Genomic DNA, 140,398 nt, shown 5'->3' with positions numbered 1-140,398 from the left:
GACCTCCTTCCCGAGCTCAAGCCCAGTCAACTGGTCAAACGCCGCGACAGGCCGCAACGACGAAGCGAAACGGCGAAAGGAGAGACGGCGAGAACCAACCTCGGTCAGACTCAATGCCTTCCGCGAACAAAGCCAGAACGAAGCTCATTCAAGCGGCGAATCCGAGGAGCCGTCAAGCGGCGCGAGAGGTTGCCCCGTCGTTTCCGTTCAGTCGTCTCTGTCGGCGTTTCTTCGAGCTTCAACTGAGCTAATCAATAGGCTCTTCCGCGATCACCGAAAGGAGCGAGAGTAGGAACCGGAGCGGCGGAGGCGGCGGTAGAGGTTGAATCGCCGACGGCGAGGAGAGAGAGAGAGAGCGAGGGAGGGTAAGGGGAGTGCGTGCGCCATGCAAACGAGAGAAGAAGGTAAATAATCTGGAAATGCTTGCGGGGGGTCGATGATGCTTCAAGTCTCCGCCAACTCTCTGTTCCTGTCATTCTCTCTCTCTCTCTATCACTTACCCACTTTTCCCCTCATGCCATCGAATTTCGCACAGAGCAATAAAAATTCTTTTAGAAAAAAAAAAGATTTCATAATTCTTGAAATTATTACTTTTGTTCATATTGACTTTTTTTGTCCCTTATGTTATCGTTTTGAAAATTTGGAATTCGCCTAATATTTGGCACTTGAATTTTCCCAAGACCAAATGTTATTAAAATATACAATCACATTTATTCACTGACGTTTCTTATCATTTTTGAAACACTTAAAAAAAAATGCCTCCGATCAAATCTTTTTATTGGGAAAGCACTCGAAAAAAGAAAAAAGACATAATGTTATCCGGATGCGACTTGATTATACGAAAACCGAACCATTCGTCATTTATTTGACATAATTATGTGTCCTTGCTATTAGAAGAAATATCGAAAGCGTATATTTTATCCCCTCAAATGATCCGAGATTACAAAAAACCCACATTGGGATTTTTCCTTTCAGTGATTAATTAATTACAACAATGCTTAGTTGGGAAGAGTTGGTAGGAATCCGATAATTAGTTTAGGAACAAGGAAGCATCGTAATGAGCGGGTTTATAGCGGAAATGTTTTTAATGCAATTTCAAATGTACGGATTGCTCTCGCGATACGTACATTTAATGCTATGATAATCGGATTGCTGATTTAAATGTCTAGAGTTGATGACGGTTGTTGTGCAATAATTTCGATCCCCAACGTGCAAATAAACATTCGAATTATATTAAAAAAAATTATTTCCTGAATATCTCCGAGAAATAAAAGAATTTTAAAAAAAATTTGGGAATAGAAAATACGGCGGCTTCGACAGCACCGAAAAGTGCGCCACTTGCAACGCTTTCCTCAAATTCTATCCCAAGTCTCCCCCCCTCCCTAATGTCACGGTCGCATGCACTCAGGTCACCAGGGGCCGATTTCCCAAAAATGCCCTCCCTCCCCCAGCTTAATTGCGAACTCCGCCACCGTAACCGTAACGTGAACCTGACGTCGTTGGAGAAGCTCGTTTCGGCCCTCCGACATTCCGTCCGCCCCGTCCTTCGCCGTCCAACGGAATTCCCCCTTTTTCCTTTTTTTTCAGGCGACTAGAAAAGCGCGTCGTACTGAACCTCGTCAATCATCATTACGTGGTTGACGAGGTTATTATTATGGTACGATAATATTATTTTTTAGGATCCCATAATCCTTTTTTTATTTATTTATAAAATTAACTGTGTATTTTTATATTGGTTTTTAGAATGAGCAACTGTTGCCGTTGTGACGTTATTTTGATGTTTTGGTGGCCGCTGAGTGCGGGGATACCAACCACGACGAATGAGATATGCCAACCGGCGCACGCCCCCCCTCCTTTGAAGATTTTAGGAAAACGTCGTGATCGCGAGTTCGCGCCCGTCGAAACTTTGCGAATCGGAGGAGATCCGGTTCGCGACGTCGAATGGCGTTAGTCCATTGGCGCAGAAGTTCGAACTCCGATCGTGCAAGGAATCGAGTCGGTGTTGCGCGTTCGATCTTTGAACGGATCTTTGTCTCTCTTTGTCGGCAAATCTATTGACTAGAGTGGGGAAGGAGGATTTAAACGTTTCATACTTGAAATTTGTGTTTCTCGACATAAAGCCGGGCCTTGCACGACATACGCAGGTCAATTAGGGAACGTGTTTCGTAAAATACCACGAACTCAAAAATGTGATATGGTGCAGTCATATGCTTAGCAAATTCAATTGTAATTTCAACCTCAATTTTATTTTTGAAAGAAATTAATCATATAGAACCCATCCCTACATTTAATAGTCACCATAAAAACCTGGCAAAATCTAAATTTAGGACCATGGGCATTATTGTCAAGTAATCCATGCCACTTTCACTTTTCAGGATCCGTATTCATCGTAGGCTCATTTATTTCGTGAAGAAGTTAATAATTAACAAAATTTAAAGTTTAATCATTTATTTACTTAGATAAATGAATTAACAGGAAATGTTATGATTACCACCTCGCATGCTGGAGGCTGTATTGAATAATGAAAATATTTTTCAGCAGCTTATTTTTTCGAGAGATGAAAAGTGATTGAAGTTAGGAAAATATTATCCAAATTATCAATATTTCACTAAACAAAAGGAGCTCGCTTTTTAATATTCTATAGTCCGGTTAATAATAGCCTTCTAATGAATGATTTCTAAAAAAATTTCATTAAAATAACCGATTACATTGCTCGAAATAATCAGCCAATAAAAAAAAATCTTTTCATTAGCAACGTCAATTTATGTATAAATATTTTCGTGCACGATGAAAATATTATTGTTTATTCACTTTTGTAATCAACGCAAGCTCTTATTTTTAAAAATAATATTTCTAAATCGTTCATTTTCTATAAAACAAACGCGTTTGAAATGTAATTAGAAGGCTTGCTAAGGGAAGGAGAGAGAAAAGATAATAAAAAAAGGAAGGGAAAGAGAAATTGTCCAAATTGGTGCGAAGAACACCTTGGGGCCCTCATACTTTTGTTGTTTCTGAAGTGGGCTTGGGCTAATTATTAGGTAATGGGCTTTGATCCCACAACATGTTCTCAACATTCAAAAGCCCAGCAAAGTGATTCCCCGACCCAAAAACATAAAAAGATTCTTCCCGCCATACATTAATTTCCGCCCATCTACGCCGAAAGCCGGCAATACCAGACACGACCAGCTTGCACGATACGAACACGACGCGAAATTAAACACGGATTACTATAGAGAATGCCAGAATACGATGATGGCCCGACATGCCTAACGTTATAAGTTAAACCCACATCGATACGTTTTCTTCGTGGTTTTGATTATTCGACATATAGATGGGCATAAAGGTTTTGCGATTATGTGTTGAATGAGAATTGGAATTTCTAGGTATCCGAGGAATTTTTATGAGAAGATATGATCTGTCGAGTTCGGGCTGTCAAACCTTCGACGGTTAAATCTCATTGACAAAGGATGATCCAACTTTCATCACGATTGGACCGTATTTTTTGGTGTGAGCGTGTGGCTTTTTTGGCAATGGAGAAATAAGTCTCTTTTTCCGGACAACTTTGTTTTCCCTTCTAATCTAATACAAGTTATGTGGTCGCATGCGAAGGAAACAGTCCGACTGTGGTCAATTGGGATCCTCCACCTTAAGGGTGGATTAAACTGTATATTGAAAGGGCCTTGCAAGGCAACTCAGCACGTGAAGGTGTAGGGGATAATTCGAAAACGAAAGGGGTGATTGGCTTGGTGGCTTTGCCACCTTCGTTGAAATACGTTTGTTGACACAAGTAGATTTTTGGGCATTGTGATTGGGATTCAATTTCTCAAAATAACTTGGTTTTTTTACTATTTCATTATCGGTGATTGACTCAAAAGTCATCTTCAATCTTATTAATCTAGAGTTTACGCTTCATAATACCAACCCCGCTTTGCTTAAAAATGTAAGAAGACTGTTGAGCTATCACTTTGGGTTCAAAGTGCAATATAACTTTCGCGAAGGAAATCGTTTTGCCAATTGGCTTGTTGATCTCGGGATCGACAAGCGTTTGCATACTAGGTTCTTTTCACTGCCTCCCCGAGAGTTACTTCATGTTTTATTAAGTAATAAATTGGGAATAGTGGATCCTCGGCCTTAACTTTTTTACATTCGACTTTAGCTCTTTTTCATACAACAGTAATAAATCACTTGACATGTAGAAACATAGTTAAAATATTTTAGATTGACTCGAATTGGCACGGACAATATGATTATGACACACCAGCACGAGTTCTAGCGCCAATCTCATCTAGCTTGTCAATTTGAAAGATAGATAAATTCGAAAGCTCACAACACTTGATCCAATATTGGCTTTCCTAATCCAAAAATAGTGAAGTTTAAACCTCGAGAATCCCGATTAAAAAAAAAAAAGCCTCGAGAATGGATGTAAATAACATTTGTAATCATCAACATCACGTGTCATTTTGACATGATACATTCCACAAACCAAGGCAACGTTCTCTAGTGGAACCGTACGCATTTCGGTGCATCTATCTACATATCGTTAGCGAATCTTGGAAAAAAAAACAAAAGACAGTAACAAAAACACACCCACATATTAATTTTGGGCATCGGAGACTCGTTGCAAGGGGTGCACAAGGACAGTATGCGTCCTGAATTATTGATTTATATCGATCGATCGATCATCCGTGTTCGATGTCACCTTTCGAATTCAACGATTCATATGAATTCGGATCATGATCCCCGAGTTTGTGCCCTAATTCCTCGATCCACGTGGCAATTTAAACCATGACGTCAGACAGGTATGCAGATCGACGTGGCAAACGTCAGACAGGTATGCAGTCCAACGTGGCCTCCTCTTTTGTTTCTGGTCGCGGGTCATCTTTCACTTCCTTGCTGATCCCTTCTTCTTTGATCTTTCCCCACAACACGAAGTAGAGCCCACCCACCATCAACATTGCCCCAACCACACTGCACCCACCAAAATGACCAAAAAGAACAATAAGAAAAAGAAAATGGCGGGTTTACGAGAAAGGATAAGGGATAATCATGTGAATGGCCGTTCAACTTTTATTCAATATGCAATTTGATCCATGAACTTTTAATTTTACTAATATGGTCCATGAACTTGTAAAACATATTCAACTTAGTTCCTAAATTATAGGAAGATGTTCAACGCAATCCTTCCATTAATTCAAGTTCATGGACAATTTTGAACATTTTTTTTTTAAGTTCAAGAATTAAGTTGAACACATTCCAAAAGTTCGGGGACCGCATTGAATAAATTGAAAATTCGGAGATCACGTTGCACATCGGGTCAAAGTTCAAGGACAGTATTGGCCAAATTAAAAATTCAGCGATCACATTATATGTCATGTCAAAGTTCATGGATCATTTATGTCATTTTCTCAAAAGATAACGTAAAAGAATGCTAGGAAATATCAATTTCCCTAAACAAGTAAGTAATGGTGCGGACCTTCCACGGAAGAGAGTTTCTTTCCACAAGAAGGCGGAGAAGAGGGCGGCGATGACGAGCGCGATCGGAGTGAACATGGCCGTGAAGACCGGGCCTTTCTTCTCTATGGCCCAAACTTGAAGCCAGTACGAGATCGCGGTCACGATCACTCCCTGCCATTCCCAGTTCACGGCGTCACTTTTTCGGTTATAAAATGTCGTTAAAACGGGGCGAAAACACATGCTTTCTGTTGTGGGGGTGGGGTGGGTGGTGGGTGGGTGTGTTAATCTTGATGATCATCAGTAAGAAACAGTACGCAGTAGACGACGGAGAGAAGCTGCATGTCCCATCCGAGCTTCCATGCCGATGGATCTCTCTCCTTGGCAATGGCCCAAAAGGCCGACTGGATGCAGCTGAAGAAGCACTGAAGAGTGGTCAACCGGAGTTTGGCTGGATATTGCTTGACGAGTCGACCCTGTCAAGGAAATGGTATCGTTAAAGAATGATGTAAAATCACTTCATCTGTTTAGAGACTAAGTGTGGTTTCTAATGGGGGTTTAGTATCGAGTCATTTTTGTTATTGAGAGAGAGAGAGAGAGGACCTGCAAAATCAGCCACAAGGACCAGAGGGCGTTGGCGGAGAACATGATGAGAGAGCCCTTGATCCACTCTCGGGAGCTCGAATGGTGGTCAGCAATGCCCGTGGAGCCGGTCGGCGGCAGCGCCGGAGAAGACCAGTTGAGCAAGTTCACGGGTGGCCCCTTGACGAACGCATACACCAAAGCCCCTGAAACCCCCATCACCGACCCCACCACTTTTGCCCTCCCATGCCACTGTCCTACACTAATGCCCTCCATCCTACCAGATACAAAAAGAACAGACAAACATTTTGAGTTGTTTTCATCTTCGGATCCGTCGATATCTTCCTTCCTAGACTTGTTAAATCATGTCAATTTGTGCAAGAAATCACTTCTCTACTCCGGTGCCGCAATGGCGTCGGGACAAATGGGTTGAGTTCACCAACGAATTAACGGAGACTGCGTGCGCTAACTACTGTTTTCGAGTATAAGTTTTAGAGCATCTGTATGTGTGCTAATTTGCCCTTCTCGTTTACGTAAGAGAAAGAGATTACCTTAAGAAAACAGCCATGATAAAAGTAATGGCCGGAATGGTGTTGGTGGTGGCGGCCGCGAAAGTTGCGGACGTGTAGTCGATTGCCACGCAGTAGAGGTTTAAACTCAGCGTGAGCCTGGAATTCCGACATGAATATTGAATTAACGTGAGACGTTGATGCCAATGAATCAGACACTTTCATAATCATGAAAGAGCCAGAAAAGCCTTTGGGAACTTATTAACATTCATGGATACCCGAAGAAAGCGACCAGGAAGATCTTGAAGATTAAGCCGTACGTGAGAGTCGCCGACTCCTTCCTGTGATTTCCAACAAATTAGATGGTAAGAAAACCCTTTTTTTATTCTGATGAGTGCGGCGTGGTCCTAACGAGATAGAGAGAGAAACTGTTCGAGACGAAATTAAGCAAAAAATGCTCGATTTTGAAAGGAGAGACCTCTCGAGGAAGAAGGCGAAGGGAGAGAGGGCGACGGAGGCGAGAGCTTGCCGGAACACGACGAAGACAAAAGGGTTCATGCCTTTGGCAATGGCCGCCTTGGAGAACAAGGCCATGCCTGCATAGACACACTGCACAGACACCATTGCAATATAAGGCTTATGGCTCACCATTTTTTCTCAAGTTCTGAAGAAGCCAAGGTACTATCTATACATGTGTGATGACCGTAAGTAGAGGGACATGAACGTGCACTTATATATATAAAGATAGACAGAGAGAGAAAGAGAGGGGGTTGTGTCTTAACTTGTTTGGTTCTGTTTCTGTCGATACGTGGAAATCTGGGACAATGTGAAATGTGTGTCTTAACTAATAGGAACATTTGGTGATGGAAGCCGTCCCTGTCTTGCATCTTGAGAGAATTGCTGTCCAAAAATTCTAAATCTATGGTTTTCATCAATTCAATTTTAAACTTTTCAAGCCACGCTTTGTTAATTGAGTCCTAAATATTTTGACACTTTATCAATTGAGTCCATCGGGCCAATTTTAGTCGAAAATCTCTGACGTGGAAGCCTGACATCTTACGTGACACTGTCGATACTGACGTGAACAATTTTTGTAAATTTTTAAAAAGAAATTCGAGTTTTTAATTTTTTCTTTCTTTCTGCCAAATCCAGTGAGAGTGGCTGATCGACCCTTACTGGTCACAGGCAAGAGCCGACCAACTCTCGCCAGTCACAAGCGCCAGCCACTGGGAGAGGGCCACAAAGCCCACGTTGACTGCGGGCAAGGGCTTGGACCCTCACTTGTGACCGAGGATACGAATCGTACTAAAAGTGCAATATGTTAAAAAAAATTTGGACAATTTTCCTCGAGCATCTTGTATTGGCAAAACAGCGGCACTTGGGTCAATGCTTGATGTTGTAGTTTTTTTGGGGGGGGCGGCGGGACGCTATTTCGTGTCGTACGCTAATTGAACAGGTTGTGTCGGACTCCACAGATTCTCAATATGTTATCGGCTTGAACTATCCAGCATCCGGTAGTACGAGCATATGCACACTACTGACACGTGCATGATTAACTGTGGAAGAAAATCGATTCGGAAAGACAAGAAAATCTTTCGTGTCTCAAATCATATGTGCTTTCCCTACTCTTCCCAAATGACTTATAAATCGATAGTTCGATTTTTTTTTTTTTAAATTAGATAATCAACAGCCATCGGATTTTGCCTTATTATTGGTGAATTTGATTTTTAATTTCTTTTTCCTGTCGAATTGCTTCTTAAATTATTTTCTTGAAAATAATACAATCGATTGTGCTATGACTCCAAGAATTGTGCCACTTGCAATCTTATTTTGTTTGTTAAATCTTATTCACTCGGGGATAACTTGGCCTTCCGTCGGTTATTTCGCACTTTCTTTTAAGAGTAAATTGAAAATTACATCCAAATTATTACTGTCGAATGAGTAAACTTGAGTGTCTTACGCCTCGACCATTCTTGGCAAGACTTGTCGAGCATCACTTTTGCCACATTTATTTCAACATTTTCATTCGGGTTATTAGATTTATACTCTTGAGTCATAATTTACTTAAAGCCACTTTTTTTTTTGTAAAGCTTTGATGTGGCCTTTTATCTATCTTTTAACAACATACTTAGACACTCTTGTTGTCAATCGAAATAAACCAGAAAATTTTTGGCCTTCAAATCCTTCTTGCAGGTTAAATTTAACCATTGAAAGACAATTATGTAATTTCTTTTTTTTTTAAATTAGATAATCAAGAGCCATCATAGTTCACCTTATTATTGGTGAATTTGATTTTTAATTTCTTTTTCCTGTCGAATTGCTTCTTAAATGTTTTCTTGAAAATAACTCAATCGATTGTGCTATGACTCCAAGGATTGTGCCACTTGCAATCTTATTTTGTTTGTCAAATCTTATTCACTCGGGGATAACTTGGCCTTCCGTCGGTTATTTCGCACTTTCTTTTAAGAGTAAATTGAAAATTAAATCCAGCTTATTACTGTCGAATGAGTAAACTTGAGTGTCTTTTGCCTCGACCATTCTTGGCAAGACTTGTCGAGCATCACTTTTGCCACATTTATTTCAACATTTTCATTCGGGTTATTAGATTTATACTCTTGAGTCATAATTTACTTAAAGCCACTTTTTTTTTTGTAAAGCTTCGATGTGGCCTTTTATCTATCTTTTAACAACATACTTAGACACTCTTGTTGTCAATCGAAATAAACTGGAAAATTTTTGGCCTTCAAATCCTTCTTGCAGGTTAAATTTAACCATTGAAAGACAAATATGTAATTTCTTTATCAGAGAGCAAAGTGAAGAATCCATTTTTGGCATTCTTAAATCGAGTAATAAATTGATCGATGGACTCACTATCATATTGATGAAGTTGATTTGGCCGTTACTTCATATGTCGTCTATAAATTGAGACTGAAATTGTCTTTCTATCCATGTTCACACATCGAATTAGGTGGTAATTTAGTGTACTGGGTAAAAGCAATTTTGTCAAAGACAAAGAAAATAACCTAAGCCTTAAAAACTCATTTCCAGTTTATAATACCGGATTGTTGTTGCCAGCAACTTCATTGGACTTTTGTTGGTTTCTTGTTCTTGCCATCATAGTCTCCTTGAATCAATAATATTTTCCATCGGACGTGTCAAAAAGATGTTTCACCAAATATTGTCGATAGAATATCTTTGGAAGTATAGATGAACCGATGAGTGAATCCATTAAGGTTGTGATGGGCGCTTTGATGATTTTGGGCAAGAAAATAAATGAAATGAAATGGACACGCATGACACTGGGAACAATAGTCACCGATGATATAAAAAAAAGTAAAAATAAAAATTAAGTTTGTGAGAATGTTAAGTTGGTTGATCGACTGGGGATTTTTACAAAGAGTATAACGTGGTATATATAGCCTAACATCGACGGGTTACAAACAACGGTTTTTGGATTCGAACAAACAAATAACTTCCTAATCTTATTTGCAGTTACGAGAAATTATTCCGCGCAACATTTAACTATAAAACCGTTATTCAGCAACACCCATCCACAAGAGATTACAAAAACTTTAAAATAGAGGTAACAAACATAATCGCCCAGCAATTATGGCTTTGTGTCGATTGCCCGTTGCCGATGATTCTGTCGATAAACTTCGTGATGATGCCTTCGATCGATAACTTTCAGGATGTCGTCGATGGCTTCTTTGGCAAATTGTCGATTCCCTTGAGTGGCCAAATGTTTCTGTTTATTGTGCCGACGATCAGATAAAACATTCGCGTGAATGCACTCCTGGAACGAGGGAGTGGACTGGAGGACCATGATATGAGTGGCCAACTCATTCTTTGACAAGCATGATGGATTCCCATATATGCTGCAAGGTCTTTCGATTTGATATCCCGGATGCACAATTTGGCTGCTGTTCTCATACAAAACGACAAGCAGAGGCTCATGCATAGAATTGGTTTTGCAATTATCACGAAAAACAAATTTAGACAGAATAACTTCTCGGAAATTTTTCAAATAAGGTCTGAAATGCTCTCATTTTTTCAAATAACGGCATGAAATGGATATTGTTTCAAATAAGAGCTTGAAATGCCTTCATTGTCTCAAATAAAGACATGAAGTGATACCTTATATAACTTGTATCACTTTAGAAGAAAAATTACCAAAAATGACAAACTTTTCGCACTTGTGCCAATTCAATCTTAAACCTTTTGACGATTGACCAATATAGTTTATTTAACCAATTTGGTCGAAAATCTCCGACGTGGATGTCGGCCGTCCTACGTGGCAAGTGCCAAAAGGAAGCACTAAATGATTATTCAATCAATGAGTATCTAATGAATATGGCATGGCCAAATTAAAAGAGGCAAAAAGCAAATGGAAAACCATACCCACCTTCCCAAAAAAGAAAAAGCATTACCGCTTATTAAATAATGTTCTCTAAAGGCAAGGCGAAAACAAATAATATACGGTAGAACTTAAGGCATTAAAGAAACGAAAACCATATAAAAGGGTTTGAAGTTTGCGACGAATCAACAGTACACCTTTCAACCTAATCAGACTTCGTGCGAAGTTAAGTGCGCGCCTATTTATTCTTAAAACTCGAACTCCTTAGTTTTAATCTTGTAAAATGTTGGAGAGCATAGTCCCGATCCGATTTCTCAATCCATGTATTAATCAATCATTTCGCACTTAGATCTTTATCTACCCTATATGCCCATTATTGTTCTATTACACGTGCCTTAGTGATCTCCATTAGCCATATGCCATTTTGACTCAGTGACGAGAAGAGACGTCGATTAGGTTTCCCGTAACATCCCAAGATGGAATTTTAATGGGATCCCAATGCGTCCCTTCCTCTAATCAAACTGTTTGAGGTCAAATCCTATAACAAGTGGAGAAAAGCGTAATTATTGTTTTAAGCAGGTTAGAGACTGAGTTAGAGAGAGATTAAGATGATTCGAAGGACCCCTAACCTGATAAGAACAATGCCAAAGGGAGAACTTTGTGTCATTTCTGCATATTTCATTGTGTGTCTAATGAGAGTACACGAGTCTATATTCACTAATATATCAATCAAGGATACATAATCAAAGGAAGATATGGAGAATCTCTTGAATGTGTGCACCATCATGAGATATATGGAAAATCAAGGAAAATATCCTGAATATCTCTAGGAAACATCTTAAATATAGCTAACATCCCTTTAAACTCGTTGAGGCGGAAGAAGTCCACTTAAGTTTGGATAAAAGATCCAAAAGAAAAATTGCAGGATGAATTACCAAAGCGGTTCGGCGTACTAAGGAGTCAACCAATTGACGTTAATATGACTGCTTAAGTGATTGTTGTTGTTGTTGTTGTGCAGTCTACATGGCAAGAGGCTGCTGTCGAGCGAGAATCTGTCGTCGAGCGGGAAGTCGTCGTAGCTGCTGTGCGGACTACACAACAACAGAACATGTTGTCGGGGCTGGTCTGTAGACTACGTGACAACAAAACATGTGACAATAGTAGATTCTGTTGTGTATCTAATGGAGAACACACAAGCCTATTAAACATATGAATCAAGGATGCACAATAAAAGAAAAATACGAAGAATCTCCTAGATATTTACATCATTACCAAGAGAATTTGAAAAATCAAAAGAACTATCCTAAAATATATCTAAGAAAATATCTCAAATATCCGTGAACGAGTTGTCGGCTTAGACCATGTAATGGCAAAACCTAGGATGATTAGCCTATTGTCATGACTCACGGGCACTAGCTCATGCGTGCCACTATCGGGATTGTCATTTGATTTGAAGTGCCTAGGGTGCACATAAACTAAAAGAGCATGGCAATTATCCCAACCATAATTGAAAAGTAAAGAATGGAGGAGTGGAGATCTTTTGGCACTATAGCTACGTGACTGTTTAACCATCCCGTCACTTTTCGGCGTGCCTAAAGAGAACCACTAAGCGGGTGAGTGGATATCCACATAGCAAATGTTTGATGCCCTCGTCCTTGGAAACACCCCGTACCGGCGGCTTCCGCATCATTCGGAGCTAAAGTTTCAAAACGATAGGACATGAGGTTGCTCGGGGACGCACCGTGTCGTGGCCGTGTTGGACCCTTTTGAGAAGGTCCGGGTTTCGCTGAAACCGGTTTACGAAATGAGTTTATCGACCGATGGTCCGTCCGCCGTCGGCTGTTGGACATGAGCAGTTTGTTGAAATGCTCGCGTACTGGCTAGAACATGACTTAATATATCGGTTTCCAAAATCGATTTTGATAAACTTATCATCGCTCCATCCCTTTGATTCTTGGCAAAAGGTTTGCGTGAGCTTGAGGGGAACACGGGGACAGTTTTTTCAGCAGATGTACGTCGGGCTTTATGGAACAGTTCACGGAGGCCCCTCTTCGGCTTTTGCCCCTAGATTCAGGGTCGAATAATGGAGCCTTTCGACTTGTGCGTAGGGTATGTCCAAAATGATTTGTCAGGAATTGATTTGTTGTTAAAGTCATGATATCATATCTTAGGTTTTGTCCGTTTCGCGAAAAATAACTTTCGAAAAAGTATTTTTCGAAGTTTTCGGCATTTGATTCACGAAAAATAAGCTAATACAGAAAAATATTTTCCACAAAAAAAAATCTTCAAAAGTGAGGAAATTTTTTTTTTCTATTTTCCTTCTCTTTCCTCCCTTCACTCCTTCACATTTCTTTTCCTTTTAACTATTCTTTTACAAAAAAAAAAAAACTATTTAAAAAAATTCAAATATTTTAATAATGTTTATTTTTTCTTTTCTTTTTTTCTTTCTTCTTCCTCCGATCGTCGATGAGTGAGGCCAAGCCTCGCCTACCTCGAGCTCTGTGAGCTTTGCCTCGCCAGATCCGGCCAAGCAAGGTCGAGCTTGAGGTCACTTGGCCAAATTCGGTGAGGGGAGATCGAGCTTGAGGTCCGGCCTCACCTCGCCTCTCCGGATCCGGCTAGGCGATGGCAAGCTTGAGGTCGGCAAGGCCTCGCCTCGCTTGTGGGTGGTTGTTTGGGCTGGCGACAGGCGGAGGAAGAAACAAAAGAAAAAAAGAGAAAAAATATAAAAAAATTTTAAAAAATATTTAATAATATGAAAATATTAAGAATAAAAAATATTTAATGATATAAAATTATTAAAAAATTCAAAATTTTCCTTCAAATGGCGAAAATTATTTTCTAATTCATTTTCAAGTTTTAACCAAATACCGAAAAATATCCTCATTTTCCCAGAAAACGGCTTTACGAAAAACACTTTTTAGAAACGCAAAATTTTTTTGCAAAACAAACGGAGCCTTAATCTCTCTCGGATATCATATGGTACTAGTGAATCTTAGAATCATTATTATTTTCACTGCACAAGATCTCTATGGATGAATTGTGTGGTAACGCGAGAATGAAATCAATTTGCACTACACAATAACTTGTTATTATAATGACACGTATGATTCATGAACTTTGACCCAATATGCAATGTGATTTCTAAATTTTTAATTTATTCAATGCAGTCCCTAAACCTTGACCCAAAATTCAAGGTGGTCTTTGAACTTTTAATTTATTTAATGCAGTCCCTTAACTTTTGAAATATGTTTAACTTTGTCCCCGAACTATATAAAAATCCTTAATCTTGTCATTCTATTAATTCAAGTCCGAGACAAGATTGAATATATCTTTGCAGTTTATAGACTAAATTGAATGTGTATAAAAAATTTAGGGTCACATTGCACACGGTTGTAGACATAGTGATAGTGGCATCTTCAACTGCTACAAGTCCATACTTTCTCAAACAGTTAAACATAAAGATAGCAAAAGACTGAGAAGGGAAAGAGAAATTGGGCGGCCAGAGCACCAGATCTAGAAAGGTCCCGCATTAAAAAGGGCAAAAGCGCGTCCGGCAAAAACGATAGAGTAGTCATTTCCTAGGAAATAATATTTTTAGATTCCCATAAAAAAAAAATAGGGAAAGCTTTTTAGATATGATTAAATTAACAATTTCCGAGCCGCGTCACAAAATTATAAGATTGAGTATTTTCAATTGTTAAAACAAATTTTCATTTGTACTAGTTATGGCTCAATTTGGACTTGAGCATGTACTTAAAAAGTTTAACGAAAAGTAGAAAGTAAAACTCACGTAAGTCATTCTGGTATTTTCCTCCTACCAGGAAAAGAGAAAATAATTTGGTAGGAATTGGGGGGCTCGAGGGTCGGCCTACATGCCACATAAGATCAAAAAATAAAGGTCCATTTACTACCTATGGCTTGATAGGTTTATTCCGAAAGTTTTAAGATTTTTTTTTTTGTTAACAACAATGAGAAACTACAAATCAAATGCTAATTTTTTTTTTGTTTTGATTTAGATTAGCAACTAAATACGTGTGATTCTTGGGTAAAATAAGAAAAGAAAAGAAAATAATAGATCAAATAAATAAAAATATTAAAAAAATATTAAAGTATTATTACAAATTGTCCATGCAGTGCCAACAGTGTTACATAGGACCGCCATTATCCACATCAGCAATTTCCAGTAAAAATGACCGTAATAAATGGAATTGACACAAATACAAAATGGTTAGGATTCAATTGGCATATACATATATACATAAATATATTTGCAGCTGAATTGACACGATTGCAATATATTTAGGATTTTTTTTAAAATAATTCTCCCTATGTTCATGAGAAAACGACCATTGACATGTGGATGGCATTCGATCTCAACCGAATAGCATATAGAAGGTCGAAGAATCTCGTTTTGAAATGGATTTGCTTGATTGTTGTGTTTGTATACCCTTTAGAGGGCATAGTCTAGTGACACTAGTGTTCAATTTGGAAGCTGAAAGAAACAAAAGGAACACATGGTACAATGTGTAATATGGCATATGATAGCTATAGCCACCCTCCAAGTTGACGGTCGATTTCCGACGGTGGTAGGGTTGCCGAAATGATTTCGAGCAGCAATCCGCTGCTAAGATGAACAGACGTTAGCACTCCGAAATGAGAGCACGTGCTTTAATAGAACACGAGAGAAGGTGTCGGATGCGGCGAAGACAATGCAAAGGAGAGGTTCCAAGTTGTAGCAAATGTCCTCCAACATGCACGAGCATAATGAAGGTGCAATGGATAGATTCGGACATTAGGTCAGCGCTTAAGTCAGCATTTTTTTTTATTTATTTATCCTACTTCAACTTTTCCCTCTTCTCAAGCCTTCTTTAGGAGACGGAACCAATCGAGAAACACATTAACATTTTTCTAAAGTTACACGACTTAACTACTTCTTTAAAAGGTTTTGCATTCACCGTCTTCACGCAAGTGTTGGGACTTCTCGTATACTGAATATTCGAATCTTGATCAATTTGCAGACTTACCTTTTCTATCGAGTTTGAGAATTACCGAAAAGAAAAATTCTCAAACATGTTGCACTTTTGCCAATTCGGTACACGTCAATCGTGTCACTTAAGACGGCCAGAGTCCACTTTGCATGTTGGAGGACTCAATTGCGCAATTAAAAAGTTTATGATTGAATTGACAAAAGTACAATATATTTATAACTTTTTCAGTAACTTTCTCTTTTACACAAGCGTCGGGACTTCTCGTATACTTCATATACGAACACCGATCGACTTGTAGACTTACCTTTTCTATCGAGTCTTGCTATTCCTCCTCAATTCCTCAACGAAAACATGTGTTGCCTTAGCACTTCTCATTCTGAAATGTCTCATCCATTTGGTTTAGTGACCAAGTTATTTGAACGAGCTTTACAAGTTCGAACGAAGATCTCTAGAGTCGGATGACATGTACGACGTATAAAGAATCAACCCATCGTTGTTATCCAAGGAAAAGGATAAGGCAGAGCTACTTGTTTTGTGGGAACACTTGATATTGTCCCATGGAGCACTGGCGTTTTGCATTTAAAGCACGTGTTCATTTCAAGAAGTCAGTCTAGGTCAACAACCTTCTAGTGTCCTGTCGTGTCCGCATCCTCTAGTCTTGTATCCATAATTTCTATCTCCGAGTTCATGCGGTACCAGTGGGGCAACAGAGGTCGATAGGATAAGAACCCTAGAAATCGGGACGTGGCTCACCCCTTTGATTCAATTGAGTCATAATACTCTGTTCACCTTAAGTCAATTTGAGTCTCGAGAGGAATGGAAGTCGATATTTCAACGTGGCAAAATCAAGCGTGGCTCGCCTCCCGAGAGAGCCACGCGGCATATCCCTAGAACAAAATGTCGACTGTCGAACTCGATATGTCAATATTCAGAAAACTTAGGTTTCAGCTGCGAAAATTGAACGTTCGGGGTCATGCATGTTATCGAGATTTCCTTTTGTCAAAAGGGTTGTCGGGGGTTGGCTAAAGTAAAATGTGATTGATTGAACATTCACATAGACATGATATATATATATATATATATATATATATATGATGTGCCTTTGTAAATCAAGCAATGCAGAAAAAACTTGACATCTTTAAGTCCGAGAAAATTGTCGAAAATGTCTTAAACCTATTGAACTTTGGATAATTCAATCGTAAACTTTTCATTTTTACCAATCGAGTCTTAACCTTTTGACACTTTACAAATTGAGCCTGTCACTTTGCCCAAAAAAAAAAAAAAATTGAGCCTATCCATCCGATTTTAGCTTGAATTCGCTAACGTGGACGTCACTGGTGCCACGTAGGACGACTGGCAACCCTCGTCGAACTTGATAGGCAAATCAATGAAAAAGAAAGAAAGAAAAGAGAAAATTAATAAACAAAAAGAGTAAAAAAATCATTTTTAAAAAAAATTATTTATGTCAGCATCCAAAAGCCCGATGCACGGGAATTGGAGCGGTTGGATGGTTGGGTTGGGCTGGATAATACCTGGCTAAGCTTTGGAAATTGATGAGTCCTGGGTATGACGAAAAACTAGCTGAATTGGAGAGGTTGGGCTAAGCCCTCGGAATCAAAAAGTTTAACACTAGTGAGCTGCTGGGCTTTCATGGTGGAAATAGGGAGGGGAAACAAAATTTGAGGATTGCTATTAGGTTCATCTCATTGTCCGTGTAAAACAAATCTTTTTATCTGTCCACGCCCTTCGACATAAGTGGCGTGTGCGTTTAGACATGGTTTCGTAATCCACTTCTTTCGCTTGTCGACCATCCAACGATGAATGCTGAGTTTTTCCACACATTGGCGGCGAACCAGATTAGAATCCGAAATTTGAGAACGTCTCGCGCACTTGGCTCGTTCTGAACCCGGATGAGATGCGCCCACGTCGCTCGCGCGCTGTGTGCAAGACATTGACATCCGATATCTTCTGCAAAAGGACCTTAATACGAAGTATTTGACTATTATATGGACAGATTATGTAACCTTTTTTTTAATGCACATCTGGCATTTGTCAACGTTGACGTGAGTAGTTAAATTACTTGCTAGATGTTAAGAGTATAGCTGCTCAGATGAATGCGATGGCTGAGGGATGCTAGCATAAAAGCTACGCACGTTGTGCATCCAATGCCCAATCAAATTTAGTAATGTAGTCTTTGTCATGACTCCCGCTGAAGGCAAATTGTCCACGTTGCCATGAGAAGATTCGCAAGAAGCGATGCCCTCATGACTCGTCTATAAGAAGTTATGTCGTTAAAATCGAACCCACACCGAAATTCATTGTTGCCAAGTTACACCATACAATAGTGCACAACGAGAATGCGCATTTTTTGAATAATTGTTCAATTCCATCCATCGCTCTCTCGCGTTTAACCCGTCAAACGGGTGTGTCGGGTTGTGTCATCAATGCTCAACCCAAATAGACCTATTTAACCCATTTATGATCAATTTTCACGCAATGCAAATCTAGGAGATGTCAAAAAAGTTCTTAATATTTTGTACTTTTGCTAATTTAGTTCTAAACCTTTTGCATTTGTATTATTTCAATCCTTCCAGCCAATTTTAGGTTGAAAAGGAAACCAACGGAGGCCGACGTGGCCAATTTTTAATGATATCTTTTTTTTAAAAAAATTTCCTTTTCTCTGGTTTTGGTTTTTAGTGGCCGATGACTCTCGCCATTGAAAACAAAACTAGAGAAAATGGGAAAAAAAGAAAAGAAAATTAAAATATTATTACAAATTAGTCACGTTAGCGCCAATTGCACTATGTTAGCAATTTCTAGCCAAAATTGATCGGAAAGAATGAATTGACACAAATGTAAAAGGTTTAAGACTAAATTGGCAAGTTTAAAAAGTTTATGACTGAATTGGCAAAAATGCAAAAGGTTTAGAACTTTTTTGATAATTTTTCCCAAATCTAGTAACTCATACCCAACATATATTTGACCCGACTCATATTCCCAAAGTATTTTCATATTTAATCAAATCTAGAAAAACTCATACCCATTGATGTAAGAGTGCGGAGCGAGCAAGCAGGAGATTAAATGAGAGTGAGAGAGAATGAATAAAGAGTCATAAAGGTGGGTTAGATTTAAGTAAGCCGTACATCTATTTATGACCTATTAACAATTCATTTATAACATATTGAACACTTATATCATGTTTAAATACATTTATGACCCATTTATTGAGTATAACTAACCCATATATAATAACTATGCCAATTCAATCTTAAATATATATATTTTTTGCCTATTGAGCTTTAAAATTTTTACATTTGAGCCAATTATATATTTTCCTGTCAGAATCGCTAATATGGAGCCGGTCGTCCTACGTGGCACGCCCGATGCCGACATGGATATTTTTTAATATTATTTTATCACTTTTTATTTTATTTTTTCCTTTTTTTATTTCCTTCTTACTTTTTTATTTCCAACAGTTATGGCCAACGAGGGCAATCTAGCCAGGTGAGGCACCGCGACCCTCGCTTGCCCTAAGTGAGGGGAAAAAAAGAAGAAAAAATGATAAAAAAATTATTAAAATATTTGCTAAAAATGCCTACTTTAGCGCCGATCGTGCCAAGTAGAATAAATGGCATACACGTTAGCGATGGAATGATAGAATTGACAAAAATACAAAAAGTTTAGGATTCAATTGGCAAAAAAAAATGAGGACTGAATCAGCATAATTGCAATAGATTTATGACTTTTTTTTTTTTTATCAAATCTCCCAAGATTAGGAAATAGGTTTATGACCCATTTTGACGGGTGTATCCGTCAGGCTAGAGGTTTTAATATGGTTCCTTGACCCACTTTTTAACCCACTTTTATTCACTTTGGTCATATAAAAGTTCATTGGTCGAATATAGGTTTAGGCTTATGAAGCCTATTCAAACATGAGTTTTAACCCAATCCATTTTTAATCCATTTTGAGCCCATGGCCTGTAGCTTCCAAAAAGCCATTTGTAAATGCGCATCAAGGATATTAGTTTATATTTTTTTTGTTTTTTATAAATAAAAGAAATGAAAAAATTGAAAATTAAAAAATGTTTGTTTTGCAACACTGATGCCATTGCTGTCGAATTGTCATCTCCGGCTGCTGGAGAAAAAGGAAAAGAAAATAAAAATAAAAACCATTTTTCTAAAAAAATAATATGTTTTAGTAATAAAAATTATTTTTAATAAAATAAATAATAATTGTTCAATAATAAAAATTATTTTCTAAAAAAAAATAAAATTTTTTTGGTTTATATTTTATGTTTTATATTTTATATTTTTATAAGTAAAAGGAAGAGAAATTGCTTACCTTGTTTTAATTTTAGAAAAAAATTGTTTATATTCTATATTTATATTGTAGATTGGGTTGCCAAAGCCCAACGGACAAATTGCTTATCTTGTAGTTGGGTCTCACATCCCCAACCAACCCTTTTTTTGTTATGTTATGCTCTGAAGTTTCAATCTTGTATTCACTAAACTCTTTTAAGTGAATGATAACAGTTTCTTTCTGACCAAAAAAAAAAAGAAAAAATAGAAGAGAGATCAAAATAGGTTAAATGGATCAATATAGGTCGGATCTATTCTATTAGACTCAAACCCAACCCAATCCAACCGTTTGACACATTTATGCCAGGCTCACATTTAGAACCCCTTTTCCCACCTCTCTCAATCCTTTCAACCTCCGATTAAAAAAAAAAAAAAAAAAAAACTTTTAACCTTCTTCTACTCACTCAAATACGTGTTGTCTACACCAAACCGGACCCACATTGTCAAACTTGATGGGTCCATACGGATTTCACGTACATGTGGTAGATTCAACTCTTCAGGTGGAGTTTACTACACCACAAAGCGCTCACCGGATGATTTCTCCCAATTACGTACCGCATTCATGAATAGCCGTATCGGTCCAGTCAATCCTAAACTTCGCACGGATGTTCTTTTCTCTTTTTTTTTATCCTTCCGTTTTCGTCCTTTCGAATTTACTCATAACGAAATCTGAGCGCAACCCCAATGATGACAGTACCTTTTGTTCCTTGCGATGATCAACGGCATCTAGTATCTTACTCAATCGAACGGTCCGCGTCGGAAGCATCGCAAGGCGCGCCCACCTGACCTCAAATAATTATAGCATTGACTCCATAAATCAACGGCATAAATTTACCAGCGAGGTGCAATAAATTTCTTTGGGCACGAGTGGTCCATTCCCGTCCGCGACATTTACTTCCTTCCCCCCTACTCGGAAACGTGCCGTAAAAAAGTCAGTCCCAGACAGACAGGCGCTCAACTACGTTTGAATCCACGCTAAGAGGGCCATGTAAGAAGCCCGCGTTTGTTGGCATCTTCAGGGCCAATCGCATCTCCCATGCGACGTGTTTGACTTCAGGTTAAACTTTGAACGGACCTCGAACGCTCTTTGCGCAAACAGCATTACGTGCGAGTTCTGATCGTCACAAATCATTTAGCAAGAAAGGTTTCCTATTTTCGATTTCGTTTCGAGAGTATATGAAAATGTTTAAAAGTTCGAAGACCATATTGCACGGGCTAAAAGTTTGTGGACGATATTGCACGTCGAGCAAAATTTAAGGGACCTATATATCTCTCCGGTTACGTATTTTTCTTTTGAGTTACGTATTTATTTAATACGTGGTGGCCAAGGTAACAACACGAGCACCACGACACGAAGAAGCAGATTCAAATGAAAGCCAAAGATAAAGGGACACTTCAGTGCATATATGGTCAACTCGAAAAAGTCATATCCATGCCGTGCGCACCAAACTGAACTACCATCGAAAGCAATGCCCTTTTGACCACAACGATTAATCGAGGGTTTTCCCGTATGAACGTAACACCAACGATGTCAACCATTTCGCCCGAATTGACGTCGTCATGCCTCTATTATTTTTTTTTTCCCGCGAGTTCGGGGTAGCGTGGACCAAAAAAAAAAAAGACAAAAGGAGTTCCTAAGCCATTTCATAACGAGGCCGAGACTTCTAAATGTAACCCGCGAAAACGGTATTCAATATCACCATAGTTAGAATCTAGAACAGAATAATGGAGGAAAAGAGATTTGCGCATCTGATTTGGAATCCACCTTCTTCTTTTTTTATGCGGAATAATGACGATATAAGGCTCGAGTGCTTATCCTCTGCTGCCCTCTGTATCATTGATTCAATGTGACCGTTCCTCACAAATCACTTTCTTGTAACTGCTCCTTATGTGAGGTTATTTGTGCATCGGGATTAGAGTGGAGACTTGAGCATTTTCATCCACGGACCTTGTTAGGATTCACATGTGAGTTGTGTTAGAGAAATGTCACGCTGGAGAATTGATGTGGTATTGAGCCGTTAATATATCCAAGTTGGCCGATAACTCATTGGCTTAATCTTTTGAGTGAAGGTGGGTCTAACCGTATATGTTGACGGTTTCGGACTTGGGCTCTCTTTTGGCGATCTTCTCTAGTGAAGGTATTGGTCTTTTGCTGCGCCCTCCCCGACAAACGGTATCGGAGCCGATGGTTGATTGATGACCCACTCCCAATATATATTAGTATTTAGCGAATATCTCGATGGAGGAATCTGGTGACCAACGCGGTTTCCACGCAGTGAGCGCTGTGGTGTAGCAATGTGGGTGGGCCCAATGGGCGCCGATAGAGATTCAAGTTGAGATATGTTGGTGCAGAAGGATACCTAAATTAAGGGGGAGCAAACTTAGCACCGAACTCACGTGTTAAGATTGAAGAATTGATGTGATGTCGAGCGGTTAATATATCTAAGTTGGCCCATAACTCATTGGCATAGTCTTTTGAGAGAAGGTGGGTCCAACTGGATATGTTGATGGGCTCGAACCTGGGCTCTCTTTTGGTGATCTCCTCAGGTGAAGGTATCGGGCTTCTGCTGCGCGCTCCCAACAAAACTTCTCATCACAAGCCGGGCTCTATTTGGCCTACTCTAGTTAGCCCTATATTAGACTGATTGAGAGTCTTTATATCTCATCTTATTAGGCCAATCCCGTAAAACGATAAATTACTGTTGTAGTGAATGTAGCTCACATCATAAAAACTCCAACACTAAACACACCACAAACGACTCTACAGCACGGACGGCTTCGACGGCTTGATATTCGATTTTGTCGATCCTTTTGTAATCCCGATGGTACGACCAATGAAGATGTGGATATGGTTGTAGCCATGTAAACAAGAGCAAGGTCCTTTATCACGGAAAGTGACCCTTCCTTCGCTCCGTGCTGTTCCTTCGAGGGGTCACTCTCTCTTTAGTGGATAACATCACTGTAAATTCTCATCAAAGCGAACCAGAACGGTACATGGTAGGGCATGCCCCATGCCATAACCCGCCCTGTAGTAAAAGCCCTTCCCAATCTCCAAGTCTACGTACAATGATACCCACCGTTGAATTACTGTGAATATATTTTTTTTTTTTGGGGGTTCGGGTGGGGGGGTTGGTTCGAAAATTACTGGGATTCATTAGCCAGGATGTAGAATCGATATGCATGTGTCCCGTGTACGTCTTTTTCTCTTATGAATCTTGTATGCGTTAGATCTAGGTTCGAAGGATCCCGCTATTTAACGGAGGGATGGGATCGAACTTCTTGGGGGTTGGGGCGTAAGTTTGGCAACCAGAGCCCACATGTTCGAATCTCAAAACCGTTGCGTACAGGCTACTTTGGATCAAGGCCACTTACGTAAGGCTGAAAGGCGAGGACTTAATTCGGTAACGAGGCTTGCGGGGTCTTTTGTGATGGCTTCTGTCTCTTAGTGCTGGAGCCCCTGGATTAGGAAGGGGAACGGCGGCTAGATCTAGCTCTCATGTGCCTCTTTGGTGGCGACTAAAAGTTTGGAGCACAAGTGTTTCGGATCGTGAAAAGAAAGGAAAGGGAAATTAGATAAGATAGCAAGGTAGAAGGAAGGTCTTTAAGACAAAAAATAAATCAGTAGTGGGTACATTGCCCTTTGTTTCCTATGAAATTTAAACCTAACTTGTATGTTGGGGTTTAAATCGCACACTATGGAAATGCCAAGCCGCGGTGCAAAAAAACCCGTGCACAATGGACAAAACTAGAGAGCTTAAAGATGTTGAAGTTATTGGGGGTGTAGTTCATACTCCCCATCGACAGAAAAACACGGGGTCTCGCTCCCTATTGAGCAGGCGAGGGTCACGAGGGATAGCACCCCTGAGCTTCCAAAAGCGTTTTATAATTTGAGTCCATATTTTTTTGATAGTTTCGAACTTGACCTCATGAATAACTATCGCTTATATATAAACACACTTTTTTTCACTTGTAATTGAGCGATGTAACGGAAATGTGCACATGGATTGCAATGATTTCTTTTGATAATCCAATGCGTTGCTACGGGAAGTCGGTTATCTAGGAGTTCTTGAACATTCTGCGAGTTCTATGTGTTAGAATTAAACGCACGACCGCAGTGAAATATAGAGTAAAGTCAAAAAAGAGAAATTGATGCACAAAATTTTTATTTCGATTCACCTTTAAACTAGAGTTATGTTACGCATAAGATTTCTTTGTAATTAGCACATCTCACATCTATGTTACAACTCTCAATTACAATAGGAATATATTATATATAACAATAGCTATTCATAAGCATAAATTCGAACCATCAAGAAAATACACACTCCAACTATAAAAGCCTATCAACGTTTGAGGTGGGAAGCAGGATCTCATGCCTTCTTGTCGATAGGGAGTACAAGTCGCACATTCCGGTACCTCATGAATTGCAACGAACGGGTTCCCTAGATGCTTTCGCGAATCGATTTGCAATCCCTAGCAACATTGTTCGTGTGGGAAACTTGCGCCCCGAGCTTGACGTCGGATCTGTCGAAGAAACGCGGTCGGAGGAAAGCGAAGAGCTTCTTCCCAGGAATCAAGTTCAATCGTCGAGGCGAAGCTAGAGTTGAGGGTGTGCACTGACATCAATGCGAACGCATCGAGGAATCGAAATGACGTGTGCGCGTAGATCGATATGATTATTGCTCCTCGGGGCCAACCCCTGATGTCCACATGCGACGATGCTCTCTTTCTCTTTCTCCATTTCGTCTGCAACTGCAAAAAGTCCGTTATGCTTTGATTTCGCTGTCCTGTCAGCCACAGCAATCCGACAATTTCCGTGACAAAAACCAAACTCGTAAGACATAATAAAGATTTGACTGATGAAATGATAGGACAACGTCCAACATTAATGAGAAAATTGTATTTATCTACATTTCCCCTCCGGCACCGGCACGAAAGCCGAGGTCGATCGTCGCCGGAGATGTGAATTACATTGAAAATACCAAATAAGAACGAATCGTATTGGTTCTTCGATCAATCAGGCCAACCTTTACAAGGAATTAACTTAAATTACGGTCTACCATAAATAGTTATATATATCTTATGTGGCTCTTACTGTTTAACAATACTTATCTATGTGCAGTTACAAATTGCGAAATCGTTGAGTTGTACTCTATGTCAGCTTCCATGTGTTTCCATCAACCGGAATGGCACAAAATCCTCGACTTTCCCGATTCAATACTTGGCCATAATGTGATTTCCATCGTCGACACTCGACACCCTTCGATTGAATTTTTTTCACTGACCGGATATGCTTTAATGCTTGGGATACTTTTTAGGTGTTAAACATAACGATGTGATTTGGCTAAGTAAAGATTCTAAATTGACCTTAACGGAGGTAAATTGACATAAGGAAATTGAAATGGCTCGCTATATTATTTTCACTTAACTAAATGATTAGCTCTTCTTTTTTTCAACCTAACATACACTCTTCATGCATGGTGAAAGCGCAGGCATCGGAGAACGGTTGTCAATCTTATATATCGATATTCAAACCAAAGAATTACCTTTAAATTACTCTAAAGAATAAGAATAGCAAATTCTATCCTTCATAATCTTAATCATACGATTGGATGACCTCTTTAAATTGAAAAGTTCCCTTAAAATCTTGCCAATCTAAAATCCAATAAAATTGAATCAAATGCTCATCTTAAATTACAACCATGTGTGAAAAAAAAGGTTTTCTAACACATGACTAGATGTACAAAAATAATAATAAAAAGTAACAAAAAAGAATTTCACCCAGTAGGTCCAAATTAGAACGCGAATTTTGTTCATCAAATGACTCGCTTGAACCGACTTCGACGATAAGATATCAACAAACTAATTATTTATAGTAAAACCCAACCTTTAACCAAACAATGAAATGGATATTATTTTTTGGGTATCAAGCCAATACCGGTTCATATAAGATAAATCTTCTAAAAATATTTTGGAAGCCCCTTTTGATAATTTAGATTATTATCCAGGCGAATTTCCTCTATTTTCCAGCGAGTTGGAAGTATTCTTAAGGCAAACATAGAACCAATCCGAAGAAGGACAGTGGCGTACAATTCCAACAACATAGGCGAAACAACAGCAATCAGACCGAACATTTGTATTGGTTCAAATATACACTCAACCTGAATTTTTGGAACATCATCTGAAAAACGTCTCTCTCTCTCTCTCTCTCTCTCTAATTTGTTTATTTTACTAATCCCTTGTGAAGAACCTCAACACCTCACTTTACCTCCCACAATTTTTTTTTATTACTTGGGTACAAAATAAATTAATCGTTATAAAATCAAACAAATAAAAGATGTAAACCCCACTTGACCATATGCTACAAACCCCCCACCCCAGCCCATGTGATTTGGCGTTTTAAATTCATCCCTTCACCTTGATTGGTCGCCGCCGGTCGGACCCGCTCCCCCACCCCTAACTCTCCGGCACGACCCGACTCGACCCGACCCCCGAAATGACCTGAACTGCACGGTTTGCTAACAATCATGTGTGTCCTCACTATTCGCCCCTGCTGAAGATGGTTTGTTTGCCACGACCTCATAGTCACCTTCCTCCTCGTCGTCCTCATCGCCCTCTTCCTCATCGTGGTTGCGGTCGCTGTCCATGTCCTCAGCCGTCGAGTCCACCACCCGCCGCTCCGCTGGGGGAGGAGGCCATTGCTGCTCCGGCATCACCATTAGCGGCGCCATTGAGCTCTCGGGCTTTAGTAATTGGCTCGCCAACGCCTCGAACTTGTAGCTCTTCTCTTTGTAGAGGGCGTCAAGCTGGTGGAAGTAGGGGCAGGTCTTGGAGTCCTCAGGCCTTTGCTTGTTGGACTCCTTCACCTTCTTGAAGTACTTGTTGATGTTCTCCCACTTCTCCTTGCACCGCTTAGAACTCCGGTTGTATCCGAGCTTCCTCATGGCTTCCGAGATCTCCTCCCACAAGGGCCCCTTCGGCCCGTTCTCCTGGTACTTGGACTCGAGGTTGCTCCGCAGCTTGATCAGCGCCTCAACCTCCACTTTTGGCCACCTTGAGGAGCTCGGTGGGGCTTGGTTGTCGCCATTATTCGTGCTTCGATGGATTTCCGTGGTCACCGCCGGTGACTGTGCCTGGGAATACCTGATGATTTCTCCTGGTGTCGTAGTCGGGGCCGGTACAGGCTGCGGCGGTGACAGGTTCGGCACCTGCCGCACTGGCTGTTGAGGCTGCAGTGGAGTTGGCGACGGATTAGCTTGGGCTTTGCCCGGGATTTGTTGCTCAGCAATCTTCTGCAAGAACGACATCACAGCTGCATCCTTAGCCGCCGCTGCAGACCGCTCCTGCGCGAGGATCTCGCGCTCCCGGCTGATCCTGGCTATTTCTTGCACCCTCCAGGCCTCCTCCCGGGCCATCCTCTCATGCTCACGCTTCTCGATCACCTCCAGGAACTTCCTGTGCATCGCCTCCTGCTTGTCCATCACCTCCTTCGTCAGCCGCTCGAAGAAGCCCCTCCACTTCCGCTTCGTCCCTCGCCGCGGCGGCCGCCCCAATTCCTCATCCGACGAAGTGGAGGAAGACGAGGGCACGGAAGCATCTGAGATGCCCAAATCCCCAGGCATGTTAGGGAGCGCAGATGATGCTACCCCGCTGCCCCGGGCCGGGTTTGCAGCAACATTTGTGGCCAAAGAAGGAACCGCCGCAGGAGGAACTATTGCAGTGGGCGGTGGCACATTGAATTGCGGCATGGTGATGTGATGATGGGTTGTAACCGATGTAACAGTGAAGGGTGGACCGGCGGTGCTCGCGGCGGCGGCGGCCATCTGAGGTGGCGGCGGAGGGATGCAAGGTGAAGGGGACAGGTTCTCCAGAGCCTCCAGCTGGTCGAAGAAGCGGTAGGTCTTCTTCTCGTGCTTGCCGGTCCGACCGTCCTTGGTGCGCTTGTGGTACTTGTACACGTTCTCGAATTTCTCCTTGCATTTCTTGGCACTTCGATGAAACCCAAGCTCTCCTAGCTTCCTGATCCAATTACACACGAAACAAAATTTCTTTTTTACGATGACAACAATCGATTCAAGACAAATGAACTCCAGTTTTTCGCTTCTGTCCCTATCTCTCGCTCTCTCTTAATTCGCTTCAGCTGCGACAAAATGCTAAGTCCCGAAAAAACCGTTTGAAACAACAGCATGAAACATAATGAAGTTTTGTAATTTGCAGTCCACAGACCGGAGAAAACATAAGCGCATCCGCACGGAGGAGAATTGGAGGACGAACAAGAAAAAGTTGTTGGAAAAGTTCTCAATGCGTCAGGATTTGTCCATATCAAAACATGGAATTCTCGACGAGGAGGAAGAACAATGTCCAGCTCAATTCCATTCCCTTCCGAGAAAAAGGAAAATTGCCAGGAGATAAAAGTTGAAATTCAATGCCCCAGATTTTTCAGATGCCATGAAAAATTCCCCCATCTCGCAACTTAATTCCAAACCCCTCGAAAAAGAATCGGAATAAAAATCACCCACACCAACTTTTTTCTCCGAGGAAGCGAAATCGAAGCGGTGTGGAGTTCTTGAGTCATCGAGTCTGTAAATCGGAAGTTCATGAGCCGTGAACTCGGCAAAGAATTATCAGTCGGAGGAGGGAAGAAGACATTGATGGGTGAACGAATCTCCACCCCTCATACCCAAATGAGAAAAAGGAAATATCAGGTTCGCTTTCTCACTCGGAGAAGGGTAATTCACTACACTTCCACACGCGCGCGCGCGCAACCGCAAAGAGAAGCAGGAAGATGAAAAATCAATTCAAACGAAGTGAAGAATTTCAGTCCGGATTCGATCAATTCACCTGGAAACTTCTTCCCACAAGGGACCCTTGACGCTCGCGTCGCGAAAAACGGCGTCCATGTCCGAACGAATCTTCAGGAGGGCCAGCGTCTCTTGCCTCGGCCACCGGTTCCCCGCGCCGCCGCCCCCTCCCCCGCCCCCGCCGAAGCCACTCTGCTCGCCCCTCTCCGACTCGTACAGCTCGGCCGACGAGTTGTTGTCCCCGCCGCCCTCCGCGCCCTCACGCGCCACGGCGGCGTCGCCGGAGCTCGCCATACACACAGCTCTCTCTCTCTCTCTCTCTCTAGCGCAGCAATTACAGCCGAGAAAAAGAAGGGGAAAAGATTATTTTATATCTCGACAGATCTCGAGAGGGAGAGAGAGAGAGAGAGAGAGAGAGAGAGCAAGGGTGAATGTGAATTCTCTCGAGGGTTTTATGGAGAAGGTCGTACGGCTAAGTTATTAAATTTTTCCCCACTTTCGCCTCTTTATTTTCCCTCCCCAAAAAAAATAAATAATACTTAGATCCCATTAAGATTTGATTAATCAAGATTAACTAAACTAAACAAAAGGGCCATAACCCATTTTACTCCTACGCCCACTTGCAATCTCGTCCAGCTTATTACCGTTCGAATCGACTTGATAAAAATAGGGTTAGCTTCGCTAATCTTGTTTAAGGGGTGAGCTTGTCTTGATATTAAAAATTACTTCTTCTTTTTTTTAGGGACGATGACATAAGTGGTCCCTGAACTTTGATTCGATATGCAATATGGTAATTGGACTTTTAACTTGTCCAAAATGATCTATAAACTTTAGTCCGATGTGCATTGTGATTCTTGAACTTTCGATTGCTCAATGTGATCCCCCGAACTTTTGAATTATATGAAGATGTTTACCGTAGTCATTTCATTAATCTAAATTCAGGGATGACTTTGAACATTTTTCTTATAGTTCGGGGATTAAGTAGAACATGCACCAAAATTTCGAGTACCACATTAAGCAATTGAAAGTTTAGGAACCACATTGCACATTGGACTAAAAAGTTACGTGGATCATTCCGACCAAATTAAAAGTTTAGAGATTGCACATTGAATCAGAATTTGGAGACTATTTGTGTCGTTTTTCTTTTTCTTTTTTTTGTTTTCTATTTCGACTTTCTTTTTCTTTTTCTTTTTTTCTAATTAGGGGGAGGAATCTTTTGGTCTTTAAACTAATGATTTCTCCGCAGCGTGTCGATCAAAAAGCACAGATCCAAGGGAAAAGTATTAAAAAAATCGGAAAGGATGCGGCAGGGAGGTCGTAGTGCCCCCCTCCTCCTCATTAATTAAAGAAAGTGGCACGGAAAGATATGAGTTAACAGCTCATTAAGCCCTTTCTTTATTGCGCAACCCCTTCCTGGTCATTTCCCTCCAAAAACTATTCACAAGCATAGCATGATTCATGAATCATGCCAGAGTTTAATCAATTTTGGTGCACCAAAGTTACCTCCAAAGACAATTATGTACGGATTAATCTACCGAGCAATGCGACGGGCTCTAGAGACTCTCTCGGGGCCTTGCGTTGTCGCGCGGGCGGCTCCGTTTTGTGAGCCGGCCTTCGCACTCTCGGGGCTTTATTTTGCTTATCGGGGGATGTCTCGCCCCCGTCCCTTTTCTCGTCGACTTTTGGCGAATTGGGATGAGGCGGTATGGAAAATCGAAGTTAGATGTTGGGGAAAAAGTATCCTCTTGCTCCCTTTCTTTTGTAGCACGGGGATGGATGGGAATGAATTGCCAAAAGGCAAAGGTACATATGTGGCCCATTTGACTGATGTTTAGTTGAAATTGTTAAGAGAACTTATATGGTAAGCGCACTTTAGCCAATTTGCCTTTTGCTTTTGTGCATTCGCACTTTGATATGATAAATTCTAAACCGTGGAAAGATATATTCTAATTTCTAAGTGTCATCGAAACGTTAATTTTTAAATCAATCAATTCATTTCAGCTTTGACCCCAAAAAAAAAAAAATCATTTTGGCCACATAGGGCCGTAGCATTACTATACTTTTTTTAAGACCAATTATTATCTAAGTAGTATCGACACCGATACGCGACGTGACATGACATGCCGACAAGTCATTTTTAAAAAAATAGAGAACTTTGGGACAATTTGTTTGGTAAACATATGTTATTATGTATATCTAAAAATATCAACGGTGAGTTTCTTTCTCTTCTTCTTCTTCTATTAGGGATTCGCGATTAAGTTTTTTTTTTTTTCTGGATGGGTATATTAATTTTGGATTAGTTGGGTTTGTGTATTTATATATTTGATAAATTTACATTTTGATCCCTAATTTATTGAAAATGCTAAAAATTGAACTCATACTTGTCGAAATTGCGTGTCGAGATGTTGACTATGACTTGCATGTCATTGGCATGTTCGGAGCGTTGACCACGTGTCGGTCGCTTGTAAGAGAGTGTCGGAATGTCCGACACGCGTCCGATACGACACAAAAGCCCTTAGAGAGCGTTGATGCTTCTTAGGTCATTACTGCGCCGACCAGATATGATCGTATTGGCCATTCATATATGGTGGAGCGATAGATAAAGCTAATTACTTTCCAACAATGTCATGTCATGCCATAAGCATTCTCATCAATGACGAGCCATAAGTTCGGTGGACAAGATTTTCCCTAGAGTCTAGTAGTCTCGTTCTCATAATGAAGAGTTGCCCCAAAATTATCCAACGGAAGAATCTCAAATGAAAGGAAAAAAAAAAAAACAGTAAAAAATAACCCCGTATTATACATCCCTAAACTCACCGACTAGCCGTTATAAAAACTCGAGCTGTTAGAGAAAGTCGGGGTTACTCGTCTGTTGCTACTCTGATACCATGTTAGATATTGTGGAACTACCGTCAACCTGTTCGAAAGTTTAATTTGTTAGATGAATGCGTGATTTAACATTTAAATATTCTATCACGGCAGCCTATACGTTATCTTGGACTATTCCATGTATATAAAAGAAATTAAATTGTACAGCTTTCAATAAGTGGTAGTTAGATTTTTTTTTTTTTCAAAAAAAAGAAAAGAAAGAAAGATGCTCCCTGCTTATTAAAAATACCCGAAATAATAATTGCCCACCCGATATTTTTCGACCTTTGGTTGGGGGGGTGGGGACTGTGGTAGTCTACTGGTGGCGCAGGGGGCCTACCGTGGACGTGACCACCGTAATTTCGCGATCATGTAGAGTAGAGACGTTTTGGAGGTGGGACCCGCCACCGTTGAATAACGCCGGGTTGGATCGTAATGGAGTGGTGGGGGTCCGATTTCTGTTAGGTTGCGACCTACCATAATAAATTGGTTATTTTCATTTAAATAATACCCCAATTTTTTTTGTTTACCCCCTCTTTTTATTTATATATATATATATATATATATATTTTTTTTTTCTTACCGTCTTATTACAGCAGCAGATGATTGAACTCGCCGACGTCATTAATGAATTCCGGGGACCATATGGCTACCTCGACCCTAGCTTGTGATTTTCGCGAAATGATCGATTGGCTTTTTTCCCCGATTTTCCGTAGGAATTTCTGTTATATTTGCGCGAGCACGGTGATTTTCGAAGGAGGGAATTTCAGTTGAGTCCGTTGAGTCCCTGTGCACCGTTGGATTTTCAGAATTCGAAATGATGAAAGTTACCGTCGGTAAGTGATAAGTTTGGTGGCGTCGTGGAGAGTTGGATTTTTGCCATTTTGACTTTCGGTGTGTGAAAGTTGTTTCGCCATTGATGTTTGACTATGCCACCCCCCCCACGTTTGGTGTCAACTTGCGAAGAAAAATACGATTAGCGAGGGAAACTCGGGTTTGATTGTTATGATTTTCCTTACCTCAACTCGTGTCAAGTAGTTTTCGGCACCGGCGAAAGTAGGTGGAGAGGGGCGATCGGTGTCGGGGACTCTTTTCGACCGCCGCCGCGAGAGTTGCCTATCTGCGACGGAACGTTTAATTGGAGCCACAACGGCGGTTCGTTTTGAGCGAGCTCCGTCACTGCCGCCTCAACACAACTCTACCGGGAGCAGTGTTGGGGCTGTGCAACACCACCACGCGATAAAAAACTTATGTTGTGGACGGACAAAGGCTTGTCGAGACTCGAGAGCGACTTGGGGTATAATCATAAGTTTAGGGGGGGGCCCAAAAAGGGAAGATATTTTCATGAAAACCATTAACGAAGAGGACGGTCGGTTTTTATCTATTTGATGGTTCAGGGAAAGTGATTTCTTTTCTGTTAGAAGAAAAATTCGTTTCTCTCCGATCTAAACTTGTTGTTATCAGTCCATGAAAAACGTTTTTTTGTAAATCGATTAGTTTTTCGTTATTCAAATACTGAAAGATAGAAAATGTAATTTCTTCAAAATTTTATTTTTCAAATAAACGGATCCTTAATTTCATCAGGAGCGATACGAACTCGGGGCTGGCGTGCGAAGATTAAGATAAGCATAAAAAAAAAAAAATGTTCACGCGAGGAGACGTACAAGGACATCATATTCTCACCCCACATCACGTCAAGCACTTCAATCCTCGCAAGGCATCGGATCGGATCCAACGAATTTCCCAAAAACCCAAGTAAGGAATCGTTCTCCCCGTTCATCCCCCTCCATCCGACACTCCGGTCGCCGACCTAATCGCGGTCGATCAAAGCTTTCGACCCAAAAAAAGAAAACACAAGTGGCTTCCTTTTCCTTAAAAGCAGTCAAAGGAGTGTTTTTTTTTTTTTTTTTAACCTTTGCGGCTGGCCGAAAAGGTGACAAAGATAGGTTCATCGAATTTTTACAGCGGGCAGTCAATTCGGTAACTCAATTATTGGCAAATACTAAAGACCAAGTGGCCTGTCCACCATGTAATGCGAAAGAAGGTATTGGGTCCCCCCCCTCCCCAAACCCAACACGCATCAAATAGACATAATTCAATGCCTAAATCATATGCACGGGGGCAAAAGTAAAATCCGGTAATTGGCGACACTAGAGCTGTTTATATCGAATTACTCAACACTTCGACGTTCTTCAATGACGACTTGGAAGCCCGAGATTTGGCAGCTCTTCATTGGCTGCCGCCCGTTTAGTATTCGGCTTCACGCTCACGTTTGTTAAGATTCAGCGCACAATCACAATAAAGTAAAGCGTAAAAGCGAGAAAGAGAAATCGAGACACAAGATTTTATCCCGATTCATGGTACGTCCAAGAGAGGATTCTACTATAATTAGCACATTGCATCTCTCGCTTCATTATTTAATTACAAGTGAAAAATAGTATACATAGCGGTAGAAATTCATGGACCTAAACCCAAATTACCAGTAAAAAAATATGGGCTCAGACTATAAAAATCCTCTAGCAAGATCCCGTGATTTCCTATCTATGGGAAGCATGAACCACGCCCCAACAACGTCCTAGCGATTTTCAAGCAACTGGGGAATTGAGATAGCCAATCTACTTGATGTGGTCACGTCTATATCTTGTGCTGTGCATATCGAGGTCGAGCAGCTTGCAAACTATTCTTTTCTGCTTCACGGAAAACTCGAGATTTGAAAAATATTTTTCGAAAAATGATCTCTTATATCGTTTATTCAAATGAAAGAATGGCAAAAAATTTCACCGGCCATGAAAGTAGTTAGTCATAAATTATTGTCGATAATGAAAACATCTTCCGTTGACTAATTTTTCTAAGCAATATAACCAATTATTTTCTGAAAAATATCTTTCAAATCTTGAGTTTTCTATAAAACACTTGAGTTTTCTATAAAACAAACAGTTAAATGGGGTGTGGAGAATTGAACTACGCTGGCTATGATGCCAACTTGAAATACACTCGGAAGGTATGTTTATGTTCTGTTATGTCATGCGACAATTAACAAACAACGATAGGATCTGTTCTAAGTTTGAGCGTCCCGAAATACCAAACCACTTGTACAACGAAGGTTAGACACGACACCATTTATGGAAAACGCATAAAAAGAGGAAGAAGCCTACAATGCAACGCTTATACCTCGTCAATTCCCGACAACATGTGGTCGCACACGCATCGCAAACATACATTGAGAGTAACAATTTCAAATTGAATGGATACCCGTCAATATGACACGTTATTTAAGCATGACACGGTCTACAAATCGAATTATGATGGCAAACCTAGTACTAGCAAGGCAAAAAAAAAGAGAGAGAGAGAGAATTACACAAAAAGTCTTAAACTTATTACAATTAAACCAATTCAATTCTAAACTTGTGTTTTTTTTTTCAACCAATTGAGTGTTAAACTTTTTGCATTTGTATCGATTCGGTCCATCCGATCAATTTTGATTGGAAATCGCTGACGTGGATGCCGTGAATCTTACATGGCGCGGACGATGCTGACATGGATAATTTTTAATAATATTTTAATAATTATTCAAATTTTATTTATTTTCTGTTTTTGTCTCTTTTTTCTCTTCCTTCTTCCTCTAGCAGAGCATCGAATCTTAGTGACTAGTTAGAGGTGAGGGCCGATGAGGTTGATATTGCCTTGCCGCTGGTAAGGCTCGACAACAGCCTAGCCATTGGCGAGGCCGAGGGCGAAGATCCCTCTCGAAAGAAGTAATTGATTCTCGACAATCGTACCTCGTAGGGTGGCCAACATTCATGTCAAATATTTTCATTAAATTTATACAAATACAAAAGTTTAGAACTCATATGGAAAAAAAAAAATAGAGAAATCATTGTTTTCTTTTTCCTATTTTTTTTTTTTTTGTTTCCTTCCTTCTTCCTCCAGGTGATCATTGGACCTCGGCGATGGGCCTAAGGCGAGGGCCGACGAGGTTAACCTTGCCTTGCCACCGGCAAAGCTCAACACCAGCCCAACCACTAGTGAGGCCGACGGCGAAGAACCCTCCTCCTTTTCAGCCTCCTCCGAGTGTGTGTGTGTGTGTGTGTGTGTGTGTGTGTGTGTGTGTGTGTGTGTGTGTGTTTTTTTTTTTTTTTTTTTTTGCAGAGATGGTAGAGGAAGAATCAAGAGTGACCAATGGCCAGGCCATTGTAGCATGTGTGTTGCCCGAGGCATAAGGTGAGGATGACATCACACTCAAGAAAAATACCGCCTCATCTCTCGAGCCTCACCTCTGGTTGGTCGCCGAGGTCCGGTGATTGGCTAGAGGAAGAAGGGAAGGAAAAAAGAAAGAGAAAGAAATAAAGAAAACCATAGTGGCTAGGAAAGCCCCGTACTCGATGGCCGAATTCTATGGTAGGGAACGCTGTAACTTGCCTAACCAAAGGATAAGAATAATTTTTGAATTAGTTGAGTAGCTTCTTTCCGGCAAATGTCCACAATTCGATATTTGATTGAGAAAGTAAGAATAGCAGCAGAAGTTTGCTATCTTTGTTTGGGTATTAAGCCTTCAATTCTTTTCGGCGGCATCCTTCTGCATTGGCTGCGAGTGGGGGTCATCAGATGAGAGATCTTCTTTCGACTCCGAGAAATCGGTCTCAAACAAGAAAGAAGATCAAATTGAATCCGAACTCGAAGAAAGACGATAAAAAAATTCCCAATCATGGTCCAGAGGTTGAATCAATCATCGGGAGAAGAATTAGGCCAAAAATTAGGATACTAAAATTTCATCAAAAGTTACACACGTCGGTGCCGGCCGCATCACGTACAACGACCGATGTCCATGTTAGTGATTTCCATTGAATTGATAAAAAAAAAATAGAAAACAGAGGAATCATTGCCTATAAATGAAGGAGGAAAAAAAAACCGTGTTGAGTCACGTCGCATGTAGAATTAAAGAGGTCTGAAAGTCATTATAATTCATAGTGGTGAGTGCATGCTGGTAGGCTATCGATTTATAATTCACGATCAAAAGAACATCGTACCAGGTAGTTAGCCTTCTTTATAGCATTGATTCCCGACCCAGCTTTCTTAAAAACTGAAGGGATCTTGATCGATGCTTTTTCGAAAGAACATGACTGTCAACATATAGTTTTATAGAAATCAGCTTAGGTGGATCATAGTGCAGAAGCTGATCTAAACTAGCCTGTGACTTAGGTGGAATCTCTGGGGGCCCCTGGAAATGATCTTTGTAATTTTGGATTTACAGCTCAATGATTTTGTAAACTAAAAAATGACAAATAGACGTTGCTAACTTGCTTAAATCCGAGTTGGTAACCAAGAAATACTTGATGACTTACTCGGAGAAAAGTTAATCAATCACTTAGATTGAATAGTAATTTCGTATAAAAGTCGGTAAATTTTTAGGGCGTAATCGAGGAAAGTAAATGAAGTTGGTTGAGAATGAGAAAAGCCGGTAATTCAAGGGAATAATAATAAATTGGGTAAATAATTCAAATGAGAGTTGATAAACAATATTTAGTCGACCATTTAATTGGAAAAAAACTTAATAAGTCATTTTAGTTAAGGTCGGTAAACTTAAGACGTCTGTAAAAGAAAAAAAAAACACGAATAAGAGATGTTGGCAAATTAAAAAAAGAAAATAAATAAACATTGGTAAGTAACTCAAATAAGAATTGGTAACCAAATACTAAGCGGTAAATAAAATTGGCAAGTCTCGCTAATTTAGGTTGGGAATTGTTAGAAAGAGTCGGTAAATGTAAGGGGTTGCTCACTAAGGCAAAATTAAAAGTCGTTAACTTAATAGAAAAGATGATAATGTTAAAAAAAAAATGTACCCAGGTAAATAATCCAAATAATTTTCATAGTAAAAAAGTGATAGATAATTTAATCAAACAGAAATCACTAAATTTGGAGAGATGCGTTGTCCTCCTTGTTTTTTTTTTTTTTTTTACGGAGAACCCTAATTTTGGGAGTCGACTGTAATTGCGTATTGCCTTCGCACCAAGATTTGTCGGCGCAATAAAATGATTGAGATGGGTGTGATCTCAAAGCAAGCAAAAGAGCAAAAGCCAACTCCACAAGTACTTCCGACCCCCCCCCAAAAAAAAAATATCTCCACAAATATACATTAAAATAAGGACAAAAAGCTTCTAAAAAGAAAGAAGAGAGAGAGAAAGAAAAGCATATATATATATATATATATGTGTGTGTGTGTGTGTGTGTAATAAGACGATGAAATAAATATATAAATGGGCAAAATAAAAATATATTGCCGACTATTTTTTTTTTTTATCTGTCCTATCTCTAACTCTCTTCTCTCTATATGACATTGGCTCTGCCTCTTTGCATAGCACTGAAGTCGAACCCCGTATCTATAATTCTAACGTCCTCGTCACCTAATCTCTTTGTCACCCGAGCTGCATGCCTGTTGCCGATTGACTTTAATGGAAGAGCGAATGGACACAAAAGGTTTTTTTTTTTTTTTTCACATGGTGGGCATGTGGTTTTCATTTTTTATCCATCTGTCCACAGTTAAGCACCCACCAAACGCCTCACACATATATTTAAAAAAAAGTCCTACCAAAAAGTTTGAAGGCTGCCATTGTTTGGACTTAAAGAAAAGTAAAAAACGCACTTTCTCACCAAAATGTAAAAATTGACCCCACCTGTGCGTTGTCAAAGTTTACGGCCGGTAAAGCGTGCGCGGCAAAACTTACAACCGAGCGAAAATGCAAGACAAGCTCCGATTCAGACGCATCCTAACTTGAGAAAAGATGGCATGTGAAAAGACGACTTCGAGTCCGGTGATGCGATGTAATGTTTCGACATGAGATTAAGATTGGATTATTATATTGCGTTGGGTGGATGACGATGAATTACTCCTTTAGCGTGCGGCTGCAAGGGAATTACGCCGGGGTTAGAGTATGATTCGATGCATTATGCTTCACGTCTAGTGATGCCTCCTCACCAGATTAAAATCGATTTTGAGAAAGATTTCACTTTCGGGCAGGTTATATTCAAGAAGTTAACGAAATATGTAAACAGAGTATAGTGCAATGTCATTATTGAGGATTGACTAAGCGTACTTTGCCCAAAATCACTGTGTCCCACGTGAAAACTGAAGGGTTACGTGAAGCTTCGTCAACTGATTTACATCGTCCAAAGAAAACGGCGCGATGTAAAGTAGAAGCAACCACCACGATCCCCATCGACCTCTTGCTTCACCTGTCTCAGCTTTGAAGCTCAATGATTGATATTTTTCTGGCCTTTTTCTTTTTTGGTTTTTTTTCGGCTGCGAGGTAGGGTTTGCACTCTCCGGCCCGTGGTCTTGTTGGGGTCGGTGCATCGGTCGCTCCTCACCGGCCTTAATTTGCGATGTTGGCCAGCTTGACTCTCCCAACTTTTCTCCCATAAAATTATCATTTACTACGAGTCTAAGGTTGTCGACTCTCCCTACTTTGCATTATGCTTCACGTCTAGTGATGCCTCCTCACCAGATTAAAATCGATTTTAAGAAAGATTTCACTTTCGGGCAAGTTATATTCAAGAAGTTAATGAAACATGTAAATAGAGTATAGTGCAATGTCATCATTGATATTTTTCTGGCCTTTTTTCTTTTCTTTTTTTTCGGCTGCAAGGTGGGGTTTGCACTCTCTGGCCCGTGGTCTCGTTGGGGTCAGTGCATCGGTCGCTCCTCACCAGCCTTAATTTGCGACGTTGGCTAGCCTGACTCTCCCAACTTTTCTCCCATAAAATTATCATTTGCTACGAGTCTAAGGTTGTCGACTCCCATTTCAATTACTAACACTTATTGAAATTTACCGACCCGAAACAAAGAACCAGTCGCTTTGGACACAAACGTCAGAATCCACCTGCCTCGTGCTCACATAGCACCCTGGTTTAAACTAAAGCTCAGTTAGAGAGAAAGTATTTCATGTGACGTTTACCGGCGGAGGTTCGGCTGGTCGAGTCGAAGTCATTAGGGAGAGCTTTCGCGAGTGCATCGGAATGAGTCCGGAAACATTTCATGGTGCAATGTACATTGTCAAATGCTGAGCAGGAGAAAAGCTATAAAGCCCCCTGGTCAACATCATCAAACATTATGAGCAGTCAAAATTCTGTGGAAGGCAAGTACTTTGATGACTCCCCTCATGACACAATGATGAGCCACTGCGCATCAGTTGATTTAGAAGGCCACAGGCAAAAGCTGCACTGTTGTATGGATGGATAATTGTTTAAAAAAGCCTTAAATCTAATGTACATGGATCGATTACTTTTAAACTTTTCGATTATATCAACGCAGTCCTCAAACTTTTGACGATTTGGCAAAACTTCAAAATGGTTACGACTAAATCGACAAATCGGCAAAATATTTAGTATCAAATTAGCACAATTCAAAGGTTTATTCAAAAAGATTAGAACTATATCAGCAAATCGGCAAAATGTTCAGAACTAAATTTGCAAAATTTAGAAGTTTAGGACTAAATTGAAAACTTATCAAAAGATTTAGAACTAAATTGGCACGATTGAAAGGTTTACTACCGAATTGGCCGCCGCACAATAGGTTTAGCACTTTTTCAACAAGTTCCTCCTGTATGGATGCAGTGCAATGCAATATAGAAAGCACAAATGCACCGTGTCAGATTTTGTAGGATCATTACCAACTGTTCTAAAAGTTTTGTTTTTTCAAATTATGCTAAAAACTTAAGCTGTTAGATTATGATGTGATTTAATATTTTAATTATTCAATCACTTCCCTCACGTTAGTCGAGTCATTTTGTCTAGTATTAAGCGTGGACATATTAAGCCGTTAGATGTGGGACGACTGCCAACTATAGGTTTGCATTTTTACTCAATATGGAAAGACGATTCCTCTAGAATAAGGAATAGGGTTCCCAACATTTATCCTGATGGGGGCAGTGCTGTTGGGACTTTGGTTTCAAAGTTCCATAAGAAGTTGAATAAGAAATGAAGAATGGAGAGTCTCACATGGGAAAAAGAGTAGATGGAAGATGGGTTTAAATATTGGAACTTCATAAATGGGTTTGGGCCCCAAGGGGCACCCCACTTTTGTGGAAGGGAGATGACTTACGCAAAACTAGGTCGGCCCACACGGGCGCACGCCGCCGCCCGCCGGCCGGTTCGGTTCAGGCCGAGCGGGGCCCTGGTCCGCGCGTTCCTATTTTTTTTATACACCTATCAGTTTTATTTATTCTATTCTTTTTAAACCGAATGGACACAATTCGAATGGACATGTCCGAACAGGTATGTTCATAATTTTTTTTTTATTTGAACGAACATGTTTATTTGTTCAAATAAAGAGAGCTGTTCGGTTCGTGTTCCTTCATGAAGGTTCGTAACCCTTCATTAGAGTTGTTCGGTTCGTGTCCCTTCATGAAGTTTCGTAACCCTTCATCAACCGTGCAGATTTGTGACTCTTCGTCGACGTTCTCAACCTTTTATTCATGACTTTTCGCATCATTGTCTATAAATAGAGCATTAACCGTCGCATTAGAAATAACTGCATTTTTAGTCATTCTCATTTCACTATTCATCATTTGTGCGATTATTCTACGAAGTGCGTTCGAAGATTTCCTCCGAAAAAGTACCGCTTTGAAGGAAAAGTGATCCGTTCTATCATGAGAGGCAATTGTCCAAGAACCTTGGGTACCGATTGAGGGGACAAATTTGTCTTAAGGACACAACGTCATTTCGTTGGGCTCGGATCATTCCTCTACATTCAAACTACTCATTGCGTTTGGATTCGGGTTTGTCGATTAACGTTATTTTACATATACGAACATCTATAGGCGACAACAAGTGCTACGTGGTCGTGGAAGATATGAATTCAAGATCTCCTATTTTAATACCACGTGACATTTTTGTGGGACCACTGTCGAATGTTCTAAATGCTTAAGCCTGCAAATCGAACCGACAAAGGCTGAATTTCAATGGATCGTTACAGCAAGGCCACTTAACCACTTACGATACCCCTGCGTCTCTCCCACCACCAGTCTGAGTTCCCAATATTTGATCCTGAAGGGGGCAAAACCCGAGTACCACTTGAGCCAATCTTCCCAACGTGGGGTTGATTTGCTAGGACGAGTTTAAGCATCTCTCCGGGGGGATGGACCCAACTGTGGCCCAAGAAAGCAGTGACTCCCTCATAAAGCAATGGAAACAAAGAGGTGCCAAATGTTTATATATATATATAGAGTGAGAGAGAGAGAGAGAGAGAGAGATGAAAATGTAGAAGCTGAAAGAATTGCCTGAAAGAATTGCCATCCTCTAACGTCAATGTCTCAACTTTCGTCGCTCCTGTTACTTGTCATGTGTCCGCATCTGGCGATGTGGAGAGACAGGAATTAGATAACAGGATAAGCCTTTTGAGCCTTTTAAAGTTGTCGTTGTTCCTCTGCACTTTGTCTGCAGCGCCTTGCAAGTGGGCAGGACTATTCCTCTGGGTGTGTCCCTTTCCCATTTTAGTTTCGGTGCTTCTTTCTCTTTTGTTGGAAGAACGAGAGATTGGCGTCCATGCGACTCGTGAAATGCAAATTCTTGTAAAAAAAAAAAAACCATAGCCTTCTACACATTTTGTTTTGGAAAATTACGAAGAAAAAGTCATACATCTATCACAATTATGCCAATTCAATCTTAATTGTTATTTTTTTGCATGTTGTGCCGGTTCAATTCATCCGATCAATTTTGGCCGGAAATCGCTGATATGGCACTGTCGACACTGATGTGGCAATTTTTTATAATATTTTAGTGATTTTTAGAAATTTATTATATTCTATTTTCTTTCTCTTTTTTCTCCTATCTTCCTCTTCCTTCAGCCAGTCGGTTAGAGGAGAGGGCTCTGGCTAAGTGAGACCGGCAAGTCGTCGGGGCGAGTTTCTCCTGAGACCGGCAAGTCGTCGGGGCGAGTTGGAGGAAGAAGAAGATAGGGAAGAAATAAAATAAATAAATAAATAATCAAATATATATTTAAAAAAAATTTTAAAAATTGCCACGTCAGTACAAACAATGCAATGTTAGCGATTTTCGGCCAAAATTAATTGGATTGACTAAATTGGCTCAAATGCAAAAGGTTTAGGACTGAATTGACACAATTGCAATAGATTTATGACTTTTTTTGATAATTTGACCCTTTGTTACAGAAACAACACATGTTCTTTGCAGCTTGAGCAAGCGAATGTTGGATGTTGTAGACATAATTTACCCTCAATAAATTGCAATCCCTTGAAGGAGTACATAGAAGAGCATCCTTAAGAGCATAAAGGGGATTCTGTTAACAGTGCCCAACAATTCTTTAAAATAGCATTCCATAGAAAGTGTTGGCACTCAGTATGATGAATCCATCTACGTTATTCAGTTCAAATATTTTCATGAGGATAATCTCCCACGTTAGGCATTCGCAGCTTCACCTCAATTAGGGGAATTAGCATATTGATGGGTAGTGCTACACCAGAACTCGCCTAATAAAACTTGATTCAATCTAGTCTTCCATCAATAACGGAATCAAACCTCTCTATGACTTATTAAAACTAAGGTGTCATTCGCATCACTTGAGAGAATGATTAAATTTGCTAACCAGTCGGCACATGAGTTTCCTTTCCTAAAACTATGCAGAATTTTGACATGCTGAAAATACATTAAAAGTTTACGAATCTAAGAAATGAGCATGTCAACAAAGTTGAGAGAGGGGATTGATTTCTGGAGCAGTTTCCTTCCCTAAACCTTTAAATTGTTTCTTTTTTTTTTATCGAATATTATGCCAATTGAGTCATAATCATTTTCGCATTTTGTCAATTGAGTCAATCCAGCCAATTTTGATCGAAAATCACCGATATGGATGCTAATCGTCCTACATGGCATGGTCGATACTGACATGGATAATTCTTAATCATATTTTAGTGTCTTTCTAATTTTTTTTTCTTTCCTTCTTCTTCGAGCCAATTGTTGGGACTCGGTAGCTAGCTAGTGGCAAGAGCCGACGAAGCATGACCTCACCGGTCCTAAGCGAGATCGAGCCTTGCAATGGCCAGCGGGGCGAGCTTCGCCAATCCTTGCCAACCATCGCGTCTGGCCAATGGCTAAGGCCGGGCAACTAGCCGGAGGAGGAAGGGGGAAAAAAAAGGAGAGAAAGAAAAGAAAAATATTTATATTTTAAAAAAAATTCTACGTCGGCATCGATCATACCACGTAAGACGACCGACATCCATATCGGCGATTTTCGACATGATAGACTCAATTGGAAGAACGTGACAATATTTATGACTCAATTGATAAAATTTAAAGGTTAATGACTGAATTGGCAAAAATGCAATATATTTAGGAGTTACTTCCTAAAAAAATCCTCAAATTTATGTTCGACTCTATAACTGCCACGAACTTTTTTTTTTCCTAAAAGAACCCTAAACTTTAGATTCGGTCCAAAATCTGTCCCGAATCTTTTTTTGTCTAAAGAAAAAATCCTAAACTTTAGATCTAGTGCCAAATCTGCCTCGGATTTTGTTTTGTCTAAAAAATCAAAAATTTTCAATCTATTCTCAAATTTACCTCTTGGTTCGGTCCCAACTTGACATGGCATTTCCGGATAACAAATCCACATCGTACCGAAGTAACATTTCCACGTGGATAGCAAATCCACCCCGGTTAACATAATATTTCCCAAAATGAAACCATTCTAGGATATGAAAAATAAAAATTGGCGATTTTCCTTTTAGAAAATAAATTTTGGATAGATTTGGGACTGAACCTAAAGTTTGCGATTTTGGTTAGACAAAAAAAAATTGGACAAATTTAAAACTGGACTTAAAATTTGGAATTTTTTTTTAAACAAAAAAAAGTCACAGATTCGAAATTGAACCTCAAATTGAGGATCTTTTTTATTAAATTGAGTTATAAACTTAAGATTTTTTTTAAATAATTTTTCCGTTTGTTTCGTGGGACTCGCTCCATGTGCTTAGCTAGGTATGACCTTTTGAGTTTGTGATAGGAAGTGACTTGACTTGCCTCCACTTCATGAGCAATGAAAAGCCACAACTTTCTCTCTCTCTCTCCTACTGTATTTTCCACTTATGGCAATGAGATTCAATAGCTTTCACTTTGCCTCTTTCACTCGCAGAACCAACAAAGAAAAAGCAAACTTGAGTTTAAGCTGAATCCAATGTACCATATCATTCCTCTATCCAACAAAGTACATCACAGCTTCGTTTTCCTCAAAGAGATAAAGAAGCATCATTCCTTTGAACTTTTGACAAATTCAGAAAGTAAAATACCAAGTGAACATTTAGCAAGCCCCTCTCTAGCGACAGAATCACGATTTTGATGGTTCATATATCTACCATTTTACTGAATTGCACTCCTACCGAGAGCGAAATAACACCTTAAGGTAAATCAACAGTATGTTGTCCATTCGGTCCCTTGATTAGCAGATCATAGTCTGACGAGATGCAGAACCGAAGCGGCAGAAACATCATCAACTGACTTGAACAAGTAGATAATTTGTTTCCATTGGGTCCAACGAGTTAAGTGCCTCACTCATATTCTTGGCTCATAAAAGGTGGACCAAAAATGTGGAGAACACAGCCAGCATTCAGAGACTTCAAACAAATCTGTAGGTGAAAAATGGTCACGACATCCAGCTAAGCAAGGAGACAAATACACGTCTACGATTGACCCCTCATAAAGCCTTCTCTTTGCTCGTCCTTGATGACATATTGCAACGACCATCTGAGTGATAATGCTTGGCGAATTGCTGACCCATCGCATGTTCCAAATGCGGGTTTTCTGCTCGCTTTATGACAAAGTGGTCAACAATTCTTACTGTATTTACAGGATCCTGTAAGGGAGCAGCTGAACTCCATTTACTAGGGAACTTCTTGAGGTGGCTTAATTGCTGGGGTTGTTTCGGCTCACCATCCCAATCGGGATCCAGCTTCCATTCCTTTGGAACCTGCATTTCACGGCAAAATGAAGTACTATGCTTAACTTCTGACACTGCTGGGCTCTTCGGTGGTTCATAGTTCCACAATGAGTTCAAAATCATTGCAATACTTTGAACCAGAGGATACACTCAATGGGCAAAAGCGATAGTTGGATAGGATTCATCTATCGTAAATGTCAAGTAGTTGTCAACATTCGAGGAGAGAGAGAGAGAGAGAGAGAGAGAGAGAGAGGTTGAGATTGCATCCAAGCATACAAAAACCAACAGTAACGCAAATCAAAGTAACAGATAATGAAACACAAAACTCTCTTTCAACTTCTGATACCAATCACAAATCTTAACTTTGACTCAACATAGAATTTTTAAAGTCTCCTTAATGCTAGTAATATGGTCTCAAAACAATCAGTGCTCTATGTCTTAGTTGCATTAAGTAACAGGATATAACAACCACCATCGAACACGAGCACTGAGAGATAATCATCCAAAGGTATTATATTACCAACACATGCAACAAATTTCTGGTCATATCATGAAGTTCCAAAATATAATTAAAATCACCAGTTGTCGAAATGAACAGAAAACTCCACATTTTTTTGGAGTCCCACCTTTAATTGGATAAATAGGTATCCGGCGCATCTCATCTCATCTTAATTTCCGACATTCCCATAATTTAGCTTGTAATATTTGATAGATCATAACACTGAATCCACATCAAAGTGCAGACATCACCATCCCATCAAAGATTTGACCATTTCACAAGATTATGCACTTACCTAAAAATCTTGAAACCTGTTCTTTCTCACTGTTGTTAAGCAAAGAAAACAGCTTCCAGGTCTCCTTAATCAGGTACTTCAAATGTGTTCAATATAAGAGTGTCGTATAAGAAAGTCATTAAGTAGAATAAAACCGAGAATAGTTTTCAGCTCAATTATGATGCAACGCATGCCCTGTAAATCGATCTGGTCTCATCATGAAAAAGCCAAATAATTGACATTCATCATAATCAACCGAAGAGCTTACCATCTACGTAAATAAAGCAGCAGAGAGTTCTAACCAGTTACCTTATCAACTGCAAGGGTATAGACTTCAAGATCACCATCAGAGTTTATGTGGAATCGCGTAAATGCCTTGTAATTAGCAATTCGAAGTGAGGAAAAGGCCTCATCGAAGTGTATATGAAGCCAGTTGATGCATATATATAAATAGCTTCCGAAAACTAGAGAGACAACAGGAGTGGAAAAGACCCAGAAATAGAGGAACACAGAAACATAGTATATTGCAGCACCACCCCGAGATAAGGATGCCAATCCTTTCTTGCAGATGTTCGTCCGGGTAACAGCCATGACCTAGCAAGTCCATCCAAAGAAAGTGCATGTCGTAGAAGAACAGTTAGAGATGAAATATTGATACTCCGAAAACACCACCTTGAAGAATAGATCGAGAGTTGAACCTCCAAGACATCAAAGGCAGACATAAGATACTTGATGCAAGCAGGATAAAGGCCCAACGTCCATCGTTCTAAACGAGCTCGGAGGCCTGTTGGATCTGGAAAGTGCTCACTCTCTGCTTCCCGGTACCACTGGTACAATGTGTGGTAACCTAAGAAAGCAAGTGCAGACCAGCATCTTAAACACTTGAGCACTTATCTTGCTGTCCCAGTGACAATATAGCCAAGCTCCAAATAATTAAAGGCGATGTATGCCATGTGCTAAAAGAGGCTCAATCAAAGTACATTTCTCACAGGAACAAAAGTTTCCAGCATATCAACAAATGCTAACTTCTCCATAATATGAAAGAAGAGGACAAAATTAAGCACACACTGATCCGAGTCTACATCCGAGCCATACCACTTTGGAGGCGTGTATAGTAGCAAGATAACCAAAGCAGCACGCATACAGCAGAAAATAAGAGGGCTGACCTGAAGTTGCCAGTAGGTTATGCCTGATGCATGTCTCTACACCCAGTTCCATCAGCAGCATAAGAATTAGTGCAGCCGTCAAGTGCACAGAAACATGAAGTACACCAATCATTACTCGTTTCTTTCGGGACACTTTTGATGGTACAAAAGTGATTGCTGCAATTAGCAATAGCAAAGCACCTGCTAGGGACACATAAGAGTGTTCCAGCATGTACTTGAAAGCAGTCCATACAGTGAAAAAGAAGCTCCTCAAATGACCAGAAAACGAGTCATCTTTAAAAATGTGATTGAGCTTACACTGCAGAGAAATGAAAGAATGAGTGAATAGCTCAAAGTCATCTAAAAAATTGCAACTAGCTGAGTAAGCACTGCAGCTCAACACTATTTGATTGAGCAACAACGTAGCACAGGCAGAGGAACCGGAAAATTTCTTTTCAGGGAACTTCAATTAGTTAAAAGTGGTTCAAAATAAAGAGAAGCAAGCTAAGTTCTAAAACTTCTACTTCCGAGGGGCTCGATGAATATATAAAGCATGCTAGAAATTATATCATACTAGCAGTCCACCAAAAATTTGAATGGAGACTATTTCACTGAACTAAAGGAATACTCACTTGTGGGAACATTGAAAATGTCAGTACGAAGTAGATAATACCACCGATAATATCAAACTGCCAGTTTTTCTTTCTGAATTTCAAAATGTTCCCTAAAGCAATCTGCAAGGTAACCAAGTAAAAACAAGATATTGCCTGTAACTTGAGTCAAATTGGTAAGTGGAGCTAGATACTTCACCACATTACCCTGCTTGAATCTTCAAAAGAAGGATAAGCCGCCTTGGTCTCATATGTAGCTCCACAAAATCGCTTAAAGTTGCAAAATACATGTGTTGGATGTAAAAATGCCCCACCACATCCATTGACAAGTAGATGTTGCACGTAAACCGGACTACCTGAAGGTACATATGAATGACGCATATAATAGTGCAAATCCCCAGCAATTCGAAGTTTACACCTTCCCTTCAAATAGTCACATATCAAGTGAGAGACATTCTTTCCAGAAACGTCATTGCAGTACCAATCAAGAAGCCAGTTAGGTTCGTGCGTCATTATGATCACAGAGTCATCATCTGCCACCTGCATTCAAGGCGGAATAAGATGACAACTGTATCAAGAGACAGAATGGCCCTGAGAGAGCTGGTAAGATTCATGCGTAATGTGGGAGTCATAGACTAGTTATAGTCCAAATAAAAAGTTGCAGTTATAATCCCGTCATTGAAGGCTGTGAATAGACGTACTGGAATGATTAAGGAAACACCACAAATAAGCAATCGTGGAAAAGATAAGTTTCCCTTAATACAAAATGCTGGAAACAAATTCTGTAGTTGATAAGCTCAGATTAAGTTGATTCGATGAGATGATGGAAAAGAAACTCATTTTCATGTTTCAATGCACATTGTTGGCCACGTTTGCACAGATTAGCTACAAGATGCAGAGAAATTATCAGAGCACCTTAATCGTAACTGCATTACAGAATACACGTGCATTATTCTATGGCAGATGAACTGCTTAAATTAAGTAGCACATATACGTTAGTGAGGGAGAGAAATGCCTAACTAAAATGTTGACCAAGGACTTTTCGGTCCTAAGTCAGGTCCTGCAGCAAAACTGGTGCTCAACACTTGCACCAAGACCAAAAATATAATGGATCTTCATACAGAGTCTGCCGAACAAGTATAGAAGAGCTAAAGGTATCACAGAGGTTAGAAAATTTTGACCAAAACTGAAGGTTATCACAATTTGATATAAGAGAGGGAGATGGGCTTCTTCTTCCGCAGCAGGCTTCTAAAAGTGACGGAAATATAGAAAAGGCATCCATTTAAAGAAGAATGCGTGTTCAACACTAAATAATCTCAATAACATGCCACACTGCACGCAATTAGCGAATAATAAACCGCTGAAACATCTTATAAAATGGTAACAAGAATGCCGACAGGTAGCAGAGATATACTGACAGGTAGTAGAGATATACCTAGTGAGAGCTATCTAATACATATTTATAGAGGATAAGTCAATTCAAGAAGCTTTCACCATATCTGCTTACTCTTCAGAATTTTAGCGAAAATGTCCAAACGCTGAAATTTTTTTTAGGAAGGTACCTTATTCTTTACCAGCTCTGAGAAGAAACTGAATTGGTATACGTCAATATCACAATGCAGCGCCAGATCAAGCCCAAATACCCACCATCCTTTAGGAAGTTGCAAAGCAAAATAACTCTTTCTTTGAGGCATAAACCACCCACCCAACCAGCTCTTATGACATATGTACCTCATGAAAGTATGAAGTCCATCAAACCAATCTGTAAACCACATAAACATGATATTATGAAACAACATTCTCATAGCACAGGATATAAGAAACTTCTGATGAGCAAAAAACAACAAGGACATGAACCCTAGTGATGTTAGTTTCAACAAGAGAAAAGGATGCAAGGAGCTATTGTGTATCCAAACTAATAAATCAGGTGAGGTTGAGGATTCTAAAACTGACCATGATTTCCAGGAATTATAAAAGCCTGGGGCCCATCATATCGCTTTAGTTCCAAAAACCCACATGGAAGCTCAGGCTTGTTCACAGCTATCTGCTCAGGTTTGTACCAAGGAGGAGGCTGAAGAGCATACTCAAAAGGACAAAAGAATCGCCTTTCATAATTGAACGCGGATGGATTTGGATATCTAAAAAAGAAACATAACTTTTGTTTTAAGTCTAAAGAATCAAAATCTTTAGAAAGCATGTGCATATAGACATACAGTCGGTGCCCATGTCTACCTACTTATACATCATGCATAATGTTAAAAATCTAGCTTTTTGTTTCATTTTCAGCAACTAATATGCATAAAGATGCAGAGTTTTCTATCAAAACAATTGAAACCCGAAGACTAGAAGTAAATTAGCTCGAAGATTAGCTGAACTTGAATCTGACAGCGGCTAACAGAGCCATGATTAGCACTAAATCCCAAAAAGCCTAAAGTCAACGACTCGGCGCATTAACGAAGTTGATAAAAAGTCCTCAAGATCCACAATCACTAAAACTGTGCTATTCAACTCTTCAAAAAACAGTATGTATTGGCTACTTATGGGGCTGCAAGAATAAGATAACCGAACTTATTAACAAGTTTCCTTGCACGTCACACAATATCGTCTCACAATGGCAAGAAGCAATGAAGGTCCATCGAGATAATAAGAAATCAGAATACAATTCAAGATATAGGTAAACTTTTACGTTTTCCGCGTCCAAGTTCGGTTTTACAATTATTTCAAGAAGAAAATTTCAAATAAGAGCCTGAAGTGCTTTCATTTCTCAAGTAAGGGCCTAAAGTGAACCTTGTTTGAAATAAGGCCTGAAGTGCCCTCATTGTCTCAAAGAAGGGCCCGACCAAGGGTATTTTTATCATTTGCTTTCTTTTCCCTTTTTTCTTTCTTTTTTTATTTTTTTCCCCCTTCCTTGTCGCTGGTGGCCGGCCATCGCTTGAGACCGGCCATCAGCAAGAAGGAAGGGGAAAAAAAACAAGGAAAAAAGAAAAAAATTAATGGGAAAAAAGAAAAGAAAAGAAAAAATATATGATCCACTTAATGCAGGCAAGAAAGATGCAATGATTGATGTAGGAGATAGGATGTAATGCAGGCCAGAAAGTAATTTAATCTAATATAAAGTGCCATGTTGTGGACCAGAAAAACATATGATTCACTTACGCAAGGTCACCCCCAATAAGAAGCAAATTCCCTCGTGGTAACGAAAGCACAGAATCGCTGGTGGGCACATGAAGAGAAGGCTGAGCCAGTAAGCGAGCAACACTGTAAGAAGAGTTCCCACCATCACCAGTATCAGCCATGAAATCAAACCAAAAATCATCTCTTTGGCTGAAGTGATCATACAGAAGATCCTGCTCGACTCCATCTTCAACCTTTTTCACTGCTGCCTGATAAATTTAGAAAGATGAAGATGAAATGGTGCAGCCACTGCATTAGCTACATACAGATGCTTTTTTTTTTTTTTTGGTAAGGGGCTACATACAGATGCTTTTGTATTCAAAGAGGATGAAAAAGATCGATTGAATTTGATTTTCGGTATCGCGACAGAGAGGAATAATGAAAACACAAAATGCTATATCATGACTCGAATTAACAGATTCTATAGATGCTCAATTTTTTAAATAGAGCAAAGAGATACTCTACTTAGGATCTAAGTCCTCAATGACCTTATTCAGAAACCTAACATATCGACTAACCTCTGATGCTACTAAATCTTCTTCAATAGTCTCCCTAAAGAGGATAAGAATGGAAACCGATTTGACAACTCAAGCACATTTTCATGGTCTTAAGAACTGGGCATGCATGAGTTAATAATATTTCTTTTGTAATTGTCTATAAATACAAGAGACTGGAGGAAAGTCTTTCCATACTATTTAACAGGCCATCTATCTTGTGAGAGAGTGATGAAAGAGATTGAAGAGGCAATCTACTAGGGATTTTCAAGAAGAGGAGTGCACTATGAATTAGACCCCATAAGTTGGAAAATGGACCTTTACCTGCATCATGCGCATGTCAAAGCGGCCAACAAAGACAGTTACTGATACTAGGAGGTCAAACACTGTCTTAAATAAATCAGCTGAAGTTCTGCAGTACACAACAATCAACAGTGTGAGAACAAAATCACTAGAAGATCCCCTTGAAACCCCTATATTCACCGAGAAAGAACTAGACACTGGAAAAGAAACAGTAGAAGTGCAAATGTATACCCTGAATACCAAGGAACCATGTCCAGAAAGTTAGGTTTCATTTGCTTCTTCTTCAACCTTTGATATTCTTCAATTGACAAAGGGTGAGTAAGAGCCCACCTGCTCATTTTTACAATCAAAAAGTTTGTCAAACAATACCAAGTACAGGCTACAGCAACATCAACGACACTAAAGATGATTATCAGGATAGTTGGATAAACAGGTACAAAAGGCGAGTATGAGTATGAAACCACTGTAGTTTTCAACTTCCCTACGGTTCACTTGGATTATCACAGAGAAAAAATCTAACAGATAGTCAGCATCGTCCATCATAACCAGACTTCATTATTTCATAGAAAGGCCTTGACTGGCTATTCAAACACATAAACAAGAACCTCGAAATATATTAAGAAGTTTGAGATGCATCCATCACAACCGTCTCCATGAAGGGGAAAAGGTTCTACTTTTGTTCATTAACAATGTCCCCACCAGCCGTTCCCCCAGGTGGTAAAGATGGCGGGGGCTGAGAGCGCTTAGGTTTAGATCACAGAATTGAATCCAGTGGTGAGAGAAAAAGAAAAACGAACACAATGCCACTCACCCTGTTGACCTTTCCACGACATAATTGGCAATATAAAGGCCTACAAAAGTAGCCCATAGTGAATATAAGGGAGAAATTTCATCAGATGAGCCTGCACCCTTCAACACAACAAAGAGAAACACAAGGATGAAGTGATAGTTGATACAGCTGAAACGCGAATAATCTTAAACAGCACTCTCACATACCTCCCCATAGATAACCCACTTCGACAAGAGTGGATAATCGCTAGCAGATCCAACAGGAGCCAACCAAGACGAACAAAACTGGTCCTTTAGCTCATTCATACGCAGGAATTTTGAGATCAATGCGTTCCTTTCATCTTTCTTCCAAAGAGAGAGCCAACCAGAATATTTTTGCTCTAGTGGCCTCTGCTTGAAAATGGCACGATTGCCACAGTGACTATAAAATACACAGCAGGCAATGCTCAGCACCTATAGATAGCAAAAAATGCATCAAATTGCAAATGACAGAGAAAAGGAAACCAATTATGGAACCTCGAAGCCAAAAGTAATGGATCCTCATAACTCACTGTACAATTCTGAAGAATGGTCGAAATCACTGGCCTTCTTCCAGCCACACGAGATACGATCCCGATATACCAAAGGCCAAGAAACAAAACATGGAAGACAAAAAGGAATAAAATAGAGGAGACATAAATCGTGAAAAATAAAGACAAATTCATCCTCAAATCCACTCCCATTGACTGAAAACTGGGAAGATGATACAGAGCTGCCACTAAAATCCACGCTATGTACCTGCGCAAGTAAGCGACGTCCTCAAAAACACTCACAATCATTGTCAATCTCATACGCACTCAACGTCATGAAAGCAAGCTCCCCGCCCCCACACCCCTCCCCCCCCAATTGCACAAAACACTAAATTAACCTCATGACAGAACGGGGCGCTCACCATCTGCTAAAATTCGAATAACTGGGCTTGATGGTCTTGCCAATGAACGGGGACGAAAAGAAATAGAAAAACCCCAGCAAACAAGCGTACATAGACCACCACTTGACGTTGTCCTCCAGCTTCTCGACAAGAGAGTGCATGTTATCCGAGGATATGAAAAACAGGCACCCGACAGCGACGGCAATCACAGCATGGCGCGAATGCTGATGAGGATATGGATATCGGTGCGTCAAGATGGTCCTCATCCGCTCCATCTTCAGCGTGTCCAGCAGCCCGAGGGACTGCCTGTCGGAGCCCATAATCAGCGACCTCCGAGCGCGTTGCTTCACTCGACTCGACGGGGCAATCTTCATCCACCAGCGATCATAGCACGACAAAATGCACTTCCAATCGGCACGCTGATTGCACGGAAGCAGCGATCGCCAATCATAGGATAAGAGGATGCACCTCGATTTCGCACTTCCCTGAGCTTGCAAACTGAGCGACTGGGGCCGGATGCAGAGACGGGACCTTCGCAAACCCCCGCGACCGCCGCCGCCGCCGCCGCCGCCACAACAACTCACAGCTTCGTCCACGCCAAACTCCTTAAATGTGGAGAGGACGACGTTGGGCAAGGCGAGAGCGGGGCACTAGACCAGAAACCAGCGCAATGACAGCTTCGAGAATGTGACGAAGGAATGATTACGCGAAATGGAGGCGCCAAGGCTGCTTCGCTGGTCGCCAAGCAATCTTCAGAATTGAGAGAGAGAGAGAGAGAGAGAGAGAGAGAGAGAGGAAAACTCTGCAATGGCGATGCGACTGACGAGTGTACGTGTGTCAGTGTTTACTATATTTTCGGGCAATTTCAAAAGTAGTTTCTTGAATCAAAATTTTGTTCAATTTAGTCCTTATTATATTTTTATCTAACTGATTTCGTCCTTCTATCTAGTAATCCACATGTGACTCGCTCATATGTACATCCAAATTGAAATATTTCAAAAACATTACCAATAAAAAGAAGATGGGGAAAGACAGGAGGCGCGCCACCGCCACTCCTTCATCGGTGAGGGCCAAGGGTCTTGGCAAGGGCGGCCAGCCTCTCGAGACCACCAACGAGGGTCATTCATTTATGCTAAGAACCGCGCGAAAGAGGGGTAGTGCTACCTCTCTCTCCCTCTCTCTTTCTGAATTTTGCTGATACTGTGTTCTCCACCAACAGCAACATGAGCAAATGTAGGTTCACAACCGACGTAAATTGCCGACTTAAAATTGTCAACATAGGCTAATTGACCAAAAGAACAAAATCAATCTGATTCAAAATGTAGAAGAGTTAAATGGAACGGAATCATAATTAAAGAATCAAATTAAGCATCGAAATGAACTATTTTTAATTTTACTCCAATCACGAGTATGTGTTGCATTAGATGCTTTCTAAACCTCGTGAACATTGCATAAATACGTACTGTACATCAGCCGGATTAGTTTAGTTGCTAATTTCTGAACATTGTCGAATATTACAAACTGGCAGCAATAAAAGTTCGCTTTGATAAAAGACCGATGTTATCGAAGAGATGATAATTTCATGTGGTGTGCGATATAGTTCACCGTTTCTATGATGGGCGCCTTGCATTTGGCAAGTGGTCTAAAAGACCGATGCTATCGAAGAGATGAGCAAGAGGCTGGTTTTCATTTTATCGTTTCAAAAATTTGATAGAAAATGTATCGGTTTTAGCCAAAAGGATTGTTTTTCACGTGCCAAACATAAATATAATTCACAAGGAAACCGGTCCAGTTCTCGATTGAAAAATTTAGAAACCAGCCTTTTCGAGTTAGGTTCCTAATTTTATATTCTAAATCAATTGGTTCTATTCGGGAATCTGAAACATGGAACCCCAACCATTTTTGAACAGGTTTACACCTAACTCTAGTTAAGTTCCTTTATTCTTCTTTTTTTAAACAGAAAATAGCTGTTGAAATTGATTACAAAACACATGATCTTCAAGTACCAAAAAACATTGTGTTCATGTTTAACACGTGCATATTGTGCATAAAACAAAATGAAACAAATAATAATAAAAAAATGGTCGATTTCCCGGTTGGCCCAACAAAGGATTGATGTCTACTTTCAAAAGCTCGGAATCGGCCCTAACGTGGTCTGCAGCGTAACCAGTTTGGAACCAATCACTCTTAGAAAGTATTTCGATTGATTGTGCACGTGGGATAAATGGAAACAAACAAGCACATGCTAATTTCCTTTTGAGCCCTTTTTAAGTAGACTGCAAGAAATATATTGCTCTACTTATGTTAAAAGACAATGCTATTTTCACTCTCCATAAGACTAGATACACCCCTTCTATGAAAGAGATAAAATTGACCTTAATCATTCAATTGCAGGTTAAAATGATGGCCCCAAAATTATTTCCCGATTTTAATGTCTCTATTCCGATGTGAAATCTAATTGTCATAATTAAAAATGGCTCGGCGCTATTTCTATCCCTTTATTGACTCCTGACTAGGGGTATGCAATCGGGCCGGATTTACTTGGTACCCGGATCGACCCACTCGAAAAACAGGATTAGGAATCGATTCCTATTCAAACCGGTCCGGGAACAGGTTCCAATTTTTGGAAACCGGTTGAAATCGGTTCGGTTTCCGATTCTAGATGAAGACCCACCCCGACTAATTTTAGAACCTTTTTGTAGCTTTTGTTTTGAAAAATATATATATATCTCGCTTGCCAATCTTACCTCACCTCTCTTGTTTCGTATTTCCCAAGACCATCACGTCGAGCTCTCTCTCTCGTTGCCGCCACGATCGGCTCTCTCTCTCTCATTGCCGCCACGGTCGGCTCTCTCTCTCTCATTGTCGCCACAATCGGATCATTTCATCGATACTCATATTATTTCGATGGAAAAAATGAAATAAAAAAAGAAACAAAAGGAAAACAAGTTCTCAAGTAGACCTTAGAACCGGATCGAAAAATAGGGTTGATTCCAAAATAGGTTCCAAGACAAACATGATAGGTTCTTGATTCAAAAAGCTGAGAACCGGATATAACAAGATCTGTTTCAAGGTCTAGATCTGGATCCTACCCATCCGATCCATGCTCACCCCTGCTCTTAACATCCCTTTACATTGAATTGATTGCATTATCTCTTGTGGGTCCCACTACTAATTTGAGATTATACCTTACACTTTTATCTCTTCTTTTTCATTTACTTCAATTTCTTTAGAGACCAAACTAGGCATGCTTCTCTCAAACAACATCTATTGAGGTTAAATGCCGCACACACTCTTGATTTGGCTAATGCTTGCCTCCTTTTTTATTTTTGCCTTTTCTTTCTCACTTTGGAACAAAATTGGTGTACCTCTTTTTCAAAAATTAGTTAATTTGGTAGATAGCTAACTGGTTGTTGTGTTTTTGACAAAAAGAAAAACTAAATATTCCATTAATGAGTTGTATAATGTTTTTGTTTTGCTTTTTGTACTAGGAAACTATTATTGGAGAAATAACTTAAGCACAATTATGAGGATAGTCCATATGTAAATTGTGTATATGCATACATTAACTATAATATTTTATTGTCGAGTAAATTTTCGTGAGTTGGATCCAAAAATCAAATTCAAAAAATTTGCGATCATGACATTAATTTAAGAAAATAAAGTAAATAATTTGCAAGTAAAAATAACATTTTCTACTCTAATAAATTATTAGTTATTGTGTAAACTATAATATTGGAGAATAAGTTCAGAAGAAGATGAATATGAAGCTAACGTCAAAATGCAATGGGTATGGAAGAAGCCACTAGGATGAAAAAATATGGGTGTGGAGAAGCGGTTAGGGTGAAAAAAAAAATATTTGGAAGGGATCTGGATAAGTTTTGCAACATCCTCAAGTTCGATCCTATTCAAGATATATTGAAATGACGATTTTAATTGATGCACTATTAGTGCTTCTCGTTCTGAATTGATCACTCATGAGAGGTTAAACAAAAGAAAAATGCTATTAAGGATTTAAATACGCATGACTTGAGAACTCAACCATGGATTGATAATTCGACCATAAAGATTGACAAGGGATAATTTTGAGCTATTAAAGACCGATCAAGGAATGACTATAGCATGTTTCAATAATAGTATGCAATTGGATCGCGGGTGATTCCGTTCAACCATTGTATGGATTGCAAATGACCCTAAACCAATTCCTAATGATTGTGTACATTGAAATTCGTTATTGACCTCTCATAATTACATGACAACCAAGGTCATCCATGGATTGAAAAAACTTGAATATGAATTGATGTGCGTAACTCCTAACAGTTGCTTGTTAGCTCAAGATATGCAATAGTCGCAATCGATCGATTTTGGTCATGAATTAGAATCTGAATGTGGGTATCGAATCTTTGAGGATTTCATGACTAAACTATTGGGCTCACTTCATCGAGTTATCTATTTATCGCTTAACGCAATACTCTCGGAAAAAGGATCAACGGGCTGAGATTTGGAGCTCGTGAGGAAGCAGGTCGGACAAAAACACGTTGGGCTCAAGCCCAATGTGGTTCAGCTATCTTGGGCCCAATACCAACCTAAGTGGGCCTAGTTAAGCCCACTCAACCCTTTGAATCCAATAAGCCTTTCTAAAGCCCAAATCTTATTCTTTTGAGGCCAATTTGAATTTATACGAAACCATACAAAATACTAGCTCATATACGCGTATAATACTTTATATTATACTTTGTAAATTTACCAAAATACCATTACCGTGTGAAATGACCAAAATGCCATCCTTGCTTTAAGAACAAAAGACAAGAAACCACAATGAAGTGAAGAATTTTGGGGCAAGCTTTAATGAGGGGATATTATCTTAATCTTAGGCTTGTTTAAGAAGCTTTAAGGTGATAATATCTCTCTCTCTCTCCCCCAAAACTGGCGCCCTCTCTCTCCCTCAACGCTCTCTCGGCCAGCCCCCATACCAGCACCATATAAGCCATTTGGCCGGCCAAAATCACCATCAAGCGCCTCCATGACCTCCTCTTGCTGGGCGTTACTCGTTCGAGCCGTTTCTACCACCAATTCGAGCCCCATCAAGAGAAAATAGCCCCATCGGTTTTGTGTGACTGTTTTCCAGCCATCCATCGTGGTTCCGTGTTGTCTTCGGACCAAGCCACGTGTAGCCCTCACTGTTGTCGTCGCACCGGTGTCTTCAAATTTGTTGTCGGGTGAGTGTTCGCCCTAATTCCTTTATTAGTATGTCAAACTTGATTAGGATGTGATTAGATTATGTTAAGTATGCTCGGTACTAATTAATTGGATATTAGTTGATAGATTATCATGATAAGTGATAAGTGGACATGATAAGATATCACTATTTTATGATAAGTTATCTTTATTTTCATGATAAGCTATCTATATTTTCATGATAAGTTATCGGTATTTATGTGATAAGCTATCAATATTTATGTGATAAACTATCTATATTTTCATGATAAGCTATATATATTTATGTGATAATCTATCGATATTTTCATGATAAGCTATCGAGAATTTTTATGATAAGCTATTGAAAAATTTTATGATAAGTTATGGGTTTTTTATTAATAAACTATCACTATTTACATGATAGGCTATCGTTAAATTAGTAATAAGTTGTCGCTATTCAAGCGATAGGTTATCGAATTATTTTGATAATTAATATTCTCTAATTAAATAAATTAATTTCGACAATCAAGTATTATATTCGTAAATGTATTCTTGTGTAATATTTAATATTAAATTATGATGTCGATGTTGCGAATAGCCATATAAATTGACATATATAACTAAATAATTTGATTGGCAATCCTCAATAACATTTGGATATGAAAGTATGCCGAGTTTAATAGTCGAATTATGTGTTGTAATCACGTGTAATTTATTTATTACGTATTTGGCATAAGAGTTACACTAATTCGAGAAATACCTGGATAAGTCGGAAGACCCCGTAGGAAGACGGGAGTACCCTCGATCGGCCGTAATTGATCCGATAGATAAATACCATAATGAGTCGAAATACCCTTGTAACAAGACGGGCGTGCCCTCGATCAGCCTTAATTGATCGAATGGATAAATACCCGGTACAGTCGGAAACCTCATAGGGAGACGGGCGTGCCCTCGATTAGCCATAATTGATCGAATGATTATATGCCCGGTAGAGTTGGAAGACCCCCATGTGAGGACAGGCGTGCCCGAGTGGCCGTAATAACGAGAGTATGCTTGAGCGCACTATGCATAAGAAGGTTTACATGTGTTTTGATTGCGTTATTTATTTAATTGCATTGTATTGCGTACGGTGGATTGTAACGTGTAAAATGCGTGCCAAGGTAAAGTAAAATTGTCTATGATTGTGTGATAGCATACTTGTATTTATTGTACTACATTGCGGGTTTTATTGCATTCGAGATGAGTTGACCTCCTAATCCAGGCTTAGGTCGTTAACTTGCTGAGATTATTCTCATTGTTGTTGTTCCAATAGAATGAACCGTCTACCTCCGATTACGCGTTTTGGGGTGCCCATGGATATGGATACCATAGTGGTAGACTACATGATATGACCATAAAGATGGTACCGGAAGCACGTGACGAACGTCTTGGTTGACGAGGGGTTTGAGATGTGGCAATCGCATGAGTTCCTGTCATGATTTCTTAAGGATGGAAATGACTTATACAGCCCAATTAGAGGCTTTGATGGACCCCCACCCCTGGGTGGTGTCATTGGAGAAGAGATTTGGAATCCTCTAGACCTCATCCCTCCGGATGGAGCCATTACCTATCCGAATATCGGTCCGGATGATGAGGAGGAGTTTGACCCGGAGCCTCCCCCAAGGTATGGTCAACTGTGGTGATAAGTTCTAAAGGCTTATATTTATGGACTGCCTTTTTTGTAGCGGAATTAGGTTAACCCAATCGCCTCACCCTTTTTTGCATATGTGGTTTGGTAGGGAACAACCTAGTGGTATGCCTATACATGTTGTAGTTCTCCCAGGGTTAATAGTAATTAAATAAAAAGAGCTTTTACTATCTATTGTTTGTTATTTTCCTTCCGACTATCCATGCTGTATGTTTGTCCGGGGAAGTGAATCGTTTTCCGCGTACACTTAATTTAAAAGATAAAATAAATGTGTTCACAACTTGATGACATAGAAGGGATGTTGGCGTGCCAATGGGTGCAGGGTGTGACAAGTTTTCCTTTTAGTAAAATTGAAAAAGGAAAGGAAAAAAAGATAAAAAATAATCGTAAATCAAGAATGAGACCCACAAGGGATGATATGGACAATTCAATGTACTAAGGAGGTGTTAGGAGTGGGGTAAAAATAATGCGAGCCACTTAAAAATACCATATGTTTTGATTTTGTTTATCTATCGCGAGTCTCTTACATGTATTAAAGAGGTAAACTAAAGACACTATGTTTCTTTTTATATTTTTAGATTTTACATTTACGGAAATTAGTCCTGTCGAAAAGAGAAATTATGAAAATTTTTACATTGTTGAGCAATCAATTGTCAAATAGAATTTATACAAATCTCAATATAAACTAATTTTTGACACAATCACATGCTTAAAACCTTATATTTTTATTATGCACACTATCATCAGACTCCTTTTATTTTATCGATTCTTTTTTTACATATACGTAAATATAATGGGATGATCAGAATTCAGAAGAAACAAAAGGAAGTTCCTCTTTGAAGATTTTCCGCAACAAAACAACAATTACATTCCCATCGCGATGATAAAATCTAATTAAATCAAAGCTTTACATTAGGTAAGTTTATTAAATTGCCGGTGATATTTCATTCATTTTGAATCGAAAAAACATCAATGTTAGCAACATATTTTACACAAATAATAAGATGTCTCACTGCCTATGATTTTTTCACGTCGATATTTTTCGCCCGATATTTCCATAACATCTACGTCTAAAAGCATTCCTTAATAGTGAGGAAAAAAACACAAATTCTTCGAATATAGTACACAAAACGACTTGATGTTTTTAAAAAAATTCTGATTTTATTAAAGTACAATAAGATAGTGAAAAATTTATTTGGTGCTACAAATCACGAAATTCAAAAAAAATTTCTTTGTGCTACTTTTTCTTTTTGTTTTGGACTAATACTATGGAAAACCTTAAATTGATATACCCGTGATAAATTTATTCAAAATTATTTTTTTGACTACCAAAAATCCCAAACTTGTACACTTGTGATAAATTTACCCCAAACTAGTACATATGTGACAAATTTACCATATGTTAATTTTCGTTAAATTTAACTGTCAAATTGCTAAGTTGAATGTTATGTAGCAGTTCACGGGGTGTACTATTTTATGATTTTCATCTTATGTTTGTCACGAATTTATCAATTTGAGATTTTTTGCGATATTAATCTAATTTAATAGAAGGTAAATTTGTTTAAGATGTATTAGCTTGAAATTTTTCTTGATAAAAAAAATTAATTTATGATAAATTTATCATAAAAGTATCAATTTAGGATTTTTAATGGTCAAAAAAATAATTTGGGATAAATTTATCATTGATATATTAGTTTAGAATTTTTTGTAATCAAAAATATAATTTAAAATAAATTTAACACAAATATATCAATTTGAAATTTTTCGTGATATTTAATTTTTTTTTTTTTTTTTAGGTTTTGTTTGTTCGTTGAAACTGACTCGGTATAAAAAAGCGAAACTCTTTCATATTTCGAAGCTGAAATTTTCATACGGTCCTCGCGGTCGCTCGCAGTTGCAGAGGACAGAGAGGCGCGAAGGAGGAGGAAGAGGAAGAAGGAGATGGCGAGCGAGGAAGAGAGCGCGGTGAAGGAGCCTTTGGATCTGATCAGGCTCAGCCTCGACGAGCGTATCTACGTCAAGCTCCGCTCCGACCGCGAGCTCCGAGGCAAGCTCCATGTGAGTACATCCAACCCCACTCCACTCCACTCCACGCCACTCCTCTGATTGCTTCCCTTCTATACGTGCTTGTTTCTTGAACTGCTTTTCAGGGTTTTCTTTACAATGGGTTCTTCTCTAGGAATGCTGTACTTTGGTTTTCGGGATAATCGAGTTATTAAGGACTAGGGTTTATCGGGGTTCCAATCGCTTCGGCTTTTTCTTTTCCCGCCTCTCTTTGTTTATGATGAATTTCTCGAATTCGAGTGTAATATTTTGGGAGGATGATCATAGATGGACCAATTTTGTAGGGGGCTTTCACGACATATGTGTTTGCTGATCATATTAAGTTGAGCGGGAAGCACATCTTTTCGAGGCGACAATGAGTAGTCAATTTTTTATAGATTTGAGTTATTGGCATGCTGAAGTGAAATGGGTATTTCGTTTATCTTTCGTGACCAATGTAGGCACTGATCTTTTGTGGCTAAGTTAGTGTGTCTCAAATTAGATGCTTGCCCCATTTCAAGGAACTACTTGGTCGCATCTACTCGTTGTTAGGCGAGACTTAAAGCTGCTGTTGGTAGAAGAGCTGCTAATAAGATGTTATCTTGATGGAAAGAATAACTTGGTCACGTCTAGTTGTTGTTAGGCATGTACTGGTGCTTAAAGCTGCAGTTGGTAGAAGAGCTGCTAATAAGATGTTATCTTGAAGTAGATTCTCTCCACTTAGTACTACAAATCAGGTCAACATGGCGATTTTTGAAGCAGTAGTCGGCATCACCATGATGAAATGTCAGATTTTCAAATTACACCATATGTGGGGCAGATTGTGCATGAAAACTTCGGACAGCTGAATTCTGTTTTTTTTTTCCTCTCGTAACGCCAAGTCCTCGAATTTAGCATCTCAAGTATTCTCCAATACTAATCTCTGGGGGTAAAAATTTCATCTGTTGCAGGCATATGATCAGCATTTGAACATGATACTCGGGGATGTTGAGGAAGTCGTTACTACTGTAGAAATTGATGATGAAACTTATGAAGAGATTGTACGGGTATGTTATTCTCCTCTAATTTCTCCGTATCTTATCCAGATGATTGTTAGGCCAGTGGAAATCTTGCAAAAAAAAAAAAAAAATGGTGCATAATCTTTGTTTTCTCCGCTTAGTTGTAAAGTTTAGGGTCGATATAAATGCGGTACAAAGTGGAGTCTGCCGGTAATTCATAATATTTGAAAAGTCTCCAATAGCTCTGAACATTTTAAAAGCTTGGTTTGCAGTAATTGGAAAGTCTGAGATCATTACTTAATTCTTCATGATAAACTCCAAAATATCAATTTCGAAGGTGGGCAATCAGTTGAATCTTTGGGTACACTTCAATGGATATTTATTAGAAATTGGAATTCAATGAGATCTTTCTCAGTTTCCAAATATCGTCTAACCATCTTTTTGCTCATTGTATTCCTGTTTCAAGATACTGTTTAACTTGTTTTTCGTCTATGCTTGACTCTCAGACCACAAAACGCACAGTTCCATTTCTCTTTGTTAGAGGGGATGGTGTCATTTTGGTATCTCCTCCTCTAAGGACGGCATGATTCTGAAGGGAAAAGCTCGGCCACCTTTTAAGCGGCAACCCAACTGTGATGGATCATCTTTATGTTTCTGTATTGTAGTCCTTAGCTGGCTTTCCTGGTCATTGTTTTAGTTTTGAACCGATCGTGCTATGGTGGAAGCGGCGGTCAATATAATGACATGATTTGATACTTAATTTGATGTGCTGTCTAATGATTGATGATAGTTTTTTGATATTGTCGCAGAGTTTAGTTTTACAGCTTTTGAAGGGTTGTTTTCATGCATAGTTCGGTAACATTAGGCATTTGAAGAACAAAATGTCTAATGTAACGTTTGAAATTTAAAGCATCGATGAGATACCCACTTGTGTCTTTGCGGTTGCGAGAAACAAGCAGTAAGAGTTAATGAGTCGACCCCATTGGCAAATGAAAATATGTCGACACTTCCGGTATTCAAAATTGTCATGTCATTTCTTATGTTTGTTCTTTCAAGGTGAAGGAAATAACCCCCTCCATTGAGATCACACCATAATGTTTGTATATGCATTTCAACCATTCATTCACAATTGCCTAGCTCCAACAACTCATGTCACGTTATCTGTCATGAAGTTTCATGATCATGTATTGGGACGGGCCCAAACAGCTGAAGCAATATGCTCGCCATCTTCGCTCTTTTTTATCGGTTCTCTATTTCTCCATCATTTTGTAATTTACAGAGAGGTTACTGACATATCATAGATGAACAGAATGAAGTAATAGCGATGGGGGAATAATGAAAGGGGGAAAAACAAAGTTTGGGGATTTTAAGGCACATGTTTTATTCCTTTTTTGTTGCACAGCTACATACCTCGACCTTCTTGACACAACAGCAAAAGAGATTAATTTATTTTGCATCATCTAGGCTTAAATGATCATCATCAGCATCTTCAGAGGTCGTGTGTATAGGAGATTTTGCAAGAGCATGCAGAACTTTATGTTGTGGAGACAAAGTCAACATCACAAGCCATATCCCAAGACAAACTACAAATTTTGTCAGCATCAACGGGAAGAAGGCAGACGCAGAAAACTCATGCTTCCTGCAATCATCGAGTCTGGTGGCTTGGAGTGACCACTTAGGGTGCGCATGGTAACACTTCAGATTGATTTCTCAACTTCTGACCAGAAGTTGATTTCTCAACTTCTCCTTCAAAGCAGAAGATGATTTTTCTACTTTTACTTCGGATTAACTTCCGATCAGAAAAATTCGTTTAATTATGGTTGAAAATTTCTACTTCTAGAACATTATTAACAAAATCTTCGACGGCCGGTCGGCGGCGGCCGGCATCCGGTGACCGGCGGCTGCGGGCGGGCGGCGATGGGCGGTCGGTGGAGGTCAATGTGATCGAAGAAGTGATTCTAAGGTGGAGAAATAAAAAAAAATTACTTCTCAAAGTTGGCAAAAAATCTTGCCGGAAGTTAAAAATTCTACCATAAGTTGAAAATCCTACCAGAAGTTAATTTTTTTACCAAACAGATTTCTACTTCGGCAAGGTTTTTACCAAACGGATTTCCCTCCCGGATTGACTTCCGGTAGAGAAATCCAGAAGTAAAAGTGATTTCATGCGCACCCTTAGCTGTTACCCTCTTATCAAAAAGTAGAGTCCTTGTACGGATGGATTGAATTTGGATTAGGCCATAAATGGTTCTATTCAAATAAATTTGTTTATGACCCATTTATTGCAATACAATTTTAGCAACTCATATTCAACACATATTCACTCAGACCCATATTCTTAAAACACTTCCATATTTAATCAATCTATAAAAACTCATACTCAAACCGAGTTGGGAATATGAAGTGAATAATAAGTGAGAAATCAAGCGAGAACGAGAGAGAATGAAGAAAGAGTTGTAGAGGTGAATTGAATTTAAATACGTTGTAAATCCATTTATGATTTATTTATGACCCATTTATCACTCATGTCATGTTTAAATCCATTTATGATCCATTTATTTAATAAAACTAATCCATAAAATGACCCAACCCATCATATATGGGTTAAAAAATGGGTTTATGACCCAATTTAGTAAGTCTACCTAAAAAGCATCCTGGTAACTGGCGAGCACATATTAGAGTACATGCTTGTGCTAGCAAATCACTGTAATTTAGACTTTCAGTCAATCAAAGATAAACAAAGGTTGCTGACAAGTATTTGATTAAAGCATCTGGTTAAACCAAAACAATACAGAGCGTTCTAATCTTGTGAACCCATGATCGGTCAAGCCTGGTGGCCGGGAAACGGTCTTGTCAGATGTGAAGAAAGGAGCAAACTACAACTTTATTCTTTTTTCTCTTCAGCAGCATAGAGTGCCTTGATTTCCTCCACGTCGTCGTAGCTGCCCAGGAATATGGGAGACCGCTCATGTATCTTGGTTGGGATCAAGTCAAGTGCCTGCAGGATCATCAACTCAATTTAAAATGGGGCCGGACTCTCTTAGTCTAGTGCTGTCTTTCCGTAGTTAGCCAGGTATGACTCCAAAATGCGGAAAAGAGGGGAACGGGAAACAGCATGAAATAGATCGGTATGACCCGGAATTGTTGTCAGCTGGTTCACTTATCAAAAAGAGTTCAAAACCTCAAACATCGCAAAGAAGAAATGTGATGCGGGAAGAATATGGATTGAGGCAAACAAAGGGAAAAAACCGAGCTAATTAATAAGCTAAGTTGGATAATAACAGAAAAATAACCAGAGAAACCTCAAGAGTTCATACCCGTTGCTTCCCAGTAAAGGCCTGACCTCCTGCTTGTTCCATCAAGAATGACATCGGGAAGACTTCATAAAGAACGCTATTTTGAGGCAAAGAAGAAAAAAGTCGTCACAGGATTCCTAATTTTATCATTTCAATTGCAAGTAGAAGTGAAAATAAACTCTAGCCTGGTTAATTGAGGCAAAAAGAGCGCATTTATCATACCGTAGTTTTCCAGTGGGACTCTTCTTATCAGCAGGGTACAAAAAGATGCCTCCATATAGTAAGGTACGATGAACATCAGCTACCATGCTGAAACAGGATGATATCAATATATGTAGACGTAAACTGGTTATCTGAGTACAAGAAATTCAAACAAAGCCAAACAGATTGACATTTGAAAGGTAAACCTATGCCAGAGATGCAAGCTTAAGTTCAACGAAACAATATATAGTAATTGGATACGACATATCGTCTTCATATAGTAAGGTACAATAAACATCAGCTACCATGCTGTCAAACAGGATGATATTAATACATGTAGACGTAAACTGGTTGTCTTGAGTACAAGAAATTAAAACAAAGCCAAACAGGTTGACATTTGAAAGTTAAAATCTATGCCAGAGATGCAAGCTTAAGTTCAACGAAACAATATATAGCAATTGGATATGAGCCATAAATGGACTCAAAACATGCAGGCACAAATGCTCAGCCCATGGTATTTAGCTGGAATTTTGATCCCAATTTATATAGAAAATACTGAAATTCCTGCTTGAGGGAGCTTCACTAAATGGTAGATTCCGAACTATGGACTGATGCATCTAGTAATTTCTGATTATACCAAAATTGCTGTATATCCTTTGACCAGTTTAAAAGAAGCTTTGTGATAATGTCCACTATTAGTTCGATCCAACCTAGGACTTTTACAATAGACTCCAGTCATGTAAAAGGACAGTAACATGATAGAAATTTAACTGTCATGAGAGGGATTTTTTCCGACAGAACCAGTTACAAAATCCAATAATCAGAAGATGCAAACTATTAGTGAAGGGCAAAGCAAGATACCAGATCAAAACACACGAAATAGGTATTCTGCACAGCATTGATACCTTCCAATGTATCTTAAAGATTTTGACGACGATCCATCTTTTGGGAACTTGCATTTCTCAACATACCTAAATCAAAGAGCAAAACCTGATTCACAAACTTTAAACATGACATTTTCACTGGAAAAACAGACTTAGATGTGACCTCATTATCAAGCAACATGCATTTAACCCATAATATATATTCTAATTCCAGTTCAACTCACTTAGCAGTTGGACCATCCCAGTTTTTAGCATTTCCCTCATTCACCGAGTAGATCTTCCCTTTCTTTGGAATCTGTAAACAGGACATGAGGAAAATGATGCACGGCAACAATTGCATTTAAGAGACATGCAGTACAAGGTTTCTGGTAAACAGATCCATAAAAAGTTAATGCTTTTCAGTGAGCCAGCTCAGTTCAGCCACAGCCAGAAGGGTCGCGACTGATTGTGCTGAAGTGGCCCCCCAACAAAAAGAAGAAGAAGAAGAAGCAATATCAATTTATACACACACGGAAACATGCGGTAAAACCATACCTTGATGTCTGGATGGGTGAGAATGAATTCGCCCAATGATGGATCCAGGGTAAAACCATTAACACCAGTTCCAGTGCTTAGCACAAGCTGCCAAGTTGTATCGAGCTCAGCTCCATAAGATAACTTGATGCAGGTTCATATTCCAAACTCCAAACAATTCGTGAAGTATATGAGTCATGAAAGAATTAGTCCTAATATAAAAGTTTAGTTTCACCCATATTATCATTATTACGACGCTAGTGGCACTTGGTATGTCTGGATGTAACTAGTTTTTCTGGAAAACAATAACATTTATCCAACCAACCGGACTCTATAGAGATAGTACAAAACAAGTACGTAATTACCGTGCAAGAACTGCCATACATGCAATAGCCAGCTGCCAGCATGTTTTTCCCAGGTTGCAACACATCCGTTAAAGTTGGATCATTACTATGCTTGATCATATAGATCCCAAAGATCTACATGAAAGAGAAGACGTTCAATTGATGACTATTTATTAAGCTATCAACCAGAAAAGGTAACCAGACAATAAATGCCGCGGCTGAACAACTTCAAGAACTGAAATTATTGAAAACAGCACAAGGGAGAGAAGAATTACAGTTCCAATTGAAACACCGCAGTCGATGTTAGAGGATCCATCCAGCGGATCAAAAACAACACTATACCTGCACTTTGAGAATGGATTCGTCATTTACTTTAACAAAAACCACAACTTTAGAACACTACACGTTTCTCGGAGAAACGAATGGTATATCAAAGAGAGTCGGCACTTTTACTTTCCACGCTTAGATGGCTCCACAAACGTTGCCTCTTCATCCTCCTCTGACACGAGAATGCACTGCAGAAACCAACAGATTTGAAGAAGAAATATTCTGCATGGCACCATGCTTAAACACATAGGACTAACTCACTGTGCGGCCACTGCTGACCAATGCCTTTATAAATACTTCATTCGAAAGCACATCCAGCTTCTTCTGCTCTTCACCCTTTTTCAAGAAAGAAAAGAATCTTCATGGTAAAGAACTGAAAGCACCTTACATAACAACACAAGTTGCCAGAAAGTGAGACGGATATATAATAAATCAATTAAACGAATATATAGGGGAGTCACCTGGACATTGGTCTCTCCAGCAAGCCCGATCAATTTGGCAAGGCCTGCCTGCACAAGTATATCTCACCGGGTTACCTCACATGTAAGGGGATGTAATGAAATCGAAGAACAACTTCCGACAAGTACACGCATAGGAGAAGTGTCTTTTGAGCTAAGCTCCAGTTTGTTCCCCTGGAATATATTCTTCCAAGAATCCAATACCCTTCGTTGCGCTCGATTCAATTCAATTACTCTCAGTGAACGAACATCTCGCTTGGAATCGATCAAGATTCAGCTCAAACCCGTGGGAATGATATCCAAAACGAACGGAAAAACCATCGGGAAGGGAGGGAGAGAGAGGAGGGAAGACCTTGTTAACAGCAGAGCAGACGAACTTGCAGCCGAGAACAATGTGACTGAGGAGGATGGTGAAATCGCCGCGGGACTCGGGGTGCCTGGACTGCTCGTTGAGCACGAAGCGAGTTATGGTCATCAGGTCCGTCCGGTGAGCATCGCCAGCGTGGTCCATCTCTCCCACCCTCTCACTCCCTCCTCTTCTCTGAAATCACTCGGACGCGCCTTCTGCGCGTAAAGCCTTCAAGAAAGGAAAGGTAAGGTAAGGTCAGCTCAGAATTCGCTTTATTCGAGGAGAGGTGATAACGATGGCGAATAAAGAATATGGCAGGAGCGTCGTAGCGTGTGGATAATTACGAATTAGTGTGTGAAAGAGGGAGAAGATGGGTCTATCCTTGGAGCCAGACGAAGCTTCCGATGACACGTGGCAGCCGCGCTGCGAGGTAAGGGGCTCGTGGTTCGTGTCCCGTCGCCCAGGATAACGCTCTTTGTCCTAATTAAGCTTTTAGAGAGAGAGCGAGAGAGGTTTCGGAGAGCGTGAGCTGCAACATCGACGAATGAAAACGAGGAAGGGAGGAGGAGGAAGAAGACGACGAGGAGACCGCGGGGAAGTTTGTTTCTCAACAGCGACGGACGAGATTTTGTGGGCTGGTCCTACCGGCATCTGCCCCGGGTCGAACGAAAGTCCTTTCTATTTCGCAGGATTTGCTGACGTGATATTTTAGATGTTTGGCCAAGACCCAAAGTGTACTTATTTTTTTAAATAAAAATTTGAAATGATTTTTATTTTAAATAAGAATTTAAAATGCCCTTCTTATTTTAAATAAGGACCTGAAATGATTATGCATATTTCAAATAATGGCCTCCCTTTACCGGCAGGCTGGCCGGCTAAATATTCTGACCGGTTAGGGACGTATTGGTTAAAATATAATTTTAATTCGATAAGTTAAAATACAAAAAAAAAAAAAAAGGAAACATAGGGGGGAGGATCGCCCTCCCGCCGGTGGGGCAGCGGTAGTTGTCGTCGGGTCTCCGCTCCTCCCGCGCCCCGCGGACCGGCGGGCCCTTGCCCGTGTCCGAGAAAGGGCCGCGGCTGCAACTGGGCAAGGGCCGGCGACCCTCGCCACTAGTTGGCGAGGTCCCCGGTGACCCCGATGACTACCTTCGTTGCCCCATCGATGGTGGGGTGGCGTCCACAAGGGCATCCGGCCTATGTGCTTTTTTTTTTTTATAGCAAAAAGATAAGAGGAATAAACAAAGAAAAATTTTAAAAAAATAAATGACAAAAATGCCCCTAATTAATTGGTGAGATGCCATTTTTTGAGACCGATATGGCCACTTTAGGCCCTTATTAGAAAAAATTTTCACTTCAGGTCTTTATTTGAAATAATGATAGCACTTCAATCCCTTATTTGAGAAAATGAAAGCGCTTCGAGCCCTTAATTGGAATTTTCCCAATAAATAATTTAAATATTTAAGAAATGATTTTTGATATTACTTTTAAAAAATAATTAACAACATATATAATTTAGATATTTAAATCGACATGAAGATTATCGACTAGGAATATCGATAATAAAGTATTGATTCTTTACTTCCCAATAAAATTACCGGTTCGTCAAATTGATTGCTAATTCAACGGCTTGTTCAAGATATGCTCTTGCCATATTAGTTGTTGATTTGATGCCATATTCAAGATATATTTTGCCCGATTAGTTGCTGATTTGATGTCAATTCAAAACATATCAATGAGAGGTTGATTAGAGTTATTTTCTTTGATATTAGTACATCTTTGAAGATTGTATTGGCTGCACAAAGCTTGTGAAGGAATTTTAGTTGTCTTTTATTTCCTTTTTCTATTACCTTTGTCTTAGTCCCTCTATTAATAGAAAGTATTCTCCATCGTAAGGTAGGCATACGAATGAATGAATGAAAATCTCTCTGCATGAATTGAATTGCTTAATATCGGTTTCTTTAGTATTGGAAATTGAATTCTTCCTCGTTTATGAACCAAAAGCCCTTTAGCCTGGTTGGTGATTGTCCTTTAAATCTCGGTGGTGAGCTTCTGTCATGAATCCCGATCTATATTCTTGACTAGTGGCGTGTCCTTTATGCCTTGGTGGTGATTGTGTTTTTTTTTTTATCCTTGCATCCGTGCTAGTCTTTCGATATTCAAGCCATACGTTCTGTCCTATATTTTCCTTCTTCCATTGACGACATTTCTCTTTTTTTTTTTTCGATCACCCCACTCCGTTCCCTTTTTATTTGAACACCTGTTCATATACTTATTCAAGAAAATCTCCATTACTCGAAATTACTCGTCTCTTCACGCATCGGCACCTTGCCGCCTTGTCGCAGGTGAAGACGATCGATGTAATCACTTGCTAACAATCTCGTTCTTCGCCTCTCTATTCTGTGTGTGCGGATTGCTGGTCCGCCGCGTTGATCATATTCCTTTTTCGCACGAGAGATGAGGAGTCACAAAATTATGGGTTGCCGTGATCATCCTCCATCCATTGGAGTGATGGGGGAGCTCACGCCCCACCACGCTAGTCCTCACACCCCCAACCTGCTACTCTATTGAAATAGAAATTAGGGATGAGCGGTTCCCGATCCGGTCCGGTTCCCATAAAAAATCGGGAATCGGACCGATGGTCCCGATTCCCACTTTTAGGAATCGCGGACCGGACCGGCCACCCTCAGAACCGGGAACCGGACCGGACCGTCGGTTTGGTTCGGTTCCCGGGCGATTCTAAGGGTTTTCGGTCCGCGGTTTCGAAAAGTGGATGCACACTTTAATAGAAAACGCGATCGAGCTCGAGATCGAGGAAACAATGGTCGGTGTACCGCGAGTTCGGCGGAGTCAAGACTTCTTCAATTGGTAGCTCTGAATCGAATTCTAAATGACCTAAACCTAAACAACAAGTAAACGTTATGTTTGTTTTAAAAAAAAAAAATTGAAAAAAGGACCGGTTTGGTCTGGTCCGGTCCGGTCCTGGGCCCTAGAACCGGGAATTGGATTGCCTGGTCACCGGTTCCAATTTTAGGAACCGGGAATCGAAACCGGATCCCCCTAAAATCGGGAACCGGACCATCGGTCTCGATCCGGGCGGTCCCAGTCCGAGGGATCTTTTTTGCTCACCCCTAATAGAAACTGAAATTACGCGTGATCAAACATAATATAAAGATTCATAATTTGCTATATAATTTGGAAACATAGTATGCAATTTCGTGCGTTCGATAGGCAGGTGAGAGTGCTAATATTGCACTCTCATCTGCCTACACAACGAAAAATTGTCGTGAAATTTATCAGCGAATCTTCATATCAACACCGGCATATTTCGAAAGACTTCGGGTATTTTGAGCTCAGATAAAAGCAAAAATATGGGCGCAACAATATTTATAAAAGGCAAATGTCTGTCTGAATTAACTTTATTTTTACACTTCATCAAAATTTCCTGCTTACATGCTTTTTTTGTTGTCTTTCAAAAAGTCAATGTTTTGAAAGTTGGGCAATGCTTTATATTTTATTTAGATGAGGTAGAAAGTATTCTTTTTTAATTTACTCAGAGCTGAAACGAACCATATCCAGAAAGAACAGATCAAGAAGGGAAAAAGCATCTGCGCACTCGGAACGGCCCATGAAAATCGGCCAGGCCCAGATCTCCATCACTCTGTCTCTCTCTCTCTCTCTCTTTCTGAGCATTCCAAGACTCGGAGAAGACGGCAAAATTCAGCTCGCTGCTGCGGACGGAGAAGTCGCTTCACTCGCGTGCGAAGGAGAAACGGGTATGATCGAACACCATGGTCTCGTCGTTTCGGCATTCACGCGATAACCTTCGATTCGTCTTTCTTTTTGTACAAACGAGCGATCTCGTCCGCTCTCTCGCACTTTAGTCGATCTGAACTCATCCCCTTTCCCCCCTTTTTTTTGATGTCGCTGTCTTCGCAGGAAGGTTGCTGAAATCGTCGAGATCGTTCTTACGATGTGAGTATCAATTAGTTTTTCTGTATTTTGGTTTTTTTTGTTTCTTCTTTTGTTCTTGTGGTTTCTGAACTTTGTCGTGAATGGGTCTCTAGTCGTCGTGAATTGGAACTTGTTGGTTGCTGCATGTCGGATTTTCTGGTTATTATTATGGGATTCTTCTGCTAGTCTCCGTCTTGGGTGTTGAAATGGATGACTGGGCGACGGAGTTTGTTTGGAAGACGTCAATCAATGATGCAAATTTAATGTGGTTTTTAGACTGATTTGATAAGTCAGGGCGGGATTTCTTTTGGTTATAACAAAGGGGTTTAGAATGCAGGAAACTTGGACATGGATAGTGTCGGGTTTTTGTTTTCACATTGCAATTTCTCCTTGCAATTGGGGGTGTGATCAGGATTCAGGAAGTAGAAAGTAAAGGTTGGTTGAGAGTGAGGTGAACAAGGCAACTTGCAAGACTGAGTTAAAAAGAAAGCAGCGGATGATTGAAAAGATGGTACTGGTCGGTGAATTGCAACAATACTCCCAACTCCTGCTTTGAAGGTTAACGAGGAGTGAGTGCTTCAGGAGTTGCAGTTCAAGAGTTGATTGTTGTGACATTTTTTTCTTTGGTGAGATGATTGCATCGTACGCTCAGTTTTGGCTGATGGTTTGAGAGGTCTTGGGATTCGATAGTCTTGTTTGAAGCTGTTTCATGGTTTTAGCCGGTGACTAGGTCTGGATTTTTTTGGTCGAAACTAGGTCTGGATTTGGAAAATTCTTTTTTTTCTTTGTTTTATCTGTGTATTGTCTGTAAATTCAACTCTTATGCGATGTACACCATTACTTGTCCCTATGAATAGCTTTGGGCTCCGGATAGGGTTTGGAATCGCTGAATGTAGGTATATGGGTTTGTACGAGTTTGAACTTTGATGCGTCACTAATGAACTTCTACTTATACATGTTGCAAAACTGAAGATCAATTGATGAACTTCCCCCACTAGTCTTGTTTCTGCAATACTAGGCTGGCAATTATGGTTGCTATACATTTTGAACTACAAGATCTAATATTTCTCTTTCTTGTTTGAAGCCTACTCTATAAACCAAGGGGTTAGTGCACCAGCCCAAATAAAGAATCCTGTTGTTTATTCCTTTGCACACCCCGAATGTTTGACCTTGTGCTCAGAATATGGATTGATATACAGAAAATTTTCACTATGTAGAACTAGGAAACTGTCCAATACTTTAACTAGCTATTTTGAAAACTTGAAGTTAGTTTGCAAGACTTAATTTGTCTAGTGGAGATTAATTTGGAAAACCTGTCTAATGCATCTTGGCAATAGAAGCAGATGAAAGAAGGTTGGTTGTTCTTTACCCAAAAAAAAAAAAGAAGGTTGGTTGTTGATCCTGTGAATGTGCATCTAGAGCAAATATTGGAGAATGCTTCCAAAATGGCCAATAAGTTTCTCCAGTTTGACTGCTTCATGAACGTGCAAAAAGTCTATTTCTTTAGTTGCCTCAATCATTAGATATATATTAATGCCTTTTCTATCTGCACCACATCTAGGGCGGATGAGGAGCCTGTTGATCAAAAGAAGTACTTTGAGGACTCTTGCAAGCCGAAATGTGTGAAACCTTTGCTCGAGTATGAGGTGAATTCTTACTGCCTGGAATGTTCTTAAATTTTAGTGAGGACATAATTTTTGCTTATTGAAAATAGTTTGAGTATGATAGTCGCTGGTAAAAGCTGGTCTGAATTTCAGAATATGTGCTTTTCGTTTTGCAATTGCCGCGAGAGTTTGATGTGTTTTGCTATCTAGATGTTCAGTGTCAGTACAATGAAAGTGGAATTCTCTTTGCTTTAGTGGCTATTTTTGTAGTCATCTAGTACTCATTTGGATGTGTGATGCCATTTTTAATGAATATTGGGAAGGATGCCATTTGATTTAATTTGACAATTTGCCTTCAATGTCGAAAATGTTTGTCAAAGATTTATCAAAGATGTTTGGTTTTTTTTTTTTTTTTGGTTGAAAATCAAAGATGTTTAGTTAGTTGTCACAGATCTGTGCAAGGCAACAGCTCAACTTTTTTCAATTGCAAGATGCTTTGGAGGTGTTATGGAAGCCTAAAAGGTTATATTAATGCTTTTGTGAGATATGATCTAGATCACAGATCTAAATATATCCACATCACCTTCATTTTTTGTAAGATTTGCCCCCGAGACTCTAAGGTTTACGTGATTGAAATTTTTCCCCCTGATCACTTAGCCATGGGAAGTGGTACTAAATGCCCTCTATGATTTCTGTCCCAGTCCTCAGCAGTCTTCTTGTTATTGAGATTCTATCGTTTAATAATGCCGTCTATGATTTCTGTCCCAGTCCTTAGCAGTCCCTTGCCTTGATGAGGCTTAGATTTATTTTCTTTTTCTTGTGATTGAGATTCTACTGTTGAATCTCCATGAAATGAAATAGTCAACTCTAGTCAGGTGGATAAAGCTTAATTTAAGTTTTTCATTGTCATTGGTTCTTAATATTGGGAGTTCTCTTGTAACCCTTATGGTGCTAATTCTCATTCAATTTTGATGAGAAGGTTTAAGCTTTTCTTCTCCTCCTTTCTTGTTTCCTGTCCACACATGAAAACTGTGGTACCTAATATAGGCATGCGTGAAGAGGATCCACGGAGATGAATCAGGGCACAAGCACTGCACCGGGCAGTACTTTGATTATTGGTCTTGTGTGGATAAATGTGTAAGTTCCCCTTTTGGAGAATTCATGGTTAATTTGCATTGTTCGTGGTCAACAAACAATAGCTGATTCAACTGGTAACAATTTGCAGGTTGCTCCTAAATTATTCCCAAAACTGAAGTGACTGAGGGGGCCCCCTTGTTTAAGTCATTGATATTCTGGGATGTCTCCATAATTCTGGACTGTGGCTCGTGTTTGCGAGAATGATCTTAGTTGCCTTCTTCCTTAGCAAGTAGGCAGTTTTAAGTTTCTAGTTTGAATAAAGTGAGAAATGAAGTTTCTCAGTTCTCGAAACCGTGATCGCTCAATCGATGTTGACAAGATTGAACCTACTAAGGGTGCATTGATTGTTTATCTTTTTCATGTTGATTGTTTCACACTTTTAACATCATAATGATTTTCCCTTGTAGTGCTTGCATGTGCCATGTCCGTCCCCCGGAGCAGAATCATCTGATGTGTTAGATTTCGGTTTTAGACATTGTTTCCATGTCCCTACATTGTGAAAGCTGTGGAACAGGAATTCTTGTTTTTTTGGTCAAAGGAACAGGAATTCGAAGTGGACGTCCATGTGTAGTTTTCCCGTGACGAGGATGTCTAGGTGGACGTCCACGTGCATTACTTTTCACATATTTGGTGATGCAAAGGTCCTCTCTCAAAAGTTTTGAGTGATTATCAAGAATGCATTAAATGTTTAAATATCAATTATCGTTGATGAAAATAATTTTTATCGATTGATTATTATTAGTGATTATATCAATTATTTTAGTATTTTTCAAATCATTTATTTTTTGCGTGATAGAGGTGTATACCCCCCCTTTTTTTTTGTCGAAGACTGTATCCCATTTAAACATGTGGTGTTGGTGCAGTCATGCACTAGTTTTTAACGAGAAACGTCTTAATCACGTTAGCGTAATTAGAGCAAAATATATTAACATGGGGACATCACAATATATGTTGTCTGTTGGAATGTATTAGATTTTATTGTAAGCAAACACCACAATAGGCGGTGAATTTGCAATAGATACTTGCGGCAATATCCGTTATCACAGCCAAAAGCGACCTTCTAATATTTACCAATCAATCCCCATTCCAACGAATGATTTTTATTTTTTTGCTTGTTATTTAAATTTTTTCGACAAACATCTAATGATGTTAAAGGGGTGAGTCGAGTCGAATATGATCGGATATATATTGACTCATTTAACTCGTTTTGACCCATTTTCATATAGTACAAATCTAACGATCCGTATCCGGCCCAACACATATTCGGCTCATACCCGACTCGACTCATATTACTAGAATACTTAAATACTTAACCAAATTTAGCATGATTAATGAATTATTAAAAAAATTACATCACTAAAATATTGTGGCAATTTGTATAATTAAAAAAATAAAGTAAAATAAACAAGTAATCAAATTAACTTAAGATAGTTAATTAACCTATTTATGACCTATTTAGAACCCATTTAAGACTCATTAAGTTGTTAGTGAGCCATATAGGAAATAGGAAAAGGATATGTCGATTACAAAAAAAATAAGAGTTAAGTGCGGTGAAAATTCTAAAACTTATCACGAAATTGCAATTAAGTCATAAACTTTCGAAAAATGCAGTCGAGTTCTTAAACTTATCAAATTAGCGCAATCACATCACTCCGTTAATTTCGTCTACCTTGATTAACGGAAAATACTAACGTGATTTTTTATTATTATTTATTCTATATTTGGTAGTGCTAAAGTTGCTAAAACATGAAAAGAAGGCCAACACGATGTCATTTTGCGGCCCTCACCCTCCCTGCCTCTTTTTTTTTCCCTACAAAATTTAAAATTTTAATCCAATTTGAATATCGTTTACAATAAAGAATTAGATTTGGTTCAAAATGACTATCGACCATGGCCATGTCTTTCATGTTTTAGCCACAAAGAGAAAATAATAAAAAAATCATATTAGCATTTTTGGTTGGGCTAATTCCCTAAGAGAGCACCAAGTTTAGGTCTAATGATGATTCCGGCTCGAACTTTTTTTATCTCATAAAAAAGCACCAACTTTAGGTCCAATGACGATTTGAACCCGAATTTTTTTTCATCCCATGAAAAAGCACAAACTTTAACTCGAGTCCCAAATCCAGCCCCCCTTAATTTGGAACCCTTAGTTGTCCAACATGACAATTTCACGTCATCAATGAATTTACGTGGCTTGTTGATGTGGATTTAAGACACTATTTATCACTATTCATCTTCTTCTTGGCAAGGAATCCGAAGTTGTTCATTCGCTTCGGGGAAGGAGTAGGGCTGGGCTTGTTAAAAAAAGAAGGCTCTAGACGTGGGCTTGACTATGGCGTCTCTCCATGGGTGATAATACACAGCTTCAGATTCCAATTAAATAGGTTATGCTTGCAGGGTGGAGTGAAAAAGATGATGAATAGGTTAATCATGGCCCTTCAAGTTGGGCCAGAGGTGAAGCAGATGAACAATTTCAAATTCCGTGCTAAGAAGACGATCAATAGTGCCTTAAATCCATTTATTGATGAAATAAAATTGCCATGTTGGATAACCAATGGTTCCAAATTAAGGGAGGCTAGTTTTGGAACTTGAGCTAAAGTTAGTGTTTTTTTACGAGACAAAAAAATGTTCGGGCCAATATCGTCATTAGATCTAAAGTTGGTGTTTTTTATGAGACAAAAAAAAAAGTTCGGGCCAAAAGCGTCAGTAGACCTAAAGTTGGGGCTTTCTTAGGGAACTAGCCTTTTTTCTTTAGCAAAGTTAGACAGAGTTAATGGAAAGACTTGATTGTACCAATTTGACAAGTGTCAAGACTTAATTGTATTTTTTGAACGTTCTAAGACTTACTTGCACTTTTATAACAAGTTTTAGAGCTTTCAATGCAATTATTTAAAAAAATAATAATAACGAAATAAGAGAAGGCAAGTAAGTATTGAATATTATCTTAATTACTTATTATCCGCACGCTCGAATGAACTTAAGTTTGACTTACGTCGGTTTGGCTTTAAATATACTGATTGCATTTATCTTAGGGATTTTTTTTCCCCACAAGAAATGAACTATTAAATTAGGTAGAAAAATTCCAAAGCATAAGAGAAACTCATTGAAATTCTATCAGGCGTTGCTATTCAAATTATTGTCGAAATAAAATTTTGGCGACCACAATGTATAAATGATAATGATTTGAATATACTGATTACATTTATTTTGGGGATTTTTTTCCATAAGAGATGAGCTGTTAAATTAGGTAGAAAAATGTTAGAGAATAAGTGAAACTCACTCAAATTTTATTTTGCGACCGCAATGTATAGATTATAATGATTCGAATAGAGTAATTGCATTTATCTCGGAGATTTTTTTTTCACAAGTAACGAACTATTGAGTTAGGCAGAAAAATTTTAGAGTACAAGCGAAACTCACTCAAATTCCACGAGGCATTGCTATTCAAATTATCGACGAAATAAAATTTTGCGACAGCAATGTATAAATTATCAAAATTATTTTTCTTTAATTTAACAGAAAAATTTGGTAAATCTTTTTCTCTATTGTTTCTATTTACCCCAAAAGAAAAGAGACAATTTTATTTTCACTGTAACGCCAAGCCCACCGGGCAGCCCTATATTTTCATTTCTCTCTCTCGCTCTCTCTTTTCTCTTCATTCTTATCATTATTCTCTTGACGCATTCTCTCTCTGCCCTACGGCGGACTCGAAGATTCTGCAGTGCTTCTGCGCCGCCACGAAGTTCTTGCCCCGACGAGCTCCACGGTCTCTTCCGCCGCCCGCGCGTACAGGTATCAGCGGGCCTTTTGTATGTTATCGGGATGAGAGAATCTTGCCTTTGTTCGGGTCATTCATCGTGATTTTGTGGTGTCTGATTTATTTATTTATTTTTTCGCGTTTCGGTTCTATGCTTGTTGATCCGGGTCGAATGGATCTAGCTCGATGATGTTCTGGTTTTCCGATTGCGGTTTGTTGATTACTCCTGGCAGGCGGCGTTTCTCGTCGGTTACCGATTTTCTTTTCATTTGGAGCATATTTGTCGAATTGACGCTGGAGATTAAATCTCGATGGGGCGGAAGAAGCCTTCCACGCGAGACGAGGACAATCAAGCTCCTGCGGCCACTGGTAAGTCGAAGAAGAAGTCCCTCGTCGTTGACGACGACGAGTACTCGATTGGGACTGATTTATCTGAAGAGCCAGCGGCGCAAGTTCTGGAGGAGAAGTTACCTGCTGCCGGAAAACAGAAGGGCATAAAGGGGGCTGCGAGGGCTCGACCAACTACAGAGGAGGAGGAGGAGGAGGATGTGGAGGAGGGGGTTGGAGAGGACGATGAGGATGCTCCAGCAATGGCACTTAGAGGGAAAAAGAAAATGAAATCGAAGAAAGGGGGAAAAAGTGCATTCTCGGCCTCGAATTTCGGGCTGCTTGGAGAAGAGGGTGAAGATAATGAGGATGTGTCTGTTGCATCTAGTGTGACTGGTGGTGGGGATAGTGATGATGCGGAGGACGAACCGGTCGTGAGCTTTTCGGGCAAGAAGAAGCTTTCTAAGAAGAATAATAAAGGTGACAGCTCGTTTTCTTCTTCAGCTTTTGATGCCTTAAATGATCAGGAAGGAGATGACGGGGAGGTGATCCACAGTGATGATAGAATAGATGGCAACAGCGATGATGAGGCAGCACCGGTTATTGCTTTTACTGGGAAAAAGAAGCCCTCTAAAGGGAGCAAGAAAGGTGCCAGTGCATTTAGTGCCTTGGGTTTTGGGGCTTTGGATGACGGGGAAGAAAATGAGGACAAGAAAGACGACGATGATGAGGAAGACATTTCTATTACCTTCTCTGGTAAAAAGAAGAAGTCTTCCAAGCCCTCAAAAAAGAACAGCAATTCTTTTAGTACAGCCTTACTCGATGAAGGCGAACAAGATGAGGAAGGGAAGAAAGATGAAGATCACGATGAAGATGTTGCTGCTATCACTTTTTCGGGCAAGAAGAAGAAGTCTTCTAAGCCCTCAAAGAAGAGTGCTAATTTATTTAGTGCTGCTTTTGAAGGTGATGAGGATGATTCTTCTGTAGTGGAAGCTCCTAAAGCCATTGATGACTCTGTTGACAGAGACGAGGGTCTGGCTGTCTCCTTTTCAGGGAAGAAAAAACCTTCGAAGAAGAAGAGTAGCATTGTCTCTGATGTAGTAGAACCGCAGCAACCCGATGTACCACTGAATGATTTGGAAGGTAATTATGTGCAAAAAACCCCAAAATCTACATTGCTTATCGCTTTTCATAGTAGATATGCATGTGTAGTTAAAATCCCATTGAAGCTTAGAGACTGGTTCTTGTAATTTATTCGTTTTTCTCCCCAATGACTTTGATATTTAAAGACGACTGACTAAAGAAAGAAAAGGCTGAAGTTCTGTCAAATAAAGAAGTTGCTGCCTACCATTTTTACTCTGCGAATCAAATTAGCATGCAATGGTAAAGGTCGTATATAACCTTCCTACTTCATGAGTAAAGGCTTAGTGGTACTTTCACATTAATTTACTATAGTTTGGTTACTTTTCCTTGCTCATTGTCATGAATAGAGGAACATGATTTCCAATGGGACATTTACTAGGTTTTAATTGATTGTAAACAAAGAATATCCTTTTCACAAACTTTATTGCTTTAGGAGGCGTATGTCAGCAAAGATTTGAGGTGCCTTTGGAGACATAATGAAAGATTTTTTTCATCATAATTGGCATAATTGTATAGCACCTATTGACATCCTCTTTGTAGCCTCCATAGGATATTGTTATGTAAGTGGTTTTGTTATTGTTTTTCCGCTGTACAGAGTGGCACTATTTGCTTTTTCTGAGTTTTTCCATGTTCCTGCTTAACAACGTTATTCTGTCTTGGATAAAAAAATTAATTGTAATCAACGGTTTGATTTTAAATGGAATCTACTTCTGACTCTGCTACATACTGCCTCTTTAGTGAGTAAGAAAAGTGAAGATGCACCAGAAACTTCTAAGAACAAGAAGAAGAAGAAGAAAAGTGGAAGGACTGCTCAGGAAGAGGACGATTTGGATAAAATACTTGCTGAGCTGGGTGAAATGCCTTCTGTATCAAAACCTAGTGAGCCACCACCGGAAGAGGAGAAAGCCTCTGTCCAGCCTGAGTCAGTTGCCCCTACTGAACCTGCTGCCGAAAAAGAAATTGAAGAAGAAAGTTTGGAATCTGCTGCAGCAAAGAAGAAGAAGAAAAAGAAAGAAAAGGAAAAAGAGAAGAAAGCAGCAGCTGCAGCGGCTACTGCTGCCGTTGTTGACATTAAAGAAGAAAAACTTGAAGAAGTAAAGAGTGAAACTGCCACTTCCAAAAAGGTTGATGCTAAGGGTAAAGCTGCTGACAAGAAAGTGCCAAAACATGTTAGGGAGATGCAGGAGGCACTTGCTAGAAGGAAGGAAGCTGAAGAGAGGAAAAGAAGAGAAGAGGAGGAGAGACAAAAGAAGGAAGAAGAGGAGCGACGCAGACAAGAAGAACTTGAGAGGCAAGCAGAGGAGGCTAAGCGTAGGAAAAAGGAAAGGGAAAAAGAGAAGCTTCTAAAGAAGAAACAGGAAGGTAGGCTTTTAACAGGAAAGCAGAAAGAAGAGGCTCGGCGGTTGGAGGCCATGAGGAATCAGATACTTGCTAACACTGCAGGTTTGCATATATCTGCTGGAGAAACTAGTGGTGCCCCGACAAAACGGCCCAAGTATCAGTCCAAGAAATCAAAACAAGCTCAGCACCAGGCAAATGGTGCTGCCCCTGTGAAAGAAGTGCAGAGCATAGAATCAGAGGAAATTATGCAGGAGCCTGTAATTGAGGCAGATACAGTGGAATCAGAGAATGTCGAAGAAGTAGATACAATGAGTGTGGAGGAGAAGTCAGAAGTCACTGATGCAGCTGAAGAGAACGGAATGGAGGAAGAGGATGATGAGGAATGGGATGCAAAGAGCTGGGATGATATTAATATCTCTGTCAAAAGCTCCTTTGCTGATGAAGAGGCCGACTCTGAGCCTGAACCAGTTATGAAAAAGGGTTTAAGGAGTGCGGCACCTGTGTCTCGTACTACAGGTAATTTTACTCATTTTGCTCTGTGTTGAGTTATGATTCACTTTTTCACTACTTCTATTGGTGACGACTTATCTATTGAAATTCAATTTGGTAGCTCCTGCTGCTGGGAAGTCAGCTGTTGCTCCCAAGAAGGCCGTAGTTTCTGAGCCTGAAAAGTCCCAAATAGTTGAAACGAGGAAAAGCCTTCCAGAAGCTGAAGTGATGGAGAAGAACAGGCGAAAAGCTGCTGCTGTACAAGAAGTGTCTTTTTCTGATGCCACATTTAACCCAAGTGGACACAACCTCCGTTCCCCAATTTGTTGTATTATGGGGCACGTTGATACAGGTAAGACCAAGCTTCTAGACTGCATCCGAGGCACTAATGTGCAGGAAGGTGAAGCTGGGGGTATTACACAGCAGATTGGTGCCACATACTTCCCAGCCGAGAACATAAGAGAGAGAACTAAAGAACTGGGAGATGCAAAACTGAATGTGCCTGGACTATTGGTTATTGATACCCCAGGACATGAATCATTCACGAATTTAAGGTCACGGGGTTCAGGTTTATGTGACATTGCCATCCTGGTGGTTGACATAATGCATGGCTTGGAGCCACAAACCATAGAATCACTAAATCTTCTGAAGATGAGAAATACAGAGTTCATTGTGGCGTTAAATAAGGTGAGATTGTACAAAAAGCTTTTGAGTTGGACATATCTGTGTTGTACTAAAAGCTTTTGAGTTAGATATATCCGTGAAGCAGAAAGTCAATTTACCTTTTCACTATACAACTATCTTTTAAATTCTGCAGGTAGACAGATTGTATGGTTGGAAAACATGTCGAAATTCACCAATTATCAAAGCAATGAAGGAACAAACGAAAGATGTACAGAACGAGTTCAATATGAGGCTCACGCAGGTTCTAGTTGTTTCCCACTTCTCTTTGTATAAATTAAAATTCGCATCCTGGGGCTGCTAGATGTTTAACATTTTTATTGGATGTCCTTCTTTGGATTCTAGATTATGACTCAGTTCAAGGAGCAGGGCCTAAATACCGAATTATATTACAAAAATAAAGAGAAGGGTGAAGTTTTCAGTATTGTGCCTACAAGTGCTATTAGGTTTGTCATTTTCCTATGTACTTTCACTGTAGTTGCTGATTATCTGTTCTTCATTTGTGATGTTTTACTATCTTTTATATCAGCTAACATCTTGACATGGTACAGTGGCGAGGGAGTCCCAGATTTGTTGCTATTACTTGTTCTGTGGACTCAGAAGACAATGGTCGAAAAATTAACATTTAGGGATGAAGTTCAGGTGTGTTTCATTTCCTTGATTCTTTGTTTTTGTTTTTCATGGAAGTTTTGGCAGAAGAACCTAACCGTGTTCAAATTGATTTCCAGTGTACTGTGTTGGAAGTCAAGGTGGTTGAAGGCCATGGAACAACTATCGATGTTGTTCTAGTTAATGGTGTGCTACATGAAGGAGACCAAATTGTTGTTTGTGGCTTGCAGGCATGCATCCATATGTTGACCTCTTTTTGTACTTCTTGTTAATACCGACAGCTTTGAAGTTAACAAGTTACTTGCTTTCAGGGGCCGATTGTCACTTCTATAAGAGCTTTGCTGACCCCCCATCCAATGAAGGAACTTCGTGTTAAGGTGAGCTACTATTTTGACTCTTTATTGGATAGCGGGTTTTCTACTTTATGTTTGTGGTATTTCAAATTTTGCATTGCATCATACAATAAATATAATTCTTACTTAAAGTGTTAAATTGAACATCTTAGGTAAATTCTGTAGAATAAATTAGTGTAGGCCAATAAGAATTCTTGTAGACCCTGAATTTGTGAACTTCTTACTTGCCTCTTCTAGGGAGTGTGTAATCTTAGTCTCCTCTTTAGCACGTGTACCATGTAAAAGTCAAAGCTTTTATACTGTTGATTGTTACCTTATGTAAGAATCATGGTAACACATTCTTGAGTGAAGCTAACTGATAATAATCAGTTTCTCAATGAAACACAAGTAGCAAAGTTTCCATAAAGCATAAGGGTGATATAAAGAGAAATAGGGGGCAAGGAGTCTAAAGAAGATGTAAATTGGTAGGAAACTTCCTTATTGCTATTATGTGTGCTGTGACATGTCGGGAAATCGTCTTGAGATAATATTAGCTTTTGTCTTCATATGCTTTAAGTCGAGGGAGAGGCAATGGGGACTTTCGAACCCATGACTGGTCCATGAGAGAGGTTCTGTGTCAGCAGGGCAAGATCTAGATTGTGCAAGTGTAACCTCTTGGTAGTGAAGATGAATTGAGTTATTTGACAGAATAGTAAGAAAGACGTACTACATGATAAGTTTGGGATTATCTTGTATCTCTCATAAAAAATCTCAACCAATGTCTTCGCGGTATTGTTTGATTTACCTCTAAATTCAGGCAGTATGGAATTTATGGAATAAAAGACAATTGATGGCTATTTTAGAGTTACAGATGAGCTGAAATTTTTGTTGTGCAGTTAAAAGAATTCTTATTGGGATTTCCCGTGTGTCTGAAATGTCCATAGTCCAAGTTAAAATTCTTTAGTGCCTTTGTGACAGGTTCAGCTTGTTGTCTAGGTGTAATAGAGAGTGTTCGCTCTGAAAGGTGCCATATGGGACCACAGCATCTGTGTAGTTACATGGGGTGAAGCCCATTTAGAATCTTGGGAACTTGGGTTGAAGTAATGGTTTGGATTCTGTAATGAGATGTTTGGCCATTAGGTTCTTGTGTGTATGCTATTCCCCATCGAGCTAGATGATTTCATATTTACTAGCAGACAGTAGGTATGATTGTCCTGGCTAGGGTTCAGATGTTGCTTAAAATGCAAACTTGATAGATCAAAATGGACGAGGACGCATTAAAGATTGCACTAAATGGAGTGAGACGTGGATTACGCGTATGGTTATCTCAGAAGAATCCGAAGAAAGATCTATGTACTCATCATGATCATGCCATTGGCTAGAAACTTTCTTAATAAACCAGGCCTTGGATCAGACCCCAAATACAAACACCCCCCCCCTCCTCTCTCCCCCCACAACAAAAAAAAAAAAAAAAAAAAAACAGGACTTAGATCAACTAGGGTAGACATAAGCTTAAGTGCCTTCTTATCGTGTCAACTGTATTTCTTAGTTTTTTCTGTCTTGAAATAGAAAAGATGACAGCTGTACTCTGTCCACTGGTGCTTGTCTAATTTCAGGGAACATATCTGCACCATAAAGAAATCAAAGCTGCTCAGGGTATCAAGATCACTGCTCAGGTTATTATTACCGAAATTTCCAATTTTGTTGGTATTGTTTTAACCTGCAATCAGTAATGACTTGTCAACTACACTGGTGCAGGGTCTGGAACATGCTATTGCTGGTACTGGTTTATATGTGGTGGGACCTGATGACTATTTGGAGGATGTGAAGGATGCAGCTATGGAAGATATGAGATCTGTTATGAGCAGGATCGACAGAAGTGGTGAAGGGGTATGTGTACAAGCATCTACACTTGGTTCTTTGGAAGCATTGCTGGAATATTTGAAGTCCCCGGAAGTGAGTATCCCTGTCAGTGGTATAAGCATTGGTCCTGTCCATAAGAAGGATGTGATGAAAGCCAGCGTAATGCTTGAAAAGACGAAGGAATATGCCACGATCTTGGCTTTTGATGTCAAAGTGACTCCTGAAGCTCGTGAACTGGCAGATGAATTGGGAGTGAAGATTTTTATTGCAGACATCATTTACCACCTTTTTGACCAATTTAAGGCTTACATCGACACAATTAAAGAGGAGAAGAGGAAGGAAGCTGCTGACGAGGCAGTTTTCCCATGTGTCCTTAAAATTTTACCAAACTGTGTTTTCAACAAGAAGGATCCCATTGTTTTGGGGGTTGATGTTCTTGAAGGCATTGCCAAGGTACTTCTAAGTTATCTGCGAACATCTTAATATAAAGAAATGCTATTTGTGTTTATATTAGTAGCTATTGCTGTTGGAGAAGTTGGAGATAATCACGTGAAAGACATGAATATAGTATATGAATTTACACAAATATAGTGAAGAATTTCACATGATCAAGGGACGGGACGTTTCTCCTTTCCCCACTCTTCTGGTTTGTCATCAAGGCATGAGTTAGCTTAGATTTGACATTATTTAATCCATACAAAGGACTGTATTGAGATTTGTAAATTGCATAGTTAATATCAATTTCTACAGATGAAGCAATCAATTAATTTGTTAAATCAGGTCCAAAGAACAGAATTTTGAGAAGAATATTGATCCTTATATTATGCATATGCTGTCAGATTGCATTTAGATAACCCCTTTTCCACATTTAGCTACTCATGATCATTGAATGATTATTTAGGGAGTAAGTTCAGTACATAGCCTCAAGAAATTACATGTAGCATTTTTTTTTATGTTTAAGTAGCAAATTTTGTATTGCTCCTTTTGGACAGGTTGGTACTCCAGTTTGTATTCCGCAAAGGGAGTTCATTGATATCGGTCGGATTGCCTCTATTGAAAACAATCATAAACCAGTTGATACTGCCAAGAAAGGCCAGAAGGTTGCCATTAAGGTACAGTTTTCTAACTTTAGGTTCTTGTTAATTTTGAAATCCTTTGCTAGTATTGGTTTATTACTATTGAATGTGCTATTAAGGAGTGGTTTAATTTTGGGAAGACAACAGTATTTCCTGACGTGGGCCATGAGGAGTAGCCCTGGAAACAACCTAACTCATCTTAATATGTGACATCTGAGTACACCCTTAAGCATCGTGTAGTAGGCTGCAACTCTGAAATTTTTTTCAACTATTGGTGCTCATGTCTGAGCATTCTGAGTATAGATTCTGGTCTGGGTATTAAACATGCATGCGGTTCCTTTTCAGATTGTTGGCTCAAATCCTGAGGAGCAGCAGAAGATGTTTGGCCGGCATTTCGACTTGGAAGATGAACTTGTCAGTCATATCACAAGGAGGTCAATTGACATTCTCAAAACGAATTACAGGGTAAATCTGGACTAAAAGAAGGTTTTGCACTTCATTAGCTTTGTCAAACAATAGCTGTGACTCAGCTTTTGGTTCCTATCTGCAGGATGACTTATCTAATGAAGAATGGAGGCTGGTGGTGAAGCTGAAGAACCTTTTCAAAATACAGTGAGACTGGATTGATGGGTTTGTGAGAACCGCGCTTTTCCATATCAGGGGCTCTCACGATGCGCCCGTTCTGATCGAGGGTTGGGAATCGGATATCATTCAGACCAATTTTTTTGAGGCAAAACTTGATGGCTGAACCCCTATGTCAAGGGGGAGGGAGAGAGAGAGCCCTGCATCAGTTCGTTCTACCTCATTGCATGAGGAAGTCCCTCTGTTGTCCGACCGACTTTTGTTGGATCTTGAGTGTTGTCATGTCGATTTATTTTTTCTCTTTGGTATAGATAGTTTGGGATTTCGAGAGAAATACAAGGTCCATATACAGTGAGCGCCCTTGTGCAGCGCCCAAGTGCTGAGAATAATCGTGTAATCTTTTCAACAAGATGCACGCAACTTCTGTGGCAGTTTTTCACTTTTTTGTCCCCCTCTCTGTAACAGTTTTGGCTTACGTTGCTTGTGAATGTGCAATCAACCATAACGGAGTTATTTTGGGATCGAAATCCTCTCGAATCTCGGGTTTTTCCCTCTTCGAATCCCCATGTTAGTGAATGATCGTCTCGGTGGCTTAGAAGAAAAGTACCAATGATTTAAACCTCATATGTATCGCCAAATTATCTTCACTCTCGAGGGAACAGAAATAGGAAACGTGACTAGACGTGATCCCCATCGAAATATCTCGAGCAGGGCGAGCAGTGAGATTGGTGATTACCATCGGTTTGTGTTTCAACCTTGGCCAACTTGGCTTTTAAGATATGTTTTAGTGACATGGATTTGCTCACATGATCTATACAACGAAAGCCTTTTTCAGTATGTCGATTGCCGTTGGCCTATGGATCGCTATTGTATCTGAAAATTGACGAGGATCTGATAAATCATCCATTAATTTATACGTGCATAAACTTTTCAGGTTGATGTATAAGACCTGACTTCCTGGCTCGAGGTCGAGTAGAGATTTCTAGTTTTAGAATCGTTGATCACTAAGGTGACAGGATGCGTGGAAAGCTGGGTATACGAGAAAGGGAATCAGAGGAGAAACTGCTAACTAAATGAGCGCATAGACCAACTCTTGACCATGCATTTTACTTTGTCCCATTACATAAAGTGCCACTAATCACCACAGGACAAAGCAAAGCAAAAGTAATTAACAGGGACATAACTTGAACATGACGAAAGAAACTCCCACATTTTGATGCACATATCAAAGGCCTCCTCAGAGAGCGTTCGCACCAATCAGCTTGGTCAGCCCATAGGTAATTGCCATTGCCAGCCAGCCTCCGATCAACACCCTAAGCGATGACCTCACGACTGGCGCCTTCCCCAGGACCGCCCCTAGCCACCCGAACGCCATGAGAGCGATGGTGACTGCTGCGATCACAGCCCCGAGCCTCGCCCTGTAGCTCCTTATGAAGGAGGCTGCCAGTAGCGGCACCATGGCCCCGACAGAGAAGGAAAGAGCTGAGGCTGAGGCAGCCTGCAACGGATTGGGCAAGCCCCCTTCCTCTCCATTGTCACCGTTCTCTTCTTCTCCTCTGTCCATTTGTCCGTTGGTGGACCTCTCCTTGTCCCTCTTTATTTGGGCCAACTCTATGTCCAGTTGGGAGTACACGGACACAAACTCCCCTATGGCCATGCTACACGCCCCGGCCACCAGGCCCGCAAAGCCGGTCAGGATCATGGCCTTCATGTCCTGCTTCACCGCACCGACCCCCATCATGAGCGATGCGGTCGACACGAGCCCGTCGTTCGCCCCGAGGACAGCGGCCCGCAGCCACTGCGATCGCTTCGAGTAGTTGAACTCCTCCTTCTGGCCCTCGAGCTGCGATGCCGGGATGGCGTCGCAAGGGTTGGGGAGAGGGAGCTTAACATCATTGTGAGGGGAAGAGGGATGGTTGGAGGCCATGAGGGATGCAATTGCAAAGTTGCTTTTGTATGATTTGGGGTGATTGTGGTAGTTTGAGAAGAGAAGTGTGGAGGGCACACGCCCAAGGAGGGGGTATTTATGGAGGGAGAGAGCCAACTTGGTGGAGGCAATGGTGGGGTATGCTCATTAACATATAAAACATAAAAAAGACTAAATTTTTTTCCCTCTATAAACCAAAAAGCTACACTGAAATATGAATATCAGTCATCATTTGCTAGTCTCTGTTCAAGAAAATGTGGCTTATGCAAAGGCAGATGATCATCAACAAAACCATACTTCGTGGGGCTTTCCATAGATGCCGCTCTCGAGCTCATGAGCATTTGCATTTTCCCCGCGAACGAGATGCAAAGTCGCTCCTATGTGCTCTAGATCATGACCGGACTTGCGATGATTCCTCTAATCATCCGGTCTCCCTAAAGATCAAAACTTTTCATCCATGAAACAAAACACAAAACACCTGATCTCGGGCGATAGGACCGACTCTTTTGGTGTGGAGTGAACTGATGTACCCTCACCCACCACTCATAACTTGAAACTCCAGCTTATCTGCAGGAAAAAACTGAAACCGAAAGGTGCCGGCTGCTGAGACTTTGGGAGAAGATAGTGGGAATTGGGAAAGAGCGAAGATTATGGAGACATGAAATGAAAAGCAGTGGCTTTGGTGGGTGCCAATATCTGTCAATGGACATCAATGGCAGACTAGGGCAAATAATCATCTTTAAAGAACATCGTGAACGACAGGAATGAGAGCCAAAACGTGGTTTTAAGACAGTTAAAGCAGATTCTGAGTTCATGAATGAAGCATGAGCGTTGTTTTGCAAGACAAAACCAAGAGGAGAGAGAGAAAGCAAGAAGAGTGAATCTCGTTTCGTAAACTAAAACTTCAGGCGTTTGGAAAAGTTTCGGTTTTTTCTCTCTTCTTTCCTTCCTACCTTCTTTCGAATTCTTTTGCAGGATTTGTGCAGTTTGTTAGCATTTTCATATAACGTACGTCACCATCATAAATTGCAATGTAACACGTAAATGGACGAGAGAAATGATTTTTAAAGTGAGATATTCGGTGACGGTGCATGGAATATAATTTACTTTCACGAAAATATCGTGCTTAATTCAATTCAAGAACCTTCATGGGGAATAGCAAAGGTATCATGCAATAATATGATTGGATTGGACAAGAAAAGAAGCATTCAAATTGTCATTGATATTCTTATTGTACTTTCAAGTAAAAAAAGTCAAAAGTTTCCCAGGACCTCAAATCTCTCGAAGTCAAGAGTTCTTCTTTTGGAAAATACCTTCATGATAGTCTAACAGTACTATCGGTTATTTTTTACTATAGATCCATACACCATCACCGCATGTTTTGTATAAAGCACTCATTAATTAAAAAATTAGGGGATTAGAAATAATGACAAGATCTTGTCGGTGTCGAGCTAGAGGTTTCCTCTTCTTTTCTAGCCGGCATTTGCGTTCTGACCATTCCAAAATTCAATTACAATTTGGTTGCCCCCGTTTTAGACTTTATTACCGTAATAATTTTTGGGAGACTGAGAGTAATAATTTCTTATGCAAGAACCGAGATTGCTTGAGCGAGGCGACTCTCCCGTTTATACTCGTGGAATGGCTAGCCAGATAAAGAAAGCATTGCGAGATGTAAGTATTTGGGCGAGCTCTTCTACGTGGATATATGTAAGACACGATTTAGGAAGGGATGGCAGCTAAGTTAAGAAGACGAACCCTAATTTCCATTTGTTGCAACTACTAAATTTATCGAGGTGCCTGTTTGGCACGTCAATTTCATTTGGAGAAATGAAGGGTTCAAATGTTTTTTTTTTAAGGTGTTTGATGAGCACCTGGCGTCTATGATAGTTTATGTATGGATAATGTCAGTATCTCGAAAATTTTAAAACCTATGAAGAAAGTGTATTTAAGTCTTACGACTTTTAAAAAGAGTAATTAAGTTCTAAAACTTTTAAAAAGTACAATTAAATCCTAAAGCTTGTCATAAAAGTGCAATCGAACCCTAAAATTTTCAAAAAATGCGATCAATGGAAAGACTTGATTGGACTAACTTGATAAGTTTTAGGACTTGATTGTACTTTTAAAAGTTTTAAGATTCAATTGCACTTTCGTGATAAGTTTTAGGACTTCATTATACTTTTTGAAAATTTTACGACTCAACTACATCTTCATGATAAGTTTTAGGACTTTTGATACACTTATCCCTAATGTTTTTAAGATATATTTAACAAGATGGATAAGTTCTATGTTTTATTGTATAAGCACAAGCCGTGGAATGTTTAGAGCACACTCAAGGCGTGAAACGTGGGTATTTTTGTAGGTCCTACACCAGCCAATTTAATTGCCAAATCAAACCATAAAGTTTAAAAGAGAAGCCAACTATACAATTTCAGAATAATCTTTTCTTTTATTAGCGCAAGATCTCCATATCTTGATCCTTGTAATTAGTCAATAAACTATCCATTCTCACACCCCTAAGCCCCTTCTTCCCCCTTTCTTTTTTGTGTCTTTTTCTCCTTCAATCTTATCTCTTGAAGTTGATAACTAAAGCAGCCCATTCTCGTATGGAGAGATCAGGTTTGCGACGCTAGTATGGTCATCGAATGTTGTGCAGCTTAATCTGCGTGCAATTAATGCGACACTCCTCCTTTTGGATGTTGAACTTGAGATCGACACCGATGGACAGGGTCTATCTAATAACTGTAACAGCAACTACTAGTACAACTATCATTTTATCTTGGGGCAATATGTATGGGTCCACATCCTTATCACACCATTACAACACGTAAAGGACCGCACCCATTGACTTTTTCTCCCACCTAAGTTTTAGATCTAATTCCATGAAGAAAGAGCCTCAACAATGGTTTCCGATGAGGAGAGCACTGAGGTCTGCGAGAGATGAGAGAGTGGCAGCCAAAAGATATATTATTCAATAAAGACACGGGAGTGTGCATTCCACACGAAATACCACCAACTCCCAACTTCCCAACATCGAAATGCATTAAAAAACTATTTGCTTTGTGGGTGAAGTTTCTGTCAATTGGGTCACCTCCATTCTTTTTGTTCGTGCTTTTGCCACTATGGTCGTCCCCTCATTATCACCGGTTTGATTCTCTCATTATCTGTTCATGTCCTTGGAGGTCCGAGCAAATGAGTTGCGTCCTTGTAGCTTTTTGGCGACATCTGATCTTTTTAGTAGGAATTTCAAGTACTGAGATGACTTCTGTGCATGGGGGAAGCCAAGATATGAGTTCGTTTTGGGTATCGAACTGAATGTTGTAAAGTAGCTGTAGTCGATTCTAGACGTCGGAACTTCTCGGTGATGGAACTTAAGCAAAGTGGAACATAGGGTTTGAGGGTAAGCAAGACTGGCTGCGGAGGATTTGCAGAAGCCTTGAAGGGCTGGAAGTATGGAGAGCGACGAGCGACAATCCTCTTGGTTAGTAAACAACCGAGAAAGGGGTTGTCCGAACGACATACGGGTTCGTCCTCATTGTTCAAATCGCTATGTCACATGAAAACTAGTCGGATGTTCAAAGGATTTTGAATCAGGAACGAAAAAGCGCCAGTAAAGCCACCGCCACCAACAGCGGTTGTTTATGGTCAGTGGAGGTGGGAATGAGTAAAGCAGGGATGAGACGACGTTAATGCTTTCTTCACTACCGAATAAAGAATCATTGGTACCATACTTCTCGGAATTAACATTATCTTAGACAGTGGTAGAGATGAAGGGAAGCATCATTTGGTCCGGTGCACTGAATGCACTCCATTCTAATATTATGAGTTTTTACACCAGACTCGTCAAATCTAAAAGTCATGAATAAGGTAAGAAGATGGCTTCAAAATCTCATTCAAATAGAGTAAACACGATATGTACACTTCAAGTTTCAAAAGAATCCATTGCACGAATCGCTATTGACGTAGAAAGCTCTCAAGAGAACACAAACCCAAACCTCCCCTAAGGAACAATACTTTATTGGAAAATGCTGAGCTGACCGTCCCCGACACACTGACGGTAGAACAGCTAAATAGCTTCGCAAAATACAGAAAAAAAAGCTAGAATATGAAAAAACACCGATGCGCTTTGTTCGTTCCATGACTTGAACAATAAATTATCTTTATGCAATGAGAATGTGTTGTTTCGTAGGTGCTTGGTACGACATTATTCTTCACAATTGAGGCAATGCGCCCTCAAGATCGTCCCTGGAGATGGACCGACCGAGGTGTGCGGAAGATGACCTGGACGCCACCTCATGACTAAAAGAACAATAAAAAGAAGATCGAGTTTGGAGAAACTCTATAGCATACACATCTCCTTTGTCTTTTTATAGGACTTTCCTTCTCTTTCTCAAAGCCTGACATCCTTAAATGTTCAGAGCTGCTCTGTTGACTTGACAAGGCGAATTGATTACATGAGTATACTTATCACTTGTCATTCATGATTTTTAGAGACCAAAAGGCAATCCCTTGTTCAAGACCTAGGAAGGGCCGTGTTTGTGGGACAACATATCTGTCTCAGGTATTCATGAGCTTGTTCCATAACCCCTCCCCTTCGTGGTATCGGAGCGGGTGTCATGCATAGAGGTGTCAAATAGGTAGATTGGATCGAATTTGAATGGGTCATAAATGAATTCAATTCAAATTTACCCATGTAACTCACATTGACCCATTTATTTGTTATATAAATTATATGACCAAAAAAAAAAAAATTTATATGACCCATACCTAACTCAATCAATAATAGAGGTGAGCATGATCCAGGTGAGCGGTTCCCACCCTAAAGCCCAGAACCATCCACTAAGGACCAATTTTGAAAATTAAAACCGAAAACTATTGGTTCTATGGATCTAGTGATTCGGCTCCCAGGTGGGTCCATGCAATCGGTTTTGCCAAGTAAATGAAGGCGACCGCAAGCGAGAGAGGGAGGCGATAAACAGCCGGAGGCATGGTCGTGAGTCGATGGGAGTTGAGAGTCGAGACCGTGAGTCGAGAAACGGAGATGGAGAGACCGAGGTGAGAGTGAGAGTTTTAGACGAGATGAGCGAGTTTCAAATTAGAGATTTATGATTTTTTATTTTTTAAAATATTATACGTTAAACAATTTATATTATATATTATTTGTTTGGTCCGGTTTCCTTAAGAACCACTGGTTTCGGGTGGTCCGAATGGTTCCCGATTCCTTTGCATACCCCTAACTCATATCCAACCCAACCTCACCCACAAAACTCACTAAAAAAACGAAGAAAAAAATATGCAAAATAAACAAATTCAGGTTGCTCCAAGCTCAACCCAGAGGAAACGCAACCTTGTGGAACCCTCTAGCATCCGCTCCTCTCGCGTCACTGGGGACAGATATGTGGCCGGAGATGAGTTGGAGCATCAATGAATGGATGTAGTCGAGTACAAGCTACTCCCGTCGACTGGAACCAAGCCGGCCTTTGTGGCGGAGAAGTGGGGAGGCTGAGGATTCTTCGACCACCGTTGGTGAAGCTGAACTCACTGATCTAGGGCGTTGACGCAGACTCCAGTAGTGAGGAGGTACTTGAGTTAGTCGATTGAAGATGTGTTAAAGACCCATTTTGACGGCTCTAACCATGCGTATATACACACAAACGACTCTGAAGATTCGATAGAGTCTCATCTACTTTTATTCACCTTTTGAACTTGTTGGGTCCATGGGACACTCCATAGGCAAGGAGCTCACGTGCTATTGGTAGACATTAACTTATGGTGATGACACGTAAATCTGATAGTGAAGTACCTAAGAACAATAGGAAGCATGCCTCGGTAGAAAAAACAGAATCCACACGATCTCTCATGTTCACGAAAACATTACCCTCCCTAATTTAGTGTTGACACCTGATTTTTAATCAATTTTCCTTTAGTTTTATTTTGTAAAATTCACTAAAAATTCACAAAAAATTAAAAAATTAAAAAATCAATATTGGAAGCCTTGGCCAAGCATAAGGAACCAATTTGGAACAAAAAATAATTTTTCATATTTTTCATTTTTTTTAATATTTTCGGAAAACAGGAAAATACTTGAAAATTCATAAAAAATACCTCACGAGGTCACAAAAATACACAAAAATGTCCAATATTTTTATTTTAATTCCCTTTTAATATGGACCTCAAGAAAAATTGAAAATTGAGTTCAATTTTAGGTGTTCCTTCACAACGCCTAAGGTTGAATTTGCATAAAAAATGCCAATTGAGTCTTTTTATTTGCAATTTTTGGCACATTTTAAGTCTAGACATTCAATTGCAGCCCCTTTGAACTTTAATTTGATCAATTGCACCCTTAATTGCGCGAATTGCACGGATTGCACAAAATCCCCAAAATATTTGCAATTAAGTCCCTCAATTCTCCAATTTTTGAAATTACTATTAATTGAGGGACTATCATAGTAAAATTGGATTGTCCCCCTAGGTTTTCATACATTTCAAATCAAATGGCATAGGTCTCATAGTCCAATTTAATCGAATTGACACTCAATTGAACATTTCCCCAATTTGGGAATTTTGAACAATTTGGGGCTTTTGTGTAAATTGATGGGAAATTTTGGGCAAAACCACTTTTCTAGATGATATTCATGCTCCTAAGTCCAATTTTGAGGTTTAATTACAAAAATTCCCCTTCAATTGTGGTTAATTTTGAAATTTTTGGAAGTTTCATTGTCTAAACCGGTTCGAGCAGGTCTGACCGTCGGTCGGACCGGCTGAACCGGTCTGGAACAATATCGTCCTCTTCACAGAATACTCGCGACGATGAACAGTGAATGGCATGATTTGGACGATCAAATTGACAGGCCAATTGGTGATAATCGAAGCAATTAATTTAGGCGTTTTGTTCCCCAGGTTGATACGCGTTGATTGAGCCAAGTATCAAGATCAATCCGCCGGAGGAGCTCCGGCGAGCCGCTCAAAGCCACGGCAACGTGAAAAAGTCAACGACTTGCAAATCAAGTGCAATTTGCGCGTAATTGACATCGCCGGAGCACCAAACGGAGTCCAACGGAATTGCATTCCGTTCTTGACGCCGTTTAGACCATTTGGCACACTTGAGCACGTGCGGAGGAAGCTCGGCCAGTTCACTCCCGACGCGCGCAAATTCGAAAATTGGGTATAAATAGCTGAGAAGGTTCCGGATCGAGGGGGAGGCTCATTCGGTTCGCGGGCATCTTAGAAAACTAGAGAGAGAGAGAGAAAGAGAGAAGGAGCTCACCTTCTCGCCCGTGAGATCGAAGGTTCGAGCTCGAACCGTCGGTTCTTCGCCGAGGTGATCCAAAGAGAATCGAAGCCAAAGACCACTACCGGAAGTTCGCCGGAGCCGCCGGGAAGCGATCGCGATACTTCGATCGGCCCGCAACGTCCGAAAACGGCAAGGTGAGCTCTCGATTTCCTCTCTGCACGTCCATGGCATCTCTATTTTGCGAACTCTATTATTGCAATTGACGTGTGCCTTTTCTCTTCTGAACATCTACGGCCACGATCGCATCTTGTTTGTGCATCGATTTCGCATGGTTAACCCGAGTCGAGCCTCCGATATACCTCGGCCTGGCCGAACACCGGCCGGGCATTTATAGCCTTCGCGAGCTCGATCCGAGCTCGAGGTAAGCTTCCTGTACTCCTTTTTGAGCTTCTGTGTGAAGGAATTAGGCTATTATGCTCTGTGCTTCATGATTGGATTCCGCAATTGCGCGATTGTGTGAGCTTGATCAACGAAGATTACGTGTATGAAATCGATTGATTTTAGGATATGTTGATCCGGATGTTGATGCGAGTCGATCGGTCCTGGTTTGGTGTCATTCCGGCGAGATCTCGCCGTTGGATCTCGCCGGAGAGTCTCCGACCGTCTATTTAGGCGTCGCGAGGTTGAAGACGATGGAGCCGAGGTGGCGAGTCAAACAGTCAAAGGTCCAGGTGTCGTGTGTCGATTGGTCCAACTCATCGCCGACTCGGCCTAGTCGTTGGTGCGGATAGGCTGAGTCGGATCTGATCGAACGGTGGAGATAATTCAACAGATTTGATTTAGGGCCGTAGGATTAGCATTTTCTTATTTTCGGATATTACATTTATTAGATAGAAAATATAAATGGTGAAACAACGCCGTTTTAGTTAGTGTTAGGCGACGTCGTTTGGCTTCGGAAGGAATGAATGGTCGGGATTAGGTCTAGGTTAGATCGTAGCCGTCCATTCGCCTAGTAGATGCGACGCCGTTTAGGTAATATAGTCAAAAGCGTCGTCATTTTAGGCTTCGGGGAGAACGAGCGGTCCAGATTAGATCCTAGATGTAATCGTGACCGTCCATGCCTTTAACCCATACGGTGTCGTTTAGATCAAGGATGAAGCGAACGGCTCAGATCGTGTCCAGAGTAAATCGCGGCCGTCCGTGATTTAGACATATACGGCGTCGTTTCGTTTAGTGAAGGGCCAACGGCTGAGATTAATTCCGAGATTGATCTCAGCCGTCCATTTTATTATTTACATTTTCAGATATTAGGAACTAATATTAGAAAATCAAAAAATATTACATAAATGGGAGACGGCGCCGTTTTGGGTTTCGCGAGCGGGTACGTGGGCGGCCGGATCGGGTTGACCGGTCATTGACCGGTTTGACCCGGTCCGGTTTATTAATAAAAAAATAATAATAAATAAATAAAATTTTTTGAAAAATCCAAAAAATTGCAAAAATACTTAGAAAATTCATAAAAATTCCCAGATTTTCACAAAAATTTTTTAAAAAATTCCTAGATCGATTCGGGACTCATATAGTCTGGATCAAAATTTTTGAGACTTCGAGGGTCGATTTGTGTCGATCCGGATAATTCCCAACATTTTTAGAAAATAAATAAAAATTTAAAAAAATTAGAAAAATTAGAAAAATTCCATAAAATCACAAAAAATGGGAAATGACCACATTCAACTGGCCCGACCACAATTTTGTGATTTTCGGGTCCCGAATTCCAAAAATGACCATTCTACCCTTCCGGGCCTTCCGCCCCAAATTTTCCCTAATCATCCGCTGGAACTAAAATTCGATATTTTTGTGAATCGATAGAATCCTCTTAGGCTCGTTTACTTGTTTTGTTTGACTGATTTGACATTGATTGTTTTGATTGTGCATTTTAATTTTTGATTTTGATTGTTAGGATAGAAAATTCCTATCTGCATGAATACTTAGGATTGTTAGGGCCTACCTCACCCGATATCGCATCTGCATGAACTCGTAGGTTAGAAAATCAATCAACATCGGTAACCGAAAAGGCGTCAATGTGAATTTTGGCGTAACCAAGTCCCCGAACCTAAAAATCTACGGTTTTCGCGGAACCGAACGGTTTTTCCCAACCGCTCGGTAAGGTTTTCCGATCATACCTTCCAATAAACCGATCGGTGGCGACTCCAATTGCATGTACACAATTGCACATGCCACCCGACCACACTAAGGTCGATATCGATATTTGATAAATTTTACCCGACATCGCGATTCGAGTAATGGGCCTTGGGAGGGACCCGCGATCCTAAAAAATACCCCGCCAACAACCGGGGTCATACATTTAAAAAAAAATGGATCGGCTCGTTAACCCTCGCTCACCTCCCGCGCGCTTCCCGACGGAGGAGGGTCGCGACATTTAGTACCCTTACTTCATTGATTTGGTCCATTCGCACCCGGAAGATCGAGATACGAGTTGCTAGAGATAACCCGAGCATGTTGACTCTCCGGATTCGTCCATGTCGGTGTGTCGTTATTTCGAATTATCCTCGGATCCAGGAGGATGTCGATTCCGTCATACATTAATGCTAAATACTCAAACGAGTTGAAGCAAAGGCACGAGCCAATTAAAAGGTTTATGAGAATCGAAAGGATTTAGAGAAAAAGATTTTTGTAATCGATATATTTTCCATGTGCGAGTACATGTATTTATACAAGAGATTACAAGCCGTTAGAATCAATCAAATTGAATTTACAATCCCTTGATCTTAGCACTTGCTTGTACTAGCGTGATTTGATTTAATCTTGATTCCTTGATCCGTGCCATTATCCTTAACAGCGTGATCCGATTTGATTTTGATTCCTTGATCCGTGCCATTATCCTTAACATGCCCCGCAAGATAGCGCTTCCATCGAAGACGCCAATCTTGGGTCGCAAATAATTTAACCGAGATTTGGATAATGGTTTTGTGAGAGCATTTGCAAGTTGATCAGTGGTTGAGATGTGGGAGAGGCGAAGAGTTCCACTTGCAACTAGTTCACGAACGAAATGGTAATCTATGGCAATATGCTTTATTCGGGAGTGAAAGATCAGATTTGCACATACATATGTGGCGTCGATGTTGTCGCAGTACTGAGTTGGAGTGGTGGTCGGTTGGATGCCAAGTTCGGACAGCAGATTTCGGACCCATTGTAGTTCCGCTATATGGTGGCAATGGCGCAAGACTCGTCTTCGGTCGAAGATTGGGCAATAGTGTGTTGTTTCTACGCACTCCAAGATACTAGATTAAGGCCGAGATAGATGACAAATGCAGAGGTGGATGATCGATCATCTGCATTACCTGCCTAATTAGCATTGGAGAACCCGTAAAGAATAGATGTCGTGGAGCGTGTTAGATGTAACCCATGAAATATGCTTCCTTTTAAGTATTGAAAAAGTCGTTTAGCAGCAGCCCAATGTGTGATAGTGGGACGTTGCATGAACCGAGATAATTTGTTGAAGGAGAATGCGATGTCGGGTCTTGTAATAGTGAGATATTGAAGGGCCCCAACAAGACTTCGATACTCACTTGCATTGGTTGCCTCAGCTGCATCATGGACGATAATAAGTTGATTCCCACTGCCAATGGAGTGCCTACCTCCTTGGCCTCATCTATTTTGTATTTTTGTAAAATCTCATGGATATACTTATGTTGAGAGAAAATGATACCCGTCTTGGTTGGAATCACTTTAATGCCGAGGAAGTAATGAAGTAATCCCAAATCTTTCACAGAGAAATGGATAGATAGTGCCTCAATGAAGTTAGCGATGAAAGAGGTGTCATTGCATGTGATGATGAGATTGTCAACGTAAACAAGGAAGAATGTTGTAATTGGACCCACGGTGTAAATGAACAAGGATGGGTCGGAGCGAGAGTTACGAAAGCCGTGAGTGTGTAGGAATTTACTCAATGTAGTGTACCATGCCCTTGGCGCTTGTTTTAATCCATAAATAGCTTTCTTCAATTTGCATACATGGTTCCGTCAAGCCGGATCAATAAACCCCGGAGGTTGAATCATGTATACTTCATCCATGAGATCCCCTTGTAGGAATGCATTGTTGACATTAAGTTGTCGAAGTGGCCATCCTCGGTTCAATGCAATAGAAAGCACAACACGAATGGTGGTCGGTTTGACAATGGGACTAAATGTGTTCTTGTAGTCAATCCCGGGGCGTTGGTGGAAGCCTTTGGCAACGAGAAGCGCTTTGTAGCGCTCAATATTGCCGTTAGGTCGGCGTTCAATCCGGAAGATCCACCTGCAGCCAACAACATTACTAGAATTTGTGTGAGGGTTGAGTTTCCATGTTCCATTGCGCAACAACGCATTAAATTCCTCGGTTATAGGACCAAAATGAAGGATTGGGTAGTCGATTGATGAGATATGCACCGATTTGAAAGACATAGGACCAAAATGAGGTTAGAAGAGATGCGTTGTGGAGTAAAGTTAAGCCCGTTTCTACAACATGGCGGTATCGCCGTTCAGCAGTGCCGTTGTGTTGCAAGGTGTGAGAAGGAGTGGTGAAGTGAGAAATACCGTGTGTGGTGAAAAAGGTTTTGAGTTTTAGATACTCATCTCCGCCATTGGAATAGACAGAGATAATAGGATGTTAAAATTGCTTTTCGACAAGTGGTTTAAAAACACTAAGAGTGGCATAAACGTCGAATTTTTTTGCATAGGATAAAGCCATATGTATTTTGTAAAATGGTCAACAAATGAAACGTAATATTTGAAACTATTAACCAAGGTATCTCTTGACACCGGATTTTTAGTTTTTAATTTTTTTTGAAAAATTATTTAAAAATAGATAAAAATTTGTAAAATTTGCAAAATCAACTTTGGAAGCCTTGGCCTAGCCTTAGGAACCAATTTTGAACAAAAAATATTTTTCGTAATTTTTAATATTTTATCTAATTTATTTAATTTTAAAATACCCAAAAAATAATAAAAATACCATTCGTTGTCATAAAAATACACAAAAATATTAGATATTTTTATTTTAATTCCCTCTTCATTTTGGTCACTTCAAATTTCGAAAATTCGATTTGGGTCACCATGTTCCTTCACAAACATAAATCCGAATCGAGTATAAAAATTCCTTTTTGAGTCTTTTAATTTTCAATTTTCACTTTTAATAAGCTATGACATTTTTATCTAGAGCCCTGAAGTGCGATGGGGTTCACTTACCCTCCAATTTGATCAATTTTGATTAAAATGGCTTAATTGCACAATTTCTTTTCAATTTAGTCCTCGATTTTACAAATCTTGAAATTAAATTTTATATGAGCATACCCATTAAAATAAAACACCTCTACCTTATATTTTTTATCATTCTAAACCCATTGGTGGGGGTGGCTTGGCTCGATTTGATCGCTTAGGCTTTGAATTATTGCCGGGTCAAACTTCGGATTTGGGGTTTTTGCGCTAAGTCAACCAATTTAATCCTGTAAACACCTCTCTTAGATGGAAAACATGCTGTAGAACACAATTCCAGATTCAATTTGATGAAAAAAGGTCAATTTAGAAGTCAATTGGTGAAATCGGGTCTTCCGAGTTGGGCGGATTCGACCCACCGATCCGATTACTGTTAATTATCTTATACCTTCAGCCCTTTTACATGTGCAGCCAACCCCCTTGCACAAATTGATAAAATTGATCACTTAATGGGACATAATTAGGTATGAAACTACTTGGGCTTTGAATCCAACTCGTTACCGGTCCTAAAGAACCTAATTTCACGGCGTTTCCTCGCTGGAGCCGAGGTATCTAACCCCATTTCCGTCGCTACCTGGACTAGCAAACCCGGTGCACAAACCGGTCGAATCCCTGCTAAATCCGCGGCCATTTCGCACGACCCACGCCACGTACCCCTCCCTACCTCATTCCAGAACATTCCCATCATCCTTTGGCGTCTTGTGGACGTGGTATTCGCACAAAAATCGTACGAAAAGAGGTGAGCTGGCCTTGAGTACAAGAGAGAAAGACAAAAATGGCCGTTAGAAGGAGAATTGGGGGGGTTGGCATGCTCGTACACGGGATGAGCGCGCGTGAAAAGCTGCGGGGTGTTGTCTAGAAGAGGTGAGAGACGTCACAGAGCCGAGGGTTCGGCCAATTTGAACAAATTCGAGAGAAAAAGAGGCGGCCATGGCTGGTGTTTGAGGGTTCGAGAGCTGGTGATGAAGCGTTTTTAGAGGAGTATACCGAGAGGACCGAGAGGTTTTTTGAGCTAAAAACACCCATTTAATATTTAAAAACATCTCATCTTTGCAACGAGTTATGGCACGCTGCTTATCGTCACTGGAGCTGCCCAAAAACGTAATGCAAACACCCCTTCGCGACCAACTCTTTACTGGTTTTGAGCATTTTGCCCGGTTTGGTCCCGTTCAACTTTCGGGCTGAACGAGGCTAAATCGACCTCACCTATCTATGTCCCTATGCTTATTACCTTCCATGTGAGTGATTATGTTCTTTGGTTTCGCTTGAAATGCCCCGGATTCATGCTTTTCGTGTTGCATGCCATATGTTCGATAAAATGCCATATCTCATTCAAACCCCCAACTTCGAGCTCATGTTTCATTGCCTTCCCGTGCTTGTTTTTGGGTGTTATTTAGCTCGTTGTGTTCTATGTATGTAATTATTTGTAATGATGTTTAGTTTTTTCATTGATGACGAGTGGATGTTGAGATATGGAAGCCCGAACATGCCTTGTCAATCTGGTTTTTACTCTATTTTGTGCCTAAAATAGTCCGCCTGCCTTACTTTGAAGTCGTTTTTCTCTCTCATCTTACATGCGTTTCAAGTCATTCTTGGCCGAGTCTCTTCTTCATGTGTAGCTCTTCATGTTGATATGTTGTTTTCTTGTTGGTTGTGAGTGATATGTGAGTTATATCCCTCTAAATTCGTCTTTGTGAACTGCAGTTTTTCCACACTTGAAAATTTTCCGGGTGTGGAGGTTTTAGCCAGTTCAAACACCTGATTTTCGGAGAGATTTTCTATTTGGTCTTACATGCATTGATGGTATTTCTTGCTTCATATTGTTCCTGGTACATAGCTCTTTGCATTGGTATGTGACTTGACCGTTGGTTGCTACCATGGAGTGAAATATGGGGGTCTGAATACCCTCTGTTGGTCTGATTCTACTCTGAAAACAATTCAAACCCTTGACTTTCGGGGCATTTTTGTCATCCTTCGTACAAGATTTAAGTGTCATTTTTGTCTTGAATTATTCCTCATATGTAGATATTTTTATTGATATATGGTTCTCGTGCTGGTTATGATCAGAGTGCAAGAAAATCAATCACGAACATGACTCTGTGAACCATCCCTGGGCATTGAAAATTTTTCTAAGTGTTGGAAAGCAGTGCGAACCTGTCACTTTGGGGTTGTTTTTCTTGGTGATTTTTCGGGCTTTTGAGATGGTTCTTTAATCCATTTTTCTCTCTGTGTGTAGTACTTTACATTGGTATCTTGGGTTTGGTATAATTGTCTCTATGGATTAAGTTTTTTGCTTCCAAAACAGCCTGATGAATTGCAAAGTTAGGGGTTGGTTATTTTTCTAAGTGTTGGCTACCAAATGAGCGTATTCGGGATGTTGTTGTGAAGCGCTCGGTCAAGTTTTTCCAAAACCGTCAATCATTTTGAAAACCCCTTTCTTCCTAGTTTCTCACAATGTGTTCAGTTTCTGTTAATTATTTTCTAGGGCCGAGATATTTTCCCGACAAGATGCTCTATTGCTAAGCAAAATTTAAAAAAAAAAAAATCCTCAAAAAAATATTTTCTTAAAATGGTGTCGCTTAGGCCGACCCGAAACCCTTATGGTTTGGGTTGGACGCCCTCAAAGCACGGGTCGGGTCAGTCCGGTCCTTATAATTTTTTGAAAAATTTTAAAAATAAAAATTCATAAAAGTTCGAAAATTTCATAAAAAATTCAAAAAATTCCAAAAAAATTCCAAAAATTTCAAAAAAATCCCAAAAAATAGAAAATGACCACAATCAACTAGTTAAGGCCTATTTTGGGTGTTTTGACCCCCGACCTTTAAAAAATGATGATTTTGCTCTTATAGCGAGTCGTCTCCAAAAAATTTCAGAAAAATCCTAAAAAATTCTCAAAAATAGAAAATGGCCACGATCAACTAGCTATGGACTATTTTGGAAAATTCGATTCTCGAGCCTTCAAAAAAATGATGATTTCGCCCCTCCGGCAAGTCGCCTCCAAATCTTTCCAAACTACCTCTAGCCTCGAATCACACATTCTCTAAGGCCTTAGGACTATATTAGGGAAGCCTTGACTTGCCTTGATGTGCTTTATTTGTATATTTAATTGCGCATTTATTTCGTTGACTGTTGTTGGTAGAATTATTCTTCCGACTTGCATGAAAACCTAATTCGAACTCACCTCACCCGAAAACTACACTTGCATGAAATCTTAGTTAGGATAAGCACTCACATTAGGTATCGAAAGGGCGTTGGTAGCGATACCGACATAACCAAGTTCCCAAACCCAAAATCTCTGATTCCGTAGAACCGAACAATCTCTTCCAATCGTTCGGTGAGGTTTCCAGTCCACCTTCCAAGAAGGACCGGTGACGACTCCAAATGCATGCACATATCGCACATGCCACCACGACTACACCAAGGTCGAGCTCGATCGACTCTTATTGTCGACAAATTTAAAAAGAAATTTAACCTCTGCTGCGACTTAGTATGGACTCGGGAGGGCCCGCACCGAGAAAGCCCGAAGCCTCCTTATCCCGAGGTTGAAGGTTCGATCGATAATCCATTAGCCCGTCGGATCGAGGTCCAAAGGGTCTCGATAGTATCTAGAGTAAGACCCCAAACATCGGTGTATAGGAGTTCTAGTGGAGCTTAACTTGAGAGAGTAGAAACATTGAATGGCAAACGATGACTTTTATTGCATTGGCACGAATCACAATATGATTTGGAAATGGATTTGGACGCTGGGTGGGGTTTCTATGGGACTGTTGATTGCCATAGTTATTGCGAGCACCATGAGAAGCACTGTGTTCGTTTTAGGCACCATTCCAACGAGCAGTAGACGAACCGGAACGTGATTTAGTAGTATACCGAGCTATGACAGCAATGAATTCTACGGCTTTTTCTTCATGCTTAAGGTAAGTTTCATAAGCGATAAGTTTTTCGTGTAATTTCTCACATGAAATAGGATTTTCTCTGGCACGAATTGCAACGGCTAATTCTTTAAATTTAGGACCAATTCCACGTAATGCATGAACAACAATATCATCATCTTGAAGGGGTGTATCAATAATGGAGAGTTCATCGGCAATACTCTTTAATTCTTGAAGATATTCGGAAACCGACCTCGATTGACACCGGATTATGGACAACCGGTCCTTGAGAAACATTATCCCGAGAACGGGATTTGTTGGCATGAAGGTTGGTGAGCTTTTTTAATGCCTCTTGAGAGGTTCTGCTGAATGCAATTAGCGGTAAAATAGGTTTAGAAACCGAGCCAAAAATGGCTGATAACAACAGTTGGTCCTAGTGGATCCACAATGTGCGTGTTGGACTAGCTGATCGGGATGAATCAAGTGACGAACAATGGTATGTGCCGTCAACAAATCGGAGTAGATCATGCCCAACTAAAATGGCTTGAAGTTGTGCTCGCCAAGAAGGAAAGTTGCTTGCTGTGAGCTTCACGGGAAGCGGGACAATGTTGCCGATAGCAATGAGAATGGTTGCGGAAGAGTTGGTGTTGTCACTAGTTGAACTCGACATGGAGGGATCGAGGGCTCGGTTGAGCGAAAATGCTTTGATACCATAAAAAGGTTTATGAAAATCGAAAGGATTCCGAGAAAAAGATTTTTATAATCGATACATTTTCCATGTGCGAGTACATGTATTTATACAAGAGATTACAAGCCGATAGAATCAATCAAATTGAATTTATAATCCATTGATCTTAACACTTGCTTGTATTAGCGTGATTTGATTTGATCTTAATTCCTTGATCTGTGCCATTATCCTTAACATCAATGACGCATTGATGCGGCGAGGTTAATGTTCCCCTACAGCAAACAAAACAAAGGTGGTGGAGAGAACTCCATGATCTTTTCCGGTGCAAGTTACGGGACAATGCGGTTACTCCAAGGATGGGAGGAGATTGGTGGATTTTAAAAGCCCACTTGAAAAACACTCCTTGAAGATGATAATAATAGTACCACCACTTGAAAATGGGTATGGATTCCTAAAAACTATATGTATATGTGTGTGTGTGTGTGTGTGTGTGTGTGTGTGTGTGTGTGTGTGTGTGTGTGTGTGTGTGTGTGTGTGTGTGTGTGTGTGTGGGTGCGTGCGTGCGTGCGTGCGTGTGTGTGTGTGTCCGCGTGTGTGGAGAGCTTGAGAAACATAGGGATGTCCATTTTACTTTGAGCACTCCTTTACTGAAGGAACTATCACATGAGACCGTTAAAAGACATTAACCTTCGAGAGCGATTCACCGGTGTATGTAAGGAGTATATAAACCCCATAACCGAGGAATGTGGTGTTTTTTAATGTTCTCTCTCTCTCTCTCTCTTTGAGAGCCGGCTTGCAAGCAAGTGTGCTTTTTCTCCGTGCATGTCGATAGCATGTTTACAAAGAGAGAATGATGGTAACGATGGCTATGGGGAGGGCTAGAGCAGCGTTCCTTCTTCGCTTCACACGAATTGTGGAGGGCCTTATCTCTACCCCAAAGCAAATCTCTACGCCCCAATCCCGCCCCATGAGGCATTTAGGTTTCAATGTCTTGCTTCTCGTAATTCAAGGAAAGATACTTAAATTTAGAGCGTCATAGCCCGGGAAAAAAAGTAAGGAAATGTGATTGTCAAATAGCCCTTTAACTCGAAATGGACAATAAAGACTCGTGAAAATATTTAGAACTTAATTAGCACGATTAAAATATTTATGACTGAATTGTCAAAAGTGCAATAAATTTATGACTTTCCGGACAAATTTCTCCCTGAAGATACAAAGTACGAAACCCAACATTTAACATAAACAAGGAGTGTGCAACCGGGACGAATCACGGGACCATTAACCCCGAGGCCCCATTGGAGCGGGACAAATTGCCATCCCGGTTCTCGCTGCATCACACGATGCACAAGGCCCAATCGGAATTTTCCTCTCTCTCCGCGGGAAAAGAGTCGGCCCAATGATATCACATAGAAGCCCGGAAAAGGTGCAACCTCTGAACCTGCCCCACTTTGCGCAAAAGCCCAATGGACCAAAAGAGTAAAAAGCTTCGGGCTTCACAGAGTTCGGGTTATCTTACGTGCACATGCCCATTCCATTTTCTGCAATCGAGCTCTCTTGTCTGTCAGTAACAAACACCGTAAATCTACAGACGGACTTCCAAAAGAGGAAACGATTGGGGGTCAAAATTAGGTCAACATCCGCAATTATGACGCATCGAGGTCGCCGGCTTAATCGATTGGCACGAGGAAAATTGCGGACGCCGAGCACACCTCGAAGACCCCAACGCCTCCTCCTCCTCCTTCCCCTCTATCCCACACACCGGAAACGAACCTCCATTATCCCTTCCCCGAGCGACGCGATTTTGATTCACCCGTCGCTCTGGATATGCGATGCTTGTCGCTTTCGGTCAATTTTGGGAACCGCATGACGAAACCGGTTGAGGGAAGCCCTCTCGGATGTCACTTGGCAACCCCCGTTGATTTTTGCGCCATTTGTTTAAAGGATGGCGTCGGAAGGGCAGGGAATCTCCGGAAGAGAGTAGCATGACATAGAGGGGACCGAATCGAGTTTATATTAATCGAAGGTTGTTGCGGATTTTCAATAGATGGGATGATGGATTAGGTTGTGAGATTTTTGGTTTTGCTTGGATTTTACCATTTGCCCGGTATTTTTGGCACAAGGGTGCATCCAAGATGTCGTTTACCACATCGAAATCTTATTGTTGCTCCCGTTTTTCTGAAATGGAGAAAATCCCATCGTCGTTTGTGTCGACTTTGCTCACGTCTATAAACATTTTACGATAAGCACATCAAAAGTCTTAGTATTTGTCATGAAAACGCAATTGAGTTTTAAAACTTTCAAAAAGTATAATCAAATCCTAAAATTTGTTTCGAAAATATAATCAAGTCATAAAATTTTCAAAATGCGCAATGAAGTCCTAAAGTTTGTCAAATTGATGAAATCAAATCATTTCGTTAATTGCATTTTTTGAAAGTTTTAGCACTCAATTACGCTTTCATGACAAGCTTTAGAATTTTAAAAAAGTACAATCAAATCTTAAAATTTATTTTGAAAATGCAATCAAATCATAAAATTTTCGAAATGTGTAATTATGCCCTAAAATTTGTTAAATTTATGGAATTAAGTCTTTCTGTTGATTGCACTTTTTAAAAGTTTTAGGACTCAATTATGCTTCTAGAGAAGTTTCATGACTTAATTGCACTTTTTAAAATTTTCATGATTCAATTGTACTTTCATAACAAGTTTAAGGACTTGTCTACACTTTTTTTTTTAATGTTCTAAGACTCGATTACACTTTCTGACGAGTTTCATGGCTTGATTGTGCTTTTTAAAAGTTTTAGAATTCAATCGCACTTCATAACAAGTTCTAGGACTTCCAGCACACTTATCCCTAAATTTTTTCTTTGCTTGTGTCTTTTTGAATTGGAACTATTGTTGTTTCACCGGTTGTTTAAATTTAGCACAATGTAACAGGTCACGATACTTCGGCTCATCTCCTATGCTTTATAAGTTATCATTCGGGTTCCGTTTGTTACGTGGAATATGAATAACTTGAAAAATATCATTTTTTTAAATGGTCATTAATATTGCTCGAAATATTTAGTCAGTAAAAAATATTTTCATCATCAATAATAATTTATATCTAAATATTTAGGACTTTTCAATAACAAAAAATTTCATGCGATGTATGTGATTAACTTTAATATTCATGATTGATCATAGTTTATATTTGAATATTTTCGTGGACGGTAAAAAAAAATTTCAAAAAATTTCCATTCGATATATGTGATTAATTTAGAAAAAAGTGTATGTATATTCTTGATTTGAAATAAAGGAATCCCCCAAAGCAATTAGTCAAAGCAAGGAAGCTAAAAATAAAGGAAAAAAAAAATGGCAATCAATCAGGACAATACAGTCTCTTCACTTCATTATCACCATCATCTTTTCTCCTTCATTTGTCAAAGTCCATCAAACCATCTTCTACGCCTCACCCCCCTACACTTGGCCCTCTCCTCCTACTCCCAAGTTAGTCCCCCCCTTCTCTCTCTCTCTCTCTCTCTCTCTCTCTCTCTCTCTCCCGCCACCCAACCACCGCCACCTAATCCCCGGCGGGCCCGCCTCCTCCGATGGCCACGCCGCCACAGTTCTCCGCGAAGCCCCCGCTCGTGGCGGCGGCGACGGCCATGGACATCATCGACCAGATGCCGGAAACCCCGCAGCGCCACTCCTCGCACCACCGCCGGGCCCACTCCGACACCACCTTCCGCCTCGACGACCTCCTCCTCTTCGACGCCTCCGACCTCGACCTCTCCGCCCTCGACCTCCCCTCCTCCTCCTCCGCCGCCACCACCCCGACCCCCACCCCGTCCGGCGGCGGAGCCGTTGCTGCCGCTTCCATGGCAATCGACTCCGAGGACTCGTCCTCCAAGCGCTCGCCCCCGATCAACCACTTCCGGAGCCTCTCCGTCGACTCCGACTTCTTCGATGGGCTGAGCTTGACCGGTGCTGGCGGTGGGGCCGGTGGCGACGACAGATTTGGCGCCAAGACGGCTTCGGTGGCCTCCGAGAGGAGGGCGTTTCACAGGCACAGCAACTCGATGGACGGATCTTCCTCGGCGTCGTTCGAGCTCGACTCGTTGATGATGACTGATGCTGCGAAGAAGGCCATGGCTCCTGACAGGTTGGCCGAGCTGGCCTTGATTGATCCTAAGAGAGCTAAAAGGTGTGCCCTCCTTTCTGTTGGCTGCGTATTGACTTCGGTCTTTCAATGTATGAGCATATGCCCAATTATTTTTTGCATTTGTCTGCACTAAAATTGCAGTTAGATAATTCCCAATCTTATGTTTCGGCCATATTTGGTTTCTGATCATAGCATCTGAAGTTAGAAAACGTTGTTAATCTGCATTCTTGCACCTTCGACCTTGCTTCTGCGAATTTTTTTGTTTTTTTTATGGCCGTTGGTGCCGTTGGTGCCGTTGTGCTTCAAATGGTTGGAGAAAGTCGTATGAAGCGGAGATAATTTTGAAATGTTTGTTTCCTACAATCATTAACAGTCTAATTGAGCTCTTCCTTAAAAGTAAATAGAAAGCTTGTCAAGTTTTGGCGGAGGGTATGTAACTTTGGCACTCTTATGTTGTGCTCGAGGGGCTTTATGTTGGTAATTGCTTTCTGAAAGTATCCTTTCCTTACTGGATTTATTCATGTTGAGTAGGATTCTTGCGAATCGACAGTCTGCAGCACGTTCAAAGGAGAGGAAGATACGATACACAGGTGAGCTCGAGAGGAAGGTACAGACACTTCAGACAGAAGCAACCACGCTCTCCGCTCAGGTCACGCTGCTACAGGTATGGAGCTTGGCTTGAGGGGAAAAAAGGGGTGCAGGGTCTATTTAACTCGGTGGCCTGGCTTCTTCTTAGTCAAATCCTATCATTGTTTCGGGACACTTGAATCTTCTCTATCAAATTGTTTATATCCTTCTAGAAGAAGATGAACAAAAGAAAGATCTTCGTAAAACTCTATAATAGAAGATTAAATGCTGAGAACGCCAAAGAAAGGATTAACTAAAGATGACAGAGCATGTCTAAGTAATGACATCATAGCTTGAAATCATTATCATGTGGATATTTCTGGTCTGGAGGACTACTCTAATTTAGTGTGACCCATTCATCTATGTGTTCATACTTATACCTTTAGTTAGGCTGGATTTTTGTTAGTGATTGAGAGGCGTTAAGATGAATTGCATTTTATCATTAGTTTTAAAGTTTTATATCTGAGCTAGTCAACAAAACTTAAAATGGAGTGCAACGGAATTTCTTGAACCTAGCATGGCAGATTCACGTTGTTCCTGTGTTTTCTTGTAAGACTTCAGTTCTGTAATATAATCTCTTCTTTGATAATCAAAACCCATAGCAAGTAATAACACGTGCTATGAATGTTTATTGGAGCTTCTAGGTGTGTATGTTGAAAGTAGATATTTCCATATAATGGAGTAGAAGTTTAATTGGTGAAACAGCATCTATGGCCAGAAAGAAAAGGGCACAAAGGGTAAGGATGCTTCTACACGGAAGAGCAGAATATTGCTTTGGAATATTTATGGGTTGCACTTTATTCGATAGTTGCTTGAATAAATACTCCGAAATGTGAGGTATAGCTACCTCAGCAAGTCCAGTATGATGCCTGAGTGGGTTAAAATCGTAACTTTGGACCTGTCTGAACCAAAAGATTACACCTTTTCAACTATGATAGTTTCAAGCTTACCTTATCTCCACAAAAGTTTCCTCTTGCTGGTGCCCATTCGTTCCCATACTCGCCTCTACTTTTCTATTTTTTTATTTTTTGCGTCTTAACTTTTTAGGTCATAATATGTGGGGTGTAGTTCTATGCAAGCGAAGCAGTGGAATTGAGAAAAAGTTAAGTGGAATCCAAATGTTGCAACCACTCCATTTAGTTCGTTACTACTTTGATTTGGTTTGATCATGACTTTTTGCAAATGTTTTCATTTTGGCCTTGAACTGCATGTCATGTTGGCCAAAAACACAATAAAGAAATGACCCAACACTAATATCAGTCTTTTTGCTAAAGAAAAAAGGTAACATCAGTCGTTATCGCCACACATCGATCACCTACTTGACCTAATACCCTTGGATATTCACTAAGAATAACTTATCCTTTCACGATTCTTCAAAAAGGTGCAAGGCAGAAAGGGATAAACTAACAGCCAACCCAAAAAAGAAATGATTGATATGAAAGACCTTGACTGCACTAGTCTAAGTGGTAATTATCATTCCCAAACAGGCATGATCCGAAGAGCCACGAACCAAAATTTTAACTTAAGGATGGCACATTAGTTGGCAATGCAAGTTGAAGCTCTAGTAACTCCCGCTGCCGTACATGTGTTATTTAGATGTACCAGAAAAGAAATTCTTCATCCCACCAGGCTACTTAAAAATATCTCATTTTTAGCAACTAGAGGAATTTGATTGATGAATTAGTTTGGCATGGTTGTATCAAGAGACATAAGATGATTAGGCGGAGTATTTCCTCCAGGCTTAGATGGCATAAGTCCTAGTGGACATACTGTTCTGACTATCTGCCTTCTTTCCTGGTTTCTCGAAGTTACTTGCAACTGTTCGATCTGGTCGTCTTTGAGGAGGGCGAGAGTAGATATGAGGTATGGTATCCTCTTTGGGGAGGATGATGTAATTTATAGCCTTATAAGATAGGTAATTTTTTTCTAAAGATGAAATCTTGTTGGATTTACTGCAAATATTGTAGCTCCTTTTCAAGTAGACTATAAGTATGGCAACTCATTTTTTGTAATTTACGTGCTTCGTTATCTTGACCCTTGTTATCATTTATGCTGTCTATTCTATTCTATGTTCTATGCTGCTTCTTTTTGTAGCTTGGATAGAGTTTGCTACTTAAAGATCGTGGACCTACCACTTTGGGTTCTGTGTCATCCCAAATTTCGTCATTTTTCTCTTAACTGGATGTAAACCAGACCGGGGCTTGGCAACTGATTACTTGTGCTGGGCTTCTTATTGGAATTAAGCGATAGTATGGATGAATAAGAAGGCCAGGGCTTGTCCTCGTATATTGTACCTGGTGGTGTAATGCTTGAGCCATCAGTTCATCTCATAAAAGGCATCACTAACGTTGAATCTGTCTTTTGTTAGTCCTCCTGTATTCCTGATTCACTCCACTTGGGCTTTTATCCTGTTTAAACCTAGCCCTGCACAAGTATAACTGTAACCAGAGCTAATAATGTTTTGAAGAAGGCTAATTTGCGGGAACCTCATTTAATTTGGTGCAGAGAGATACTACAGGGTTGACGACAGAAAATAAGGAACTCAAACTGAGGTTACAGGCTATGGAGCAACAAGCACAATTGCGAGATGGTATTTCCCTTTTTTACTCTGTACATAGTACCAAACATGCAGGTGTTGGATGTGCAGTTATATATCTCAAAATAAAAAATAAAAAATTCCAAACTTAAGCACAGGATAAGTGAAATCATCCTAGTTCATTTAATCTTAATAGGCTGGCTAGCAATATAACAGCTCAATCTATGCATTTCTCATTGTACAACTGCTATAAGTTAATCATTCGACTTTCATGTCTCGTGTTTCAACTTTCCATCTTGTACTCAGAAGTTAGAACCCAGTTACTGAATGGCAGAGATTCCTGCTCAGAAGAGTGAAATAATGAAATTGCGCCACCGAAACATTAGCTCTTCAAAGAGCTTTTTTTTTTTTCAGCAGTTAGAATAGGTAAGATAAATCAACTGAAGTTTGTAATTAATGGGTCCCATGAATTGCATGAGTTAAGCTTCTAGCAGTCATTCCCTCGACTTGTCCTTTATACGTTACCATCCTTTAGGCCGGAGATAAGTTTACAATATTATATGGGGATTCTTCGGTGGTATCTGGTTATGAATTTATGGTTTATATTCTTTCTCCGGATTTCGGGTGTGTTGCTTTGTAGTGTTTCCAATTCAATTGTTTTCTTCTTTCCCGGGCTTGTAGCTCTAAATGAAGCACTGAAGGAGGAAGTCCAACGGCTTAAAATAGCAGCAGGCCAGATTCCAGCAGGCAATGGCGCTCCTTTTGGAGGGCCAATCCCTCAATTTTCTGCTCACCAGCCGACATTGCATCAGTTTGGTGGTGGCCCAAACCGCCAGCAGCAGCATATGCGGCAGTCTTCTACCAATGGGCAGACCCGCAATGGACAGCCCTGCCCGAGCTTCTTAGACTTCAACAACAGGATTCAGTGACATTGTAGCTTGTAAGAACCTTTTAGACGGGTCTCGATTAGTAGGCAACTAAGTTTAACATATACGAGGTTGGGTTTCTCATATCTATGTATAGAAATCATGTAGTCGATGATGCAGTTGGCGGTGTGTTCTTGGGCTGTTGTTGCTGCAGGAGTAAATTGGTGGAAGGCGTGGTGATATAGAGCACTCATATTCGGGTCGAACCACGAATGGGCGGCCAAGAACCTCACCTAGTATTGTGATGATGTAGCGATTACGGTCTGCTTTCAAATGTCATAGTTGTTAATTATGTTTAGATTGGTGTTCCATCGAATGTGTGCTTTTCTCGAACTGGCCTCCTGTTTCATCCCGCTAGGTATCTAGTTCAGATCGAGACCTCATTGCTCGGCAGCCCCACATGGATGATTCCTCCTCCATTTCAATGGAAATTCCCCAGAACTACTGAACATTAACATGAATGTTCTTCCAACAAGAAAAAAACAAAAACAACATGAATGTTCTCGATGTTTAGAGTGAGTTTCCTTCCAACTTCATTGAGATCACTAGGGTAGACCTGTGCGTTCGTGCAATTTCCTGCTGATTCGCGGATGATGGGCGTGTAGCCGTCAGGTATGACTCTCTTGGTGGGCGCAATCACTGAATTTGGGAAAGTTCTTTCCTGGAGTACGGCCCCCCCGTATCGGGGTCCACTTCAACCGCCAGCCACGAGGGCCCACGTGAGATCGATGGCGGTTACGGCCGACAGGGTCGATGGGATTTGGGAAGTCCTCCTGATCTTTAAGTTACGGATCCGGTAACCACTTATCCTTAGGTGTTTCGGATGATAAATGTAAGCTCGGTACATCCTGGCTTTTGATCTTGATGGATTTTACGCGCGATGCGCATGATTTAAAAAAGCTGATACGCATCGGGGTTCACATGCAGTCGGGCGATGCACCTAAGGGATTTTTCCAGACTTAGTGATTTATGGTCAAAATACCATGGAATAAATAAATTTGCCAATATGTCATGGTGAAGCCAGCCCAATAACGATTATTTCATCTTGAAGAGAAAAAGAATTTTAAATTTTAAAACTTTGAGGCGGAAAACTCACAGGAGAAGAGAAATTCAATCTTCAGATTATATTTTAATTATGAACCACCTTGTCATTTTCTATAAGCTAAAACGAAAAAGCAAAATGCGCCTATGAGACCTCTGGAACTCTGAAAATCTCTCTCTCTCTCTCTCTCTGAGAGTCAGTCCAAGCGAGCGGCGGCGGCGGCCATGGACGACGACGAGCCCACGCCGCCGATCTACCTCCTCCCGGAGGACACCCTCAGCCAGATCTTCGCCTCCCTCCCCCTCCGCCAGATCATCATCTGCCGATCCCTCTCCAAATTCTTCCTCCAAACCCTCACTTCACCTTCCTTCCTCCGCCTCATCTCCCCCCTCTTCCCCCTCCGCCTCCTCGCCCTCCGCCCTCCCCATCACCACCACCACCACCATCACCATCACCTCCCCAGCCCCTCCCCCCCCTCCCTCCTCCACGCCTTCGACCCCCACGACAACCTATGGCTCCGCTTCTCCCTCTCCTTCCTCCCCTTCCGCTCCCTCCACCCCGTCGCCTCCTCCCTCGGCCTCGTCTATCTCTGGGGCGACTCCGCTGACTCCCGCGACCCTGCCAAGTCCCTCGTCGCCTGCAACCCCCTGACTCGCCGCTTCTCCGTCCTCCCCCAGTTGGGCTCCGCCTGGTCTCGCCACGGCTCCGTCCTCGTTGACTCTGCCAACCGGGTCATGGTCCTCACCGAGCTCGCCGCCCTCTACTTCGCTGGCTCCGGCTCCGGCTCCTGCTCCAGCTCCGGATCCACCCGGTGGCTCAAGTTCTCCTCCAACCTGCCCTCCAAGCCCCGCAGCCCCGTCCTGGCCTCCAACGCGGTCTACGCGCTCTGCGACATTGGGTCTCCGTGGAGGAGCCAGTGGAAGCTGTTCTATTGTTCGCTCAGGCCTCTCAAGTCGGCGCACCACTGGATCAAGCTGGAGAAGCACGAGTGGGGTGACGTGTTTGACATTTTGAAGCGGCCACGCCTGGTGAAGGGCACTGAGAATAATATTCTGATGGTGGGCGGATTGAAGTCCTCGTTCGCGCTGAACGCGTCCTGCTCGACGATCTTGATACTGAAGTTGGATTTGGTGACGCTGGAGTGGGAAGAGGCCGGGCGGATGCCGGTTGAGATGTTCCAGTGCTTCGCGGAGTCAAGCAAGTTCAAGGTGTTTGGAGGCGGGAACAGGGTGTGCTTTTCGGGGAAAAGGGTCGGGAGATTGGCATTGTGGGATTGCTTCGACAAGAAAGCGGAGTGGAGGTGGATAGATGGCATTCCGGCGCCCGGGGACGGTTTCTGTAGAGGGTTTGTGTTCGAGGCAGGGCTCACCGAGTTGCCTTGATCAATCGGTCTGTGATTGTGTACTGGTTTTGCATGTGAATGCTCATTTGGGGGCCGTAAGGTTTGACAAACATGCGAAAAACAATCCTTCTTGTTATTGTTATTGTTGATAATGTTGTTGTATCAGTGGAATTTTACTTGTCTTCTTGTTAAGTGCTTTGCCAATTGTCCATCAGGCGTTGCCATTTCTATTGGAAAAAGCTTGAATTGTAATGGGTCAGTTGACGACTTTCGATCAAACTCACTGACTAGCTATAGCTAATATACTTCTTGAGATTGTCCTTGTGAGCTTGGGTGTTTCTAGTCCTGGATGAGGTGGGTCGCTTGGTTAGCCTAATGCAGTAGAATCTATGATATAAGCAGAAGATGGAACTAAGAAGAATGTGAGAAGCGGGAAAAAAGGATTGATAGATATGAGAATGTCTATCAAACTGTCCAAGAATTAGCAATCGGTGCTTTCTAGTGAGAATTGGCAATATTGAAACTATGATGCTTGGCCATTAGTATAGTGGCGGTGATTATGACAAACTTGAAGGTGGAGTAAAAGTATAGTGCAAAAATGGGAACGTGCATGATCTCTTCTTCCAGTTTGCTAAACAAGTGTAACCGGGTTATATAAAATAGCTCTACCAGGTAAACTCCCTATGTTGTTAACAACATGATGGCAGCACTGTTGGGCACTGATGAAGCAAATGTTGAGTTGCTCTTGATATTCAGTATTTTTTTATTTATTACTTGTGTTTTACTATCAGCCCTGCTCAGTTGATATTGAGAATTGAGTGTTCTCCATCGCACTCGGTCCTTAACGAGAAATGATAGATAAAAAGAAAATGTATGACTTGAGTAAGTGGACCTTCCTGTTGCAACAATTGCACTCTTAAGCAGGAGGTGACAATGGTGCAGCAGTATCGCCTATTTTTTTTGGGTTTGGGATTTGCGTTTTTCCTCATGATTGGGCTGTTTGTGGCTTCTTAGTTGCAAATCAAACCTCCTGATCAACTCCTCAGGACCTTTCTTCTCTCTCTCTCTCTTCAATGTTTTAACTCGGACCTGGGGGTTTTGAGGGATTGCTCTCAAATCCACCTGACAGGAGGAAAGTTTGTCAATTGAAGCCTATACATTTGAGATAACATAGGTTGCTACTCAGATGATTGAGCTGTGATTGCTTGATGTTACCATATGCACAATGTCAAGTATGTTTGGATGTCAAAATTGCTCCTTATTCGATGTAGTTTAGGATACTTTTATTTGGTGGGATACTTGAGAGAATATTTGTTGTGTAGGTTAACAAGTTGCACAATTTCCCCTAATATGCTTTTAGAACAATTTTTGGCTGATGGTTGGTCTTCTATGATGGGTTTTGTATAGCTATCTGACATTGTTTTACTAAATGAGAGTCTTCACTAAGATGTGTCTTGACTGTTCAATTGTCCTTATAAATTAATGCATGATATGGCTGAACTACTATCAGCTTATACTTCTTGGTGGCAGCATTGCTTCTTCCAACGAAGGGCCATTATTAACCTGATTGTTGCCATTTGGGGGGGAAACTTGTTACTTCTGGGGAGATTATGCTGTACATTTTTGCCCTGTAGTGAGATTAGAGCTCTTTGTTGCTACCCCGACTATTTAACTTCGTCAGATAACTCCAGTGAAAATTAATCTTTTCCTGGTAATTCAAGAATTGGCATTTCTGCTTTACAGCTACCTTGTTCCTCATAAAATTTGTCCACTCCTACATATGCTTGCCACTTCTTTGAAAATTTGAGAATATGGAAGATAGGGATCACTGGGAATTGGATTGGATTGGATGGATTTACAATTTTATATGTTTGTATAAACATGTTTCGCAATTGCGAAAGAGTCGAGGGAAAAGGATCTATTTTACGAAGTCTTGTTAAATTCCCTGTCTGGTTGAAAGTGTTCTTCATTAGAAGGATGCGAATGAATTGTCATATGGGAAGTATGTTTTTGTTCACTTGAAAGCATTAATTTTTCGCGAAACAACAAGGCCTTCGTGAAAACACAAGTTGTTCTTTTAATATGTCTCTATTATTCTTTTAGTAAAAAGAAAAGAAGGAAAAGGGACACAAGTGGAAGGAAAGGCAGGAACACCAGACTCCAATTTCCAACCAGTTGTTTGCTTAGAGAACCAATGAGGCCTGTGTTGGCAAGCAACAGTTAGTTCCCTTGGTTTGCTTTCCAACCAGATAAATCTAAACGATGAATTGGAAAAGTGGGATCCACCCATGTCAGCTGCCCTTCATAAGCAAACATAGCTATAGTCTAAAGGCGATCAGTTCAATTGTTTTTCAGTCTCTTACCTGCGTGGATAATTGCTTGTGAGATTGTTCATCTCAGGTTTAGGGAAAATCTACATTTTAAGCTATTGCTAAGCTTTTATTCACCCTAATTCCTGTTTTAATGGTAGTTCTCTACTTTCTTATTTTTCTCCTGCGAAAAGCTTCGTGTTTCTGTTTTCCTTAGTAGTTTTGGGGGGCAAAGTTGCATTAGGGGCTTTCTCAAAATAAATTAAAGAAAAAACAAACAAAATGTATCTTTATTAGAGGGAAATAATTACTGTTCTCTGCATATCTCCTTTGCTTGCTGTGAAAAGGAATGCACAACGCTAGTTGACCATTTCTTACTATATTAGCTACTGGATCACTTCATTTGCTTTAGCTTGTCTATATGCGTGACATTCTCAAAGTCTGGAAAGGATTAACACGCGTCAAAACATTTTCCACTATGCTCGCATGCAACAGAGATTTTATAGGCAGGAAGAAAAATGTCATTTGACATGTCTATCAGTCTCATTTGCAGTCCTAGCTATTGCTTTCGCCTGCAGTAGAATAGCCTCTCTGGTTACCTCTACTCTAGAACCCTTGGTGTCCCTTTGCGGTCTACCCTGTACCCTTTCTTATATGTCATGCTTGCAGAAATGAGTGAAGTACATTATTTCCAATCTTCTTCTCTATATACGTCCGCCAATATTCTATTCTTGCACAGTATGTTTAGTATTCGATTTGGCATAAAGGTCTTGCCCCCTGTCATGAACTTCTCTTTACTGAGGTTTTGATGCATCTATTGGAACTTAAAAGAGTCTCTGAAGGAGAAAGCTGGATTAGTACTTGCTTTTGAGAACAAAGAGGGGGTTGGATAAGGAGCACTTCGTTGTGTGCATTGCTAAATTAACAATGACATCTGGATGGAAAAGAAATTTTAGAGTGAACAGAAATTTGAGAGCAGACGGCTTCATTCAGGTGACACGGTCCTCCTCTTATTCAATGGAGTCATTTTACTCGAGTGTTTTTATCATTTGGGTAGCTAGTATGTGTTTCGTCTGGATAGAAGAGGTATCAGCTCACATTGTGCAGTGGCTAAGGAGATGGTGCTTGTTCTAATGCTTCACATTGGATCATTGAAACATTTATGTCATTGATGTGGACCGAATTTGATATAACCCATCAGAACCTCAGGATGTTCAGATCCTCGAAAATCAGTTCTGATTCCTGATCTAATTGCTTTTACATTGCACATAATGAGGGTAGGCTTGCTTGGAACTTACTATTTGTTCCTACCCTTAGCGGGTGGGAATGTTATGACGGTTGAAGGAAATAAAGCTCTTTCTGAGAGCTTTTGCTACTTCATTGGATATATATCGAATGCATGCTTCAGACATTCTACCAATATTTCCTACATCAGAAATGCTCGAGACTTAGCTATCTAAATGCTGTCGGGCTCGGATTCAATAGGCAAAGAGGTACGTTTATCAAGTTTGTTTTATTTGCCCCATGGTTGAATTCTTTTGTCATTGTAGACTTTGAGAGGGAGAAACTGTACAGTGTGCCGGGTATTGATATGAAATCTGGGTTATGTGGAGAGAATCAGAAACAATCTGGGTTTTGTTGGCTGACATGTTTTTGTTGCCAAAGAATTGATAGATAAGCATCCAGTTGAAGAATGATTTGCGCATTGAAGCGTTCCACGGGCATTATATATCTCTTCTTCGTGCAAGAGTTGTTGTTGTTGTTTTTTTTTTTTTTTTCACAAAGTGCGTAATTTGAATTCGGGATTTATCCTTTTGTTGTGCTTCCTCCATTTTGGAATTGCTAATCTTAGAGGGTTTTACACGCAGGATGGTACTGGGTTAGATATGATTACCATTCTGCTTCCGTTCGACATGGTAATTTTGCAGTAATTTCTCCGTTGTTATGCAGGAATTCGAGAGTGAAGGAGCAATTTGAAGTTTGTTTCATTGTTTCTCTAAGTGCAAAACTAGAAAATATCAAGTGGTGTACGAGTACCGCGTTGGCAGCTGACGTGACGTGCATTCACGACCGATCTATGTTCTCACAACAAAATGGCTTCCTTTCTTGAAAATCAGGAATCATGTTTAACGGGTGACGTGTGGGGGGATATGCTCTGGGACCTGTTCCTATCTTTTGTCGATTTTCGGGGGGTGCTGGATAAATAAGATCTAGCTTCTGCAAAATCGGAAAGAAGGCTGAATGTTGCATTAAACCTTAGACATGTTTCTTGTTGGTATCAGTGTGAATTTGGGTAAAATTTTGATTAGTGTTTGGGTTCTCTCATACTTCGACTTAACTTATCGACATTGCGGATACGCTTAGCACGAGCCATCTTTTGGTTTCTCGCATTTGCATCTCTCCCAATCTCGCCTAGTAGGTGGAGAGAGAGAGAGAGAGAAATATATATATATATATATATATATATATATATATATATATGTGTGTGTGTGTGTGTGTGTGCGCGCATTTGAGGAGTTTCATGGATTGGGTTTTGGGTACCTATGCGTGGGCGAATTCAACTGATGTTTCAAATGAGTACAAGTTTTAATTATTTAAATGACCTTTGCTTTGTTAGAGAAGCAAGAGTTGCTAGGTATTGACCAAAAGGAAAAAGTATAAAAAAAAAGTCATAAATCTATTATATTTGTGTCAATTCAGCTCTAAACGTTTTAATTTCGCCAATTTGCCAATTAAATCTAAACGGCGAATTTAAGCCTGAAATTGTTGAAATGAATGTTGACCGTCTTACATGACATGAGTGATGCTGACATATACATTTTTTTTTTTCATAATTTCGATTTGTCATCTCTCTCTCATTTTGCCAGGGGCTAGGACGAGGTGCCTAGGCTAGGCCAAGCCCAATGAGGCTGACCTTAGTCAGTAGATGGCGATTGGGCAAGAAAGAGATGAGAAAGAAAAAGAATGAAAAAAAGAAGAAAATTTAAAACAAAATTATTTTAGATAATGTCCACGTTAGTATCGGTCATGCCACGTGGAATCGCTAATATCCAGGGCAGCAATTTTCAGCCTTAATTAGCTTGATTGATGAATTAGTAAAATGTGAAAATATTTAAGATTAAAGTGACACAATTCAAAAGGTTTAAGACTAAATTAACACAAATGCAATAAGTTTATGACTCTTTTTTTTATGTACTTTTCCTTAACAAAAGGTAAAAAAAAAAAAACCGTACTCATTGAGTGATTGGAATACGTCTTGATAACCATTATATGCATTGTTATGTTAGAGTTATTGTTAAAATTGATTATGTGAAATATCGAGAAAATTACCAAAATAGTCCTAACATATTGCAATTATGCGAATTCAATTCTAAACTTTTTTTTTTGGGGCCAATTCAATCTTAAACCGTTTGAAATTGTGCCAATTCACTCTATTTGACTTACGTAGCGCTGGTGTGACAAATTTTTAATAATATTTAATATTTTTTTCAAAAAATTTAATTAATTTTTTTCTTCCTTCTTTGCCTCCTGTTTGTTTGGCGTTGGCAAGCTAGCCGGTGTGGGGTCACCAAAGCTTGCCAATTGTTGGAAGAGGGTTGCGGCCCTTGCACACTTGGTAGGGCGCTCGAGGCAACCTTGCTGGTTGTGGGCGAGGTTAGCATTGGCCAAATCCGGGCCAGGTTGGTGAGCTCTGGCGACCCTTGCCAACCGCAAACAAACAGAAAGCACTGAAGGAAAAGAAAAAGAAAAAAATTAATTAAAAATTAAAAAATTATTAAAAAATTTCCACATTAGTGCCAAACGACCAAATGAATTGAATTAGCACAGTCGCAAAATATTTAGGATTAAATTGATATAATTATAAAATGTTTAGAATTGTTCAGGTAATTATCCCGTGAAAAATCTATTTGTAGCAATTGAAGAATATCGCTCAACCTAATAATCACATTAGGACATTCGAGAAATCACCATCTCTCAAAAGTCGGGATTGGCCCACCTCTCCCTGTCTCACCCGACACAAGAAATCATCTCCAAAAGGCCCAGATAAAGTAATCTTCAATCTTCCTCTTTATTACATGTTCATCGAACCGGTCAACAAAGGCAAAAAAAAAGCAGCAAGCGCTAATTCAGTCCAAACCATCACATAAAGGGTGGCCCATTACCAAGTCTCGATTGGATCCGTATGCCACGTGTAAGGATGTCTTGCAATTTTTTTTTTTGTTTGAATTAGACCTAATGGTGAGCCGGCTTAGGAAAATCATCTAATCGATCCCGAATTTATTGTACGAATGTCAATGGAGTCTTCAACTTGTCAATTAATTTATAAATCTTTATACAAAATCTCAATGTTCGAGTTAATTTTTGCTGAGAATTACTGGCGTGCCACTTAGGACAGCTGATAATGACTCGATCAATACGTCAACGATTTTCGACGGAAATTGATCGGAAAGGCTAAATTGAAGCTGTTGTACAAAGTTTAGGACGCAAATGAAAGAGTTAAAAAATTTAGAATTAAATTAGCATATCAAATTTTCTTGGGCGGAATAGATCGGAACAAGTATCTGGCACAACACCGCTTATCTAGGATTTTAGATAACAAGTTAGGCGCCGCCGATCAAAGTCCCGGTCCAATTAGGGTCCGATCAGCACCGTCCCCTTACCAGGCGAGCACGGTGCCGCCTCACCGGCAGCGAAGTGAATGCAGGTCCTTCTAAAAGAGCCAGCACAAAGCGAAGTGGGAGCCCAGAAGCGATCCACGTGGCGAAATCACGGCGCCCGGCGTCACTTGCACATTGGGCAAAGCGCGGTCACCTTAGCATCTCCCCGCGACCCGAGATCCGCGGGAATCCTGTAATGACTACGACTGGGATTAATGTTAACGTGCGGAGTTGGCCTCGCGTCTCTGTCACTCCCGCAGCCCGGGGAAACCAAAAAACCCACGCAATTACCCCAAAAAATCAAGGGCATTACGGTCACTCCACGAAATTGGAGCGTAAAAACCGAAGATAAAAAAAAATTGATCTAAAAAACCTTATACCAAAGTCTTATTTACTCCAAACTAATTTTCATATCGTAAAATACCTCAAATTTATACATATATACGACATTTATCTCAATAATTTTCGTGTCATGTAAATTCCAAACTGGTATGCCGATACCATATTTACCCATACTAATTTTTTTTTTTGGGTAAGGTACCCATACTAATTTTTATGTTCACGAAAAACCAAAAATTGCCAAAAGGTTAGATTGAGAAATCTATTGGAACATGCTAATTTTTCTTTAAGAGCTCTCTCGGGTTTCAGAAAACCAAATATCTCGACACGAAAATTAGGATAAATGCTATGTGAGTATATTGGCTTTATTTTACGTGATAGGAAAGTTAATCGGGAGTAAATGCGACACGACGCAAAAGCACAACATCACGGGTTAGCTAAAAGCCCTCTCGGGGCTTGTTCGAAAGCAGGAAAGATGAGTCTCACGTAAATACAATGGAATAAGATCCGATCTTATTCGCGGGGATTCCATAAATATTATAAAAACAGGAAGTTCGAAACGACGGAAGCCTTTTTTTGAGAGATTGAGTGCGGTTTCCGACTCACGATCTATCCGGCAATGAAAACTCGATCCTCCATTCCGTGGCCATTCTTTTGAAAACCTTCCATTCATGCTTCCCGAGTTTTATTTTCCTAAAATGTATCCTAATTTTTGGTTTAATTCTTTCTGAGAATGTATTGGTTTATTTAATATAAAAGAAAAAAAAATCCAAAACCCTATCCACTCTCCACTTTCCCTGCGAAAAGGGAGAGAATTTTTTAATTTTAGAAAAAAAAAAAGGAAGAATGAAGGAAAATAGACCGGGTCTTCTCCCCGGCTCCTTCTCTCTCATTCTGTGGAGACACTTGAGGATGCAGTAGAGTAGCTGAGAAAGCAGTAGGAATCTCTCTCTTCTTTCTCTCTCTAGGCTCGCCTCTGCCGCACTGTTGTAGCCATGGACGAAACTGCCCTCGGTTTCTCCACCGAACGCCCAACGGCTCCCTCCCCCTTGTCCTCCCAGATTCCATCAACAGTCAAAGATCCTCTCCTCTGCTGATCGAGAGAGCTCTCTCTCTCTCTCTCTGTTACCTCGCGCTTTCTCTCTCTTCCCCACCCCCGCCCCCGTTCCGCGGCGCTGATGGCGGAGGGAGGCTTCGTTTGACGCCTCGAGCTCGGGCGCGGTTCGTTCGTTTTGTCAGTAGATGGATTTGATCGAAGGAGTCGGAGAGAGCTCGTCCCCGCCGAGGAGCTTCGTCGGGAGCCTGAGCGGGAACTTCGACGTGAGGAACGACGTGTACGCTCGGCTGGTGGAGACCGGCAATGAGGAGGCCGTGAGCAATCCGGAGTTCCGCGAGCTTCTGGAGGCTCACTTCAATAGATTGCCGTCTAGGTACTTCGGTCTGGCTCGTCCCGTCTTGGAATATGCATGTGCTTATTCTGTCTTCGTCCTTTTGATGGTGAATTTGAGGTCGTACAGAAAATGGAGCCCTTGCGGAATTCAATTTCGTGGTTAGAATGGGAATTAGCTTGGGGATTGTTGGGATTTGGAGGGTTTTCTTTTCGTTGGGTTTGATGCTTCAAGGCGAAGCATTTCAGTTCTAATTGACATGTTCGCGAGTCTTTCCACGTACTGCACTGAACCTTGAGCACATATGTGTCGCTAATGCTCCAGTAGAACCTGCACATCTGCAAAGAAGGTGCTTAGAAATTAGCTTTACCTTGTAATGATGTAGCAGCACTACGTACAACTGTATTAAACGTAATGTTATGGTCAAATGGCTGCTTTCAGTCGGATTAAAGGAAAACGGTATCTTCCTCAACATTCGTGCCTTATTACTTTCTTTAAGTCTTAATGAATGACTCTACAAAGCAAACACCAGTAAATATCTCTAAGAATCAAAATTTGGTTCTTGAATTGCTAAAATAGTGGAGCTGTTCATACATTGATGGAGGGATTTGTTATGCTGGTGAAATTGAAAATAACCCCGTTCTTAGTTTTCTGAGGCGTACTTTGCTTCCGCTTATGGCAATATTCCAATAACTAGGAAAGTAGCACTCTTAGGTCAAAACTTAGGATCTCTTTGTGGTCAGTAACTTGGTTTACTGAAAAGAAAATGGTGTCTATTAAGTATGCATGAAGTATCCGAGCAAAGGAGAGAGTCTTGTTGAAAAAGAAGTCAATGACTCAATATGAAATTTAGCGAAAAAGCAAAGAAACTTCTTTCTCTCTCTCTCTCTCTCTCTCTCTCTCTCTGTTCCTTTTAGATCTTGAACAGTAGAAATTCTTCAACCTGTATGGAAATATTACTTGCTTTCGAAGGTTCTTCTGCCTTCTTTTCAGCGAAAGGCTCCACATTATGCAAACAGGGCTTGTGTTTTTGCAGTTCTTTGTCAAGTGTTCATTGCAATCCTTAAACTGTAATTAGTAGCCAGCTTGCGTTGATGGTGATAAGCTTATTGGTTCTTATACTCTTATATTTGACAGTTATTTGCTTGATGTCAATATGGATAGAGTGGAGGATGTATTGTTGCATCAGAAACTTCTTATACAGGCCAAAGAGCCAGGCAAGCGTCCTGTTTTCCATGTTCGTTTCTTGGAGGTACTTCATTCTAGTCATCCCAACTTCCTGTCCCATTCTTTTCCTTTCCTCGTTTTCCTTGGTAAAAACATACTCTCTATGTGCATGCATGCAATGTTGGGGTAAGGGAGTGTTGGAATAGGGGTTCCTTCTATGAACATTAAGATAGGGTGTGGATGGCCAAAGAAGTTCTTAGCATATGAAATGTCATCAGATAGTTGTTAATTGGGTGGCCAAATAAGTTTTAGACATAGCCATGTAATTTGAATACACTACCTGGATATTGGACTAAGTCGCAAGAGGTGAATTCAGATGACCTTGATGAAGGTGAAATAATTGATTTTCACTTGTTGTCTGGTCTTTCATGAACTTGGTCAAGAAACTTGAATTGAATTAATTTTATCGAATTGAATTGTGTATTCAATTGAATTGGGTGAATTGAGTTATCAGCATGTATAGGTGTCGTGTAACTTACTCAAGTCACTGACTGTTAGTGATCAATGCTGTCGACTCTAAATTTTCTGTGTGGTTAAAACTTTAATTTTTGGCACATTTACCCGTTTGAGGACTGTATTGCTGATGCCTACAAGAATTTGGAAAAAACCTCGTGCCTGTAAACAATCTAATTTGCCTGATCCTTGATTAAATTTGATTTCTTTGTTTATCTGAGGTGATTTTTCGTGTCTGTATCTTCTTGTTGATTTGGTAGAACATTCCTGTCAAGGCCGATGGCAGCGATGATTTACAGTTGACAAGTACTTCAAAAGGACCATGTTATGATGAAGACAATGCAGCCATTTTGCCATCAGAGAATAAGTATTCTACCTTTCCTTCTCAGCTTCAATTGGTTGGAGTTGTCATTGCTGATACCCTTAGTTTTCTATTGTCAGTAATGGTCAAGAATTTCATCATGATAACGGGATAATATTGTCCTCTGTTTTGTTTTTCTCCAAATTCATTACAATAGCAGCAATGGTGATGTTGCGAATGAATTTGAACCTTGCTCTAAGCTTGAGGACCTGAATTTGGATGTTAGAAAGATCTCCAATGACGTGCATGGAATATATCCTCCAGAGACAAACTCGAAATGGTAATCAACTTCAGAGGTTGTCTTCGTCGTTCTGCTTCCACAGCATCTGCATTTTCATCAGATTAAGTTAATCATGTGTGATAGGTCTAGTGACCCTGCTATTGCTTTGAACATTAAATGATTCCGGCAAATTCTTGCATTAAGTTGTAATGAAAGACGAAGGAGAAAATGTTTGAGCGCAAGCTCGCCGGCCGCGCGGACACCTCGGTTATTAAAAAAAAAAAAAAAAAGACGAAGGAGAAAAGAGTTTCCAATAAATTGTTTGTCATCCTCTCCAAGTTTTTGTTTAAACTAGCTATAAGATGGTTAAATGCTAGGACCAATGTCAGATGTCTATTAGTGAAGTCAATAACTAGAATGACTAGAGAGTTCACTTTCCATCATAAAATGGCCAGCTTGATGGGATGCAGGTAATATTCATCTCATGAAGGTTTGAAGTTTTGTCGTGTTGCATATATTTCTAGATCTTGAGACTTGATCATCCTCTGTAAGAATATGTCCTCTTTTTTTATTTATAAATCCCTTCTTTCATTTTTTATAATCGAATATCTATTACCAGGACTTGGCATTTTCTTCTCTTATTGTTGTTTTTGCTTGTTCTTGAGTTCCATCCTAGCAATTAAACTAGCATGCTGGAAACTCATCGCATCAAAATCAACAAACCATCTTCCCTCTTCTACAGAGCTCCAGCATTAGATCCTGACACTAGACAATTATCATATCCTGCCTCTTCTTGCACATGAAATTTCCTGATGCCCCAGTGGTGTTGTTAAGGAAACCAATATGTATTATTGGCAGCCTCTAGCTTTCGTTCTCTTACAATTGTTTTCCCAGTGTTCACTGGATATGTCTGTATGACGATGCGACAATCACTGTAATCAATATAAGATGTCTTATAATTTTTGCCATATATTGCAGGCAAGAGATATCTAATATTCCCATTCACGAAGTGATATTTTCTACAGTCGATAAACCAAAGCTTCTTAGTCAGGTATTATTTGACAAAGTTATTTTTTCAGTTGGTTCTAACGAAATAGAAGTTTGTTAGATGGGGTTTATTAACATCTGCATTTGTCACACAGTTTAATACTTTTCTGTTTAGTCTTTCTTTTTGGTGTTTTTGGTAAGGATGTTCCTACACTTGTCAGAATTGGAGCCATTGTAACGCGAGCCTGCAGCCCTTTTTTGCCCAAAAACCTACTCTCGCTTGCACTTTCGCTCTCACCCACACACTGATTGTTGAATTTCTCATTTGTTGCTTTCTTTGCTTTGTATACTTCCTGTATACTGCATCCCTCTCCCTCTCTCTCCTTTTCTCTCCGTGGACCTTCTCCCTCTCTCCTGTCCGTAGGCCTCTTGGAAGATACCAAAAGTAAGTGCTAATCCAAGACCAGAGTAATATTTGAAGGGCGTCCTCTGATCAAATGTAGGGGAAATGGAAAAAAAGACATTGATGCAAAGAAATAAAGTGGGTATTAACATTGTAAAAAACATATCTTTGGCTTAAAGAATCTTCAGGGTATCCAAAACTGCACCAAACCCCCCAAAACATACTACATACTGCTCTTAGGAGGACGTGAAATAAAATCAAGCAAGCTGCAATCCCTACCTTCAAAAGTTTGTTCAGGAATGAATCTTGTGATAGAGAAAGGGGCAGTCCCGTTCTCTCTCCTTGAGGACATGCATCAATCTTTAAAGCCTGCCTGCAGTGTGTTCTTGTGGAACACAATGTGTGAATAATAAGTAATAGGACCCCCTCTACTAACAGCTTTTCACTACATTTCCCTTGCAGCTTTCTGCTTTGCTCTCTGATATAGGACTTAACATCCGGGAAGCGCATGTGTTCTCCACCACTGATGGCTACTCCTTGGATGTGTTTGTTGTGGACGGATGGTACTCTGAGGTACGTTTAATTACTTCCAATATACTAGAAGTATTCAGACTTTAACTTTGATTTTCATTTGTGAAAATTGGAAACAATCTTTGAAGGAAAACAAGGGAAAAGGTTTCCACTTTCAGAATCTATGGTAGTGAAGGTTATTTTCACTCTTCTTTGCTTAAATGGAAACAAGGTATGCATGGAAGCTTTAGCTGAAGCAGAGAGAGAGAAAAAGAGGGAGAAAGAAGAGAAGAAGAGGGAGAAAAGAGGGGGGTGGGGGGGGGAGGAGGTGGGGGAATTGTTCTTGGGTTAATTGAAGTTTGTTGAAGATCTTGAAGTGTAAAGGATAAGGTGAGGGAAGGGAGGATAGGCATGTCATTCACTTTAATGTTTTGGATAGAAGATTTGAAGACGCAAGTAAGAGTCTAGAACATAGGCCGTGGAAGAATATGTTTTTATTTGTAAAGATTATTCCTAATTGGAGTAGCAACTATTACTATAGTATCAATTTGTAGGTCTTCAGAATATATATAAGTGATATTCCAAGATAAGCTCTTTGAAGTTTGACTATGATTTCATAAAAGCAGACAGTATACATTTTCCTTTTTTGGAAATAAGGAAAGAATGACTTATTACATTATACAAGGTTTAAAACTTGTCATTGACTACTTGCCAAAAAAAAAAAAAAAAAACTTGTCATTGACTATTGGGAGATTTAATTATCGATAAAATAATTTCGTGGGAATTTAATTCCTTATCGTAATTCAACCTATCTCAATAAACATCCAGAATTCTTAAAGTTATCGAACTCTATTATTCTGGCGCATAAAGAATTCTGGATAAATCTCTATAAAGATGCATTTTGAAATTGATTTATCAAGGTTATCGTTCAGAAATAGTATATCTAGGAGTTAGAGCATTGACATGAAAGTTTCAGAGAAAGAGTATGTAGTTATGCGAAATAAAGTATCTATGGGGTAGTCTTATAATTCTTTTGGAGGGGGACGGGGAGTGAGAGAAGTAGCTTCAATATATCATGGAATTCTTTTTCATCTGATATGGGGCCACTGGGATGTGGAGAAGTTTGGGAGGCCAAGCACTGTCTCCTCCACACTCATTCCTACACATAGGTTGGTCACAACTTCAATTGTTGTTGATATGAGATACAAGATGGCTGTGCTTTTTCCTGGGGAACTCCTGTTTCTTAAGGGGCATTGTCCTTATATCATCTTTGGCAGGGATCCATAGTTAAAAAGTTGACTTTGCAATGTTGTGGTCAGGATACGGAAGGTTTGAATGAAGCAATGGTAAAAGCTATTGCTAGAAACAAGGTAAACACCAATTTGTTGCAATCCCCTTGTGCATTTTACTTTCACAAATATATGTACATAACAGAGAAAGTCATGTACAAAAGAAAGGGTCTGATGGCCTGTGATAATTGCTTTCCTTTCACAAGTATAGTTGTGAAATTGTCTCGTTGATGTTGCTCCTCATGAAAGTGGTGTAAAGTCAGCATGCATATTTATATTATTATTAGTACATGTCATGCTATATCATGCTTTCCTAAACCTTGGAGAGATTTACTAGTGAAGATTTTCTTTATATTGCCAGAATAAACTCTTCTCGTCTGATAGAAATTGAGTAAAAAGACTTGGAAACTTTGACATTTTCTTGTTCCCTTTGTTTATCTAGACAATGAGTAGCAAGTTCCTGAATTCAAGGAACAACTGGTTGGACTTTTAAGGATTGTCACTAGTGTTGTGATTATGAAGTAAAGTTCTTTGATGCACTATGGCATTAAGCAATTCTCTTGCTGCACCTCCTATTAACTAATTCCAGTCCATATACATCCTATCCAGACGCAATAGCAGCTCTTCGCTAAAATCAGTCTTTGGCTGCATAGTGCCAGATATAAATGATGCTACTAATGTCACGAATCATTATGGTGGTCATGTTAGGACTATAGGAACATTGAACTATGTCGGGTTAATAGATGAAAGGCTAATGTCCTCTTTTGTATTAAGCGTTCATCATATTGAAAATCAGCATGTTTGGCCTTTCCATCTTCAATCTTCAAAATAACATCTTCATTGTACATATATTTTGACTGATATAGACATCTTTATCCCAATGATTGATCAAGACTCTCTCACTTACTCTTGTTTCACTGCGCGGTAATTTTGCTACTATTTGAGACTCCCTTCATACTCGTCTAAATCCACTCTTCTCCAACCATATTTTTACTGGTCCATAAGACTCTACAATTGTCGGCCAATACATGTCACTATATGTGTTGTTTATGATTGTTATGATGAGTTTTATAAGTTCATAAGCATATTGATATTTAGTCTCTGTAAAAGAAAACACCAGTGTGCAATAGAATCAGTTAAAATTTGCTGTTATCTAGTATTTTTCTGATCTGTAGATGCGATGCTATACTGGACATCCATTTTCTTGTGTGGGACAAAGAATGACATCTCCGATGGCTGTCACATGTTATTATTTATGTGGTTCTACATGTTACTTTGCAAAAGGGAGAATTTGAAAGTTGAATGACCATCCTTTTTCAATTTCAGGAATCATGGTCTGGTTCATCACATTCTAATTCAGCTGTAGAAAAAGCTTTAGCAGCACATGCCAAGTCTGCTGACGGTGAAATAGATAGGAGATTACTCAAGATAGGGGAGAGAATTGGTTCTGGCTCTTGTGGAGATTTGTGAGTTTAGCTTTAGTTATTTGTTCAACCTACCATTATAAGTAACATATACTGCCCTTTCAGTTGCTCTTGCTTATGCTTTTATTTCTTTTCTTCTCCTTTCATGAAGGCATCGAGGAGATTATCTTGGCCAAGATGTTGCAGTTAAAATCCTTAAGTCTGAGCAGTTAAATGATACTTTGCAGGATGAGTTTGCTCAAGAAGTGGCAATCCTAAGGTAAGCTGATTTTAGGTTATCCATTTAATATAGAAGAGCTCCTTTTGCCTCTCCCATCTGGTATATTGGCAAAGATGATGCACAAATCATCTAGATTTGTTTTTATCTGTATTATTGCCGATGCACATATTGGTTTGTCCTGAGTTATTACTTGGTCAACCTATATGTTCCATCTGACCAAAAAAAAAAAAAAAAACTATATGTTCCCATTGGCCATCTCCTAGCTACTACATAATAAATTACTTTGAAGTGAAAGAAGATGTGCGATATTGAGGGTCAAGGTAAACGTAAGTTAGATATTGATGCATAGATCTAGCCACACTTCAAGTCATTAAAATTAAGGGTGTGCTTGATAACCACATTACGTACTGAAAATTAAACTTTTCAGCACTTAATGTGGCTAAGTTCGTTTATTAACTCCTAGGACACAAGTTAATTGATTGTTTGAAGTCGTAAATCACTTAATGCGGTAAGGAAGGAAGGACTTACTTAATTGGTTACGTGATAGATTTTATTTAATAGAAATTAAAGTCTTTCCAGTTATATTGGCTAAACCTTCCAACAATGCTCACTATTTCGTATTCGGTCAAAAACTGATAAAATATAGTGTTTAATCATCATCTATTATCAAACAACTTTTTATTTTCATTTTTTACACTTAAAACTTCAGTACCTTTCAGCACTTATTTTTCAGTTTTATCAACCGAGCCCTAAGATTTTGTTTTACCAGCATTGGGTGCCGATGTGTTATTATGTGTTCTAAAATCGGATTGTAAGGGTCAAAGTTGCTGCTCAATGACTTGGTGATATTGCTGTGCCAGATTATCTTATAGGATTCTGTTTCCTTTTAACTTCGTCACATTGATTGGCTACATTGTCAGTACTAAATCATGTTCTTTGTTGGGGTTATGTGGCATGACTGCAGGCAGGTTCAGCACAAAAATATTGTTCGTTTTATTGGTGCATGTACCAAGCCTCCTCACTTCTGTATTGTAACTGGTATGGGAATTGATTTAGTTTCTTCAGGTTCTTTATAGTGAACATTCAGCTATGTTATGTTTACTCTGTCAGGTTGATGTTACTGTTTTGCCTTATTATGATTCGAGTAATCCCATTGTTTTGCTCCTTTCCTGCAGAGTATATGCCTGGAGGGAGTCTGTACAGCTACTTGCATAAGAATCATAATGTCTTAAAGCTCCCTCAGTTGCTAAAATTTGCAATTGATGTCTGTGAAGGCATGGAATATCTGCATAAAAGCAATATAATTCATAGGGACTTGAAGACAGCAAATTTGCTAATGGACAACCATAATGTAAGTACCACAAAATTATTTACTAGCTTGGTCAGCGATGTGGTCAGCTACAAGTGACAGTGATCATTGCTGTCCTTTTCAAAAATTTATTCTATTGAATTGTGAATGAAGTCGAGTCATTATGTATTGATAGAGTTATACTTCTAGAGTAATATGAGTACTATACCATAATGTTTCCCTTTTGTCTCTGGCACTCGTTTATCTGTTCTGTTATTGTCCATACATAACTTTGAGGCAGTCCTCTTATCATTTAAACCCATCATATTATTCTCTGATGCCACATTTGAAATTATTTCTTTTGGATGTAAAAATAGCAACCAAGCACCGGTTTTCGCAAATACGCATCAGTGACACCCGAGAGTGGTGTTGCCTGCCAGGCAGTAATTTAATAATCAACTTTGCTTTGCCAAGAGGTCTCAATCTAAGACAAGGGCGGTGTGATTATTATGCCAGAAAATTCTTCTATTGACAATGAACTGGAGATAGCAGATTCGCTTGCATTATTCGCATCTCTCTTCTTTTAGACAGTTTACTAGAATGCTGATTTTTTCTCGTGTGCAATCAATCTTGTTGACATGATTTACATAGATGGTTCTCATTTGCTTCATCTTTAGCAAAGCTTAAACGAGTCCAACCCGAGAGAGCCTCCACATTTGCGTCTTCTGTTTGTTTATTTGCTTGATGATCCACTTCGGGAAGCTGACTAGCTGTCTTCATTTGTTGGGTTTCTCACTACCTTAAAGGGTTTAGGTTAATGGGGGATGGAATCATAAATATTATTTATCTCGTGACTTTATGTGGTTGTCACAATTTCTGGTTGGAGGCTTTATATTGACAGTGTCTCCCTCTTTTTGTCGTTGTGTGTGTGTTAGTTTTTCTTGTTTATTTTTTTAGAGGGGTGGGGTGGGGGAATTGGAGGGTTTAGCACTATTCACTTTATGTTTGAGAGATTTTGTTTGGCCTTCTGGTACTTACTGTCAAATAGGTAAATAATGCAAGGGAATCCTAATGTGCTCTTCGTTTGCAAGGTTGTTAAAGTTGCTGATTTTGGTGTCGCTCGATTTCAAAGCCAAGGTGGAGTGATGACTGCAGAAACAGGAACTTACCGGTGGATGGCTCCTGAGGTTTGACACTGCCAATATTCATCTGTGCTTTGTGGTGATAAGTTGGTTGAAGTTTATACTGACAAAAATGGCCAAATCGACGGTGCTCTTGAAAGTTTTTTTTAACGAGACCTCAATTTCTTGGCTGATATTGGTAGGCAGGTCTTTTGTTGTGATCGGTATCTTGTAAATCAGATCAAACTGGCCTCATCAGGAGGAATTAAAAGATAGCCAGAAATATCTAGTATATCAAATAAACAGTTCAAACAAATTACTAGAAGAGAAGATCCGGTGGCTCAGTTCACCAAGCTTGCATAAATACCCTAATATAGGGTGAAGAACTACGTGTACCCAGTGAATACTTTATTTGACAAACGTGACCAATGATATGAAGCTTAGAATGTGCTCCAATGCATCTTATCTGCCTCCTCCATGTCATAAACCATCAACCACACAATGAGAAACGAAGTTTAGAATGTGGTCCAATGCCATCTTACTTGCATGGACTGATATCTGATTTTCTACATTCTTTTTCACGGCCAGGTTATAAACCATCAACCATATGATGAGAAAGCAGATGTCTTCAGCTTTGCTGTTGTACTTTGGGAATTGATAACAGCCAAGGTATGGATCAACCTAAGATGCAACTTGTGCTCCCCTTGCTTGAGAAATGCAAATTCATTGGTCAATGATATTGTGCTCCCCAATTGTTCAGATTCCTTACGAAAACTTGACTCCACTTCAAGCTGCTCTGGGAGTGAGACAAGTATGTATTGAAACATGAAAACATAGGGGGTCTCTTGATATTGACCAAACAATTCATAACATCTATATACATTTCTTGCATTTTTAAGGGACTGCGTCCGGAACTTCCTGAGAATGCACACCCCAAACTGCTTGAGGTGATGCAAAGATGTTGGGAGGCAGAACCAGGCAAAAGACCTGCTTTTTGTGAGATAACCGTCGAATTGGAACATCTTCTTCAGGAAGTCCAGGTAGCCATTTTGCACTTCAATTCATTTTGTGTTTGCTCTCTCTCTCTCTCTCTCTCTCGTGATTAATCTGAGTATTTTGCAGGAACTCCCCCAAGTAGCGAATGGAAAGTGAATAGTATCACACGTGATTATGTACCGGATTTGCACAGTAAATGGCTGAGAATCCTCCTTTTTCCACCCAATAGTTATACAGGTTACGTTGTACAATAGAGAGAGTGAGAGTGGCACGAGTAAATACAGAAAGTAGAAATACCAGAGTTATACTGACTGCTTTTCCGACTGACCTAGGGCAACGCGGGTTGTAAACATTTGATATCGCCTACATTAATATAATTAAAGGGGTTTGTGTTTCATGGGGAGAAGAATGATGAAGTGGGGTGCCTCGGTACCTATGCGTGGAATGGGATGTTCTTCGATTTTGGATAGCTCAATGTATTATCAGGTATTAAGATTCACATATATGTATTTGATCAATTTCGGCTCCCAAGGTCTTGAAATTTTTCTAGTTGCATTGTAGGTCACATGTATGTGTTCTCAAAGGTTTACTGTATATCCTCCTTTATCTTAAAGTAGAAGGTTCGAATCCTGATATTTATCCTATTTTGGTTTTCAAACGCCTATAGTTTGTCTTCTGTCGAGTGTCCAGGCTGAAGTGCGCTGATCATTCTTTTCTTGTGTGTGCTCGAGTTTAGGTGTCTTGTAGAGCCATGCTGCGATAAGAAAGATCCAAGAAGAAATTGTCGCGGCCTGGCAAAAGTTGTAATGATCCATCTTTGTTTGGTTTCTTTGGCAAGGAGAATTTAGAGGTGCACCACTCCCTCAAGGGGATGATTTTCCAAAAAGTTCTAAACTTTTTGACGATAGGTAGATTCAGTCTTGAATCTTTTAATTGTGTTAAGTTAGTATTAAATTTTTTGATGATTTTTTAAGTCAGCCTTAAATATTTCAATTATGTCAATTTAGTCCTGAATCTTTTAATGATTTGTCAATTTAGTTTTAAACCTATTATTTGGATAATTAAGTCAAAACAACTACATTGACAAATTGTTAAATTGGTAAATAATCAAAAGATTTAGTACTAAGTAAGTAAAATTAAAAAGATTTAGAATTGAATTGACTGTTATATAATAGATTTATGAATTTTCGGACAATTTTGTCTGTCCCCAGCGAGGGTAATGAGCTCCACTTAACTCTTCTCACGCAAATTCAATTCACTCATCCTTTCTTCTTTTATTCTCTTTTCTTTCAGATCGGACCATTCTTACTTGGGTAGTTTTTCGTCGGTATGACTTAGTGGGATCTCTAGTTGCACATCTAGGGCGTCCCTAATCGTAGGGCTGCATCTTGTTGGAGCCTTGAATGGATGTCCGGTCACGAGAAAGACCCTTTTCATCACGCACAAAAAGCATGTTGGAGCATAGCATGACCTGTTTCGAGTTTCAACTTCAATTCATCTCGAGTAAATTTTACCCCATTATCTCGCATTTAAAGAAGAATTGATGTAATTTGCTCCAACAATCACGTAACGGTACCGTGCGCGATGTTGAGGTCAACCAATGCCGCGTTTGGAGTTGGACAAACTACTGTTTGATTATTAAAAGCAAACGTCAAAACTGCCAAAGGATGCAGACCAGATCTTTTCGAGGGGGATCGTCCTTATCCAATGCCCGAAATCTCGCTTCCTTGGTTTCCGGGGTTCCAGTCGTTTTTGTGGCATCAATTTTTAAATTTGGTCTTTGAACTTTTGTGTCCCAAAGACATCTTTTGCCTCAGCACTGATTCTGAGAATGTGGGTTTCCCATTTTAAAGATGAATTCCTTAAAATGGGGATCCATTCCAATTTTATACTTTTGAATCCATAGAGTAATGTGCTGGGCTGATGCCTTAAAAAGCCTCCAATCAATTCTATATTTTATCTCATAAAAAACCCTTCTAACTTTAGTTGCGGTTCTAATTCCATCCTAAACTTTTTCTTTGTCCCATAAAAAACCCCAACTTTAAATCCAGCACTAATTTTGTACTAAACGTTTTTTCTATCGTAAAAACCCTCAAATTTAAGTGAAATACTAATTCTATTCTAAGCTTTTTTTTCTCTCTCATAAAAAAAATCCTAGCTTCAGGTCCAATTTCAAGGTTACTTTAAATTTTTTTTTTTTTGCTCATAAGAGATCACCAACTTTTGCTTGAATCCTAAATTTGCCTCCATAAACCCTTCGTCAAAATCGCCTTAGTGATTTTGCACTCAATCTACGATTTCTTGTGTTTAGGAATGTTTCATCTCTCGCAATCGGAGAACTCGCACTCATGATGCTCGA

The 140,398-nt window shown here is 40.0% G+C and overlaps 12 protein-coding genes and 1 long non-coding RNA gene across 24 annotated transcripts in view; 6 read left to right on the top strand and 7 right to left on the bottom strand.

Moving 5' to 3' along the window:
- The window catches only part of LOC115739890 (B3 domain-containing protein Os07g0679700), an 8,116-nt gene extending 7,653 nt beyond the window's left edge, over positions 1–463 (bottom strand). The window contains exons 1-2 of one of the 2 annotated variants that reach the window (XM_030673195.2): positions 100–462; positions 1–6 (exon numbers count right to left, since the gene is read on the bottom strand). The exon at positions 1–6 is cut by the window's left edge and continues 186 nt beyond it. The gene's annotated coding sequence lies outside the window, so the exon portion shown is untranslated. The other variant, XM_030673203.2, reaches the window with a different exon arrangement.
- A 4,360-nt stretch (positions 464–4,823) lies between these two features.
- Positions 4,824–7,234, bottom strand: LOC115739919 (WAT1-related protein At1g43650). The gene is made up of 7 exons (XM_030673235.2): positions 7,021–7,234; positions 6,821–6,883; positions 6,585–6,701; positions 6,055–6,310; positions 5,769–5,927; positions 5,474–5,625; positions 4,824–4,968 (listed from the first exon to the last, which is right to left on the bottom strand). Exons 1-7 carry the CDS (start codon positions 7,191–7,193, stop codon positions 4,824–4,826), a joined length of 1,065 nt encoding a protein of 354 aa, XP_030529095.1. The 5' UTR covers positions 7,194–7,234.
- A 19,120-nt stretch (positions 7,235–26,354) lies between these two features.
- On the bottom strand, positions 26,355–29,429 carry LOC115757571 (trihelix transcription factor DF1-like). The gene is made up of 2 exons (XM_030697899.2): positions 29,088–29,429; positions 26,355–28,265 (listed from the first exon to the last, which is right to left on the bottom strand). The coding sequence occupies exons 1-2, from the start codon at positions 29,339–29,341 to the stop codon at positions 26,765–26,767; spliced, it is 1,755 nt and encodes a 584-aa protein (XP_030553759.1). The 5' UTR covers positions 29,342–29,429; the 3' UTR covers positions 26,355–26,764.
- A 15,648-nt stretch (positions 29,430–45,077) lies between these two features.
- LOC115757389 lies at positions 45,078–54,869 on the bottom strand. Of its 3 annotated transcripts, XM_048274440.1 has the most exons (16): positions 54,519–54,869; positions 54,072–54,418; positions 53,657–53,917; positions 53,348–53,561; positions 53,163–53,260; positions 52,583–52,681; positions 52,373–52,460; positions 51,537–51,763; positions 50,334–50,518; positions 49,943–50,142; positions 48,588–48,920; positions 48,402–48,503; positions 47,791–48,088; positions 47,323–47,471; positions 46,934–47,218; positions 45,078–45,881 (listed from the first exon to the last, which is right to left on the bottom strand). In XM_048274440.1, the coding sequence occupies exons 2-16, from the start codon at positions 54,368–54,370 to the stop codon at positions 45,609–45,611; spliced, it is 3,111 nt and encodes a 1,036-aa protein (XP_048130397.1). In that variant the 5' UTR covers positions 54,371–54,418; positions 54,519–54,869; the 3' UTR covers positions 45,078–45,608. The 3 variants fall into 3 exon arrangements, with proteins under 3 accessions (XP_048130397.1, XP_048130396.1, XP_030553488.1); XM_048274439.1 differs by having other exon boundaries at positions 54,072–54,869; XM_030697628.2 differs by having other exon boundaries at positions 53,348–53,593; positions 53,692–53,917; positions 54,072–54,868.
- A 7,919-nt stretch (positions 54,870–62,788) lies between these two features.
- On the top strand, positions 62,789–64,772 carry LOC115739132 (sm-like protein LSM3B). Its single transcript, XM_030672080.2, has 3 exons — positions 62,789–62,994; positions 63,930–64,025; positions 64,484–64,772. Exons 1-3 carry the CDS (start codon positions 62,878–62,880, stop codon positions 64,562–64,564), a joined length of 294 nt encoding a protein of 97 aa, XP_030527940.1. The 5' UTR covers positions 62,789–62,877; the 3' UTR covers positions 64,565–64,772.
- Positions 64,773–65,407: 635 nt separating this feature from the next.
- On the bottom strand, positions 65,408–66,343 carry LOC125313845. Its single transcript, XR_007197517.1, has 2 exons — positions 66,299–66,343; positions 65,408–65,612 (listed from the first exon to the last, which is right to left on the bottom strand). It is a non-coding gene; the product is annotated as an uncharacterized LOC125313845 (long non-coding RNA).
- Positions 66,344–66,574: 231 nt separating this feature from the next.
- Positions 66,575–70,923, bottom strand: LOC115737648 (fructose-1,6-bisphosphatase, cytosolic). Of its 3 annotated transcripts, none has more exons than XM_048274529.1 (13): positions 70,691–70,923; positions 70,350–70,575; positions 70,001–70,048; positions 69,801–69,875; positions 69,666–69,727; positions 69,488–69,554; positions 69,234–69,347; positions 68,890–68,976; positions 68,580–68,650; positions 68,377–68,442; positions 67,493–67,579; positions 67,292–67,367; positions 66,575–66,972 (listed from the first exon to the last, which is right to left on the bottom strand). In XM_048274529.1, exons 2-13 carry the CDS (start codon positions 70,506–70,508, stop codon positions 66,859–66,861), a joined length of 1,026 nt encoding a protein of 341 aa, XP_048130486.1. In that variant the 5' UTR covers positions 70,509–70,575; positions 70,691–70,923; the 3' UTR covers positions 66,575–66,858. The 3 variants fall into 3 exon arrangements, with proteins under 3 accessions (XP_048130486.1, XP_030525740.1, XP_030525732.1); XM_030669880.2 differs by having other exon boundaries at positions 70,350–70,561; XM_030669872.2 differs by lacking the exon at positions 70,691–70,923 and having other exon boundaries at positions 70,350–70,680.
- A 3,070-nt stretch (positions 70,924–73,993) lies between these two features.
- LOC115739297 (cytochrome b-c1 complex subunit 6-1, mitochondrial) lies at positions 73,994–77,456 on the top strand. 2 transcript variants are annotated; one of them, XM_030672335.2, is made up of 5 exons: positions 73,994–74,136; positions 74,283–74,321; positions 75,862–75,946; positions 76,952–77,041; positions 77,130–77,456. In XM_030672335.2, coding segments are annotated over exons 2-5 (210 nt in total). In that variant the 5' UTR covers positions 73,994–74,136; positions 74,283–74,319; the 3' UTR covers positions 77,163–77,456. The 2 variants fall into 2 exon arrangements, with proteins under 2 accessions (XP_030528195.1, XP_030528185.1); XM_030672325.2 differs by having other exon boundaries at positions 74,030–74,120; positions 74,281–74,321.
- A 3,271-nt stretch (positions 77,457–80,727) lies between these two features.
- Positions 80,728–89,674, top strand: LOC115734637 (eukaryotic translation initiation factor 5B-like). Of its 2 annotated transcripts, XM_030665514.2 has the most exons (14): positions 80,728–80,833; positions 81,032–82,268; positions 83,007–84,125; positions 84,220–84,785; positions 84,916–85,023; positions 85,125–85,225; positions 85,331–85,421; positions 85,508–85,618; positions 85,700–85,765; positions 87,337–87,396; positions 87,479–88,036; positions 88,576–88,695; positions 89,005–89,124; positions 89,210–89,674. In XM_030665514.2, exons 2-14 carry the CDS (start codon positions 81,110–81,112, stop codon positions 89,273–89,275), a joined length of 4,245 nt encoding a protein of 1,414 aa, XP_030521374.1. In that variant the 5' UTR covers positions 80,728–80,833; positions 81,032–81,109; the 3' UTR covers positions 89,276–89,674. The 2 variants fall into 2 exon arrangements, with proteins under 2 accessions (XP_030521374.1, XP_030521365.1); XM_030665505.2 differs by lacking the exon at positions 80,728–80,833 and having other exon boundaries at positions 80,864–82,268; positions 83,007–84,127; positions 84,219–84,785.
- A 630-nt stretch (positions 89,675–90,304) lies between these two features.
- Positions 90,305–107,641, bottom strand: LOC115734681 (vacuolar iron transporter homolog 3-like). The gene is made up of 2 exons (XM_030665572.2): positions 107,631–107,641; positions 90,305–91,646 (listed from the first exon to the last, which is right to left on the bottom strand). The coding sequence occupies exon 2, from the start codon at positions 91,166–91,168 to the stop codon at positions 90,479–90,481; it is 690 nt and encodes a 229-aa protein (XP_030521432.1). The 5' UTR covers positions 91,169–91,646; positions 107,631–107,641; the 3' UTR covers positions 90,305–90,478.
- Positions 107,642–111,613: 3,972 nt separating this feature from the next.
- LOC115734673 (transcription factor VIP1) lies at positions 111,614–116,760 on the top strand. 2 transcript variants are annotated; one of them, XM_048274082.1, is made up of 5 exons: positions 111,614–111,730; positions 111,761–112,415; positions 112,905–113,037; positions 115,506–115,590; positions 116,218–116,760. In XM_048274082.1, the coding sequence occupies exons 2-5, from the start codon at positions 111,820–111,822 to the stop codon at positions 116,463–116,465; spliced, it is 1,062 nt and encodes a 353-aa protein (XP_048130039.1). In that variant the 5' UTR covers positions 111,614–111,730; positions 111,761–111,819; the 3' UTR covers positions 116,466–116,760. The 2 variants fall into 2 exon arrangements, with proteins under 2 accessions (XP_048130039.1, XP_048130038.1); XM_048274081.1 differs by having other exon boundaries at positions 111,718–112,415.
- Positions 116,761–117,630: 870 nt separating this feature from the next.
- Positions 117,631–119,173, top strand: LOC115734666 (SKP1-interacting partner 15). The gene has a single exon (XM_030665547.2). It carries the CDS (start codon positions 117,729–117,731, stop codon positions 118,884–118,886), a length of 1,158 nt encoding a protein of 385 aa, XP_030521407.1. The 5' UTR covers positions 117,631–117,728; the 3' UTR covers positions 118,887–119,173.
- Positions 119,174–127,076: 7,903 nt separating this feature from the next.
- On the top strand, positions 127,077–138,604 carry LOC115734650 (serine/threonine-protein kinase STY17-like). Of its 4 annotated transcripts, none has more exons than XM_048274639.1 (16): positions 127,077–127,582; positions 128,705–128,792; positions 129,481–129,587; positions 129,739–129,861; positions 130,780–130,852; positions 131,654–131,764; positions 133,021–133,071; positions 134,317–134,456; positions 134,566–134,673; positions 135,599–135,672; positions 135,810–135,985; positions 137,014–137,109; positions 137,632–137,712; positions 137,804–137,854; positions 137,943–138,083; positions 138,166–138,604. In XM_048274639.1, the coding sequence occupies exons 1-16, from the start codon at positions 127,395–127,397 to the stop codon at positions 138,193–138,195; spliced, it is 1,638 nt and encodes a 545-aa protein (XP_048130596.1). In that variant the 5' UTR covers positions 127,077–127,394; the 3' UTR covers positions 138,196–138,604. The 4 variants fall into 4 exon arrangements, with proteins under 4 accessions (XP_048130596.1, XP_048130597.1, XP_030521386.1 ...); XM_030665526.2 differs by having other exon boundaries at positions 127,079–127,582; positions 128,678–128,792; XM_030665536.2 differs by having other exon boundaries at positions 127,080–127,582; positions 128,678–128,792; positions 129,742–129,861.
- Positions 138,605–140,398: the final 1,794 nt, after the last annotated feature.

This window comes from Rhodamnia argentea, chromosome 2 (genome assembly GCF_020921035.1).
Source record: "Rhodamnia argentea isolate NSW1041297 chromosome 2, ASM2092103v1, whole genome shotgun sequence".
Lineage (NCBI taxonomy): Eukaryota > Viridiplantae > Streptophyta > Magnoliopsida > Myrtales > Myrtaceae > Rhodamnia > Rhodamnia argentea.
This window is presented reverse-complemented; position numbering and strand designations above follow the sequence as displayed.

Bases quoted from the DNA above. Each gene is read 5' to 3' on its own strand.
- LOC115739919 (XM_030673235.2), bottom strand. From the start codon at position 7,193: ATGGTGAGCCATAAGCCTTATATTGCAATGGTGTCTGTGCAGTGTGTC. The intron at 6,884-7,020 runs GTCTCTCCTTTC...TGGAAATCACAG, and splicing joins TTCGCCTTCTTCCTCGAGAG to GAAGGAGTCGGCGACTCTCA. The intron at 6,311-6,584 runs GTAATCTCTTTC...TGTATCTGGTAG, and splicing joins ATCATGGCTGTTTTCTTAAG to GATGGAGGGCATTAGTGTAG.
- LOC115757571 (XM_030697899.2), bottom strand. From the start codon at position 29,341: ATGGCGAGCTCCGGCGACGCCGCCGTGGCGCGTGAGGGCGCGGAGGGC. The intron at 28,266-29,087 runs GTGAATTGATCG...TAATTGGATCAG, and splicing joins TTGTGGGAAGAAGTTTCCAG to GAAGCTAGGAGAGCTTGGGT.
- LOC115757389 (XM_048274439.1), bottom strand. From the start codon at position 54,424: ATGAAGATTGCCCCGTCGAGTCGAGTGAAGCAACGCGCTCGGAGGTCG. The intron at 50,519-51,536 runs GTAAGTGAATCA...TTTCTTTTTTAG, and splicing joins CTTATTGGGGGTGACCTTGC to ATATCCAAATCCATCCGCGT. The intron at 48,921-49,942 runs GTACCTTCCTAA...CCTTGAATGCAG, and splicing joins CAGAGCTGGTAAAGAATAAG to GTGGCAGATGATGACTCTGT.
- LOC115739132 (XM_030672080.2), top strand. From the start codon at position 62,878: ATGGCGAGCGAGGAAGAGAGCGCGGTGAAGGAGCCTTTGGATCTGATC. The intron at 62,995-63,929 runs GTGAGTACATCC...CATCTGTTGCAG, and splicing joins AGCTCCGAGGCAAGCTCCAT to GCATATGATCAGCATTTGAA. The intron at 64,026-64,483 runs GTATGTTATTCT...CTTGACTCTCAG, and splicing joins CTTATGAAGAGATTGTACGG to ACCACAAAACGCACAGTTCC.
- LOC115737648 (XM_048274529.1), bottom strand. From the start codon at position 70,508: ATGGACCACGCTGGCGATGCTCACCGGACGGACCTGATGACCATAACT. The intron at 68,651-68,889 runs GTATGGTTTTAC...TCCTGTTTACAG, and splicing joins TCACCCATCCAGACATCAAG to ATTCCAAAGAAAGGGAAGAT. The intron at 67,368-67,492 runs GTATGATAAATG...GCCTCAAAATAG, and splicing joins AGTCCCACTGGAAAACTACG to CGTTCTTTATGAAGTCTTCC.
- LOC115739297 (XM_030672335.2), top strand. The intron at 75,947-76,951 runs GTGAATTCTTAC...TACCTAATATAG, and splicing joins AACCTTTGCTCGAGTATGAG to GCATGCGTGAAGAGGATCCA. The intron at 77,042-77,129 runs GTAAGTTCCCCT...AACAATTTGCAG, and splicing joins GGTCTTGTGTGGATAAATGT to GTTGCTCCTAAATTATTCCC.
- LOC115734637 (XM_030665505.2), top strand. From the start codon at position 81,110: ATGGGGCGGAAGAAGCCTTCCACGCGAGACGAGGACAATCAAGCTCCT. The intron at 85,619-85,699 runs GCATGCATCCAT...ACTTGCTTTCAG, and splicing joins TTGTTGTTTGTGGCTTGCAG to GGGCCGATTGTCACTTCTAT. The intron at 88,037-88,575 runs GTACTTCTAAGT...CCTTTTGGACAG, and splicing joins TTCTTGAAGGCATTGCCAAG to GTTGGTACTCCAGTTTGTAT.
- LOC115734681 (XM_030665572.2), bottom strand. From the start codon at position 91,168: ATGGCCTCCAACCATCCCTCTTCCCCTCACAATGATGTTAAGCTCCCT.
- LOC115734673 (XM_048274082.1), top strand. From the start codon at position 111,820: ATGGCCACGCCGCCACAGTTCTCCGCGAAGCCCCCGCTCGTGGCGGCG. The intron at 113,038-115,505 runs GTATGGAGCTTG...AATTTGGTGCAG, and splicing joins CTCAGGTCACGCTGCTACAG to AGAGATACTACAGGGTTGAC. The intron at 115,591-116,217 runs GTATTTCCCTTT...CCGGGCTTGTAG, and splicing joins ACAAGCACAATTGCGAGATG to CTCTAAATGAAGCACTGAAG.
- LOC115734666 (XM_030665547.2), top strand. From the start codon at position 117,729: ATGGACGACGACGAGCCCACGCCGCCGATCTACCTCCTCCCGGAGGAC.
- LOC115734650 (XM_030665526.2), top strand. From the start codon at position 127,395: ATGGATTTGATCGAAGGAGTCGGAGAGAGCTCGTCCCCGCCGAGGAGC. The intron at 128,793-129,480 runs GTACTTCATTCT...TTGATTTGGTAG, and splicing joins TCCATGTTCGTTTCTTGGAG to AACATTCCTGTCAAGGCCGA. The intron at 133,072-134,316 runs GTAAACACCAAT...TTTCAATTTCAG, and splicing joins AAGCTATTGCTAGAAACAAG to GAATCATGGTCTGGTTCATC.